Raw genomic sequence first — 144,179 nt, forward strand, 5'->3', positions numbered from 1 at the left:
GAATTCAATATGAAGCTGCACGCATCATACTCGGGGCACTACGCTGTACACCCACCGCAAAATTGGAGGCAGAGTCAGACCTGATGCCTCTCAACCTGAGAAGACAGCAGATTCTACTGACGTGCTGTGCCCACACCCTCACCATACCACGTCACCCAGCAAGACTCATGTTACTCAACTACCATCCCTATGCACTATATGAACACCTGGCACGACCGCTACCAGCTACAGGCCGAGCATATCAGGGCTTTAGAAAACTTCAACTGAAGTCACAGGATATCCACAGTGCCCATGCAAGCAGGATACATCCCAGCCAGAATCAAAACCTTTGCCACACTAGCTATACACCACAAAGAAGAAAACCTCTCCAGAGCAATGGCAGCAAGCCTTTAAGGACTTACTGGACCATAAATATCCTCTTCACCACCAAGTCTACAGACAGCTCTGTAAGTGACTGCAAATCAGGATGTGGAATCTATAGCTCCTTATTCAAAATCAAAGCCCAACTACCACCTGCCACTTCAGTGTTCTCAGCAGAACTGTATGCAATAAAATTTGCTACAGAAAAAACAGGCAAATTTGTAATATTTACTGACTCACTTGCTTGCATCACCTGCCTTCAATCAACCCACCCTTCCAGACATAACTTGGTACCTTGTATACAAAATGTGCTTATGGCTACAATACCAAACAAATTTACCTTGGAATGGGTACCTGGACATGTTGGAATAAAAGGCAACAAAGCTGCTGACAGACTTGCCTGTGCCTCACTGGAGCTTGCCCAAATCACCCAGGTGCCCTACAGCTCTGCTGACTTAGAAGACTCATCACACACTCATTTCGCAGCATATGGCAGAGAGCATGGACTGAACAACCATGAGAACTGACTTCCTTCAAGCCAACACTAGGCCCACTAGCTCAGCAAGCTCTCCCTCGGCCTTGCCAAGTCACAATCACACGGCTTCGGCTAGGAGTGTGCCTATTAACTCATGGCCACCACTTCTCAATATCCCCCCACCCCAGTGCTCAACATGTCAGAGCAGTCTCACCCTCGAACACCTCTTCATCAGTTGCCCGGTACTGACTCCTCAATGTGACCAGCTGAAATCTACATGCGCTCGCCTCTCTGTCCCTTTCTGCCTGTCTTTGCTTACGACCCCTGAATTCCCTGCTGAACTGATCATCAAGTACCTCCAAGCCACCAACATGCTCAGCAACATCTAATGCACCCTGAAGAATGTGGATTGGGGGCACCAATACTCAGGAAGGTGACATGCCTCATCTCAACCAAGTAACCAAGTAAGTATCATGATGGCAATGTAGCTGGTGTGGGCCATGAACAAGTGAGGAGTGAAGATGTCCTAGTTAGTAGTTACCTACTCGGCCAGTGTGGAATTCCAGAGGGGTAATATATTAACTGGTAAACATAGCCATTCGGAAAGCATGACCTAAAAATCTGGAAAGCCCAGCATACCTACACTTTCAGTCCATCATCATCACTGACAAGTCTCTGCAAGCTGCCACAGCTGTTTCATTGAAAAAAAAGAGCTTACATCATCACAGTAACAAGGATCCAATCAATGCTTGAACGCGTCCAACATCACAGTCACATGAATCCATTCATTGCTAGGTCACGTGCTACATCACAGCCACTGGAATCCAATCAGCATTAGAAAGCTAGAATGGACTGCCCCAAATGCACACAATGTTAACGCACTGATGCTAATTTAATGCGTAATGCTACACTTCTTATTTCAAGTGCATAATACTACAATGTAGTTATGTCACTATTGATGAAAATTGCAAAGAAGAACATCTTCACTCTGTGCATTCACTCGCAAATACATGAAAAACTACCTATGATTCAATCCACAAATTCAAAACTGACCACTGATGCAATAAGCTGAGACATGGAAACTCCTTCCGTTAAGATCAGGATTACCAACTTAACGAAAAACATAAACAAAGAAGGTAGCAGGCCGCAGGGACACCAACCATCAATATACTCATTTGAAAAATGATAGATACGAATTCTTCTATATTACAAATTTATCAGTAACTGACATTCAACAGAATGGTTCAATAACCTTCATAAATTGTAAATGTTAAACATGCAGAATCAATCGTATGCAACAGCCAAAGTGGCGGGAAGTTGGGAACGATGGTTAGTGTTTACTGTTTACTTATTAGTTCTCGTTAAGGGGACCGTCTCGCGCAAATAATAAATTGTATACCTTTGGGCAGATCATTCTGAAATTCGGTACACATATGTAAAATGCAAAACAAAATTGTTCTTGTTTGTGTGAATTTTTTGAAAAAAAAGAAAGAAAACGTGAAATTAATAGAAAACGAAGAAATAAAGGGGTACTCTAGAAATCTCCTCCTACAGTATATATGCTACAAGGTCGAGACACATGTCATTCGATCCGTAAAGACCATATCTAGTGTTCACGTGTTCAGTTTTTTCAATTTCGAATTTGTTCCTGATGGAGGAGGATTTAAAGAAGAAAAAAAAATTCTCCCCCCCTCCCCCTTTTTCCAATATATAATCCAAACTATAATGAAATCGGAAAAACTATACATGCAGTTTGTAGAGATATTCCTTATGAATCGAATGATACATCTCCCATTGCTGTAGCTTGAAAACTGTAGGAGGAGATAGGTTTTCCGTGACAATAAGTTGAACTTTTCAGGACGGCACGACAAAGTCCCGCACGTCTTGAAATAGGCACTCAATGTAGCATGGATACCAAACTACAGGCTTCTGTAGCTTAATCCACTCAAGGATGCTAGCAGCAACTTGTAGCACACCTCGCCGTACAAAGTTAGGAGGGTGACTAACCTCAGATGCCCGATACACCAATATATGTAGTCTTGCCGCTCTAATTTTCATAGGTCTATTTACTAAAGGAACTCCACCCCCCGCCCCCGGTTAAAGCCCGGCCGTGTGCGTCAATATTGCCGTACATAGATCGCAGTAGTATCGTTGGAAAGCTCAGAATGTCAGCTTTAAGATGAGACTAAGCATGTAACTGCAGCACAACTCAAGTAGAAACTATATTCAAAGATTTCAGCAGCTAATTACTGTATATCTAATTAGTTAAAGAACTCTCCCACCCACTTCCCTTTAAAGAGACGTCATGAACGTAAATATTGGCATACAGCAATGGCAGTGGTACCATTGAAAAGAGCAGAATTCCAGCTTTCAGATGAGCACAAAAACCAGAAAACGCCAAAATTGAAAATTTTAGGGTAGACGGTCCCCTTAAGCAATTGGTGTGTGAGGTAACTGCATTAACTGCAGAAAAAGCCCCCAAACTTGGAGATGATAATTGAGTTAAAACTTTACGTGATATATTGTGAGCCTTCTAAAGTTTTAATAATGAAGAAATCACAAGGTTCACAGAATCTAAAGGTTTGATTGCTTAATTGTCAAGTATGGTGCTCCATTCTATCTGATCAGTCAACGGAGTCAAGTGTCATGTTGTGCATTGCCTTTTCTTCGAGAAGTTTCTCCAATTGCCTATGAGTTAATCCTCAATTTGAAAGCTGACGTAGAGAATAGGTGCAATAAATGTTTTTTTTATGTTTAATTGGAAACCATTATGTTAAACCTAACCTGTGAGGATTCTCGATTGTCTCTCCTGCTACGCCTACTACGGTGAGCGCCAGTTTACCGAGGCATCCCAGTAGATGGGATGTTAGGCAGACCAAGAACTTGGTAGCCTGGATGTTAGGCAATACGGCAAAAGTACAGTAAAATTGGACGTACTTTGAATCGCAAGAGTAAATAGTATTTTTCTTCTGTAGGCCCCTCTTGCTTATCCGTGACTGACTCGCACAATTAACAATCTTGGGACCTTCACTGTGTTGCCTGACGTAATGTTTGTGCCGATTTCTGACAGCCTACAAACCTGTTTCTAGTGCCTGGAACGTTTTTTTTAAGGCGGAACCCTTTTTATAAGTGAACCACTAATTTTAGAATTCCACTCTGCCTACTCCCTGTTTGGGTAATGTCTAAATTTGATTTCACAATAGTAAATAGATTTGATCCACACTGACATTTATATGATGAAAATTTGTTTAAAATTTAAACAACTCTAAATATGCTTCCAAATATGAATTTTTTTATGTTTTTGCAAGATTTTACTGATATTGTCTTGTCAACTTCACTTTACATCCTGAATGATTTCATCTCCCATTGTGAGTTTTCAAATGTCTCATGTCCATAGTGGGAAATCAGAGATTTTTTAGAATTACTTCTTTTTTAAATTTCCCATTTACTCAATATTTAAATAAATTTCTTGTGTATGATGATGATGGTATTCATGATACTTTAGTGGTTTACTTATAGGACTCAAAATTGAACTTGAGGGAGAGTCTAAAAAATTCTCTGCTTTGTCACCATGCTTATGTCTTTAAGGAAATGTTTATTGTTTGTAAGAGAGAATTACTGCCTTTTGATAAATCAGAAAGGCATGATTTTGAGTACTTGGACTGTTGCTGTTGGACATGCATAGTGATAAACCAAAATTTTTTTAGAATCAGTTCCTTTGCAATTTCCTTATCTACTCTAAATTTAAGCCATTTTCTTATGTAGTATGATAATATTGGGATCCATGATACTCTAATTGTCAACTTATAAGTTAGAGGACTCAAAAATGAACTTGAGGAAGAGTCTAAAAATGTCTCTGCTTTGACCCTATGTGGACATCATGTCATGACATGTACAGTAGTCCAGTACCATTAATAAAAATTAGTTGTTATTAGAATGCAGCTGTTATTAAAAATTATCAACGGTGACAATTTCAGAATTTCAATGTAAAAACTTTTATAAAATGTATTTACAATTTTTAATTTGATAGATAAATAATATTGGTAATTTTCATAAATATGATGCAAAAATTATCGATCAGTTATGAATGTCAGAAACATTATTTTGTAAATGTTTAACAATTTATAGAAACAGCACCTAGACTAGTAAACATGACAAGAGGCATTTATTATTTAAATGCCCAATTTTTTATGTGGTTACGTCAATCAATCTTTTGTAGAACAATTGAATTGTCACAATGAAAATGGAATTGTAGATTTGTAGAACAATTACATTTACTGTGATTCCAAATTAAATGGGAATAAATTAATTTGGTAGATAATTTATGAATCCCTACCGTATATGGAAATAAAAATTTCCCTATAAATTCAGAAATGTTTCATGGACCAATACATTTGTGAAAACCAAACTTTTGTAGTCAATGGAGTTTTTGAAATAACCGAGTAGTTAATTTTAAGTATTTAGGTACAAGTGTGAGATTGTTGTAAAATTTATAAAAATATTGTTGGTCTTAAAATAAAGGATATAATGTTTTTAATATAAAAGAAATACCCACATCTTTAGTAATAAAAATGAGCCCTAACTGACTTGGCAACTGCAGACTAAAGTGCCATTAACCGCCAGAGTCTGGACTAATCAGTGAGATGTATGCTTTTGTTGTGTGTGTAGTGTGTACATTTGCCATTTTACTCCCCCAAATGATCTCCGCAGTGTGTCATGTTAAAATGTAAACTTTGCTTTTTGCATGAGATGCTTTATTTTATTCAAGTTTAATTCATTGTCTTCAATTATTGCTAATGAACATCTTCCCAGTCTAATTAAATTTTTCAAATGTCTGTTTGAACTCTCAAGTACCTAATTGTCATGTGGCATTTGAAGGAATGATTATGACTTTTTCTCATGTCATTAAACACAGTCTCAATTTTTCAAATTTTTGGATCCAAACACTGGCCTACATGGATCAAAAGTAGTAATGTATGAACCACCATTTTTAGAATTCCATATTGGTTGGCAGGCTTGCACTCAGCCCTCAGGGACAGAGCCCAACTGGAAATTTCACTTACCTAACTTCTGATAGATGTACTAATTGCCCTATTTTGTGACAGAATTTGGCTTTAGCACCAGTAGCACACAACACAATGACGGATTTAGCATACTGTCAACCGGGGCTACTCAGGACTGGTGGGGCAACTCGGGACGCACCTCCGACACGTCGTAAAACTGTTATAGTAGCGAAACTAATTGGAATATTGCAAAACTAAATATAGTGGCGTAAACGTCAACATTTTTCCTATCTATGTAGTATAAATGAAGTAGAAAAATACGACATTTACTAGCTTTGAAAAATTCCTGAAAAAAATGGTGAAAATGCTATTTTGAAAAGTTACTTCTGCTAAGGTCTGTAGCAAAAAAAATATTTGCCGTATTAAAAAATTTTACTTACATAAAAGTTGCACCCACGTGTCGGCTTGAAAATGTAATTGACAGATTTTGCCTATCTCATTCAAAAAAAAAAAAATGGCGGCCATTTCCGCACGGTGGGGCTACTCGGGACACCCCCCCCGGGGCTATTCGGGACACCCCCGAAAGCACATTTACAGTAGAACCTCAGTTAGCAAAGGCTCCAGTTAAGAAAAAAATTGATTAAAAACAAAGAATATTGATTACATTTACCTAGCTGAGCGAAAAAAAAGTTCACTTATCGTCACACAAATTACAAGCCATCCTGTAAGCTTACAGATACAGAAAAAATGCTATAATGCTGCTGATATGAAGCTTGCAGTGAACAAGGTTGTTGTAAATGCTCAATGGCATGTTCATGGATATGGTAATATTGCATCAATAATACAGTAATATCCCATCAATAATAGGGTACCGTCAACTGGGGGATTCAGCCAGGTTCATAATGATTCCGCCCAAAGCGGGGTCATAAATGGTCATGAATGGTGGCCAAAGTCACTCAGGCGTTTATGACCTGGTTTACAACCCTGGCGTTTATGACCCTGGCGTTTACGACCCCAGCATGAATAAAAAATGTGGCCAAAGTCACCCCAGTTGACAGTAATTAATGTTTATGGTAATATCATATCAATGAAGGAAAAACTAGTAAAAATCACAGAAAATGTCATTTATTCTACCTCTACATCATCTACAATGAAAGAGGAGGACTTCAGTGTACTGTTAGTTATTGATGAGTATGCTCTGCATGCTTCAAATATTTTAAAATGAAGTTTTATTCCCAGTGTCTCGAGTAGCCCTGTTCGACGGGGCTACTCGGGACACTCTTTTTTTGCTTCTGGCATAGCATATGGAATTTTTTTGAAGATGCCATCCGATAGCACTCGCAAAGAGCTATAAAATGAGCCTAAACTTGTTTATGAAATGTTTATAATAATAGCATATGGAATTTTTTTGAAGATGCCATCCGATAGCCCTCGCAAAGAGCTATACAGCAATCCCTTGATTAGCACGGTTTTGAATACCGCGGTTTTGATTAATGCGGAAAAAAAATTTGCGACCTACCCTTAATCTACGCGGTGACAGTTTTGATTAGCGCGACTTTTTTTTTTCACACGCATCATTTTCCCGCCTCTAGCCAGAGGTGTTACATTCGTAACAAAAGTGTTACTTTTTGCTTATTAGATCTTATGTTGTTACTTTTGTTACGACTTTTGGAAAAATTTGCCAAATGTTGTTACTTTATGTATTTCAGCCAATAATTCTTTGAATAAGGTCCCATTCTGTAGGCACTCGTGCTGACTACAGAGTTGGTTTAACCGCGCCTTGTCTCGTTCATAACTCGAATGGTTGAGTTCGGCAACGTTCGCCGGTAAGTGCGCCATGTCGGTGCTCTAGTTACTCGTTAGCCTTCAACAGGTCAAGATCGCTGCCATATCTACTGCTCATTTTTATCAAACTACATAATTTTCCTTGATAAATTACCGTCATAATTATGGATAAAAAGGGAACGCTTAAACGTAAAAATATCACTTTGGAGACTAAGCTTGAAATAATTAAGCGTTTTGATAATGGTGAAACGAAAATGAAGATCGGTGAAGACCTAGGGTTTCCCGAGTCAACAATATGCAAGGGAAACATTACGTTTCTTTCGCATTTCTTTTATTTATTTCCCCTATTATTTAGAAAAAAATATGATGAATTTTAGTGGAAAAAAAATTATTATGTAACTTTGCTATTTTTGAGGATTCATTATAATTATTCCCATATATTCTTAAGTTTGATTAGCGCGGTTTTGCTCAACACGGTAAAAGTCGGGGATTTATTAACCGCGTTAATCAAGGGATTGCTGTAAAATGAGCCTAAACTTGTTTATGAAATGTTTCATCATAAGAAGTTATTAACAAAAAACGCTCAAAACCATCCCGAGTAGCCCTGGTTGACGGTATAGTAGCAAAACTAATTGGAATATTGCAAAACTATATATAGTGGCGTAAACGTCAACATTTTTCCTATCTATGTAGTATAAAGGAAGTCGAAAAATACTACATTTATTAGCTTAGAAAAATTCCTGAAAAATGGTGAAAAACGCTATTATGAAAAGTTACTTCTGCTAAGGTCTGTAGCCAAAAAAAAATATTTTCTGTATTAAAAAATTTTACTTGCATAAAAGATGCTGTCGGCTTGAAAACGTAATTGACAGAATTGTACTATCTCATTCCAGAAAAAATGGCGGCCATTTCCGCGCGGCGGGGCTACTCGGGACACCCCCTGGGGTATTTGGGACACCCCCAAAAACGCATTTACAGTAGAACCTCAGTAAGCAAAGGCTCCAGTTAAGAAAAAAATGGATTAAAAACAAAGAATATTAATTGCATTTACCTCGCTCGGCGAAAAAATTTCACTTATCGAAAAATTAGTGCAACATGGGTCGTCACAAAATTGTACATAGAATGCTATATATATAATTGTGCACCTGGCATCATAGAATGAAAAGTAATTGACCTAAACTATGATTTATTTCTCCAAAATATATGATGGTTGTCACTAAAACATTCCTTTCTGTTTCAGGTATGTTTTTCACAATTTTTTTTATAGTAAATTCACTTGACACAATCAAAATGGCGCATAAACGAGCACTATTGTGCTTGCCATGTCCGTCTGTCTGTCTGTCCGTCCGTCTGTCCATTCGTCTGTGACCTCAAGTTTTTGTCGACAAGAAAATGCACTCTGTCACTCACTGCAGTGAGTACCAAGTTATTTTTTTATAGTAAATTCACTTGACACAATCAAAATGGCGCATAAACGAGCACTATTGTGCTTGCCATGTCCGTCTGTCTGTCTGTCCGTCCGTCTGTCCATTCGTCTGTGACCTCAAGTTTTTGTCGACAAGAAAATGCACTCTGTCACTCACTGCAGTGAGTACCAAGTTATTTTTTTATAGTAAATTCACTCAACCCAATTAAAATGGTGTGAAATTACAAGCCGTCCTGTGAGCTTACAGATACAGAAAAAATGCTATAAGGCTGCTGATATGAAGCTTGCAGTGGACAAGGTTATTGTAAATGCTCGATGGCATGTTCATGGATACAGTAATATCACGTCAATAATACAATAATATCGCATCAATAATACGGTACCATCAACTGGGGTGACTTCGGCGCGTTTTTTATTTTGTTTTGCAAACAAAAGCGGGGTCATAAACGATGGCCAAAGTCACTCCGGCTTTTATGACCTTGGCGTTCATGACCCTGGTGTTTACAACCCCGTTTTTGTTTGCAAAACAAAATAAAAAATGCGGCCAAAGTCACCCCAGTTGACGGTAATTAATGTTTATGGTAATATCATATCAATAAAGGAAAAACGAGTAAAAATCACAGAAAAAGTCATTCATTCTACCTTTTCATCATCTACAATGAAAGAGGAGGACTTCAGAGTACTGTTAGTAATGGATGAGTACACTCAGTGTGCTTCAAACATTTTGAAATGAAGTTTTATTCGAAGTGTCCCGAGTAGCCCCGTTCGACGGGGCTACTAGGGACACTCTTTTTTTGCTTCTGGCACCTTACGAATAGCATATGGAATTTTTTTAAAGGTGCCATTCGATAGCCCTCGCAAAGAGCTATAAAATGAGTGGAAACTTGTTTATGAAATGTTTCATGGTGAGAAGTTATTAACAAGAAACGCTCAAAACCGTCCCGAGTAGCCCCGGTTGACGGTAAATATCTGTCTTGCCAAAAGGACTGTCTTGTACTGTCTTTACTGTTTATGTCAGTGGTTCCCAAACTTTTTCAGGCTGGCGCCCCCTTTGCCTTCCTAGTGAACTTCTAGCGCCCCCCACAGACATATATAAAAACATACGCCTCTTTCTTGAAATTTAGTACGCTGCAATTTTAATAGATAAATGTTAATTACAAATGTGTATTTCACAAATAGAACCCCATTTAGTGAACCAATATGTTTTTATGCTGTTTAAACTCTTTCAGCACTAGAAACCTAGGACGTCTCGGGCAAATTCACGGCCGGACTCGTGGCCGGTCGCACGACCAATCTCCTAATTCAATTATCAAGTAATATCTCACAAACTAATGAACGCAGCTCAAGGTAACTTGGAACATATATTCATCAGTACCTAACGTTGATTTTTAGCTTGTAAAAAATTTTAAATTTCACCTTCATTCGTGAGTTATATAAATATTGCGATAAAGGCCGAAATTCGCAGTGATCAAAGAATTTCTTCCAAACTACTGAACAGATTTGAACGAAATTTTGAATATACATTCCTAACTACCAAGCGTTGACTTTTTTGGCTTTTAAAATTTTTCAATTTTACCTTTGTTTGCAAGTTTTTTTCATTTCACAGTCATTCTTGATTTCACATTTCATTATATTCTGCCCGTATCGCCGGATAATTTGTCACTGACATTAGCGGCGATCAAGAAATTTCTTCTAAACTACTGAACAGATTTCAACAAAACTTTGTATATAAATACCTAACCTCTCAACGGTGATGTTTAGCTCGTGACAATTTTTCTAGTTTGCTTTCGTTCGCGAGTTATACAGATATAGGTGGAACGACCGGCTTTTCTACCGGCCGGTTTAACCAAGAGCCATTTACGTATATCCGTATATGTATAGCCGTACAACTCGCAAACGAAGGCAAAACGAAAAAATTGTAGCAAGCTAAACATCACCGTTGCTGAGGTTAGGTATTTAAATACTAAGTTTCGTTCAAATCAATTCAGTAGTTTTGGAAGGAATTTCTTGATTACTGCTAATTTAAGCACGTATTGCTGTTTAAATCACGAATGAAGGTGAAATGAAAAAAAAAAACTCGCGAACAAAGGCACAATCGAATAAATTTTCACGAGATAATTATTAACGTTTGGTAGTAAGGACTGTAAAATGTAAATTCAAAATTTCGTTCGAATCTGCTCAATAGTTTGGAAAAAATTTCTTGATTACCCGGTACTGTGAATTTCGGTCCGTTTTGCCATACAACTATGGCAAAAACAAATGAAGGCAAAATAAAAAAAATTCACAAGCTTAACATTACCGTTAGGTCCTAATAAATACGCGTACCAAGTTTCATCGAGTTAAGTTCATTAGTTTGAGAGATATTACTCGAACATTGAATTGGAAATTGGCCGTGAGATCGGCCGAGAGTCTGGCCATTAATTTGTCCTAGACGTAATCCCAGGAGAGGTTAAAAAACAGATCTGGGTGAAAAACCCATTGCTGGGAGTCATGTGCTGCACGTGTTGTGTACAAATTGTCAAACAGACGTTTGAACTTCTGACTTCGGACTACCGCCCCCCTATCGCCCCCCAAACGCCCTCTTCTTCCTTACCGCCCCCCAAAATCTTTCCACCGCCCCTAGGGGGGCGATATCGCCCACTTTGGGAACCACTGGTTTATGTTATAGGTGATTTGATGTTGATGTCTTGACACAGCTGATGGGTGATTGACAATAGTGACATTTGATAGTCAGCTATCAACATTTGACTTCCTTGTTTTTTTTATAATTATGAAGCATATTATAATTATTACCGTCAAACGGGGTAAAAAGGGATGGTGGGGTAAAAAGGGACAGCCCTCCAACATTTTGTAAAATGTTGTAGCAGCTAAACTAATTAAAATATTGCAAAACTAAAAATAGTGGTGTAAAGTTCAACATTTTTGCTATCTATGCAGCATAAAGCAAGTTGAGAAATCATACATTTATTACCTCTAAAAATCCCTGAAAGAAAATAGTGAAAAATGAGATTTTGGAAAAGTTTCCTGCTAAGGTCTGTTGGAGGGAAAATATTTGTCGTATTGAAAAATTTTACTTATATAAAAGTTGCACACTAGTGTTGGCTTAAAAACGTGATTGACAAAATTTGCATATCTCATTCCAAGAAAAAATGGTGGCCATTTCTGCAAGACAGGGTAATAAGGGACACCCCTAAAATTGCATTTACATTAGAACCTTGGTTAGCAAAGGCTACAGTTAATGAAAAAATTGATCAACAACAGAGAATTTTGATTACATTTACCTCGCTCAGTGAAAAAAAGTTCACTTAATAAAAAATTACTGCATCAGTCATCACAAAATTGTGCATAGAATGTCACAGATAGAATTGAGCACTGGGCAACAAAGAATGAAAAGTAATTAACCTAAATTATGACTTATTTCTCCAAAAAATATGATGGTTGTCACTAAAATATCCCTTCCTGTTTCAGGTATGTTTTTACAAACTTTTTTGTTATAGTGAAATCACTCAACTTGATTAAAATTGTGCAAAACTACAAACCATCTTGTAAGCTTACAGATACCGTCAACTGGGGTGAATTCGGCCACTGGGGTGACTTCGGCCAACGTTTATGATTTTGTTTTATGGCCATCTGTTTCTGTTGTAGTTGTGTTATGTGATTGGAACAAAATGGTATCCAATGTAGTTTTTTCTTATCTATCGATTGGAAACTGTTTCGTTTCAATAATTTTATATCCTGCTTGACCAACACAATCTGAATGCCACAGTACTGTAAAGAAAAAAAAAAGCTAAGTGCAAACTTCAATATTATTAGATACAAAAAGAATTTTGGAATCAGATTTGTTTTACTTATTTTGGTATCTTGTATAATGATTATATCAATGGCTATACATTTTTACCAAATGTAATATATATGCTAGAAAAATTAGCTGGCCAAAGTCACCCCTTAATATATGGGCTAAATGGGGTGACTTTGGCCAGCCAATAAATGTTTAGAATAATAGATTTTTCTTCTTTTTCAGACAATATGCACAGCTATAAACGTCGATTAGGTTCTGTGCCATATAGGATATATTATGTGGAGTCGTTTAAGAAAGCATTGCAATTGATAAAAGATGGTGTTAGGCTGTTAGCTTAAGAGAAGCTACTAATACTTGCAAAGTCCCTCGTTCACCTTTGAGCGACCGATGGGCTGGCCGTAATGCGAAAAAATTTAGGAGTCTACTCTTTCACCTACGGTGGAGTCAGATTTAGTATCCTACATTATTCTGCTTTCAGACTGGGGCTTCCCATTAGATGGTACGGATCTGCCTTTTATGGTTAAAAATTACCTTGACAAACAGGGTCACACTTTACATAAGTTCAAGGATCGCACCTCTATCAAGCATCATCGGTTTTTTGAAGAATGCTCAAGATCCCATGGGGACTAGATTTTTTCAAACTTTCACATCCAGCTGCCATTGAAATTGACAGAAAGCAGCTTTAATGAAGCATATGATTCGCAAATGTGAGTTTTATCTTTGAGTTACAATTGTTACAATACACAGTGGCATTGATTATCATTTTTTAAAACACCCTACATGGCCGATGTCACCCCGCTAATGGTTGAATTTGGCCATGAAATCATTTTACTATGTTTTTACTGTGTTTAGCACATGTGGCAGAAGTCACCCCATCGCGGGGTGACATAGGCCAACCAGCTAATTAAAAAAAATAATATTATTTTTCGATAAGAGTGACATAATTTAGACACGACATATTTAAAGAAGAACCTTTCAGTAATATATTTACAAATTTACAATCACCAACAACGCCTCATTCCTATTTTGTAGGAATTTGATCGGCAGAAACTAGTGTAATTTGGCCAAAGTCACCTCAGTTGACGGTACTGAAGAAATGCTACATGGCTGCTGATATGAAGCCTGCAGTGGACAAGGTCGTTGTCGATGCTCAATGGCATGTCCATGGATACAGTTATATCACATTAATAATACGGTAATGTATGAATAAGGTAATGTTATATCAATGAAGAAAAACCAAGTAAAAATCACAGAAATTTTCATTTATTCTACATTTACATCATCTGCTAAGGAAGAGGAGGACTTCAGAGTACTGTTAGTAATAGACGAGTACACTGCATGCTTCAAATGTTTAAAATTGAGTTTTATTTCATGTGTCCCTTTTTACCCCATTTCCAGATTATTTCAGGAGCCTTTTATATTACATCTAGCATCTTACAAATAGCATATGGAATTTTTTTGGAGATGCCATACGATAGCCCTTGCAAAGACCTTTAAAATGAGCCCAAACTTGTTTATGAAATGTTGCATGGTAAGAAGTTATTAACAAAAAACGCTCAAACCATCCCTTTGTACCCCGTTTAACTGTATAATCATAAAGACATGCATAGTGGCAAAGCAGAGAGTTTTTTAGACTCTTTCTCAAGTTCAATTTGTGTTCTATAAGTACCAGTAGACTTGCAAAAAAGCATGGATGCCAGCATTAATTTACACAAGAAATTGGTTTAAAGTGTGAGGAAATGAGGAAATTGAAAATGAAATGAATCTAAAAAATCTCTGGTTTGCTCCTATGTGGCCATGCTGTTTTTCTTGGTGAGATCCAGCTTCAAGCCCAAATGGCATGTTTACTTCCCAGTTCTCTGATACTGACCCAGTTCTCTGATACTGACCCAGTTCTCTGATACTGACCCAGTTCTCTGACTGTCCATGTCAGTGACATTCACCGTCAAATGGGGTAATTTGGGTTGGGCGGGGTAAATCAGGACAGTTGTCCCACATTTGGTAGAAATGTTATAGCAGCTAAACTAATCAAAATATTGCAAAAGTAAAAATGGTGGCATAAAGTTGAACATTTTTACTACCTATGTAGCATAAAGCAAGTTAACACGTTGACTACGATTGCTTCATCTTGTACTATTATTTCATTTTTTGTACTTTTTTTAAACAGGGTTGCCAGACGGTCATTTTTTCTGGACAAATTCCGTGATTTAGTTTTTCTCAATTGCGTTGGCCGGCTAAAATTTATGATAGGGGTACTTCCTAATTAAATTTTAAATAGTGCAAAAATAAAATAAATGGAATTTTTATAGCAGAACCTACAAATAAACTAGTATATTTTGAGTTATCGGCCTTTTTTGGCCTTTTTTATTCTTGGATTTGGCCAATTTTAGGCAACCTGGATTATGTACCACTACGTCCTACCACTTAGTAGTCAACGTGTTAAGAAATCATACATTTACTACCTCTAAAAAAAAATATCCATGATAAAAGTGTGAAAAGTGAGATTTTGGAAAAGTATCTCTGCTAAGGTCTGTAGTAAAATAAATATTCATTGTATTAGAAAATTTTACTTACATAAAAGTTGCGCACAAGTGTTAGCTTAAAAACGGGATTGAAGGAATTTGCTTATCTCATTTAAAATAAATGACGGCCATTTCTGCAAAACAGGGTGATAAGAGACACCCCTAAAAATGCATTTACAGTAGAACTTCAAGTAGCAAAGGCTTCAGTTAAAAAAAATCAATTAACAAAAAAATTTTGATTGCATTTAACATGGTCAGCTAAAAAAAATTTCACTTAATGAAAATTAATGTATCATTGGTCAACGCAATATTGTGCATAGAATGTCATAAATGGATTTGACACTGAGCAACATAAAATAAAAAGTAATTAATCTAAGCTATGATTTATTTCTCCAAAAAACATGATGGTTGTCTCTAAAATATTCCTTTCTGTTTCAGGTATGTTTTTATGATCTTTTTAGCGCATTATCTTCTCATTTATGGAAAAAATGGGCTATTGTGCTCATCATGTCCATCCGTCTGTCCGTCTGTGACCACGTTTTTGTCGACAAGAAAATGTGCTCTCTGTCACTCAGTGCAGTGAGTACTGAGTTATATTTTTTTTTTGTTACAGAGAATTCACTTGACCAAATTAAAATGGTATGAAATTACAAACTGTCCTGTAATCTTACAGATGCAAAAAAATGGTATACAGCTGCTGATATGAAGCTTGCAGTGGATTAGGTTGTTGTAAATGCTCAATGGCATGTTCATGGATACAGTAATATCACATTAATAATACCATAATGTATGGATATGGTAATATATCAATAAATGAAAAACAAGTATTAATCACAGAAAATGTCATTTATTCTACATCTACATCTTCTGCAAAGGAACAGGAGGATTTCAGAGTACTGTTAGTAGTAGATGAGTACACTCTGCATGCTTCAAATGTTTTAAAATTAAGTTTTATTTCAAGTGTCCCAGATTACCCCATTCCCAGGGGATAAATCAGGATGCTTTTATTTTGTGTCAGGCACCTTATGAAATCAGGATGCTTTTATTTTGTGTCAGGCACATGGAATTTTTTTGAAGATGACATATGATAGTTCTTGCAAAGAGCTAAAAAATGAGCACAAACTTGTTTATGAAATGTTCCATGTTGCAAAGTTATTAACAAAAAATGCTCAAAAACATCCCTTATTACTCTTTTTGACGGTATATATGTATTTATATATATATATATATATACATATATATTAGTTTTAGTGGCAGAATTTGCTGATTTATACATTTGCAAGTAGTGACCAGAGAATTCATTGATTTAAATTATCAAAGAGTTGGGCTATTCTTCAGATGACCTTGGTAGATCAAAAGGAAATTAGGATATTTCAGGAAGGGAAGTAGGTAGTTCTAGTTTATTAATGACGTTTTGAATGCAACAAACATTCATTTTCAAATTACAAGGAGCATTGAAATTTTGATGGAAATAAGTACATAATGTACATAAATTGGGTACTACAGTAGAATTTTGAACCAGAAAAATCACTCTGAAAACTATCTCAAAGTTCAGACAAATCCAGTACCATCAAGTGGGGTGATTTTGGCCACCAGGGTTGACTTCGGCCACACCTACAACAGAAACAAATGGCAGCTAAACAAAATAATAAATGTTGGCCAAAGTCACCCCAGTCACATTGGCCAATGTTTATTATTTATAATTTTGTTTTGCTGCCATTTGTGTCTGTAGTGGTGGCCAAAGTCACACCCGGTAGCCTAAATCACCCTACTTGATGGTTGTCAGGAGACAGCTGGTGTCCAATTTGCAGAGACAAGGTCAGCCATCATTGGTCAAGTGATGTCAGGCCACAGCTTGATGACAATGCTGGTGGGTTCCTTCAGCACAATACAAGTGACTATGATTGTGAGATTGTCTCATGTGGTTCACTTGCCCTCCAGGTTGAAGGTAGCTAATGAGACAGCAGCTTGGTGTCCTGGTTGCTGATCCAATTTGTCCGATGTAGTCCAAATGATGAAGAAATCTACAGCCTTCTTTGAAGCAAAATTTATAGACTATACCAGCCCCTCAGATAACTCCCACGTTTTTGCAAGGGCCATTATTGGGTTTAGTTCAGAGTTGGATGTTGTTGTCACGAAGCCTGTTGAATTCATTGACAATCTTGAGATGAAGTTGCTTGTTTGTAATGTTTTGAGACCTGGTCTGATTGTGATCTTGTCTCTGGTGGTTGAAGAAATGGCTGTTCAATATCATTATTGTTACTCAAATAACTCAATGTAATCCAAATAATGGAGAACTCTACAACCTTCTTTGAAGCAAAATTGATAGAATACATCAGTCCCTTGCAGAACTCTCACTTTTTTGCAGGGACCATTGTTGTGTATAATCTGGGTTATGACAATGTTTTCAAGGGTGTCACAAAGCCTGCTGATTTTATTAACAATCTCAAGATGAAGTCACTTCTTTTTAATACTTTGAGACCTGGTCTGGTTGTGAGCTTGTCTCAGGTGGCAGGAAAAATGGCAGTTCAATGTTGTAGTTGTTAGTACAATTACTTGGATGCAATCCAAATAATGAAGAAGTCTACCACCTTCTTTGAAGCAAAATTTACTACAGATTGCACCAGCCTCTTGGATAACTCCCACTTTTTCGCGTTTGCCATTTCTTGGTATAGTCCAGGATTTTACATTATTGTCAAGGGTGTCAAGGAACCAGCTTAATTCATCGATGATCGTGAGATGAAACTGCTTCATTGTAATACTTTGAGACTGTTTCAGGTACATTTCTGAGTCTCTAGTTTTCATATTTTTGATGAAAATCAAAATTATTATTTTATTAGTATATTTTATGATTATTAGTATTTTAATAGTGTATTTTTATATACCTACATATATACACTCACCAAAGGAAACAGATCACCACAGATCATCAACATAGAAACTTCCTAGTTTTTTTTATCCATCATGCTTGATGACTAATTGGTTTATAATGAAATCTCTCATATTTGTTATTATTTATTTAGATTCAAATTTCAAAAATGAGTGTTGATAAGAAAAACAAAAGGATAAGCAAAGCATTGACTTTTCAACTTCGTCATGGTGGTGAGAGGCATGGCTTGCCACTTGATAGTCAAGGCTGGGCTGATGTAGAAAGTCTTCTTGCCATGCCACAATTTTCAGGGGTATGTCACACTCCATTAAAATGTATTGTTAATATATATGCATGCTCAGAGTGGGTAAAAAGTAAAATTTTTGGGGACCTTCATCTCATAAGCAATCTGATCCAGGCCCCTAAAAATGCTTTCATTTACCACTATGGGCTGCATGTTACTGGGTGTGAGCTGTGTTGCTTGACTAGTATTAATGTTTTGATTTACTTGCACAAATTTTCCAAAAAATATAGAAGATTTTTACAAAACTCCAATCACAATCATGTCATTTTGATTTTAACAAGATAATTTGCATTATCTTGCTAAAATTATGGAATAAATATTTCATACAAGAATTTTGAATACAATTGGCAGAAAAATGAAAATGATTCTATAATTAGAAAATGAAAATTTTCTATGCTTCTGCACATCTAGCATGGTAACGTTTCTGCCTTAAAAGCTCCCATCAACCATAAAAATAATTATGCTACTTTAAAATCTACTCATCTAGTCTCATGGTTTCATATGAAAGGCCAAGTTTCAACCAAACATTTACAACTTTTTTAAAGTTATTTACTGTATTTAATAATCTAATGTAAGACCTTAATTTTGTTGAAATATTAAAATCACAAAATGCATAATTGAATGTTGTTGTTAATTACTAAAGTAACTAGGTAACTTCAGATTCATCTCACTTCACAAGTTCACAATCTGCTCAAAAAAGCTTGTGTATTTATGAAGAAATCAAAAGTAAATCTATGACTGCAAGTACATTGGGGAGTAAACTAGAGTAAAATTTGTTTTCTACATGTGGAGGTAAAATTATTCAAGAATTGTACAAGTTAATCTTTTTCTGCTCTGACCTTTCTTTGATTACAAATTACTTAGATCTGAATTTTAATTGGTGATTTAAACTCCTGCAAAGCACTCTGATTCAAATGAGTTGTTTATATATATTATTGCACGATGAAACTGTTAGTGTAAAATTTCTTATTCAATGCTGATTACAAATGGAATCCTTGCTTTTTGATTACAAAGGGAATCCCTGCATTATTTTTGGCTGTAAATTTTTGGCTGTTACCTATATCTATTTTTTAGGGGGACTATCATTATATGCTTTTAATAAAGACAAAATGATATATTATTAGGTACTATAAATTATTTTCCATAAATTGCTCAAAATACTGAAGTATGTAATTTGTGCTATCCCTTGAACCAAGTATGGGATATTAATTTATTACCATATATCATAATAAATTAATAAATAATAAAAAAACTCTGGGGTTTTAGATTATTCCATTTAATTATTAATGAATTTGCATGCACATAAAATTTGTGATGCTGGAATGCCCAAATGACATTGATTATATACTATTTCAAAATAATAATTTGAATGATGAATGTTTGATGTGAATTAGAAGCCTATAGAGTAATTAAATTTTTAATGACACGCTATTTACCATAAGGTGTCAAAATAGGCCCATTTGCATTGGTCTAGATTTCAACTAAATATTAGTTGATATGCATATTAATTCTTAATTAATTTTCAGGTTGACATTGCTACTATCAAAAACATAGTTTTGAGCTGTCCTAAACAACGCTTTGCTTTGAAGGAAGAAGAGAACAAGCTCTACATTAGAGCAAATCAAGGGCACAGTTTGAAGGTACCTAATCACACTGGGTTTTGTTTGATCTTGCAATTGCTTCAATATTAGTTTTATGACAAAGGTTTGTGACTTAGTGCTGTCATTGCATTATACTAGTACTAAGCATTAATGTGTACTTGCAGTGTTTTTAATCAATTCCATCAATGTGTCATTCCAGTGTTTGTTATAGAGCCTGGGATTGGCTTGGTCTTCATCTTCTTAGGCTTCAAGGAATAGCTCATAATTTTTTTATATTTGAATGTTTTTCTTTGTGTGTAGATATAATCTGTGATAGATATAATTATATCTGTGTAGATATAATTATGTTTTTATGCTTTATGTTGTTCTATTAGTTCATTGATTTAGTTATTTCTTTTTAGCACATTTTCTCATTTATGGAAAAAAGGTGCTATTGTGCTCGTCATGCCCATCAGTCTGTCTGTCTGTCCGTGACTTCATGGACAGACGAGAAAATGTGCTCTCTGTCACTCACTGCAGTGAGTACTGATTTAACTTTTTTTCGCTTGTAGAATGTTCAGGTTGACTTGGAAGAGCTGACATCTTCAACCATTCCTGAAATCCTCATCCACGGCACATATGAGCAATACTGGAGCAGTATCAAGTCCCAAGGTGGGTGTATAGGAATATAGGAGCATACAATATAGGGGAAAATTGTTTTTTTTTTTTTTGTGGCAGCTTCTTGGTTGAGATTTTTTGCTGCATTAATGTCATCTTCTGTTGATTCAACAATAAGAATTTTTTTCTTTATATAGCTGTCTTGCCTTCAACCACTCCAAATTTATACTGCACGAATATATACTGTATGTATATATATATATATACAAATATGCACACTTACAATTCAGGTTAGAATGACAGTCTAGTGGAAAGAATGCATCAATTTAAAATATAGCGATTTAAATGTTGCTGAAAAGTGGAAATCGCATTGGATATTGTATCAACTTGTAACAATGGTATTAATGTATATATAATAATATATAAAATATAATATGTTGTCTATATAAATAGTACATCTTATTATTATTATTTTCATTAGAACTCAACTAGGATGTCTTTCCTAGTTGAGTTATAAAAAAACTTTACATAAACCAAGGACAATGCAGATTTTATGTATATCCTAGCAAATTGGAGGTGGTTGATGGAATTGTACTTTTGAATTCGAGGTGGAATGATTTGTAAAAAATATAACTCAGTACTCACTGCAGTGAGTGACAGAGAGCGCATTTTCTCGTCGACGAAAACTTGAGGTCACGGACGGACAGATGGACATGGCGAGCACAATAGGGCATTTTTTTCATATATGAGAAAATGCGCTAAAAAGTACAATTTTTAAGCTAAATTTTTTCATGTTCTTTTAAACCTTGTTTACATGTTCTTTTAAACCTTGTTTTATTTCATAGGCCTGAGTCGCATGACACGCCAGCACATCCACCTGGCAACAGGAATCACTGGCGCTGCTGGCACCATCAGCGGCGTGCGAGCCACCTGTGATATTCATGTCTATGTCGACGGCCTGCGGGCGCTAACTGGTATGTCCTCTACGTTTGTTATTAGCGTATTGATGCTTTAAATGTGTGCCAACGTTTGTTATTAGTGTTTTTGATGCTTTTAATGTGTGCCAACGTTTGTTATTAGTGTTCTTGATGCTTTAAATGTGTGCCAACGTTTGTTATTAGTGTTTTTGATGCTTTAAATGTGCGCCAACGTTTGTTATTAGTGTTTTTGATGCTTTAAATGTGCGCCAACGTTTGTTATGAGTGTTTTTGATGCTTTAAATGTGCGCCAACGTTTGTTATTAGTGTTTTTGATGCTTTAAATGTGCGCCAACGTTTGTTATGAGTGTTTTTGATGCTTTAAATGTGTGTCAACGTTTGTTATTAGTGTTTTTGATGCTTTAAATGTGCGCCAACGTTTGTTATGAGTGTTTTTGATGCTATATAGGTAGTGTATGCCATTACTATCATCTAAGTTCGAAATTTGTTTGATGGTACTACATTTCTATTGATGGTACCTACTATTCTATTGATGGTACTATTCTATTGATGGTACTATTCTATTCTACCGATATTCTATCATTGATAAGATAAAGCATCACTTTATCTTATCGAAATTTGTTTGATGGTACTACATTTCTATTTCAACCGTCTGCGGGCGCTAACTGTTATGTGCTCTACATTTGTTATTAGTGTTTTTGATGCTTTGAATGTGCGCCAACGTTTGTTATTACTGTTTTCGATACTATATAGTGTATGCCATTACTACCGTCTATGTTTGGAACTTGTTTGGTATAGTACTCCATATCTATGTCGACGGCCTGCGGGCGCTAACTGGTATGTGCTCTACGTTTGTTATTAGTGTTTTTAATGCTAGGTATATAGTGTATGCCTTTATTATCATATAAGTTTGAAATTCGTTTGGTAGCACTCTATTTCTATTTCGACCGCCTGCGAGCGCTAACTGGTATATTTAGTTATTGTTCTTTTTGATGCTTTAAACATGTGCCATGTTATCATCAAAATTTGCTTCACGTCTATGTTGGTACACTCTACTATAGTTTTTACAAGCTTGTCAGTATTGTTGATGCTTTATAATGTTTACCGTAACCATCATGAGAGTTAGGAATTGTTCGGAACTGCATATTTATGGCTGCGCCCTGTGGGTGGCACTATGTTTTGTCTCATCATAATTTTTGTCCGTGTTTTTATTAGTTCATAATATTTACCAATAAAGCTGGAACACTTTTATTTCTCTATTACTATGTCGAGTGTCTGTGGTCACCATGTGGTATATTTTTAATAATTCATACAATATACAGACGGGTACAAATTCTTCAAGTCAGCCAACAACGTCATCTTGTGCCCTGGCGATGACCGAGGCTTCTTACCGCCATCATATTTCGCTAGAGTTGTGAACGCCAAGTCAGGTAAGGCGTGCAATGATAGTATGATAAATTAATAGATACCTAGAAATCCATTGCTTCTTTTTCATGCTGTTATGTCAAGCAATATTAGCCATATACTGTAACAGCTCTCCTGTAAGACTATCATTGTTATTTGTTATGTATTTAACACTGCCAGATAATACGTATGCTTTATGTGCCCTAAATATATTGATGCATGTTAATCAGCTGAGTTAAATCGTTGAACTCGGTTATAACTAATGTAATCTCGGTGCATTAGTACGACTCAGAGCTTTTGTATCATTGTCGCAATCTATATTCGTGGCAACTGAAAACCAAAATAATCTGTTTTTAATTTTACAGGAGCCGATGTTCCTCTCCTTTAATGAAGAAATATTCACAAGTTTTCATCCACTTCTGCACTTCAAATAGGCCGAATATTCTGATCAATTTCACATCTAACAATAATTAATATTATACTTATCACTATAATTCATAATAAGAATATTTCACGAAAACAAAGTTTGTAGATACAATTGTGCATCAATCCAGCAGTGTTTCTAGAATAAGTGTGGAAATGTGTTCAAATCGATTTCAAGGCTTGATTTCAGTGAAATTAATATTGGAAAAACTGCACTAGAAAAATTCATCCGCATTTTTCAATGTTAAATTAAACTTTTTATGTTTTAGTGTCTTGTGTTGTGAGCATAATTTCCTACAAGTTTATTGTGGTGTTTAAAACTGGCAATAACCAGTGACGAATTAAGAGCCATTAAACAAGCATTTTTATCTTAGATTGGTGTTGTTAAGAATTTGTTTGAATCACAGCTGAAAATTAATATAATGGCTGGGAAGAATTCATTTTCATCGGGTAAAATGGGCACAAACCATTCGGGTAGTGGCGTTCACTCGAGACTCTCAGACGGCTACGTTGGAGGTAAAAACTCTCGCCATGTGCCTTACCCGCCCTCTAACCGGAGTCCTCATCGCCTGAACCACAACGCACCATCCACTTCTTCAGGTTTTGTGAACAATCCTGTAGCGCTGATCAGTGTCAATGCCACTGACTTACGTCACAATCTGCAGTCTACAAAGACGAACATTTCTGCTGCACCAGCCTCGCGGGAGCATGACAGCAATAAGAGTAGTGTCACTAACATGGAGAGTCAAGACACAATCGCACCTAGCACTTCAGCTACAGGCGGTCCCGGTACAGATACGAGTGATATTCATGGTTCAAACAATACTTCAGAGTCCGATGAGACCCGTCACTGTCTGTTGTGCAAGACCAAACAGCCGCTCGACTCGCAGTCGTACATCAATCACTTGGTTGGCAGGAAACATCGAGTCATGGAGTTTGGGGTGAAACGCAGCAAACAACAAAAAGAAGAGAGGGACAGACGAACCGTGCACGTATCAGGTCAGTGCCGGAGTATATGAATCCCTTGATGATCATTAATTCTTGTACAAAATTAGCAGTAAGTTAACTTAAGGTAACAATCATCCTAAGAACGTATGTTTTCGCCACCACATCTTGACATAAAAATTGTTTGAATTCGTCCCACTCTAAGTTTTTCGTAGAATAGATGGAATGACAGCTATCTCCTGTCTGGCTGATAATACATATATTCAAGATCGAAGTTTTTGATAGAATGATTTTTTTAGCTTTTGCTATCTTATTCATGGTCATAAAAGTATGAATTTTGTGTTGCGATTGTCGTGCAAGAATGTCGAGAAGATGTATTGTCGAATGTATTATTTTTCTATGATGTATTATTTTTCGATGTATTTGTGGTGACAAAGCATCTTGATGCAGAGAAGCATTTTTTCTGTATGCTGCTCGTTCACTAAGGGAATTAGTATCTAAATTTCGAACTACGTAAATGATCAGAACGAATTGGCTGCTGGTACATTGAATGAATATTCTAATCTTGTTAAAATAATGATAAAATTACAGCACGTAGCACTGATTTTCACTTTTGTTGGGCCAAACTGTGTCAGGATTACCCACACAAGGCAGAAAGTGCATCACTTTTTGTACGAAGTCTCACAGATTTCAGTGAGTGTATCTCAAGCATCAACATATCTTTATTGACGGCGACATGCAAGAAAGAATTTTGTCTGTAAACTATTGCTGGGCTTAAGTCTCAAGTTTCATCTGACGGTCGTACATATATCTATCGGGCGAAAAATTTCAACTGCAATTTCTATATAACCTTACACCAAAGCTTGCTTGAAATGTTAACTTACTTTCACTGTAGAAGTCAAATCATGATAGGTACTTGATTGTAGAAACTTTAATATTAGTGGTATAGTCTTGTTGTGCTAATTCAATTTCATGTTACGTGCAACATGAACGCATACCTACGAGGATATTGCTTTTCTAATCTCTAAAATCATTTCTAATATTCCTTCAGGATTTCCTTCAACAACGCCACCAAGAGAAATCTGTAAACTTTTCTTTGACTTGGGCATGATAGACTTTCATTGGGGAACTTATCATGCCTTTGTTGAATTTGGAAGCAGGTTAGTTTTATTATCCCTTGCGTAATTTATTATCATATGTAACTTAAATTCTACACACTTTTAATGTAAATATTCAAATCTCGACGTTGATTATTACGCGCTTTTTAGCGCATTTTCTCATTTATGGAAAAAAAGGCGCTATTGTGCTCGCCATGTCCGTCTGTCCGTCCGTCTGTCTGTCCGTCCGTCTGTCTGTCCGTCCGTCCGTCCGTCTGTCTGTCCATCCGTCTGTCTGTCCGTCCGTCTGTCTGTCCATCCGTCTGTCTGTCCGTCAGTCTGTCTGTCTGTCCGTCCGTCCGTGACTTCACGTTTTCGTCGTCGAGAAAATGCGCTCTGTATCACTCACTGCAGTGAGTACTGAGTTATATTTTTTTCATTTTATTTCTGGATCTCAAACTTTTATCATTTCAAACCGAAATTATTATAAACTTATCAGTTAGCTTACGTGGCCGAGCTTGATGATTCCTGTAATTATAGAATGCAGTTTCCAGAATACCGGTAATTAATAATAATAATGAAGCGTATGGTAATTAAGAAAGGCTAGTTCAAAGCCTAATTTTACAAAGAAAATACGTAGAAGTTAGAACTCACATTAAACTATCGTATTAAAAATATAAAAAAACTAGTTTGCACATTTTAAAATTAAATTTATACCTAATACTTACCGTATCTAAAATTAAATTGATATTTTTGGTCCAAATCGTTCTTCGTAATTTTGCAATGTCTCACTATTCTCTTACCAAGGATAATTTTCAGACCCAGGCAGTTTCCCAACACGATAAGTATCCTGGATTCATGCCCCAATCCAGGATACGTACGTACATATAGTACGTACGTATATATAAGATTATGAACATAAGTTGCCACTGAGAGAAATGACAACATCGAGTACTAGTTGTCTTTTATCAATACAATGATTTCCGTTACAGATTCGTCTAGTGAATTTAGTGAATTCATCCTTCAGGGTGGTTCTTCAGAATTTCGAATGACTATTATTTCTTATCGAATGATTTTCAAGCACATCCTTGCAGATTTTTTTGTTACAAACGATACCTACCTCATCGATCTGCAATTATTTGATTTGTTGAAGATGCTGTATTTAAAGGAAAAAATTTCGTTATTTTGCTAATACTGCTTGAATGCATTGGCCTTCATGTGATTGCATTAGCTTGGTCATTATTACGATCAATCTTGACTCAAGTCTTCTGGCAAGTGAATATTGCAACACAAAATAAAAATAATTATATGTTAAGTTATTATTGCACTTCTCTGCTAGACACCGCTAATAATTATTTCAAATTTCATTTATTTGTAATTTTTTTTATTTGTGACTGATGTTGTTATGTCAATATGAAACTAATCTATCCATATTTCATAACAGCAGTAAAGATATATCATTGTTTCAGAGCTGAAGCGATCGCTGCCATCCGTTCGCGTATAATGTTCCATGGCAAGCAGCTTACGGTCGCCGCTAGGACCGAGCGCACCCACACCGACGACGTAGCGCGCGGTAAGCGTCCATACTCCATGAGCCATACTTTTGTTGCCGGAAGGCATCTAACCTTTTTTATCACTCAACCAGTCTGTGTTTTAATTCCTTATTTTTCAGTAATATCTGACTCAATTTATATTTCAGTAATATCTGACTCGCTAAGTGAACGTAAGTACTTACGCTCTATTTTCTTGTTTATGATTGGTAGATTTTGCTTGAAAGGCCGTCAATGATTGGCTGATGAACTTACGATCTGTTGACTTTTTTTGAGAGTATATGCACATGTCTGTTATCTCGTTAAGTCTATTCTTTATTGTGTCTGTGTTATGTACATCGTTACTAGTGTCTGCTGGAAGTTTTTTTCCAGTTGAAATGATGATGAAAGCATGGACAATGAATCTGAGTTTTAAGAGTCAGCATACGAGATGATCTGGTAGGTACTATTGAATTCCATACAATATCGCTTTCACGCTCCCACATCAGGGCGCCTGAATGTTGGCTAACAATCGTGTTGCCAACATGAAAATTACATGACTGTACTGAGAAATCTAATCTTAATGCGAATATGTACTATATTTTGTTTTTACAACACTTTTCTTTAACTTCACAACTTGTTGTTTGTTTGTTTGTCTGCTACTAATCTTAAAATCGATATTTAACACACTTCTACCTGTCAAATCTATCTGAAATTTTGCACACTTGCTTTTCGGTGACAATGCTTGAATCAATTGACAAAATAAATAATTTGATAAATAAAAAATTTTAATTCATTAAGTAAAAACAAGTTTTAATATTTATAAATAAAAATAAAAAATAAGGAATTCAAAAATATTCATTGTACATGTGTAATATCGCAGACACTGGCCTCTTTAGAAGTGTTGTCTTTAAAAAGTAATTTTTTAACGCGTATTATTACTGTGAAACATAATAAATAGTACTATATAAAATGTGTGCCGTGTGAATGCCTCATATCTTTGAGTTTGTATTACAGAGAACGTGGCAGAGTTGATGTTAACGCCTGACATGAAGCAGCGGCTGTCGACGCCCTGCTCGTCAGAGGCTGAGCTGCTAGAGGTGCTGCGACTGCTGCTGCAGAGCATTCAGCTCCAGCCTTACGAATTTCAGAACAGACAGCGCGTCAGGTAATGAGCGTTAAACGCAGTGTCTAATGATTTTATGTGTGTTTTTAAACCACAGGAAATTGTTCTTCACGAGTTGCATCATTTCTTTATTTTTCACTTCTTCGGAATTTTTATTTCCTCACTTCAGAATTTTAGATCTGTCATTTTAGAATTATTTCTTCGTTATGATTCAAAACTACTATGTATTTGGCCACGTATAAATCAAATAGCCTTGTTCAATATATAGACCACGTTTAGACTTTGGGGCTACTGGAAATGTCTGAAGACTTTCTAACGTCGTAGCTACTTCATAGTTACCATCTTGACGCACGTTTAGTTTCCGTGCATGTTTGCTCTCAAGTTGTCTATACCTTGTGCCAGGTATGTTCTAAGTTTGTCTTTTTCTTATTATTTCATATAATTTCCTATCGCTGTATAAATGCCCTCTCATTCTATTGTATTACATTGTTTAGTTAATAGATGCTTTACCGGTACTCAATATACGTTATGCACCACCCCACTCGCACCACTCCCACACGCGCCACTCTCACACGCACCACTGACCACTCACCTCACTGCACCCCCGCCTCATCACCCCCTACTGAGGTTGCCCACACCCCACAGGGACCGCGTGACGGCGTCACTGCGGCCAATTTTCCCCGCTGTGAGCTGCCACATTTTCGGCTCCTCGGCCAACAACCTCGGCTTCACCGGCGCCGACGTCGACCTTTACGCTGATCTCGGCTACGATCCTTACGACACTCCAAGAACTGGTCTCAAATGCTGGATTTGTACTTTGTTGCATTTAAATGTTCAATAAATTGGCTGCATATATTTTAGTTGCGAATAACGATGTAGGGAAGCCTCAATAATGCAAATAATGACATATATTGTTTTCACGTTACAAGCATTCGCATATTTGAATAAATATATTCAGTAATACTCTGGATTTTTAATGGTGTTGAATTTTTTTAACTCTCAGCCGATGGAGGAGAAGCTGCAGCAAAGCTCGTCGGTCACTTGGCTAGACATTTTCGCCAACAACCTGGCGTTAGAAATGTAAGTAATTCTCTTTAAAGAACTTGTGTTACTGAAATGCTTGTTATACTTTCTTATAACAATCCTAATGCTAAATCTGTGCTATTTTTAGTGTTTTAATTTAAGTTAATTGTCGTCTTGACTCGATGATTTTCAATAGACTTCGCTTACGCTTAAACATCTACAACTTTTTAACTATTCCACCTCCTTTAGGTTAGAGATTCATTCATACTTAACTCAAACAAGTGGTTGTGCATATCAAGTTGCTTAGCTTACAGTTTATTTCATACTTTGTATTTTTTTTGCCAATTATATTCGTTCATACTTAACTCCAACTAGTGGTTGTGCATATCAAATTGCTTAATTTACATTTTATTTCATAACTTGTTCGCATTCGTGCTAAATAAAATTCAAATTTTTTGGGCTCATGGCTGCGTTTCGTTGACCAGGTGCAGGCGATACCGCGAGCCCGTGTGCCCATCGTCAAGTTCTGCATCTTCGATATCGCTGTAAGGAATTATTTAGCAATAAGCTGATTATTGCGTTAATTCCTATTGAAAATACATCAATGAGACACGAAACAAACTAGAATATGTGTACATGTTACCCGTATCGTGGGAAAAATAAGCCTTATAGAAGATTTTCAAGATATTAACCATCTAACAGCAATGCTGCCAAAAGGACTCTTGTAAATTAAAAAATGCTTTTTTGATCTCTTTTTAATTAGCTTTATTCGTTGCTTTAATTTAACATGCCCTTGTTTTTTTGTCGTTTATTTGTTATTGTATGTCCAAGTTTGCGAAACGAATTATGTGCTGAAAGGAGTATTCAAAATTCTGTGGCCGATAAAAGGTTTCTTACTTTCCTTAAGTCTTCCTTGTTGTTAGGCTTTAAATCGCTCTCACTCGTCTTGCTTGATTTTATTCTTGTTATTTTCTTAAATTTGCTTGGCTTTTTATGAAAGTTTTTATCATTGACGCAGGTTGATCTGTCGTTCCGACACGCCATGCCGATCTGCAACACAAACCTGATCAGGTTCTACACCTCGGCGCACCCCGTGGTGCGGCCGTACATGATGCTGGTGCGCTTCTGGGCGAAGGTGCATGATGTGGCGGGCGGCGGTAAACCCGCATCGTTGCTTACTAACTACGCCCTCACCATGATGATGGCCTTCGTCATCATGAATAGGATAGAGATCCTTCCTCCCCTCGCCCAGCTCCGCAGGATGCCGTACCAGATGGTGGGTGTTTTATCAAGTATTTCCCGTGAAACCTATCTGCTGTTGTTCTTTAAGATCTTAATATCATAGCGGCGACATATAATTATCTATTAAAGGCTGATCTATTGCCTTCTTCTGACGGCAATATTGCTATAAACACTCGTAAATTAGAAAATAATGAATTATTTTATCTTGATTCAAATTTTACTATATAATTTATGTGAAAATTAATTATTAATATATAATACATTTTTTCGCGAGATTTAGTCATGAATTTTCTATACTTTCTTTCAGACCGTGATCAACGGCTGGAATTGTGGCTTCAGAGAACAACTGCCCCCCAAGTATTGTCAGCAGAAAAATTATTCAGTGTTGGAGCTTGCGATGACATTCTTCGATTACTATGCAAATCTGCCGGCCTCTGAGTGGGTCATTTGTCCGTTGTTGGGTCACTTGGTCTCTAAAAAAGACATGGAGTCTAAAAATCGTAATCGGTTGCCCGGACTCGAAGATTACTGTCAAGCCAACGGGTCCCTTCAAATGGACACTCCACTGTGCGTGCAAGATCCTTTCGACTTGAACCACAACGTCACTCGTGGCCTTACGAAAATACATCTTGAACGATTCCAAACGCTATGCCAGAAAAGCAGTGAGATTTTCCGCAAGATAATTAGCTTGAATCTGCCTCCTAAAGCCCTCTTTGATCCCATTGAGATATCAGAAGATTTTGATCGTGATGAGGTTGATGCCACAGCTGGTGTCAACTTGCCTCGTGCGCAAGAAAACAACAGAAGCGGCTCGCCAGAACCTGAAGTTATTAACTTGGGAAGCCAGGAGGGTAAAAATACCCAAGATGTTGAAGTGTTGGAAATCTCGCACTTGTTTTCTGACTCCAAAGAAATAAATCCTAAGCCTGAAGTAATAACCCTTGACCCTGAAGAGATAACGCTTGATGCGGATGAGATAACACATGTCCCTGAAGAAACAACGCCTCGTTCTGAAGAAATAACGTCCAGTTCTGAAAAAATAACGCTTGCTGCTGAAGTAGATATTATAGCTTCTAATGAAGTACAGCTTGATCCTGAAGAAATCTCGCGCGACCATGCAGGAGCAACACAAGACACACTACTGAGTCTCAAACGCAAACGAACTCACTCTATTGTCTCTGAAAGAAATGCAAAATATTCCTGCTCTGAGGTCAGCCTCAGTGACGACGATTCGGCTATCTTAACCCAGATCGATCTCTCGGGGCCCTACGCATGCAAATTTTCCTTGCCTTCAGATAAAGCTATTGTAGTTGACTTAGAGACTGGCTCCCTTCGATACGATCCGAGCATAGCCAGCTTGGATGATGTTAGATGGTACAATGTTCAAATTATAGTGTTTATTTTGCGCCACGTTTACGCTGCTGATGTAACAAGTCATTTTGTAGTGGATGAAAGTCCTAACAAGAAGGTGAAAAGTTGTAGCACGGACTCCATTAAATGTATCGCTAAGCTCACCGTAACGTTCAAGTACAAACTACTAGAAAGTCGGTCCTCGCTTGGGATGACCGCTCCTCCAGATATTTTGTCAACTAAGAATCCCTTGATCATCGAGAAGACGATCACTGATGGTATTATTGGTGCCGCGTCGGGAACATCGACTGAAATAACTCCATTTACAGTGCAATTCTTTGCATGTCATCGCCCTCAAGGGTCTCCTGAGCTCCTGTTTGTGGCAAACACCGCCGGCTTGTCTGAAAATATTCTCGCGCGGTTGCGTGCCTTTTTGTGTGAATTTCAAGGTACAACACAGAGATGCTTGCGAGAAATCTTTAATTTCGTGGACGGTGAAAGTTTGTTGATTGATTTATTATGAAAATCAAAGTGTCGTGTAAGTTTTCATTTTCTGATTTGAAGTTTTTTTCGGCTGAGTTATCAATCCAAATGGCCGACTCTTGTTATTTTACTTATTTGATTAGTTTTAAAACTAATTTTTCATGCTAGAGGAATGATACAACACGTTTCCATTTTTTTCACTGCCCTGCTTTGTGACCTTATTGCGTAATGCTTAGGATATTCAATTATGCAACAAGTTCCTTTGTAGACTTGCTATTTGTTGATAATTTTCTAAAAATATGGTTTAAACTAACCATTACGGATCTTCACACAGAAATGCCTTCTCGTAACCTGATGAAAGATGCCTTCAGATGAAACGTGGGTTCTAAGAAATTTTACTTGTTGAAAAGGAAGCATTTTTCAGAGATGATACATTATTGAAAATGTCTATCTTTGCAACTTCTTTCATAATGTTTTTTTTTTTGCGGGTAAAATATGCCCATAAAAATTGTATTCCCATTCTGGAATATGTGTCGCTCACCCTCTAGACGTGTTTATTTTTGATGTAAATGATTGACTGATCGTAAGAAGCCAACTCAAGCTACGAAATAAATTGTAGTCATTAACTTGTGTTTGTTTGTTCGTTCTGGACGCGAATTAGCGGGAGTGGAATTGGATAATTTTTACGCAGAATTTATTGAATATTTTTTTCCCAATTTCTCTGAAAATAATTCGAATGCGGGAGACTTGTTGGATACGCCATATAAAATAATTTTCCTGAAGAGGGTGAAATGAGACATGGTGCAAGAGATCCTCGTTTTAACTTGTTAAAATTCTTACACACTAAGAAATATAATGTACAATGTTCACGAAATTATTTCTACAGGCTCGTTGGCTAAGATTTATGCTATTTTCTTCATTATCGCTCAACTAACACAAAATCTCTGTACTGAAACAAGCGAAGTGACTCCACCTCGCACGGCACTAAGGGCTACATTTCAAACGATTATAAATAATGATTTGACAGTCAACTATGAAAATTTTCTTCATAAGTGAGCTTCCCAATCAAATATTAACTTTGAATTTGCTAGGCGAAAAAATTTCGGCTTTGCAAGGCTTGGTCTCGAACCAATATCATGAAATGGGAGTGGCATAAAATTTCATCACTATTAGAAGTCGAAATTTTGCGCCAGGGATTATAAGCGAACTGATTTAGTCTCAGAATGCGAAAAAAACTGACCTGCATAAAACGAAATCTTCCGTCCAATTGGTTTTGCTCTTAGACAGAATTGCTGAATCAAAAGCCAGAGACATTTGAATACAATTGCACCTCCCTCTCTGAGAAAAAATACAGCTTCAAATTGGTGAACATAATCAACCTGGTCTCTTAAGCATTCCAAGCTTTCAATCAAAATGGAATCCAAGTCATTCCAAGCCTTCAATCAGGCTAAAATTCTGGGTTATTCCACGCCGGTATTTAGTCATTCTAAACATCATCAAAGCTTGGATCTTGCTCATTCTAAGCCTCAAATCAAGCTGGAATTCAGGTCATTCCAAGCCTTGCAATAATGAATGAGAAACACAACTGCTATGCAATAATGAATGAGAAACACGACTGCGATGCAATAATGAATGAGAAACACGACTGCGATGCAATAATGAATGAGAAACACGACTGCGATGCAATAATGAATGAGAAACACAACTGCGATGCAATAATGAATGATAAACACGACTGCGATGCAATAATGAATGATAAACACGACTGCGATGCAATAATGAATGAGAAACACGACTGCGATGCAAGAATAGATGATAAACTTCATGAATAATTTACTCATTATGATTTGAGTTCACAACCGCTATTCTCTCGTTCAGTTGAAGAGACACAAACATTGGCTTAACTAAGTTTATGTCCCGAGTAACGTGAACGCAAAATGAGTTGCCGATCAATGGCTAATTAACACGGTATACGGAAAATTGTTTGTAACAAATCACAATAATAATTTTTTGTTGTTATTTGATAATTATTGTTATTGCGTTAAACTGGTTCATGCACCTGCAGCGCGGGTAAAAAACGAGAACAATTCATGCCGATACCGTCTAGCTGTTTGAGGTAATAGTTTTAATAGTTAATTGAGCTAATATTAATAAAGTTTAATTTCAAACTTAGGAAAGATCAGCAAGTTCATAGCAGGCGTAAATGCAAATTAAGCCAAAATCGTTTACCAACTAAGGTAACAGCTACTTCTATTCACAATTCCTTCAATTCATTCATAATTCTCATTGTACTTAATTGAGCTAATATTTTGTTTCAGAAGTGAAATTCGTCAACACATGAGATGAAGTGATCAATAGAATCATAATTTGAATACATTCATAGAATTAAACGAGTCCTCTAATCATTAACTGAACGAGTTGTTGTCTCGCCCTAGAACTGAAATTGTGAATGGATTTGAAGAACAGAATTGAATCACGAGTTATTGTTAAAAACATAAGATACGATTATTGTTTAGGAAAGGAAGATATTACCAAATAATTTTCTTGCCTACGCGCATCATCCTGTATGCTTTTAATCATCTTTCTCACGCCACGAAAGCACATTTCAAGGTCGTGATAATCTTATTTATGCGATAAATAAACTACAATGCCGATAACTAATTTGCAACGATTACCTGCACATAAAACATCTATTTCATATACAAAGTTACATTAGATAAGTTCCTAAGCTTTTCCACCTGACGAGCTTTACTATGTAGCGGTAAGAAAAATAAGACTAAACTTAGAATCTTTACATTCGAGCATAAATAATGCAATAAATTCCCGAATATCATTATAAAATAAATATGGCTTCCAAACAAAACGAAATAATACACCTAATTGGGCTCCTTCAATTAACTGAACCACGATTGGAGAATGTCTGTACAAGTATTCACATAACACCGAAGAAACAAAGCGAAAATTTAGACGACAAAAGTTAATTTACTCTGATTATTAATTACTCGTACAGACAAAAAAAAAACAGCCATCTTTTGCTCAGAAATAGTGAATGACATTTTTTAACATATCGCTATTGAAATACTGACTCGCTACTGATGGTATTTACACAAGTTATCGCGATTCGTCCTGGGTTAAATACCGCAAACTCATTAATGTCAGTGTCAATAATTCGGGAAATCATTTCAACAAACATAACCTGAATTACATAAATAACTAATGCCGAGCACAGTTAAAACAACGAAGAATTTAATAACATTAACTTAATCAAGGTATTTGAATTGGTGGCTAGATAATTGATAAACGTTAATAAGAAATTAACGAAAAAATGACACTTTGTCCGCCATCGAACTGACCGACGTGAGAATTAATCAGGATTCGACGCTTCGTATACATTATCTACATAATGTGCACAATATACACATACTTATTCAATATTGCACTTGTTAAGTCAGAAACCAAATTATAGAGCATCTACAGGTGCGTGGATCAGACCAACTTGATGAAAGTAGAGATGTAGATAACATACAGTTGAGTACTATCGTAACTAAAAATATTAGCTTCAATAAAATGGTGGAATTCTCGATCTATGAGCAAGAAAATTAACAAAAAAGAAGTAAATTAAACTAGTAATTAGAGTGAGTTTGGTTTTGGATATTACTACGCATCCAAAACTTTGGTCAATTTAATTTTTTTTCTGGATTTCTCTGTAATAATCTTATCTTGATCTTCTATCACCGGGGAACAATAAAGACTAAAGCGCCTTGTGAGTATACAAACAAATTCTGACTGCTATTACTGGCTCATGATTGCTGTGGTAAATTACGTTAAGCAATATCAATAACGTAGGTAGGTAACTATATGATCGCTTCGCCTTTAATCTTAAGTGCATGTATAACCGTGTCGCTCTCCTCAAATGCGCAGTTTACATCAACAATCAAATTCACGAATAAGAAAATGTTATGGTTTTTATGTTACTTGAGAGACAGACAAATTGATTATTCTCAAAATTTCCGATCCGAAAATCAAACAATTGGCCGTTCGGTGGCCTTTTGTTTGCAATTGATAAACGACTAAATACTGATTTTGTTTGATTGAAATTGACCGTAAATTGAATGATAGTCAATTTATACCGATCTTGTTTGATTGAAATTGACCGTCAATTGTATGATAGTCAATTTATACCGATTTTGTTATGTTGAAATTGATCGTCAAATGTACGAGAAGTTTGTTGGCCGAAGTTTCACGTTCAATGTTTGGTGTGTGGGGGAGAGTCGGGCTCCTGTTTGATGGGTGTGGCGGGAGCGGAGGGTGACGTGGGTGCACTGCTGTACGCAGGCTGCGCGCTGCCGTGCTCGTCATCACTCGAGCGCGGCGGCAGCGCCGACGACTGCGACAGCGCAGGGTTGGCGACAGCGATGATGTTGCCCTGGCTTGAAGAGATCACCTGACCGACATACAATACAATAGATAAATCTGATAAATCAATAGTTAAATCTGATAACCTTAATTATATTTGATCGTACGTCGCGAGTCAGACTAACTGTGCAACAAGTGCTATTGAAGCTGCTTGTAACCCTTTTTAACTGGATTGTATTATATGATGTGTCACCATATGAAGGTGCCGTACAAAATCGCCCATTTTGCTACATTTAAAGCAGTTAACATTAAAAATATTTCATTATGTGGGCAGTTTTTGTGGTAAAAGCAGCATCGTCCAACTTCGCCACTTCGCTCATGTCTCACTTTAACTGCATAAATCCTTTGAGTAGCCGCTGTACTTCAGAGAAACTTTCGTTTTGCGAACTCAATCAGCACAAAACTATTGCAGATGTTGGCATCATCAAATTTTCCCCTCACGGATCATCTTATTAGTTCTTTTCATGTAATTTTGAAATAACCCAAAGGAAAAATTTGCATGAAAATTGCGTCAGTTAAATGATCCAGCCACTGTGACCACACACACAACATCAAGGTTGAGCATAGTAATTTATTTTGCCGGACTGTGTCCAGCAAAAAACTAATTAATTAATTAATTAAATTTATTCATTAAAAAAACAAATTAATTATCGCAAATGAATTTTAAAAAATGATTACGATGGGTATTCTTGAGTCTAAGAAATATTTTGAGCATGGATGCTCAAAAGACTCTCTTTATAAAGTATCTATCGATTGCTTCAAAGATATGAGAATCTTTCTCATTTATATAGGTAATTGCTCAAATTTTTATCCCGATATTATCAGTAGTTCGCCAACACCTGCCATTTAAATAACTTTCATCTGCGAGCAGTGTGTTTTCAACCTAATATTATTGCTAGACACGGGGAATCTCAAACTACCATCGCATTATGGAAGCATTATTGGACGATAACTCAAATTATGAAAAGCATTATTGGACGATAACTCAAATTATGAAAAGCATTATTGGACGATAACTCAAATTATGAAAAGCATTTTTGGACGATAACTCAAATTATGAAAAACATTACTTGAAAATAAATAGACCATGGAAGCCAAACGCGCCCACCTGCGAAGGGCTACTCGAGCCGCTGTACGACAACCTCGAGTCAGAGTCTTCTGCCGGACGTTCAATTCTCTCGTCGGGACCACTGCAGAAAAACAATCAAATTTAACTTCTTTAATCCGTAATCGGAATTTAGACTGGAAAATTAGCCTGTGCCACATAATAAATTACTAACTAAGATTGAGCCTAAATGGACATGGTGTTATGAACTACACAGATGATTCACAATGGTTTGAATTCATTAATAAAAAATTGACGACGTTTCATAATAATTTAAAAATAAACCTAAATAAACTTATTCGATAATTTTTAATACAATGCTTGGACAAACTTAAGGATGGTGGGAAAAGTATAAATTTTTATAAAACTATATAAAAAATAAAAGTTAATAATAGTATAACATTAAACAGTATCTCACAGACTGCGTTCATTCATTTGATATCTGGCGCATAATTTGCTGAGCGCTAATACGAGGTCCCTACTAACTAACCGTATCTTTGATACGGGTAGTTAGTTAACTATATTACACAGTTGAAAAGTTATCCACAAAGGATGAGCATAAATTTAAAGGTTAAATTTTCCGTTCAAACATAATGAAATGTAATTAAGACGAATATTAATCATGTAATTAAAAAGAATAGGATAAAATTACTTTTTTTGCACTCTACTACCAAGAGGAACCCACAATGGAAACAAATTACGCTACCAAAACATTTTTTTGCAACCGCATGGCATGAAATTGAGGTTAAAATTTTTCCACGTTTGATCACTGCAGAAGAACGCGTGATGGCACTCGCAAAAAAAAGAGACCCATACCGGTTACATTCTCGCCAATAAACTCGGCAAATGGTGGGGCTGTGACTATCTAGAAAAATGCTTAGAAACGAAGTTAACAAAAAAAATCAAGTAGTTGAGCGATCGAGAACTGGACGAGCTCAGCGGGAGAATAACAGCTCAAGGCTCAATCAATCTAGATATTTAGCCTAAAGAACTTGTCCGAAAACGCGTAAATTTCCACTTTTAACTCAGGAAAAAGTAAAGAGGTGGGCATCGTTGCAGGTTTTTGCGACGATCGCACTGGCTGTGGTATAGTGATGGATGGCAAGCTATGACAACGCATAGACGTCGATCGGTTGGCAAACAGCTAGGACTATCGTTCGAGACCTAAACAGAACGGGTACTGTAAAAATATTATTAAGTGTTATTTATTATTATTACGCAGTGTTTTTCGCTTGTGAGGAAGGCCAGAACGCCCACACGCATCACATTGTTTGGCGTGATTCAACAGTTGAATTCGCGAAAGTATAAACTACTTCCACTACTTTTTGGAATGATCGTTTACATGAAAACCTGAACAGAAGATTCAAGGAACCAAAAAGTTGATACAAGTACCTATCAAACGTAATTATCACACGCAAATAATTTCTCGATTATATTAATCCATACGGAACACAGGAATACTCGATGGAAACGATAGGATATTTTGATAGGATGGATAGGACCGCAATATAAATAAAAGAGCGCTAGATGCACAATGTGCAGGTGCTTAAACAACTTCTCTAGTAACGCGTTTGCGGAACAGTCTGCAAGATTCTCACCGAGCATCAAATGGTGCACACAAAAAAAAAATAAAAGAAAAAACAAGAGCATTCCACCTGTCCAGCGTGCTTTAAATTGAGGTCCATTACACAGTTATTGAGTGCCTACATAGCTGGATTATCTGCAATAGAAATATTTGCACCGCCCTCGATTGTTCAATTGATTGGCCACGCCTGCATTCCTTTGCGCCGATTGCAGGAGGAAATTGCCGCCGAGAATCTAGAGCATGAATTGTGCAGTCGAACTAAATGTCCAGCGCATTTTACTGGAATAAATAACTGAATGGATACAAAGCGATTTAGTTAGCTTCTATAATATTGATCAGTTTTGTTAAATGTTATTTCTGATAATAATTGGACTTTTTTCAAACTAGCAATAACTTATCGTAGAATTGATGCAGATGACCAAGCAGTTTCAGAGAGAAAAAACGCATTGGAATCAGACAATTTAAGCAATAATTCTCCTTAGACATTTAATATTTGTACTGAACATAAAAAGAACCTTTCTCCCTAATTCAATATGAAATTGAACAAAAGTTGAAATCAATGCAGACGAATTCCTCCACTGATCCATTAATGAACAAAAAAAAAAAAGATAATTTTTTCATAATAAATGATAACATATTCTAAAAGACAGATAAAAATCACATAAAGTTTCATTCACATAGTCATGTTATAGGCATCAAGTTTGAGATCAGTGTGAGTTTTCTCACAAGTTTATGGCATCAAATGTCAAGGGGATCCAGACACCGCCAGTCAGGGGTCACCGGGTGACTGTGTCGTGACCTGACCGTATCTCGGGGGCAGGTCAAGTCGTAGTCCGCCATAACCTCTCCTCTAAACAGAACACTAAACATTATTTGCGTTCGAATACTAAATTCACGAATATTCTTTAGCGCCTTGTTATTAAATAAACGGTATTAATGCAACGATTCATAGCGATTTTCTGCTCCGGCAGAAATTTTTACTTCCGACGCCCTCTAAAAGGGTTCGAATAAATTTGCGTGTGACAATGTCTGGATTGGAAGGGATTGCTATGCATGAGTACGATTTACCTAATAATTGATTGCAGGCAACCAGGAAAGCCTTTTTGTCATAGAATTGACCGCCTCCGATGCTTGGAGAATCGGTAGCATGACTTTTATTTCATATTCTTAACAACGACGATCATAAGCACCGACAAACCTGCGTAGGGACTTCAATGAGCTCGGTCAAATCGATAGCTGGCACTCCGCTGTAGGACAATTTATACAAAAAACGTCCTTCAATATTCTAAATAACGACGATGATAGACCCATATACAAACCTGCGGAGGGCTTTGATGAGGTCATTCTGCTCGATGGTGAGCACTCCATGCCGCTGCTGCAGAGCCTCCATCTGAGCAGTGAGCTCCAGCATGTCGCCCGTACCGTTGGCGAGGCTGTTACGTACGTCCTCCGCCTTCTCGCTCATGACGCGCAGCTCTTCAGCGATCTGTTCAAGCCGCTTCTGGCGCTTCTCCCACGTCATCTCCGTCTTGCTCTCGGGAGGGTCGGCTGAACAACGGCATGTGCGTTAGTAAAGTTAAGCTCGGGATCAATTTAGTAGCTATAGTTGAGTGCGTTAGTAAAGTTGAGCTCGGGATTAATTTAGTAGGTAGTTGAGTGAGTTAGCAGCTAAGGCTGGCAAAGCTATTAGTTGAAGACTTAGTTTGCATGCTGTTATGTTGTTAGATGCATTTCATAAGGTGTATTAGTAGCAAAGCTTTTTAGTTAATGAGTGTCTTGTTAGTTTTGCGGTTAAATGCATTTCATGAGGTGTATTAGGTAAGATGTATTTGCTGAAATATTTAATTAATTTATTCAGTACAAGCTGGAGGTTATTTATTTAGTACACGTTATTTCGGATGGCACAAAACGCTATAGCGGAAGTGAAAGAATGTAGAAGAGAATGTTGAAATGAAAATTAAATAAATCCCAGGAGATGTATTCACGTAAATAAGAACAAAACAAATGGATAGAGTTACATCAAACTCAGACGCTTGAGTTAGCAGCTTAGAATTTGTTGTTATCAGCAACCGCAATTTTACTGACGGAGAATACAATATAAAAAGAAAATGCGTCAAATAATGTTGTTCATATAATATTATCGCGTCACACCCTGAAAAGAGACGAGGATTCTCCAACAATGGGCAAAATATATCGGCTTGAAGATACAACAGAGTTTCTAGAATTAGAATATCTCAGAAATCAGCATGGAAAAATCTGAGAATTTACAGAGCTGTACAGTAAACAGTCTTTTCAGAAGTACAGTAAAAAAAGAGAAAAACAGTCTTGCTTCCAAGAACGTTATCAGGTTCACTGTAATGAATGTAATATTGGTTACATCATAAACATGTTCTAACAATTTTATAATGGTTCATGTTGTGGCAGCTATAAGCAATAATACATATTCTGCCGTTCAAATTCCTCAAGGTGTGTAAAAGAGATTCGTAATTGGAGACAGGCAATATAAATACCTCGTGGACTAGCGAGCAATGTATGAATATGAATGATACGAGTCTCTGAGACTAGTCTCTGAGAATATCACATGTTTGTGAATGAATCCAAATCTGAAAGAATACTTTTTCCGGGAAACTTGAAAACATTAGAAATTCTGATGTGGGTTATAGTAAAACAATACACGTTCGATTACATCGAGAAGATTTAAATTAATGATTCAAGACAAGAATGGTGGTTAGCAACATTTATAACGACACAAGTGTCTCATTTGGATGAAGAGTCTCAAAAGCATTGCAGGCTTGTGAAAAATTTCCTTCAATTTTGACATTTATGAATCCTAATCCAAAATGAATACGAGCCTTAATCACAAAAAATGCCCTGAATAAGACACGGCAAAAGAGAAATCTCTAAATTATTTAATCTATTAAAAGGCTTCTCTTCTAACAAAAATAAAAGCCATACGGTGGGATTCATTCAAGTTAGAAAAGTAAATGAAGAAGAAGCTAATAAATTAAGTTCATGTTTTTTCCCATGCTCCCGGAGAGGGTAAGAGAACGGTAAGGATCAAAGGATGAGGTGGTTTTCCACGACAAAAAAAAAAGAGATCTTTTCGCTAAGAACGTGCACTTGCAGAGAAACAATCTGTGTTAGGGGAGAGCAATTATTCTTATGAAGGAAGGTCGGGAAGATAATCAGCGCGCACTGAGATAGTTAGTTTGTGTTTGGGGGAAGGGGAAGGCCTCTGTTGAGGGGAACAAGATGGAGAGGAACCTGAGGGACAACAACACAATGTATTGGAATAAAAACACTACAGATCTAATACAGGCCACTCTAAAACAAGTATCAATTACCATCCCTTCTATAGTGATTATATTCAAGAATTTTATTACGATCTTAATAAGAATCCAAAGTGCATAATTATAAATTAATGCAATCAATACATATGGAAGACATGAATTGTTAAAAGCTTGCGAGAGAAATTTTAAATCCAAGCTTATAATATAATAATTACAAATTACTTGAAGAATTATTTTCTGCGTTAACGTGTTAGAAGTAGGGTTGTGTGGATGTGAATTATATTATTTACAAAATATCTGAGTCTACGTCCAAAATCAGTTATTAACCGCTTTGAATCAGAGTCATTATAGCATTGATGACTAAACAGGAAACTTGGTCACTTAATTAGACAGTCTGAAACCTCATGTTCTTAGCCGCCATTCATAAATAATTCATTTATTTCCATTTAAATTAAATATTCTTGCAGCATTTATCAGCGTAAAATTTTCGTTGTACTACGTAATAGTTTTGTCGTTGCTTGAAGAACCCTTCAGTGCAGATAAAAAAAGTTGGCAAAGTTTTCGCTTCATGGCTGATAATTTCCATTCAGCGTATCTTAAAATCTGAACTACAGCAAATCATCCCACAAATTTTGCTTAAAATCACATCCTTCCTAACCAGCACTGAGCTACAGGAAATTATCGCATGCATATCAGCATGTAAATTGAAAATTTTCAACTTGATTTTGGAAAACTTATTAAGGAGTTTATTTTTTTAAATATCTATAATTTAGGAAGTGTTCACACTATCTTGCAGGTGTTAGGTAGAAATGATAAAAAATCCAGACTATGAAACCTGAAGCAAAATATTACTTTCCTAATTTTTGTCTCATGTCGGACTCACCAGATTCAGATCGCGATCTTTTGATCCTGGGCAGCTCTTCGTCTCTGCCTCCACCAACGATTGTTTGCGATCTGAGGGAAAGAACACAACACAATGTTAAATTTATGTAAGTATGAAAATCTCAATAATAATTATATTAGGTAGGGATGCAAATTAATACCTTAAGAATCGAAAGTTATATAATGTACTAAAAGTAGAACCTATTCTGCAAAACACGTTAAAGTTCAATCATAAGCAAGAGACTACAACGCTGCTTAACTACCAATCTTATTTGCGTTCCGCAAAACTCAAAAACTGGTAATAAAAACTAGACCTCAAATGACAAATGATTATCTACACGATGATAAGCATTGCTAAAAACCTATACAAATATCAAGATTAGTGTGAAAAAAATTGCAAGAGAACTACAAAAATTGTTAAATGAACATAAAATTTAAGCTCTAAATCCTTAATTAAAAAGTACATCTTCCCAGAATAGCAGAAGATAAAAGCTGCCATAACCAGATCTTAGATCCAGACCAGCGGCAGAGAACAGGTTAACCATGCAGCTTGCGGTGAAGAACAGGTTAACAACGTCAGGTTCAGTAGGTATGGCAAGCAGTGCCAAAAGAACTCACCCTTTGGATGAGGATTTGTTATCTACGTTAATTTATGCAAATGTCTACCCTGTAATCGAATAATTGAGAATTTGGCATTTGGCAAAAGTAGAAATTAGTCGGGCAGCACATTTTTCGAAATTAAGCTCGAAGTTGTAACTTTATATCACTTAAATTCAATGAAGAAAGATACCACTAGGCAGGAAACGTAATAAAACTGAATATCTGAAATAGTAACAGTCATCACCAGTCTAAGACTATTCCAGAATGTGTCGTAGTAGTATTTAAAAGATAAACTAAACGTACCCGTACTCTTGAAGATAATTAGAGGCCTTAACTAAACGAGAATTATATTCAGCCAAGTGCGTAGTAGTAAACTGCATTTAGTAAAATTGCCTACGTGATCAAATGGGCAACGAGTTTTTTTTTTTGTCTCAGGTGCAGCATAAGCTAGGATAAGATAAGAAAAAGATAACAATGTACTCCACACCGTTTAAATGCAATTGAAGTAAAGTTTAGTTTTGAAGAGCAATAGATTTCGGAAAGTAATGAAAAACATTCGGAATTGATATCTTAATATGTATAATAATCATATAATAGATCGGTATGAAGAAGTTCATATAATATATTTGAAGTATTTATAATATAGCCGAGGAATTCAGGTTTAGAGGCGATTTAAATTATATTCACCATAGTGCAGACCAGCTAACAGCTACGTCCCTCATATAACTCTACGTAGCAGGCATTAATTGTCAGATTGAATCAACGTTGAAACAACGTACTTCGCGACGATGAAATAACGTTGAATATTATTCCAGAATGAATCAACGTAATTTTTTCAACGTCGTACATTTTGACATTCTTTCAACGTTGAAATCTCGTTGAATTCTGACGTTAAAATATTAATCAACACGGCCAAGAATAATAATCATCAGGTTTATATGTTCTATCGTGAATGTCACAGCATATGCGCACCGTATTACAATTAGCTGCACTTATTATTCATAATAAATGCAGCGAATAATAAATATTCGCTCTATTATTCCTAATTCATTCATTATTCACAAGATTATTTGATATGCAGACGTTGTGAGAATAATTCTTGAGGCACTCTTTATGACCGTCCACTGCATTTCATTTTCATCGAATACTTTCGTGAATTCAAAAAGCGCAAACAATATATTTAAAAACGATGGAAAGATGAGCCCCGGTCATTCAAAAGCTACGCACCAACTTCTTTTTCGAAGTGAAAATTAAAGGCAATTGCTGCTCGCCATAAATTTTATTCGCGAGCAACGCTTGCTGCAGCTCCTATGCATTGAAATTTAAACCTGGACTCTGCATGGTATGTTATTTTTTGTTACGCGAACGCGTCGCAAATTTATTTGCAAGCTGAGTTATGTGAGCAAACATACCAAGAAAAAATATTCAGAAACAATTGGTGGTAAGTTAGTAGCGAGGAGCTGCAACAATAGTACTTGAAAAAATTTAAGAGGTTTTAAGACCTTTCTGAAAGCGTAGTAAACGGCGGATAATTAAAAAGTAGTTAAAGTAAAGGATAATTTCAAACATTTCAAACATAAAAATTAACTTGGTGTTTCAAAAAATATTTTAAGTGATAATGTGATCATTCCTAAATGCTATATTGATTCTAAGCGATAAGCAGCGACAAATCACGAGATAGATTTCACGTTATATAGCCATGTCAGGCGCAATTAACTACAATAATCAAAAACTACGACTTACTTACATGGGAATCATTATTGTAATTTTTTTGCCACATTGTGGATTACGTATTACAGCATATCTTCAAAGTTGAGTCCATTCCATAAACTTGCGAATTGTCCGAAAATTGTTGTAAAATATCACATATAGCTTGAGTTTCTATACATAAAAACTCGACAAGGCTGTCTTAAAAATGAGAATGGTCATAAAATATTTCGCCCTCAAAAGCCACCTTCATCGCTCACACAAAAAACTCGTAGCATAAAAAGCAGGGAACGTTGGCAGGCTAAAATTAGCAGCGCGGCCGATGATTGTTCCCTAAAATATTCTACTTCTGCGCCTACAGGAGCTGTGTCAGGTACCGACGGTCGGACCCTGCTAAAAAATGGCCAACTTATGGGTCGTTTAAAGATTTTCATTTTCATTTCCAGGAAATGTACACTGCATATTTCAAAGAAATTGCGCAGGAATAATTTTTCTTGTTGAATGAGCCTACTATCCTTTGTTCTCCTGCAGTTGCTAATTCACAGAGCTGATAGAGTTCATCAATTGCTACTATCAGAAACACGAGATAAAATGTTCAGTTTCATATCATTCGGAAAGATTTTTGTTTCCAATATCACCGTGAATTTGAAGAAATATTATCAAGAGCTTTAGTGAAAGCCATCAAATTGATCTCGATAATAGCTCCCGAGTACCCATAGAATCATGGTTGACATGTTCAATTTCAAACTCTCAACCCCCTTATCTTGGAATGCTGCAAATGGCTATAACCTGTAGTGCCTAAAACATGCATGTAATTGGCCTAAAACATATCCGGCGTGCCCTAAATTGGCATAGCATCAACTAGAGGGAGTGCCCCCCAAGAGGCCAAGAGGCCTAACACCCACCTGGCGTGCCCTGAAGTGGCCCAGTATCAACTAGAGGGAGTGCCTCCAAAGAGGCCTAACACCCACCCAGCGTGCCCTAAAGTGGCCTAGCATCAACTAGAGGGAGTGCTCCCAAAGAGGCCTAACACCCACCTGGAGTACCCTAAAGTGGCCCAGCATCAACTAGAGGGAGTGCCCCCAAAGAGGCCTAACACCCACCTGGAGTGCCCTAAAGTGGTCCAGCATCAACTAGAGGGAGTGCCACCCAAGAGGCCTAACACCCACCCGGCGTGCCCTAAAGTGGCCCAGCATCAACTAGAGGGAGAGCCACCAAAGAGGCCTAACACCTACCCGGCGTGCCCTAAAGTGGCCCAGTGGGGGCACTAGAGGAAGTGCCCCCAAAGAGGCCTAACACCCACCTGGAGTGCCCCTTGGAGTACTGGTAGCCGGAGTCTCGCACCACCTGCCGCGCCAGGGGGAAGAGTTCGTCCCTACGGGTCAGCAGTGCCGGCATGTACTTGCAGATCTGCGCCGCCGCTTCGTTCACCGACACCTGTCAAGATAAACCTTCGATTACATAAAGGAGATAAAACATCTTCAACGAGACCAAACATCAGCCAATAGACCAAACATTTTCACCGACACCTGTCCAGATAAACCGTCGATTACATAAAGGAGATAAAACATCTTCAACGAGACCAAACGTCAGCCAATAGACCAAACATCTTCGCTATCACCTGCAACGGAGAAATGTTCGATTAAATCTAAAAGACCTAACATCTTCAATAAGATCTGCTACGAGAAAACCAAAGATTACATACAAGAGGCAAAACATCTCCACCAACGTGCACCTGCCAAGTGAAATTAACGATAAAAACCGTTGCGCCAAATATCCTTACAGAAAACTGACACACACGCAAACAACGATAACCATGGCGAGTTCAGCCCGTACGTAAATAAATAATCAGAACGAATCATAGACCATATACTATTGTGAAAATATCCTTTCAAAAATATATCATTAACTTCCAATAGACTATCGTTTCTGCGGTCTATTATGAAGTAAGGTCTTTTTCTGATATATAACTAATAATTAGCTTGGGGAGTAATAAAAAATATAAAAGAAATAAAGCTATAAGCATTCATTCATCTTTTCATAGCAATGGTTGAGAAACATTCTTATCACAATTCTCCTATATCCCTTCATCAAATGAAGATGTAGTTAGCCGCATTTTAAAATCGTTTCTATAAAAATTCCACAACTTAAGAAACATCATTAAAAGCTGCGTGCCCATTCCGGCGTAATTTAAATGCGAGGAAAAAAGCAAAAAGTACTACGTAAACAAGATTAATACAGAAAATTAAAAAAAAATAAAAAAATTCACAAAATATGTTTACAAAGCTCAGGAAAATAAATTCCTTCTCCAGACTGAATGAAACACGTCGTAAATACAGTGGGGGGAAATAAATATTCGTACACTTGAAAAATCGTATTTTAATGTATGTAAGTACACAAACTTAACAGGAAAAGTGATTTAAATTATGACATGTTGCATTGTTTTTTGTTGCATTGAGATTTAATTTCTTTTGATAGTATTTTTTAATACTATGCGTCTCTATACATAATTTAAATCACTTTTCCTGTTAAGTTTGTGTACTTACATACATTAAAATACGATTTTTCAAGTGTACGAATATTTATTTCCCCCCACTGTACATGTAGTAATTTGAAGTACAGTCGAGTCGGTAAAACCTACATCACAGGTCAAGACTCGCTGAATCTTACCGGCCTCGGTGATGGCAAACTAGCCACATCTAGGTATCCACATCCAAGCCTTAAAATTTTCCTGTTCAAGTAACCGAATGCATGGATCAAGAATGTCAAGAGGTAAAACCGAAACGACAACACAAGATGATTTTTTGTCGTTTATTAGAGGAAGGTTCCTCAGTTGGGACTACTGCCCGTGTCCAGTAAGGCCAGAAGGAAGACCACGTTCCCAGGGGCCATCCGTCCTGAGCGCCCCCCCCCCCCTCAATACGGTCCTAGGCAACCCACCACAGAGCTAGCGGATCTGGCTACGGGTCTCGGTCGTGGGGTAAGGTGTTGTATAGGCAGGTAAGTCGGTTGCGGGGTTGTTATGGAGGCCGAGCAGTTGAGGGGTTAAATGGTTTTTATTGTAGGCTGGGCAGTAGTGGGATTAAATTGTTATGTAGGCAGTGCAGTTGTGGAGTTAGGTTGTCATTTCGGGAGGATTCCCTGCATTTCTCATGTCCGTCTCTCGCGCGGCGGCCGACGTCTCGTTTAAACGAACTCTTGAAAGAGTGTTATTAGTTTCTGCAGATGTTCACGTATAACTGCTACATTCTTCGTTTCGCTTGAGAAACTATAGGTGCTCTTTTTTCGTGAAATTCAGTAAACTGTCCATTGGGAGCAGAGGTTTTCAACCTGTGTAACGTGATGAATGATTAATTCTATTATTGGTGGAATTAGTTACGGATCAACACCTTTTATCTTGATGTTGAGCTGCTGCGCTAGTAAATCACTTTTTACTTTTACTTTCTCAAACTAAGAACTTTACTACCAAACTCGAGATGAAAAAAAGAAACAATAATTTCTACCAGAAGTTTCAAGAGAAGTTTACTTTAATTTTTTTAGAATTCACACAGGACGTGAATTTCCAAGTTTTCATTACATATTTCTCGCGCCTAATATACCCTGAGGAACCTACACTCGAATTTGCAAGTTTGAATTTTGTTACACAACTAATTTGGCATCAAAGTTCATTATTATTGAAACGGTTGGTAAACAAATGTACAAAAACGGAACATGGAAGCATGGAGACGTAAAATACTGTAGATAACTTAAAGTTAAGAAACAAAGAAAGAATGATGTGCAACTGATGTTAAAAACGAAATCATAATGAACCATTAAATGCTTATGCTAAAAAAGGACGTCCCCTCTAAACCAACGAATTGAAACTAAAATAAAAGTAAAACGACCAAAAAATTCTAGAATGACAACTGTTGGAGTACGAAAAACCGATCGAAAGGTACAGGTGAAGATGAGTTCGTCACTTAAACAAGCCAAGAGCTTTCATTCTTCGACCTTCTGCTTTTAAAAAAGCGTAGAAATACCCTTGCTCAAGAATCTTTTAGGTTTGCATCATATTTCTACACTAATAAGTGGAATCTTTTTCTGTAAGTCGTAGGTTGTTTAGAAAAAAAAAACGAACGTCTAGCATATTTTGGTCGCGTTGAAATTATGTACCTATACTATACTCTTTAAAAACTGCGATTTTATCGCGAAAAAAAAAATCACGTTAAAAACTTGATTTTGGAAATGATTTAGGTACTCATTCAAAATAACAACTTCACCTTCATCAGAATATAAATTTACCTTCACAACTCTAAAGTTGATTATTACGTATCACAAATGTGCACATAAAACGACCACACTATTTGATGATCGCTTATTGTATTAAACACGAACTCGCACACCACACAACCATTGTCACACACTGAACCTAATACAAACAACAAAGATGACTTTTTTGACGGTTGACAGTACATAATATAATAATCCAGCAAAACGGCTACATCTAATAGAGATTTAGAACCAGCAAGCACACATCCACCAATTCAACACATGTGCAACGATCTCAAGCAGCCCCATGACAACGCTACCATTCAACCGTTCTACCGGCCCATTACCTCGTGGAGTGTAAGAGGTTTTTCGGCCTTTCTTTTACAATCGAAGCGGCCGTAAATCGCGGCGTACTTGCGAATTTCATCCATACGACGAGGATCGCCCTCACCCATAGACAGGATGAGCTGCAACGGGAGGGGCGAGACAGTGAGGGGGAGATAAATAAGAAGGAAAATAGGGAACTGGAGAGGATGGAGGATCATTATGGTGAATGCTACGCGCGATGTGCATAAAAAATATTGTAAGGAATTATTAGATGAAAAAGTTGAATTTAAATATTTCTGAAATATGATAGCGAGTTGCGGAAGAGCGAGCGGTCATGTGCAGAATGGGAGATGAATAAATAAATAAGGCCTTATAGAGGGAGAAATATAGGAGGGTGTAAGTGACATAGTATTCAATAATAGGGTGAAATAATTTGTCACTTGAAAACAAAGGCCTTTGAGAGGGAGAGAAAATGATGAGAAAGTATAATGAATAAATATACATTGTAGTGTATAAAGAAATTACAGAGAACGAAATGACAGAAAGGAACACAATACGTCTGATTGAGTGTACGAATACTTCAAATTAAGCCTCTTCGTATTCATGGCCGTTTTCTGTTCCTAAATTCAATTACGTTTGTAGTACAGTGCTTTACCCTAGCGATCTTATCGAACTCCATCGATTGCTAAAGTTATCAATTACTAGATTAGCAATTACTATAGTTTTGGTGTTTGTTTTATGACCGTTGATTCAGATTCAACAATGGCACAAGTTTTAACGCAAGTATCTAGCATGAATAGGAAGATGCGAATATGCGTTTAAACATGTATTTAAACATAAAGACATGTTTACCAGCACAATGCTCTCGTAAATATGGGCATATAGTAAGTTGATTACACTCATGATACATTCTGAACTCGTTGGTGGAATCTTATGAAATCGGTACCAGTATCGTTACCAGTATACAATAGGTATAGATACAGACAATACCAGTATTAGATGGTAATGATATAAATCGCATTTCCTGCCTAATCAATTCTCAATATATTTATTAGCTGCTTTAAATTTGCTCAAACGACTAGGAACGGCGGTAATTTTACATTAGTGTAAAAGATAAAGGCGTAAATGATGTTTCCAAAAATAATCGGATCATTTGTCGATGCACGTACTTCAGTTTGCCATTTTAGATTAGTAAATCTATTTCTAACACAAAATGGTAACAACTTGACCGATTTATCACTAACGAGCATATAAGGATCAAAATCTCTTCAAACATTAACAAAACAAACTTGTTATTTTGCTTCTTAATTGGTAATGTAAATGTGTGGACTAATTACAGGTGTTACAAATAGACCCGAAGCTGTTGAACGATAAGCGATCAATCAATGACAACTTATCTATATTTGAACAATAGGCGGTCTTTAATTATAAATGTCTGCACGATAAGCGAAAAATTCATCAATTTCTGCATGAAAATCGGTCATTGATCGATGTACGCACGATAAGACGTCATTGATAAATTTCTGCACGATAAAAGGTCATTTATCAATGTCTGCAAGATAAACGGTCATTAATTACAGTCTGAAATACAAGCGGTCCTTGGAACATACGAGCACATAATATATTTAATTCAATGAAATTGATTTTGTCGAAGTTATTTAATGCAGGGCCGGACAATCCGATTTAATTGGCTAAAAATTGCATCGCAGATTTGAATCAAATAAGATTTTAGGGACAAAAAGTCCCTAGATACCTATGAATGCAATATCGGGCGGCTGTTCCCAGCATCATCGAAACCTGCATGATAGGAACTGCGGTTGCACGATCGAGTATCCTGTGAAGGAGCGGCGCCAAATATTTCTCAAAGATCCTTCGGTGGAGAGTCGGCGTTCAAACAGCCGTTGTAAAACCGGTACATAACGGGAGAACATACCCGCTATTTTAATGCCTTATGCACATCGAGCATGGGTGGGGATGAATATATTAGAGGTATATCTGATGCATGCAACACTTAAAATTCAGCGCACGACAATTAATATGCGGAAAAAATTATTCGTAAAAATCAACACAAACAAGTGACCGCATTAAACAAAAAATTCGGATATATTGAGTCAAGACTCGAACATCTATATAGTTAATTATGAACACAATTACGCTGATCCAATACGGTCATTAGGTCATAATAGACACGACTTGTATTCCTCTAATAATCTAAAATCCGTACATATATTTAAAGAACCACAAATATTTATACCTAAAACGTACCAATCAGTACAAGACTAACACGTGCAAATAAGTTACGTATCCACAATGCACGGTATGGAAGAAACAATAGCAAAGAAAGTGATAGGTAGCTGCTCTTTGATAGAATCTAGGCGAGCGCGATCGAGGCGTACATGAGCACTTCGAAGCTGTTAAGATTCTTGCTGATAGGACTTTGCCAGGCTCGGATTAGAGGGACTAAAAAATATACGCCAATTAATATAAAAAATAACGTGTAATTTTCTCGTCAGATTTCAGAGCTCGAGCCTTGGTCTATGTGATCCGATGTATCTCATCGAACGCACACGGGCGCGAGTGTTCTGCCTACTGAATATTACTGGTAAATCCTTTACTTCTATCCGCAATATCCCGACCATGATTCTGCAGATTATTGCAGATGAGATCCAATAAATTCTGAGGTCTTCTTTGATCATCAATGGCTTACATTTCTTGTAGCTCAGCATAGGGCCACTTATAGATTTTAGAAAAAATATAAAAACTGCAAACTGTTTGGTGCTTGCGAAAAAAGCTAACCATTGGCAAAGTAATATAACTAAAAACATGCCAGGTAAAAGTGAGAACATGATATTACGGGAACAATGTAACAAACGAGGCTTTGCTTGAAAAGATCAACCAAGCGGGTGACTAAGTAATAATTTAAGTAATAAAATAAATTTATTGATTTTAGAAATTTTAGTCCGCATGAAATGAAAGGATATAGAAAATGAGTACTCCATATCAAATGATATAGATACGAGTAATTTATGCTAAAAATTGTAGACAAGAAATACTTAGTATCAAATAATATAATACCGAGTAATTCATATTAAAGATTATAGGCACGTACGTACTTAATATCAAATAAGGCATAGATACTGAGTCCATATCATATAATATAATAACGAGTGATTCATATCAATGATTATAGGCACATACGTATCAAATAAGGTACAGATACTGAGTCCTTCAAATCAAATACAATTTACCAGGAATAATGGACTAGGTGACCTCGTTGAGATGAGACATGAAGAGCCACTTCTTTGTTCACAGGAAAAAATCATCCCCAAATGGCGGCAATTAAATAAAAAACACAGTGCATCTGATATGTTCAAATTAATAGATGGCGAGCTCAAGCAATACGAGGAAATATATTAAAAGTTTTTTTAGGGAAGATGACAGTTTACACAAAGAAAAACACGCGAATTATAATGATATTAGAGGGTGACCAAAAAAGAATCGATAGACCATCAAGTTTTTTAGCCATCCTGACTCTAGTGGTCCAAAGTACAAACCAGGAAGAGAAGAAAATCGTGTCCGTGATGTTCTTCAGTCGCGTTGGAAAAAATCGTGCCGAGAAAAGACAGATCGTAAGATCGTGAAGACGAGTCGAGACAGTCGAAAATTTTTTCTGCAATTACGCTCATCATACTACGAGGTTCCCGACTGTGAAGGGTTGGGACACGAAAATACTGGCAACGAAGAAAAAATTATGCAGTGACTGATAACTTTGCAGTGATAATAGTTATCTAAAAACTTCAATATGATGCTAGAGAAGAATAACCGAATGGACGAAGTACTCATCATATGGAAACATGAATATATAATATATACAAATATATTTACACTTACAACAACCTAATGAAGATCCACTTATTTGGATGTAGAGTCTTCAAAAAAATACATGAGAATTTAACTCGTAAAACTGAGCATCACTTAAACCTGGGGAAAAAAAGTTTCATGTGAAACCTGTTCTGGGCGTGTAACATTGCTGGCCACGTAGCAGAATATGTGCTGCCGTTGGGCTTAAAAAAAAGAGAAAAAAAACATCACAACAAGCGTTCGTATCAACCATCCCATGACTACATGCAGTATAAGATAAAGACAGAACTACAGACTATAGAGAACAACACAGCATTACGAGATTTGTTAATTGGTAGGCACGAAACTTACACATTAAAATGCAAGCTTAAACTTATCATCCTCTCGTTTGAAGGTCAATGTCAAACAATATGATCAGCTCTATTAAAGTGCCAAACAAAATGAAGCAGTCACACCTAGATTGAATCCCCACGGTACCTTACATCTGAATCTTGCAAACTTCAAATCTGGGCGATCAAAAAAAATTTGCTTTCTTGTCTAATCAGCGAATAAAAGATTCAATTGGCTTACTCCTGGCTCATTAACTTCCGAGACCTTGGGCAAAAACTTCATTTTATGATAATTCGGCAAAAGCATTAATGATATGGAATTTGGAGTAATTCAGGCATCAAGTTGCGCTAACGAAAACCTTTTTTCCGAAAGAGTGCAATTGAACCGGCACTTGAATGATAAAAAACTGGTTCACATCAGCAGCTATGTGATTATATGAGAGAGCGTACAATACACGAGTACAGTTAGATCATTGGAAGTTTGTTCCACGTTGTGGTGTGACATCAGGAAAACATGTCGATATTTGCCTGCACGATGTAGGGGAATAATTTGATAATTTATTATACATTTTCCCCAAACAACGGAGACTTTGAACTATAAAATTATTAGAGGCTGAATGATTAAATGAAACTCAATGAAGTCCTGTCAACATGTGGCGTGGCGTGGCGGTATTCACAGTCACGTGTAAAATTAAAATCTACGCGTATTTCTTCCGTCATTTACTGTTGGCAGTAAGTTAAGAAAATAAAGGTTTTAGAGACCACTTGAAATAAGCACAGGAATTTTTTTTAATTTGGTTAATTCGTGAATGAGTCGGACGTTCGCAGATAGCACCTGGACTCAAGGGCATGAAAAAATCTAGAACTAGTAGTTATAAAACTCAACTGAAAGAGATAAATAAATCCAACTTAAAAAATAATAATCAAAAGTGTAATGCACAATCGATCGATTATATATATAGGGGCTCAGCCAGTTGCGAATGAACTCTTTGGGTTAATCATATAGTAAATTATATTCAATTAATTCCAAAATACAGAAGATAAATAGTGGAACAGCTAGCAAAAAGAAACAAATTTTATGACAGGCTGAAAAATATTCGAACAAATAACGAAAATACCAGGGAAACGTGCGTGTTTTACGGTTGATGGAGCAGGTCCATAAAACAGAGATAAAAAAGAGCCAAGCAGTCGTGTGAAGAAGCAGGGGCGGACTTGGGAAGTTTTTGTGCCACTCAAAACATAATAATGAATATCAAGGGGGCGGAGCTGGTGCGTATAGCCAACTATAATTCAAATGTTTAGTGGAGCCAGACCGACATGGCCGAGGAACTTATTTGGACTGAATTCTCCGACGAGGATTAGCATAGCGCGTAGAGAATAATAATAAATAGACAATATTATATAAATAAGAATTTTTGGTCATAAAAATATCACGTGGAAAATAGTGGGTACGATTTTTCAATCACATATTTAGTGAGTTTGCTATATTGAATAATTAATATTTTACGTTAAATAGTTAGGCGCATATTAGAGCTGATCTGTCGTTTAATAGTGAGTGAATAAAACAGTGATGAATGAATTTCTCAGAGGCTTTACATTTGCGATTAAGATAACAACGAACTACAAATTCTATGCCCACTAAACCGCACTCTAATCTAGCTCCTGCGTATTTGGTTTTTAATTGATATTCTAATATGCACGGTAAATTATAGAAGTTGAACATAAAAAGGACCATACACTAAGAGACCATACACCATACAAGGACCATACACAATACAATGAGCACGAAAGACAGAAACAAACACCGATGCGACTATTTTTTAGCTGCATAACATTAAAATACTTGAATATTTGCACACATAGCGCAAAGTATTCTTCATATATACAACAACGACATACTTTATGACAAAAAAATAATCTTAAATATAGCCAGGTCAATTTTTAAAACGAAGACAAGACGTCAAGTTTTCCTTTGCGGCTGCGAATTTCATCACTTATATAATTGACGTGGAATTTTGAGCAGAGACGAGGTTGGAAGCAAGTTTTCATTTTAATATCATTGTGCAAAACAGGAATTTTAATGGAGCGTGTCGGCGGAACGATTTATGGAAAGCTAATTAGTTTTTTCTGGTCTATAGTTTAGACGCTTGTATTCGCATAAAAATATTAATCTTAAAACGGGCTTCAGAAATGAGCCACATTCAAGTTTTTTTAGCCGCATGCAGAACCTTAGCGCTGCTTCGCACACGTACATCCTTATAAGATCATAAATAAGCTGACGCAGGCACCATTCAACACATACGACTCTGAACGTACGTGTTCAATGTAACTGTATGACAATGTGCATGGATCGTGCAGACATGCTACATGAGTGCGAAATAGATGAAGATCTCATCCAGAATTCTTGGTTTCGAGTGAACATGGTCTCGGGGAACCTGTTCCAAAATCCGAGAAATATCTTCTCTCTGTGTCTGCTACATCACAGTTCAGGTTCTATTATATTTTTACTCATAAATAAGGTACCTATAGCAGGAAACAGCTTCTATATGAGTAGTACTAGCAAACTTAGTTCAGAAACTTGTTTTGGCTCGAGAAGCTAGCGCACATATCGGTTACAAACAGAAGGTAGGGAACACAAAAAATCATCGAATGATTGTAAAAATGCAAATTCAATCGAGTACGAGTACAAACATGGACAGTATATAACACGATATAGTCTCAGCTTGATCTTCAAGATACTTATAAATACATGAATTTCACTGCACCCATAAAGCCAGTTGTTGGATTTCCAGTTAGTTATAAGTTAGAACTCGTTAACATTCGTCTCCAGGACTGACCAAGGCCGTCGGGAGTAAGATCTTACTCCAAGGGAGTAAGATTTTATGGCTATGGAGTGGTGGATTTCATTACTAATATTAAGGGAGTGGCGGTCCCAAGCACAGCGCCGCGATCGTGTTGAACTTTAAAGTCTAGTCGATCGTGTTGACAAAAAAGTCTTTTTTTAGGCCGTGTTTATGGGCCTTTGATTTTCATTAAATAGCGGTTATTATTTCGAATACACGGTTCCTGTTTCTAAATTATCCGTATGTAAAGAAATGATTGCACAAACCATTCGTGGTAATCTTCACGAAAAATGGCGAGAAAGGGTTGGTACGAAATATTTCGCACTAAAAGCCATAATAACAGTAGAAAATTATAAAAATATGTCTCGGTGGCAGCCGCAATGACATACATTATTTTTTTCACCGAAGAAATTACGCATTGCATGTTAACGAGTTGACAGATCTTCGTAGCTATACGATCGAGTTACCGAAATGATTAAAAATTATGGCGGAAAAGCTAAAGGATTAAAAAATTTCATGTACAAAACAAAAAAAGCCACTCGTGACGCAAATAAAAAAGAAGAATACGAATGATCGCAGAAACAACTATTATTGCTTTATAAATTAAGCCTCTTTGGGTTGATTTGCTGAATTTTTTCTGGACAGGTTTTCCGAGCGCCGAACATGGCCGGCGACGATGGAAGAAAAATGCAGGTAAAAAATGAAAAGGTCGCCAGCATTCGACGAGCGCGCGGCGACACCAGACGGCCTTCACGGCGAGGGCGCGAGAGGGGAACGGGGCGGGAACGCGGCGAGGGAATGCGGTGAGAACGCGGTACAGGAGACAGCGAGAACGCGAGGGACGAACGCGGTGGAGGAACTGTGCCCGCTCCCCTACACACCGTGGAGAACGGCGAGAGACATAGCCATGAACGCGGCAGTGAATGCGATGGAACGCGGCAGTGAATGCCATGAACGCGGCAGTGAATGCGATGGAACGCGGCAGTGAATGCCATGAACGCGGCAGTGAATGCGATGGAACGCGTCTGAGATGCGGCAGTGATGGGAACGCGTTAATGGAAAAGGACGGGGACAAGGGCGAGGAAATTCGAGGGAAAACGTACCAGAAGAACGCGGCAAGGATTATGTTAGATATAAATCGATCTTAATAATTATTAACATAGCTCTACATCGCGCAGAACTCGTGCGCCTATCCTGAAAAAGGATCAATCACCAAAAACTCACAGAAGTCGGAAACGTATTCTGAAAAAGAATGGCAGGTGGTAAACTTACTGCATCATTTAACTGCTCGTGGCAGGCGCATTACTACCGAAAGACTGGGATGAAACAAATCCTCTGTTGCGTGGTTAAGTTTTGTTCAAAAATTTATTCCTCTTGAGCAATTAACTTAAAATTCAAATTTTGATTTAGCGTTCCACGGTTAATCGAATTAGAGGTCAACGAGTAGTAATTTCTTTATCCCAGAATTATCTACGAATTCCACCATTTTTACGTCCAATATTGAGCTTTAAACTCATAATTATTTTACCGTTAGGATCTCCCATGGCTTTACAGATCGATGGCTTGCACAACCACACATAGAACATGTTCATTAATAACCCAGATGGAATGCCAGTGTTGATACCTGCGTTGGGAGTAACTGAAAAAATCCAAATCGCCTTAGCTTTGGAATGATCTTCTCTGCGTGTAAAGCTGTGGAACTTGTTTATTCTTCATACAAGTCTGGCCTTCGCAGCCACACGTGTACAACAGGGTGAATTAAAGGGGGGGCTGCCTAAAAAAGGCTATATCACATCATGGATGTATGTGCAGGCTCATTAGGAAAAATGCAAGCTAATCAACATAGAAAAAAACATGACTTTGCAACATACTAGCCGTTACTAAAGACTTAGTTTTAACAATAAATTGAAACATGCTATATTCACGTTATTTGTGTTCGAGACGAATGATAGTATTATATCAGAAAAAAGATGAAATAAATTAAAACAAATAAATAAAAAATAACGTTTTTCGTAACATTTAAAGCGCAAAAAATCGACGTTCTCCAAATTTGCGTGGTAATGTGCATGAAAGTAGATAATTTAGGCCATTAAAAAAATACAAAGTATATATGGAGCGTTAACCGCAGAGCCTGAGCCCTGAAGGGAATGTCGGGACTGGATACTGCTTGCAAATTGTATTATAATTAAACCTGGTGAAGTAAGTCGAACATTGGGTTCCCATTCTGACTCGTTAAATCAATGCGCTACTAAGGAGCAGGTTTGTGGGAGCAGCAGCAATATTGCTTTGCTCTGTTTGGCCACAAAAGAAGGAGCAGGTTTATGGGAGCAGCAACAGCGTTGTATTGTTTTTTTCATTCCCGACGTAGGAAGGAGGGGAGGGGCAGTTTTTCCTTGATTTTAAAGGTCAGATGAAAAACAAGTCGACTGAATGGCATCAAGCAGCAACTGCGAGGTACAATAGCTGCAGCGAGACTTGCAGCTGCGAGGTACAATAGCTGCAGCAAGACTTGCAGCTGCGCGGTACAATAGCTGCAGCAAGACTTGCAGCTGCGCGGTACAATAGCTGCAGTAAAGTTACGTCTGCCGAGTTACACATGCTTATAGGCTCAAATAATGTAGGTAATGCATGACATGAAAACCGACTAACAAAAAATAATTTTTGAAACAAATTGCATTGTACATAAATCAAGAAAAAAACTATTAACGCAGTGAGCTTTGTGCTGTAACCCCGCCGCCCGATACTGATTGAATTGTACGGGCATCTTTTACCTGAGAAGTTGCAAGTCATGCAGCTCGTCAATCTTCATTGTGCTGAGACTGCGGAGTGACTGCAGAAAAACTTATACGCGAATTATACGCAAGATATGATGCAAGCGTTGCAATGCGTTAAAAAAGTAGCATCAACGTGTTATCAAGTCAATTGGGTGATCCATTTAGCCTAGAGAAGTGTTAATTTGATATTAAATTGCATCTCAAGATGATGAATTGTGGCTTATTATGATGGAACTAATCCAACCTGATGCAGGGATTGAAGTTACAGTAAAAAAATCTGCACAACACGAATTAAAACTAAAATATTTTGAGGTTGCAAGCGTTCAATTCAGGGGAAATTAAATTAAAAACAATATATATTAAAAATACCGAAATATATATTGGTAAAAATAAATTAATTACGCGCCATATTATCAAACACATACAGCATTGTCATTGACGTCTTGGCGACTACCGGGAGGTAACGGTAGCAAGGATTGCTCTGATTGGTTGCTCTGGATTGCCTTGCAATCACTAAGAAAAATTACCGTGTCATATCGTCCAAAAAGGGACACTTTCAGAATGACTCTCTACTTGAAAATAATGTACATCTCTACTTGGCAAATGTACATCTCTACTTGGCAAAGTCTCGCTCGTTTCTACGAATGTTCTTGTAGTTTAGTCATAATGTTCAGATGTTCTGTGATTTTTCTATTGGCTAATTAGGAATTACTCATTTATTTTCTTCCTAAATGCTTAATAAAAAATCAACATAGAAAATTTAAAGCAAATCCAAAGTAATCAGCTATGCCAAATATGGAAGGAGCTCTGATGGTAAAGGTACCGTTGGATGGCATGAAAAGATTCAAAACAAATACATTTAATGATAACCAGAGAACTGTGATCCAAAGCTGGATTTAAGGATGCAACTTGACTCTAGTTAACAGATTAGTAACGACAAAATCAACTATTATCATTTTCCAAAAATAACCTTGACTGGAGGTTAGTCAATTTGACGATTCCTTTAACGACTTGGCGAGTATGCTTATAATTGAGATATAATTTTCTGACATACCATCCACGTACCAGGAAGAGCAAATTGACGGATATAGACATGTAGAATTAAAAAAACGTGTATAAGTTAATGGATACGGCAAATATTGCTGTACATCACAATTAGCGCTCTAATTCATTGTTTTATACCACAATTTACAGTGTAAATTCATTGTTGTGCGTCACAATTCTATAGACCTCATCTATAGAGATGTTGACCTTATGCTTTCACTTCTTAGTGATCAGGCGAGTGAAATTATATGCCAATATCGGCGCATATTACTGCCTTAATCTTATTATCATAGCAGCGCATATTTCAGCAGCAACATTAAGCCTATTCTGTCGATATCACACCGTGTTAATTGTTGCGAGCTCCGGAACAGTTCATTGTGGCACCCTTCTCTTCTTCTGGCGCCCATCTCATTGTAACGCCCATTCAGAGTGCATTTTGGTGTCACAATTGAATAGAGTGACTATTATATAGTAGCATTGTAGAGACACTATATTGAAGTATCAAGGTAATGCACTCGTACACCCGAAGTGCATTGCAGTGATTGATTGCATTACATGCCGCTGCTGACAATGGTGGGTGGAATGCCATGAACAACGTTAATTACATGGTATATAAGGATCCAAGCATATTTTTGTGACTGAATCATCAGGAGCTTTGCAAATTATGCGCGTATGCAGTTATGGCCTGGCGCTGTCACTAACTCTCGTCAGGGCACAAAATAATCACTTTAATGTTTATCACAACAAAACGATCACACATCGTGACTCATACAACAAATAACCAAACAACGGAACTCACACAAAATAATCACACAACACAAATCAAACAGCAAAATATATACAATCGCATCACACAATTCGGCTCACACAACGAAACACTTTATTATCAATCATAATTAAAAGTACACTTGAGGTACACAGATTGGAAACTCATTCTATATATCGTTAAATTAGATCAGATTTCAAGTTGAACAATTGAGCGACAATGAAGCCAGTGACCTTGACCTTCAGCTAAATGAATCAAACCTCCAAATATTTGAATGACAAAAAAGTCCTGGTACATTTTATGAACTTTTTATAAGAATTTTTACGTTATAGACTTGCACGTAGTCGGATTATGAACTTAAAACAAAGTATAAACTTAAAGTAATTATAACTATTGAATTAATAGAATGCTAGTAATTTAGGGGATTGAGATGCAGTCCATTTAAGTGAATTCAATCGAAAGGAATGTAGAAGATTGTGATAGACAAGAAGCATTATTTGAGAAAGTGCAAGTCATCGTGGCCCTGTTGGTATAAGAACGCTTCTTGTTTGCTACGATACCAAATGCAGGGAAACCAGTTCTGAAAAACCAGGGGCACTTAGAACTTCAAGAAAATTAGTGCCCATACAGCGGCCAGAGAAATGCTAAACGATGTCAGGCAAATCATATAGTCGCAACTGGAATATTTCTGGACGCCATTTCTGGAACATTGACTTTTTATAATTTGTCATGACTTTTTTTATAGTTAAAAACGAGACTCGTGTTATTTTACCAGGCTCTGGAAGACCCTAACAACACCAAATAAAATATTTCAGGATTGGTAACAATGAACTCAGCGATTGCATGAAAAAAATTATTGTTGATTGATGAATACTTCTTTTCTGGTTGCATATAGGCAAGAGTAATTCAGATAAGGAAACGGTAATAAAAATAAAGAATCTGTGAATAATGAATTGTAAATAGCATAATTTCCTTCAATTTTATTAGGGGTATTATAATTTCTTTCAATTATATTTTTTTAATATCATAAGGAATGGGAGATCATTCTATGGAAAATTTTACTGATAACTATGATAATTATTTTCTTGAACGGGCATCAGCTCATCCTGATCAACAGACGCACAAGGCTCAATGGCAGAGAAAAAACGCAAGTAGAGCAAGGATAATGTGCAAAAACACAGCTAGCGTGAGCTGCAGATGTGTGCACACAGCTGTGTAAGGAGGATGTACAGCTGTGTAGGGAGGATGTACAGCTGTGTAGGGAGGATGTACAGCTGTGTAGGGAGGATGTACAGCTGTGTGGGGAGGATGTACAGCTGTGTAGGGAGGATGTACAGCTGTGTAGGGAGGATGTACAGCTGTGTAGGGAGGATGTACAGCTGTGTAGGGAGGATGTACAGCTGTGTAGGGAGGATGTACAGCTGTGTAGGGAGGATGTGTAGCTTTTTAAGTGGGATGTACACTGTACAGTCGCGTAATTGTGGTGTACAGTCCTGTAATTATGAAGTACAATATCGTAATTAGGCTGTATAATCATTTAAGTCTGATTTCAGTCGCATAGTTATGACGTACAGTCTTGTAAGTAGGTTGTACAGTCGTGTAATTATGAAGTATATGAAGTATACCTGCTTAATTAGATTGTTCAGCCGTGTAATTGTGAGGTACAGTCATAACACTATTAAGTAAAATCACGCAATTAGGATATACCTTCGTTTAATTATATGAAACAGTCAAGTCTTTAGATTCTACAGTCGTGCATTTATGATGTACAGTCGAGTTATTTCGATGTGCAGTCACTGCAGTCGTGTTATTATGATGTACAGTCGTGTAATTATGGTGTACAGTCGTGTAATTATGGTGTACAGTCTTGCAATTATGGTGTACAATCGTGCAATTATGGTGTACAGTCATGCAATTATGGTGTACAGTCATGCAATTATGGTGTACAGTCGTGCAATTATGGTGTACAGTCGTGCAATTATGGTGTACAGTTGTGCAATTATGGTGTACAGTCGTGTAATTATGGTGTACAGTCGTGTAATTATGGTGTACAGTCGTGTAATTATGGTGTACAGTCGTGTAATTATGGTGTACAGTCGTGTAAGACGCAGCACTACAGTTTTGATATTCTGAGTGCAACAATGCCGGTACAAATACCCTAATAAGTACATATGCACCATTATTATAAGTATCATCAGGAGGAAAATAAGCAAGAATATTGCCCTAATGAACATCACATAACTTGCTCGGCGATAGGGCATGGTTCTAAGGCTAATGGACTTGGGCTAAATTAGTTTAAATTTTACCAAATGCATTAGACCGCATGATCTTGACTTCAAAATCTCTCATCTAAACGTAAAATATTGTACGGCGTCAGCCAGCCAAAAACGCAAGAAAAAAGTCAATTATACTCGTTTAAAAATCTAAAACACATTACAAGAAGAGCAAACGGTGGAAGAGTTGGCATTAAAATTTTTGAAGCGAATATAAGAGCGCCGTAAAACTCTGCATAAAATCTTCCATCAGCCGCAAAAAAATTAGCTGGTCGGGAATGTGTGCTTCAGGCCGTTCATAAATGGCGCCGCCGCCATAAACCACCGAAGAAAAACTGCCTTTACCAGACAAACTTAAAGGGCGTTACTGTGGGAACCAAATTATGAAGGTACTCTGCATCGCGAATTTATGAACTAAAATTTGTAACATAAAATTTAAAATCCGATGAGATGGAAATATTGAGACCCCCGATTTCGATCCGAACCTTCATTTCCATTACAGGATTTTTTTTCAATAAAAATTGATCTAAAGCCAAACAATTAGAAACAGAGAAAGGCAGTGGACAAGATAGTTTCATTCAACCAGAATGGACAATGAACAGTCGTGGACAAGAGCTCTCCAGTCAACTAGAATGGGAACCGTGGACAAGAGCTTGTCAGTCAACTAGAATGGGAGTCGTGGACAAGAGCTCTTCAGTCAACTAGAATGGGAACCGTGGACAAGAGCTTGTCAGTCAACTAGAATGGGAGTCGTGGACAAGAGCTCTTCAGTCAACTAAAATGGGAACCGTGGACAAGAGCTTGTCAGTCAACTAGAATGGGAGTCGTGGACAAGAGCTCTACAGTCAACTAGAATGGGAGCCGTGGACAAGAGCTTTCCACACACCTAGAATGGGAACCGTGGACAAGAGGTTGTCAGTCAACTAGAATGGGAGCCGTGGACAAGAGCTTTCCACACACCTAGAATGGGAATCGTGGAAAAGAGCTTGTCAGTCGACTAGAATGGGAACCGTGGACAAGAGCTTGTCAGTCAACAAGAATGGGAGACGTGGACAAGAGCTTGTCAGTTAACTAGACTGGGAACCGTGGACAAGAGCTTTCCACTCACCTAGAATGGGAGTCGTGGACAAGAGCTTGTCAGTCAACTCGAATGGGAACCCAAAAGAGAAACTTTTTCTCAAACGCGTGCACTAGAAAGCACATTCTCTACTTGGGTAATTTTATGCGACCCGGAAATTTAATCTGCTTTTGCGAATAATTGGAAGACACGACGAAAGCATTCTTCAAACGAGTTAAGACATTCTATACTCGATAAATTATTTTCAAAAATTGCTAAGCTTAAGAAAGAATGAGCCGATAAAATGTGGCTGTCAAAAAAGCTATAAGAGAATACTGCCTTTCATATTGTCTATTTTTGAATAAAATTAAACATGGACATTTGTATTATGTCATGCTTGTCTGGCCTTACATTTATTATTTGCTTAACGAAGCTTGTTAAGAAAATAAATCAGAAACTCAATCTATATATATAGCTTCTATCGACCAGACCACCTCAGAATTGCACTACAATTTTTCTTAACAAATTATATTTCCATGAATTGCAAATAAGCGATGTCATTCGAAAATTCTTCATTTGTTTGTATTTGATTCATTATTTTGAGTTTCAAATTTGAAATCAATCCTTCCGGGCCAATATTATGAACTAAAACGGGAGCATGTGACATAAAAATTATAGTGGTTATAATAAAAAATTGGACGCATTACTCGTAATCTTCCGTCATTATCCCTCTTAAAGTCGTAAACCATTATAAATACATGTATCGGGCACCCAACTTTATTACTGACGCGAAATGTTTATGTTTCCAATTTTATCGTAGATCCAAAATCACGCGAGAAATTTGCACGACTTGACCAAACGATGCAATGTGAACTGACCCGAAGACGACGAAAGATTATAAGCCCAGCGAGCACTCGGAAAATAAAAAGCAAAAAAAGCAATCCAGACACGACCACCTCCTGAAGAAACTGTTAAAGAAGAAGCAGGCAAGTTGCTGCTCAGGCAACTTTCTAAAGAAGAAGAATCCAGGTGAGCCGCAGCAATTGCTGTGCGCAGCAGCAGCCTCAGAACACCCGACATGTCGGCAGAAAAAAGAGAACAAACTAATCCTGAGCAGAGAAAGAGAGAGAGAGAGAGCCTCTCGAACTGGTTCCCAATAAAAAGCAACGGCTCCTTCCTAATGTGAAAAACACGACGAAAAAGTTTTGAAGAAGATGCCTCAGAGGTCGGTGCGTGTGCAGCCATGCGTTACCGTATTTTCATGTGAGAATGTTTTGGCGAGATGCTCAGTGATCAAAAACCGGATTAAAAAAAAACTTAACAGACTGATATTGGTATTATTGACAAGAAAACTGTACGAAATGACAGGTTCACCGATAACTGCAACATATGTAATGCCAATGCATTGCAATTACAGATCAACTCGTTGGCACTATATTTCAATACCTAGCGATTTTCAAAAATAAAATTTTATTCCTCTTTGATCGTTGATGCAATAAACGATTTTGATTTCCATCAAATTATAATCGAAAAAAACGCAAAGAAATTTATCACAAGCGACGGCTATAATTGACAGCAACACAAGTCCAGATAATAAATTCCTGCACACGGCCAAACAAGCTGATACCTGCCATTGTTTGGACGTAACCAACAAATTAAAGAGGAATTTAATCAGAGAAATTGTTGGTATGCGACGTATGTTCTTCATCCCGTGAGGCGAATAGCGAAATGAAGTCATGTGAACAAATTTCCTCACAATGACAAACATTTACCAGGGAAATAATTTATTTTAGGCTGCTGCTACAGTAATTTAAAATAATTAATTGACGTACCAGATTAAAAAAATCATTATCAGCCAATGCAAATGAGTCAAATGATCATAGTTAAGCATGTACAGTTAATAAATTTTAGTTTCAAATATACGACAATAAATTTTGTTAAGAAGTGCAAAACAAAGATGATCAGCAGCTCAACACCCCTTGACATTATACGATACCCTTAATTATGCCTCAACTGTATAAACGTAGAGCATTATAAGAATGAGGCTGAGAGGATTGCAGTCTAAAAGAGGCTATCTGAAGGTAAAAAGCTGTTCACCCGCACGCAATGCAAGCACCTAAACCATCCCAGTTCTGATATCAGAATTATAAAAAGTTCTACAAAAAACAGATTTATAGCTTAACGTAATCTCTAATATTTCTTCTGTTATAGACAATTTTTGGATAATAATATCGAATCAGGAGTGCTAGCTATCTATAATATATTGCAGCTTGGTTTTGCGTTTTTCTAGGGCAGACTATCAGTTAGTTTTGGGAGCAATTATTCTTATTGAAGCTTAGAACGTACATAATTATTGTTGCTATAGCAACAATAATTTACACTGGTGTACATATATATATATAGGTATATTACACTTGTTCTATTTTAAAACCCATTAACCCATTTTTTACTAGAATTTGTTTACACGATCTGAGTCCAGTTTTCAAATGATTTGAAAACTGAACTCAGATCGTGTAAACAAATTCTAGTAAATATTTACACTAGTGTACAATATATTTACACTTGTGTACAAATTGCGTACTTATGAGTCTTGCAATAAAGATGCTGAGGAAAGCTATTACCTTGACAATGAATGGAAAAGGACCACAGAGGTAAGTGCATTTATCGGAAAATTGACAATCCTCTATCCCTTGAATTAAAAGACTTTAAAATAGTAAGGGAAGGAGGATCAATAATCATTTAATTGATCAAGTTTGATTAAATGAAATTGGTACGTTTTGACGAAAAATACTTGTATGCGAAAACTAACGAGTTTAAATAATTACTTATTAAAATAATAATGAATAATTAATTAAATAAGTAATTTAAAAAAATTAATACATTTTAGAAAATAGAGAAAAAAATAAACGAAGAAACAGATTCAATCGCCGTCGAGACGGACATTGAATTAAAAGGTGCCGGTTTGGAAAGAAGAAGAACGTACATCCGAAGAAAACGATTTCCAAACAAACTGAAGTCGTTGAATGTGAAATTTGTATTCACGACAAGACCTGAAGTATGATTAGGTGTGGCGGGTTTAAACGGACGATTATCATCAAAGGACACCGAGCCTTCTCCTGCAGGAGTGGAATTTCTCGTTTTCGAAGCAAGGATCACCGATTGAAAAAAAACATAGCGAGAACTGAAAGTGTTTCTTTATCGTAAACAAGTTTTCGATATCGAAGTAATGCAGCAAACACAAGTCTTCATCTCTGCTACGTCTCTGTGATCACAGAGCAAGGGCCAATCTTGATAATGATCTTAATCTTTGTCTTATAGCCAAGCACCAATAATAATATTTAACGGAATATATCAATTACAGGCTTGATGACCAATTATACGCACGTCATCAAGCTCACTATCATGGCTGCAATTATTTTAGAATGTGCCAGGTGTTCCGTAGCGGCACGGAGGAAAGCTCTCAGTGTGAGGGCTTCCTCTTGTGAAGAAAAGTCTCCCGTGGGACTGAAGACGAGAATAACTGGTTATTCGTTTAACTGGTTATTCGTTTAAAGAGAAAATTGCCAGACTCGAGAGTGGCTCCTAAGAATTAATGGCAGAGAAAGAGGGCTCTAACAACAGGTCGCGTACGTGGGTATTGAGGGGTCAGGCGAGATCTAACCTAGAACTGGGGACTTCAATAAAGTACAAAGAAATAACTAGCATTTCCAAAAGCATTCCCGAATAACGTACGTTTGGATAGTGAGTGCAAGACTTCAGATAGCTGAGCGTGTTGGTGTAGTTGAAGTTAAATTAAGAGCGCTGAAGGTGAGATATTCCAGAAAACAGAAATAGACATCATACTGTAGGATGAAAATTCTAGTTGAACGGTTGGCAGAACATGCATGCATGGGCCTACGATCACGCGTGATCCATGAAACACGTGCTTTCCATGACACGTGTGATCCATGACATACGTGTGATCCATAGCACACATGTTTTCCATGACACACGCATGGTAACTTGTTAACCAAGACACACGTGCGATCCAAGGCACACGCGTTACCTATAGGACACACGTGTTACGTAAGACACACTTGTTACCTAAGACACACGTGTTACGTAAGACACACGTGTAATCCACAACACACGTGGCAGGTGTCGTACGTGGTACAGGGTCATTGTCAGGCCAGAGGGTCCATTTTATCAATACTAGCCATCATGACAATTTTTTTCTCACGAAAAAAGCCTGTTTCTCGATGCCAGTGAGAATTTACGGCCCATAACACGTCGGTTCTTGATGTCTGCGCAAAAACTGCCCGTTCAGGCTAAAACAAAGCTACGATAATTAGAGAAGCCTAAGAAGGCGATGATAGAAGTAAATTGGCACCCAATCAAAGTTAAAGATCAATTTTGAAACCGAGACATTTTTTATGTAATATAGGAAACGCTTGCTTACCTTAATTGAGGAACAATTGCTTGACAACTCAACAAACTTTCAACATGCGTTCGTAAATAATTAAAAATGTTACTGACAATGATTACGTAACTGACATTTATGAAGAATTGTTATAATGGCTGTTTTTATCCCATATTTCTGAGTCGTATATTTTGAATAATTTTATGGTGATCTTTCATTTCAATCTCATGTAGCTATAGCATTGCAATTATCAGCGGCGGACAAAAAAAGTATAGAAATTAATAGGGTGAAAAAAATGGAATATTTAAAAGGCGAAATCTCTAATAATCACGAATTAAACTAATAAACTTACATTTACAAATTACTAACAATCGTAGATCATTTGAATTTAATTGAGCGCTGGCAAAATCTTGAGCGATTTCAGCGCTCAAAAATGCCGTAAGTGTTGTCGGACTTATTTTAACGTCCATTTGCGTACTAGGAAAACATTCCAGTGCCTTACGTGGATCTTGACCGTCATGAGAATTAATTATATTTGTTCAATGATCATTAACCAATAATTATTAGCGGCAAGAGTAGCGTGAGAAAATTCATCAAGGTGGTACACGTAAAAAACGCAGTGAGCAAAATCACGTCTATGCTTGTCAATTCGACGAAGTTTCTTAACGAAGATTATAGCGTGCGTGTTAATTCAAGTTAGCAGCTGATTATAATTGTTTCAATGATATTTTTTCAACTTTCAGTGGTCTATAAACTTGGGCACAGAAATCATGCCAAAGAGTTTGAAAAATTGTTAATAACGTGAATGAATTCAAATTTTACATCAATTTGGTAATAAATATATTCGGTAGACTCATGACAATATTTATCTTGTATAATTAACAGATCCAGTTACTGTGACAGACCCGGTATATTACAGCAATAAAACATGCATGGCAAGCTTTTCTCGTTGACGTACAGGGAAGCTAGCAACGGTCAGACTCGATATGATAAATATTATAAATGAATTGAGCCGATCACCACTTGGATATCAAACAATTATTTTTCTTGATTCTAATGAAAAAATTGAACATGGATAAAATATAAAGAAAAAATAATATAAGGTGAATATAAACTAGGGTGATTAAAATAGGGTAGAAGGGTAGAATAAAATTATAATTTTAATATGAGATGGCCGGTGATCTTAGTAGTACATGGCGCAGAATAAATAGATTCATACGTTATCGAAGGTTAAAATGAAAGCAACGTTCATGTAATACGGCGTGAGATGACAGGCGTTAATTTGCCTCAACATTCATGCAATAATACAATCGGATGTTTTAGTAACATTGATAATTAATTAAGGTAAAACTTTACCGTAACCCGTTACAGAGTACGTACCATGAAGTTTTGTTCATTTGTAACGCAAGAAGAGAAAAAATTAAGAATATATAAACTGCAACACAACCAAAAACACAAGAACTGTTCCAGAAAAATTAGTTCAACATTTCATTATCAAAATTATTTTTGAAATTGTATCTTGGATAACTCATTTGAGAAGAGATACATCCTATTCACCAATAATAACTTCAGATAAATTGTAAAGTATTAAAAGTTTTACTAATGGGCAAGTCGCATACGCAAGCGCCACCTGCTTTGGCCTTTAGATTGACCATCACATGTTCGCTTCATTAGCAAATGTAAATGCGACAATTTTTTAAGCACAAAAAAATAAAGCAACACAATCCATTTTTCCAGCCTTGAGCAAGCTGTCGGTGGAGTTAAACGATTTGCCATTAGCGATATCAGCAGCTGATTTGCAGCTGCATGCCATCAAATTGCCTCGGCAAATGCAGATAAAAAACAGCAATATATTTCTGTACAGAAGATTACTTTTGCATCTTGAGTTCCTGGTAACAGTTTTTAATCATCATGATAAGGGCAAAATTATTGCGAGACGAGAAAATTTAAAAGTACAGTGAATAAATAAATAAATAATAAAATTGCAACAAATTAGAAGAAGAGAGACAGTATTTATTATAGATCGGAATACAAGCTATCAAGTACATGGCGTTCACGAATTACATTAGTACACGAATTAGTACAGCGTTCACGAATTTTTAATGAAACTCGGCCTAAATAATACAAAACTTGGAATTAATCTCGCATCTTCAATTTCACAAAATTAATAGGTGAATAAATTAAATGCAAGGGATTCTGATCCATGACCAGGACTAAATAGTTCTTTCTTTCGGTGCTGTAAGAAATCGAAACAAAAGTCCAATAAAAAGACCAGCGTTCGCACACAACACCAGCACAATGTGTACTTTTATTTCAGCGCAACACTTGAAACAATTCTTAGAGTGAACGATGCAATTTCATTTCATCAGTAATATTAAGAGAGCTCGTAATTTAAACGAAACCGATACAATAAAACTCGTTTAGAAATATGAACGCTATTCGTTTACGGAATCTCATATCGTGGTTCACCCCATGCAGGCATCTTGCAGGAATACAATTTATTGGACAGTGCAAATCCCTGTTACCAATCACCGGAACAAATCATCATAGAGGCCAATCAATGTCGTCGGATAATGACGATTGTAACATTTGAAAAGCGCGATTGCCGTCACTAACGCTGATTGTTCAAATGATTGTTCAGGTGAAATGAGGGAATAACCAAGCAATAAAACTAATAATTATTAGTAATTAGGGCGAAATTTTTATCGGCGATTCAAATTACTATAGACAACAATTCACTAATTTCTCTTACACCGCGCGTCTGAATGACTCGAACTGTTTTACGCGCACGCAAAGTACAAGTAAACTGAACGGGGCATGTAAAAGGGATTACCGTACAGTCGAAACATCAAAACAGAACTGCAACATACGATAAAATATTCAAATCATGCATGACGCACTTTACCACTATTTTGAATGTGGATTAAATGAAGAATGATGACTTGATCCCTTGTGAATCAAGTCACGAAAAGTACAAGAGTCGGCAACAGGGCATGGGCCTATTTCTTCAGTGCCGACACTTCTATTCTATTATATTTTATATAAGGACTAAAATAGTATTAACCCATCGCTTTTCATTCGTTATTCATTCAATAAATAAACTTTGATTTTATTTTACTGCGCTGACCGCGGTGTAAAATTCTATGCTGAAAGTGAATATATCATAAAAACTGATGCATCACACTCCACAACACATGTTTTGTGGAAATGTTGGTCGCCAATGAGAGGGAAAGAGGGAAAGACGAGGGTAGAGAGCAGCGTCAGGGAGGATTAAGAAGGAAATAGGTAATATAAAATATAGAAATTGATATGTCAATATCATCATTGCATTAAGGAAGAATAATTCGAAGTTAAACGAAAATCAAGAAATTACCTTATATTATTGTGAGATAGATGCATAGGGTTGCATTTTTGTTCACTATTTAAAGCAGTTATATAGCAATAATATCTTTCAGCAATTAGAATGGAGATCTCGCTTTACGTTATTGTTATGAAAATGCCATAGCTATCAGCATAAAACTAGTTTAGATCAGAGTAATTATGTACGAAACATGAATAGCTTCTTGACCGCACCACCATTTTCCCTGAAGAGATTAAGCAAATATTAGGGTCTCACCTCTAATTCCGATGTCATTTTCTTTCTATTGTAGAGAGAATCTTTCTTAGGCATATAGCTGGGCAGAGCGGTAACTAACTCAGATGCGACTTGTGCCAGACGTGCGATCTGCATGTCGTCTAAAATAGGAGTCGTGGACGATGAGTACCCAACGCAAGAATATGCACTGCCAGGGCCTTGTATTAAACTCGATTGTTTGCTGTAAGGAGACTCTGAACGAACGTAAACTTGCGGAGAGCTACTAGAGTTCACTAGGAGCTTGGTTTTGACTAGGTTGTGATTGATAGTTGTACTAGTAGAACTAGATGCACTGTAGGAAGTGGGGCTTGCAGTGGTGTACGCAACGTCAGAGGATGAATTACTTGCATCTATTGAAAAGCAATGGTTTTGTCTGTCGGAGTTTGTCTGTTCGACACTAATGTTGGTGAGCATAGCAAGGGCGCTGTGGTCATCTGTATTATTGGTAGACGTCGCACCACCGTTCATTGATGACTGAGAAGACGTACACGTCTGAAACAAACAAGATGGTACCAATAGGCCAAGCTTACCATGATAAACTTCCACAAGAATTCCATAAAATTTTTCATTAACCACTTTGCATGCCATCATTTCAACTCGAAAGATTAACTCGGTCAACATTAGGGAAAAATGCAACTGGGAAATCCCATCCAGAACATTCAATAAATATTTTATTTGCGACTGAAAATTCAATTTATGAATGGCAAATGATTTTTGTAGGGTTTTTAAATTCGAAGACTATTTTTAAATACTGATTGCAATTAGTTACGTGAAAAACCTATGGAATGTCTGGGACAATAGGAAGAAAATGACCATGTTTCTGCTAATGGCCAAAAAAGTATCAACAGGGGACTGAACTTTTGAAAAAAGGTTGAAAATATTTATTGGTATTCAATTTCGAATCATTATTTTGTCTTGATATAATTTGAGTGAATCTTTTTCATTGAAATGGCATTTACGTTTGATAAGCAGTTGGTTAGCTTGTTTTGTAGTTACGTTGCAATTCAAACACTATATTTGCACAAACAATGGCCACCATCTTGTCTGTTACAGTAATCGTACAAAAACACACAACACAATAAATAAATACATAAGCGTTACCACATATGAAAAGTTCGGAAACATCCGAAAATATGATGTTATAAATTAACTTAAATCATATTACACGAGTACATTTAGGAAATGTTAGGCATTGTGGTCGATTGGAAGTCATAAACTACCATAACACTTGCACATTAAATGCACAATAAAATGAAGAATCATTTGATTAACTTCAATAAAGCAACAAAATATTGCAAGAAGCCTGCAGAGTTTGAACACTGATAATAACTGATTACTGATATCTGACTAATTACATTTATAACAGAACGACCACTCAATAATAACGCAATAACTTCAAAGATGAGCGGAAAACCAGAGCATTATGTATAATGAGGCGAAAGAAATTGATGGAGATATTCCTTTTTCCGTAATTAGAAAATATTACTTCACATTTTATTGTGGTAAATAACAAGAAAATGGTAAATAACAAAAATGTGGTAAATAACAAGAAAATAACGAAATAATTTATTCTTCTTTGCCAAGAGATTGCAATGATTTTTTGTAACAAACGAAACTTGTTACCAAATAAAATGAATATAAAAAATAAAATGTTGATACGAGTAATTTTATTACGCTATTGTTACATACTCAGACAGACTAGTTAATGTGTACTAGTGTACATAAATGTATATCGCTTAAAAAAATCAATGGATTACGCAGACGATAATAGTCAACAGCGTGCGGTGAGTAAAGATGTGTTGAATTGAGTAAAGTGAGTAAAGATTTGTGTTGCATGGCGCAACAAACGGTTGCAGCACAGCTATATAGATGCTCGTCAAGGTTCTTAATGGCAAGTGAAGTAATTGCATCAACTTAATTCATTACTTCACCTTATCACTACTGCTTTGAGTATTTAATTATGCTTTGAGAAATTTTAGGACAAATATCGCCATCGTTACTTTTTAGCCGAGTGCAAAATTAAGTAGTTATGATCATGAAGTCTAACAAAGATCCACGCAGAAACGTGTGGTTTTCAAACTGCCACGTCTAAAACGTAAATTCTATCGGGGAAATAGTTTACAATTAAAAAAACAGAAGATATTAGTTCAAACTAAGTTAAAACCTACAATAATTTACAAGCACAATATGCCTACATGTTCTAAAATGCGAAAGCTACGATGCTCGGTTCGAGACGCTCAGCGTACGGAAGAATCAGATGCGGTTTAGTTCGGCCAAGATAACACTAAAAAAATTCAAGACAGGTTATGCATAATTAACCCAGAAAAAGTTCAAATCTGCATTACGAACCGCAAAAGTGAACTAGAATTTCCAAGAACCGAAACTCCAACGCAGTCTCCACTCAATCATATTTCTGACAGTAAAAATATCGGAGTTGGAGTTCAAATGGCTGAGATAATGAACCTATCACCATTCACCGCTGAATCGTTAGTATAATCAGCATATAGGCTTGCATCATAAACTTGACTCGATTAAACTTGATCGATCCCAACTCTGGCCGAAATGCTGAGGCTAATCATCAGAGCTTACGAGGACGACCAAAGTGGCAGAGATTATTTAAACCAATCCTTGGTTTAATCAATAATTCCTTGGTTTAATCAACAATTTCTTGGTTTAATCAACAATTTCTTGGTTTAATCAACAATTTCTTGGTTTAATCAACAATTCCTTGTTTTAATCAACAATTCCTTGGTTTAGTCAACCTTGACCAATGAAATATTTGACAAATTGTATAAAATTCCGAATGGAATCAAAGCGGTGAAACCACGCACCAAAAAAGCTGTAAACCAGCATCAAAGGGTGGAAAAGATAACCAAAAATGCAGTAATAAAAGAAAGAAGAATAACAATTCATGCAAGGAAGGGACGAAGAATGCATGGAGATGGTGAGACAATACCAATCTGTGATCCATCAACTGACAATTCTAATGCAAAATGAAATGATTTCACCCTGAAAAGTCAGAATTCGACGCGAATATTCCAATACCAACTTGATACGTAAGGGCAGTAATTGCACTTTCTAATTTTTTTTTAAATATTTTACACGTCATGGAAGATGAAAAATGAGACTATAACCAGTGTTCATATAACCATCGTGTTCATGTTAAGGGTTTCTCATGTGGGTTTATCGTAATGGTTCATCTTTAGGGGTTTATCGCGAGGGTTCATCATGAGCACCATCATTAATTTTGTATCACTTGCATTTGTTACCAACTTGTGATGAAACTTCGCACTAACTGAAAACTCCCACACAAGCATTATCAAAGTATATTTGATTATATCGCATTTAGATTTACGGGAAGAATTTCAATACAATTTTGTCAAAGCCTACCATAAAACTGTGCTCTGATTTGGAAGTCTTGCAAGTCTCATTTGAGTAGGAAATATAGGAAGGTGTCGCTAAATGAACATATATAGGTACCGCCCCCCGCCACCTACCTTAAGCAAGTGTGGCAACATTTCGGGGGGCGAGCGGTCCAAGGGGGGCAACCCCTGTGGGGGAGGCAGATTATCGTCAATAAATTGAAGTTAATACTTCCTCACTTTAGTTCGATTATCATATTCACGTTAATTAGGACAAATTTCCCTCCGAAATCAGGGGTAAATAAAATTTGTATTAATCTCAAGCGGATTAAAAAGCGAATTTTAAAATAAATTAAATGCTACATTTTGATTTCATTGTAAGTGAATTCTTGTATATATTGAATATTTTATCGTGAAATAGATGAGAAATTTTAACCAAATAATAGGTCATAAAATGTTTGCTAAACTGCAAGCCATTGAAACCTTTAAACGAGTCAAGCTTTCAAGTTGACGTTTTGGCTGTCATCTTGCGTGGTTACGATGAATTAATATCATTCATCAGAAGTTACGATGAATTAATATCATTCATCAGAAGTTACGATGAATTGCCATCATTCATCAAGAGAGAGCTTCTTCAGGTCAATATAGGGAATTAAATGGCTTGTCTTTATAAAGCATGCCAGGAGCTGGCTTACTAAACTTGCACTCAACAAATGTGAGATATCATTGTTACGTGTAGAGGTGTATCATTCTATATCATCGAGGTGTGTCAATAGATTTGTATATACTGTATCATATATAGAGGTGTATCACTGTAATGTGTAGATGTATATCATCAGAGGTGAGCAGTAGCGTGCAACATGTAGCGGTAGCGGTAGCGGCGCTACATTCAAGGCAATGTAGCGGTAGCGGTAGCGCCCGCTACATATTTCAGTAGCGATACGAGGTTTTGCCGCTACAGCGCTACCGCTACATTTATAGATAAAGCCTTTAGATTTTACTTAATAGTATTATATATTATTTAAAAACCAGCATGATATATACATAATATAAATTACAGAGTAAAACTGTACGAAAGATTTCGGTGTAATGTTGTCAACCTCAGCCTGTCACTAGTGTCAACATGTTAGTTGTTACTTGTTAAGTTGTTACCAGTTACCACTTAAGTACAGGTATTTTTTCATGTTTCAGTTTGCTTGCAGTTATTTTTACACAGTTATTTTTATGTTTCACCTTCTCTACATGGATGTCTACTTTAATCTACCAATCTCAAAAATAATCCACATATATATATAAATAAAAGACTGATTTTTTATATGTATATGTGGATAATTTTTGAGATTGGTGGATTAAAGTAGACATCCATGTAGGGAAGGTAACAAATAAAAATAACTGCAACTTTTATTTACTGTATCTAACCCATACTAGTTCGGTTAGGTTAATTGCAATAAAGTTGCATTGATATGTTTTGAAAATGTTTTATTATCATTAAATGTTTATGAGTAAATCCCAAGAGCAGAACAATAAATATTTAGAGATTTCCAATAATTTTGGCCATTGTAGCGGCTAATGTAGCGGCGCTACATTTTACTGTAAAGGTAGCGGTAGCGCTCGCTACAATCTAGTGAGTGTAGCGGTAGCGCCCGCTACATTTAGAGCATGTAGCGGTAGCGGTAGCGGCCGCTACATTTCAATGTAGCGCTGCCCAGCTCTGTATATCATTCTATATCATCGAGGTTTATCAATAGAGGTGTATCACTGTATCGTGTAGAGTTGTATCACTGTATAGCTTGAAAAAAATCTGCTTCAGCCTAGCTTTTAAATCTTGTTCTCGCAAAAATCCTAAGTGGAAAACGTCCCCGATTTTCAGCAGCAATAAGTAAATAAATAATCATAACGTTATGATAAAAAACGAGTTTGAAACTCAAAATCTGGCTGAAAAATAAACACATATAAGTACGCATACGACGGAAACGCACGAATTGCAGGACCCTAACAGATTATTTAATCGATAATAGTTCATTAGTTCTTTCTAGTTTACGCTGAATATTCCACTTTGAATATTCGAAACCATTCGGTAGATTTAACAACAAATTATAAAATACATCATTTTAAGATAACTTTATTTGGCCATCACTTTACAATGAAAGCCAGAGCTAGTCACACAAACCGAGCTTTACCTAAATAATTTAATGAATTTAGCCACTATACCATCTCCGTAAGCGCCCCACTCGTGCTTTGTACAATTATTGTGTATATATGTGTTTTATATTCCTCATAAGGTATCGTCTTAACGAATGTTTCGCGTTCAGCACAAACCGTTGACCAGAAACACAACGCGTGTCAAATTATTCCATCCTAAGCCCGAAGGTGTCGATACATTTGGTCCCTATACATGATATTATGATTACATTAATTAGAACTACGAGCAGCGAGCGGTCATATGGCACTATATTAAAACGTGTCATGCTATAGATTAACAGTCGACAGTGCATGCTTCCTCTTTATTTTTTTTCAATTTTCGTAATCGCAAAATTAATTGAGACGGAACTATGAATACCGTCGAGGGGAAACCATAAATAAACGGTATAGTTATTTAGTGGAATTGGAGACCCATCCATATATAATCAAATATATATTCATGCTTAAATAACCAGAGCCTTCGAGCGCATTGGCAGCTAGAAGTCGCTAGACACGGGATTCCATCAGCACTTTTGTTATATTGAAGACTGAATTAAAGGAAAACAATTTAATCAATACAGACCCGTTAATCAACAACCAAAACCCGATGCAAAAACCACAACTCTTCCACATGCACGTCAATTCGTCAATAATTCAAAAGCAACACAAAAACTAGACTAAGTCGGCGCGAGACGGACGCACAGTTCCGATACGCAAGGCGGGAAAAAACACGCACACAAAAAGCTTCGTTTTTTTTATTGAATTTGAAATTCACGATGATTGTTACGGTCACGAACGCTCAGTGATAGTGTCACGTATAGTGAAGGTATAGCGCGGGCTAGAGATAGTGTAAGTCATGTTTGAATGTAATAAGTTAACAATATAAAAACAAGTATAGACGTTATAATTGAGATGTGATCTCATGCCATCAGCTGTTATCTGGTTTTCGACTCGGAAATATAAAAAATTACCATTGTTATTTATGATTGATTTTACAACGTCATTTTGAGTATTTGGTCACTACAAGTTATTCTAATGGACATTATATGATTAGATGATTTTATACGGTTATATGATTTCATATATGATATTATATGATTTTATTTGATTATATGATTTTATATGGTTTTATAATTTTTCTCACGAAAAAAAAAATCGTTAAAATTTTTGATCTTGCCAATTCAACAGGTACTTAAGTTCGTCCGCAAAATTCCTCCACGATAAGAAAAAACATCGAGAACACAAGGGGCTTAATGATGCGTTGATAACATAATCATGTTTATTTCGAGTTGTTAATTGTTGACAAGTATAATTAAGGCGTGCCGGTTAAGCCGAGATGATATGAAGTTCATGTCGAGTTGAAAGCACAATCGAAAGTTTATGGCAGTGTTTAGCATCATTGATGCCCGCGCATAAGAGCAGCCACGACACTGCATGACTTAAACTGCAAAGAAACTGTGAACAACCAGTGAATAAACTGTGAACCAACTGTGAACTAACTGCGAACAAACTGCGAACAACCTGTGAACAACATGTGAACAACATGTGAACAACATGTGAGCAACATGTGAACAAACTGCAAACCAATTGCGAACTAACTATAACGAAAAAACTGCAATCTAACTGTGGACAAACTGTAAACTGACTAAATAAACTGTAAACAAACTGCGAACAATCTCGACAGAAACTGTAAACAAACTGCGAACAATCTCGACAGAAACTGTGGATAAGAAACTGTGGATAACAGGCAAATAAACCACATAAGAACTGCTGAAGAGTTCTCATCAAGAAACTGTCGCGCCAACCGAGAATGAAGCTGCGCCTCAATACATAATATATTATATTACCACAATATATAACTGATGCAAAAAAACTGATAACTGATGAGAAATCAGTGGTGAGGTCTGCAGCACTTGAAGGCGACTGATATATGTTATCGTTGATAACATGCGCGTTATGCATGTAATTTTAACTTATATTATTTAATTAAGATATTATTTAACGAAGTCTCATAGTATTTTAACTACAACTTATATTTTTCTAACTTCGCCTTATATTATTGTAACTAAAATTCATATTATTGTAACTACACCTTCACGCAATTGCCCTCTTCACACTGAGGAAAATCAGGCGACAAATAAGAAATAAAATGTTTCACAACGGCCTGATCATGTCAAAAGTTTTGGTCCGCACCAACAATGCTATTCTTACCTGAATGGACTCGTCTCGGCAGTTATGATGTTATGGCGGCCACCAGATCAAGTCGCGCTCGTCATCTTAATGCTATTCCTACCTGGAACAGAGTAACTCTGGTGCTACTAATGTTATTGCTACGAGAGCGCATGCGGGGTACAGACCTGGTGGGCGGGGAGGGGCATGGAGCCCGCCGTGGGGGAGCTGCCCCGACCCCCCAAGAGGGGGCCGTACGAGTGAGGGGGTGGGGGGTCGCTCCTGCGAGGGGGGGTGAGTAATCAGTCACTAGCATTATAGTAAACATCATCATATACATCATTAATACATCATCATATTCATCATAAATACATCATTAATACATCGCTACAAACATCGTCAGGAAAATGTTTCCATATAAGATGCAACACATTACAATTTGATGCTCTTTTGTGTTGTTTATGTCGCAAATATGAATCTTTCTGCTAGGAAAACGTTATTAAAACAAACATTGATTATAGCGTTGTTGACACTTTGTTGACGGGAACGTTATTGACGGGAACGTTATTGACACAAACTAACCTGTTATTAGCGAGACCATCTTTGCTGTTGACATGTTGCTGTTGTTGTTGTTGTTGATGGTTGGCGGTGACAGGAGAGGGGGGGAGGGAGGGGTTAATGATAGTGACGATGATAGTGATCATACGAATTAAATACCATAGCATCACATTAATTCAGCACTATAATTTAAAAGCAAAGAAAAGTCCACAAGTCCACGTTTTCTATAAAGATATGAATTTTTGTGGACTTTTCTTTGCTTTTAAATTCTTAGCTAATTTGCGATTTAAGCAAACAAGTGATATAAATTCAGCACTATAGCATCATATTCATTACTAAAGGCAATAGCATCACAGTAATGTAGCATCATATTCATTAAACAAAATAGCATAACATTCATTAAACATCAATCATTCCAGCAATCACATTCACCATATCATGACATTCATCGCAGTCATCATACATCAAGCAATTACTTCACTAAACTTGTACTGAAGCAATGAACCATAAAGACACAACATAGATACGATGTTAAAGTTTTATTTTAGGATTAGACCATCCGTTCTAAATGAAAAGTCTGTTTTCGGCGTATAAATAGCAAATATGCTAATATACTTCTTTTTAGCGTATTTTCTCATTTATGAAAAAGGCGCTATATTGTGCTCGTCATGTCCGTCTGTCCGTCCGTGACTTCACGTTTTCGTCGACTAAAAAATGCGCTCTCTGTCACTCACTGCAGTGAGTACTGAGCTATATTTTTTTCTGAACATGATGACAATCATCTTGAGAATACATTCAATGTGAATGAGGAAGTTTCTCCAAGCCTGCACGTGCAGCTGTTCACTATACTAACACTTACTACTATCATAATATAATCAATATTTTCTTAGTAAAAATAAAATAATTTTTTAAAGAACGCATATCAAATCTGCTTTAATTCTATGCACGTCATCATCCATAACAAGATTTCATTTCGTATATTTATACGGAAACTTGGCCACGATGGAAAATATCTTCTTTACTTAACCAGCTTTATGAGAAGCGAGAAAAAATTACCAAAGAATATTTTTAAAAAAGTTTCTAGTTTTTTATGCTGGTACGCGACGGCTCGAGTGGAAGCGTACCTTTTTACTTAAAAAATTAATAAATAAAAAATCATTTTATGGCAAGACTCGTATTCAGCTAATTTAATACTCAGCTTTCATAAGATTCTCATCACAGTTTCAATAAATATTTTAAATGGAGAAGCTTTGATCTGTATTTTTATTGCAATATTTCTAGCGTATTTTCTAGGCACGGTATTTTTTGTTCCCTTTGACGCCGCAAAACAAACACAAAAAACTTTTATTAAATACGAATTTTTTACGCCTGTATCGGCAGCGGCGATGTAGTTTGTGTGCAAAGTTGAATAAAATTCTGAAGCGTAGAAAGAAATTCAAACATGAATTCTTTATTTGTAATATTGTTACATAAATGTACGTAGCTCGAATATGGCCACATCGCTAACTCATATATTAATATGTGTAATTGCACCATGCTTGCACTGCTGTTATATTAATAATGTAATACTATTATACTGTTCTAAATTATTATATATATTATTATGCTGTAAACTGGCGAATATTTAAACGTTTGAAATGCAAGCTGGATCAATTGTTCAATATTGTGCTCATATTTCATTATTACTACACTGATTTTCAAGCCATAAATCCTATTAAAATTGAAAGCCTTTATCTTCGGCGGTTCACCAGCGAAAAATTCGGTCAATGACTGGCCGTTCTTAAACCGTCTTAAATTGCAAAATTAAATATCATGATGAATGACGTTAATAATCATAATTTCATGTTAATTTCTTGGCAAAATAGACTTCAATTAATTTATTCTTAAACATTTTCGAACAATTTTTATACGAAATAAAGGCACGTAGACACCAACGCACGCAGGCTGAAAATCAATTAGCTGAAAAAATAATGCCGGACAATGCCATAAAATATCCAACTCATTAGACGCGTGATATTAGGCATATCAAGACACGCTCCATAATGCTTATAATTTCGTGAAACCAAACACAAAACCACGCAGAAGGTTGCAACAGAACAGTTGAAATAAAACATAACATTTCCCTGAATTGTTAACCTGGAGTCATGAATCCTGTAGGTCTCGAAAAAATTATCTTCGACAAAAAATAATAAATTATCTTACTGAATAATACAATAAAAACCTCAATAAACTGATAACCGAGCATATCTATAATAACTATACAAGAAGTAGATTCAGTGGAACAAAAACATTAGAAATTAAATGACGAAGAGATCGATAGCTGAAAATAATTTGGTGGCATAAAAAACGATGCCTCGTGTACGATGAAAACAGCGGAGCTAATAAATGCGATGCTTAAAAAAATTCAACCGAAATGAGCCACGGCATCTGCAGCACAAGAAAAACATCGCAGCGACGCTCCTTCATCACCACTGTGACTTTAAACATAATAAATTAATTAAATAAACTAGTCGCTTGCCCCCGTACACGACTAGATGTTGCCAGGACTTGATGTGGACCTGACTTCACGACTAGATGTTGCCACGACTAGATGTTGCCACGACTAGTGTTGACCTGACCTCACGACTAGATGTTGCCACGACTTGATGTAGATCTGACCTCACGACTAGATGTTGCCACGACTTGATGCAGACCTGACCTCACGACTAGATGTTGCCACGACTTGATGTAGATCTGCCTCACGACTAGATGTTGCCACGACTAATGTTGACAGTAAAACAACTTGTTGCCAAACTGTCGCCAGGCTTGCGTGACCTGTAATGGCCTGGCAACTTGTCGCCAAAACTTCATCCCGTAATTACCACCGAATGCTCGGGCGTCTCATTGTAAAAACTCGTGTAAAAAAAACTACACAATTTTCTTTATAAAGCCGTGCAGCATCAATACAGAAAAGGATTTTAAAAAATTTAATTGGTCTTAAAAGAGAAAGTTATGGAATCAACCGACGCCTGACTTGATCAGGCGTAAAAATACGGAGAAAAATGTTACTCTCACTCTGTTCAACTTTCACTCACTCTGTTACTCTCACTCGTATCAGTACTAATTCCTTGCTTTATGCTAGCGCAGTAGGTAAATAATTAAGTGTCTCACTATTTACACAATAAGACTCATACATTTTTCAGAGTGTAACGAACCAAATATGCGCCTCAATATGAAAGTTTTTGTGCGCATATGCAGGCAGGAAGTGGAGGGTGAGAGCGCAACGACCTATCGTATTTATTAACCCCATATTCCTCTTCTTTCCTGGTCTTCCCCAAGCTGTCGCCCGTCTCCCCACGCGCCCCTTAACGCCGCCTCAGCGGGGAAAATCTTCCCCAAAGAAGCGCTCGAAAAGAGGAAAAAGCATGCGCCCAATGAGCAAAAAATGCGTGATATATTTTACGGGGTAGCGAGGGGGAATGAGTGGGGGGAATGCGTGGGGAGATTTGGGGGAAGAGGATCAGCGCATCGCGACCAGCGAGGAAAGGGAATGCAGGGAAGTACTAAAATGAAAAATGAAAGGGTGAAAGAGGAAAGGGAAAATAGGGAAAGGGGAGAGACGAGAAGTGAAGGGGGAAAGATTATGCTGTGAAGGAACATTGAAAGTAGCGCCGTTTCAACGATAAATGAAACAATGGCGGAAATATTAGGGACTTTATTACATAATTTGGTTCGATGAAAAATTTAACAAAAAAGATCCGAAATATTTACTAATTAAAACGGAAGTCAAAAATTAGAAAATTTTTTTTTTTGCTGTATGAAATGCTCACACATCCACACACATGATCATGCTTTCCAATGATCACTTATACGCATATAAAGCGGAAGCCTGAATAAACATGAATAATAATTGGAAGAAATAGCGTTGCAAGCGCGCAGAATTGTCGGTCGTACCACATATCAACACTTTTAAATTTATGACGACATTGTTTCAGCTCTCAAGCGAGAGCTGTTCATGCCCTCAATTCAACACACCCACTTAACCCCACTCACACAACCCACTCACCCCACGCAACCCTCGCACCCCACGCAACCCTCTCACCCCACGCAACCCTCTCACCCCACGCAACCTCCTCACCCCACGCAGCCATCTACAACACGCAACCCTCTCACCCCACACAACATTCTCACCCCACGCAACCATCTACCCCACGCAACCCTCTCATCCCTCTCACCTCACGCAACCCTCTACCCCACGCAACCCTCTACCCCACGCAACCCTCTCACCCCACGCAACCCTCTCACCCCACGCAACCCACTCACCCCACTCGGAGCATCCGAAGCAAGACTCGCAATATTGGCGCAGCAAAATGCCAGAGTTTTACCCTATAAATCCTGAGTTATGTGAATTCTGGCGTAAAACTCGCCAAGTTACTCATACGAAGCGGCGCTTTTTGCCCCAGCCATCAAGTTCGGAGCGAAAAAAACAAAGAAAATTTCTTCGAACTGTAAAAAGCGCGCGTTTAAATTCTCCGAAAAAGTAAGACGCGGCGCACGTTTAAATTGTAGCGCCCAAAAAACGGCTGGTCTTTTGCGTGGTGATCGTCAAGTTGTTTCATCTCGCCGGCACCAATTTTAAGCGAGTTTTATTTAGTCCAGGTCGAATTTCAATTTTTGCGGAGCTTTTAAGAGAATTTCTCAATTTACGGTCAATTCCGGGACACTTTTTGAAGAGCGTTAGATTGAGCCGGCGAACAATCGATCCTGGGATCTTTATAGGGGCATTTTTGGTGACCAAATGTTGTCGTGCGAGCGGCACGACTTTTTGATCATATATACACACAGAAACACACAGACGGTCTACACGAGACGAATGTTATACACTGAAGATCTCAGGTACGCTCTAAAACTGCCTCACATTTTACACCGAGCTTTCAAGTCGCTAGTAAAAAAAACGCAAGATTGCAACTCACAAGCCGAGCAGGTGTGTCAATACCGCGCCATCATCTGCACCGCACCGCTTAATCTTCTGCACTTTCTTAAGAATTTTTTGTATATAATTTTCATGATCAAGAAGTATCTAACATTGATAAACGTTTCTAAAGTAGATGCCCTTCAACTGTCAAACGTCAAAGTAATTATAGCTTAGTCTTATTCCCGCAAATAACGCCGAAAAATTGTTATAATTAAGGAACATGCACTGTTACCTCCAGTTTGAATGTCACATAAACGCATTCGTGATGTACTAAAGTAAACACATTTGTGACTTGATTGCACACACGTATTTGGGGCATACCTACACATTAGGTATGTTAGTTTTCTCGATAATGTATTTTTACTTTTATCGTTTATAATCGGTACAGTTCTGTATTGAATTTTGCTACCAATGATAAGCATTAAATGCATTAAATCTCGTTGAATTTTGATTCAAATTTAGTTTTATATAGTTTATTTCAAAATTTATCTTCCGTCTTGTGGGTATTTTGCACGTTTAGTAGACCCGTACTCCCCCTACCCCCACCCTAAAGATCTAGAAACATTTCGTGTAAATTTCCGGGCATTTTGACCAGCCTTTCCCCTCCTAATCTGCGAAACTCATTCATCTCTCGTGATTTTTGTAGAACGTTTTACGGACGCACTTTCAAGGAACGTTGGTTTTTCTACGTTTTTTAAGGGGCCTGCTAGTTGGCGCGACGGTTTTTAAGGTCGGTGTTTTTTGGGTCGTCACTTCCAAAGACGAGCACAACATCATGTACAAGGATTAATTTAAATAAAAAACCGTTTTTGTATTTAGTTTGAATCTGTATTAAAGTTAATGATTTTTTTGTTTTGGATCAATTTACATGCACCGAATTCAGATGAAACGAGAATTCAAAAGTTGAGTTTTCACTATTTATCAATTATGAACTTGGGCATAAAGTACAAGTTTTGAAAATTGATTTAAGTTGAATTGAATTAACATAGAAAAGTTTCTACGTCGCGTTTTGCTGGTTAATAAATACAAATCTAAATCACTTTGTTGTGCATTCATGAATACCTCATTCATGCAGGGCAGGGTGGCCCAGTGTTTAAAGTTCAGAGTACCAAGATTGGCGCAGAGAGGCGCGGGTTCGATCCCAGCTCTGTGCGCCAGTTTCTGGTCAGAATTGGCAAGGAGGCCGGGCGGTTAAGCACAGCAGAATTGTAGCAGTGAGTTGCGAGTTCGAGACCGCAAAATGCTGTGAATGTTCTGCAATGTTAAGAATCGGCGACAGGCCTACGGCCTAATAAACGCTAAAACCGCTATATAATGTCCACCCAATGTGGCCTCGCCTCCCCTCCTAATCCCCAGTCTCCCCTCACTCACCACCCAGCTCAGTAGGGGTGAGTTTTGCAGATTCACCCTCACATTTGGGAGCCTCCCGACGAACATTTTTACTAACTCTTCCTCCCTTTGGACCATCCACCTCCACGCCTGGTGGCTCTCAACAATCCTAGTTAATATATACTAGCTAGTTCAATTTCAATTCATAGCAGAGCTGAACTCTTAGTGTAGCTCAAAATTTAACTTCAATTAACTTATAAGCACCACACATCAGACACTAGTTACGTGTGTTATGAATTGCATGCATACAAAACCAATGATAAATAATTAAGAAGAGAACACAAATATTCCAACAGCTCTATAATACCAATATGTTCAATATATTAATTATGCTTCCATTTAATGATGTTTATAGGAGATTGCGTTGGCGTATTGCGTATCCCAGAATGACAGCGCGTGCAATCGAATGCAACAATACACGTTACAGCGAGCGTCTGCACAACAAGGTATTGCGTATGCAGCGTGTAGCTGTGCGTATGCAGCGTGTAGCTGCATATTGTGCAGCGTATGCAGCGTGTAGCTGCGTATTGTGCAACGTGTAGCTCGCAGTGCATAGGCCGCTGCATTGCCGGAAAATCGATTGCAAGATGCAGCGTGGAGGCGGGGAGGGGTAGGGGGGTAAAGCCAAACAGGGGGAGGGGTAAGAAATCTGAGTAGAGAATTAGAGAGATAAGGCAAGGAGAGAGATAAACCAAGTGATAATTAGCTCTGTAACAAACAATCACGAATAACATCAAAACTTGCAGTAAACCCGACGAAAGTGATGACAAGTTTTGGAGGAAGAAACAACATCCCCTAAAATAATCAAGTCTAAATCTAAGTCATGACACTTCACACAATCAAGTTGTCAGCTATGCGGTGAGAATTTAGCGTTGTTATGGAAAGGCAGAAGTAATATATAATATATATAATTAGGAATATATTATGTATTACCAGGTACTAAGGATAGTAGTAATATTGAGTATATTCGAACTTAGTATCTATCCTATACCATTAATAAGGACCTTATATAATCATAATGAACTTGGTAATGAACTTGATAGACATATCCAAACGAGTTTTTAAGTTCATTAAATTCGATGAACTTAAAAATAACAATTATAAGTAGCGAGATATTTTTCTATCTTTAGTTTTTTGTGCTGTTAATAAATAAATTAATAAATAAGATTTCAGTATAATTACGAAGCGATGTGAGTGTACTTTTTTATAAAAAATCCTCATATTAAACATATTTATACGAAGGGTAAACAAAATAACCGTCCTACATCGTAGCAGTTCACGACACGATGAATTGATGATTTCCCATTATTTTCTCAATACAAGAAAATAAATGTCAACTCTCCCGGAATCGATATTCAATAAAACATTTATGCTAACAGCAGGTACAGAAAATAATAATATTAAAATAATAATAATGATAATAATAATTTAGCAGGTAAAACAGAAAATAATATTAATATGAAAATAATGATGATAATAATAATTAATTCAGCAGGTAAAACTAACAAATAAATACAATCAGGAACAATGGACGCATCAAAGAACAGGATGCAGGCCTTGAAAATGCAAATGAGCGCAGCGCAAAAATGATCACAACGATCGATATGCAGCGGAGGGCTCACGCATACGAGCATCCCAACTGCATTGTCGGCCACCCCATCCTGAGTTGGGGCTAGAAAATCCTAGGCGCGGGGCTCAAAAAATATGAGGCACGGGGCTCAACAATATCAGGGGAAGGGGGTGAAAAAAACTAGGCGTGGGGCTCAAAAGCTCCTTTATATAGGCCCAGAAACGCCTTTATAAACATTATTTCAGGAGCAAGGGAAAATTTAACTGAGAAAAAATCGCGGGATAGAACTTGATTCAAATGCTAAAAATGAAAGCAAATTTGAAAAAAAGAATAGGTTCATAAGAACTGCTCTAAGAATTTTGAAAATGCAATTATTAGTCTGAAACGGCGAATTCAAAGCGCACAAATTATTAATTACGAGTCAAAGGTAAATATTAGCATTGGATGTAATGCATGTGGATGCAGGCGAAGCGAATCATTAGGGAGAGTTTGATGGGCGGCAGTTGGCTTACAGGCGAGGATCAATAACTGCATTGCAGCAGCAAAGGCTGCAGCATTTGCTTAGCGGGCATTTTTCTAACTAGGCGCATTTTTGGGCAGAACTTGGCGAGGGGCGCGAGGGGAGACTGCATTGTACGAGGGTAAAAACCGCGGCCGAGGGAGCCTCCCGACAGCCTAGAGCTCGACACTCGCGAGGGCAAGCGTGTGTAGGGTGCGTGTAGGGTACGTGTAGTGTGCGTGTATGGTGCGTGTAGGGTGCGTGTAGGGTGCGTGTAGGGTGCTGATAAGGTGCGTGTAGGGTGCTGATAAGGTGCGTGTAGGGTGCTGATGAGGTGCGTGTAGGGTGCGTGTAGGGTACTGATAAGGTGCGTGTAGGGTGCTGATAAGGTGCGTGTAGGGTGCTGATAAGGTGTGTGTAGGGTGCGTGTAGGGTGCTGATAAGGTGCGTGTAGAATGTAGGGTGCGTGTAGGGTGCTGATAAGGTGCGTGTAGGGTGCTGATAAGGTGCGTGTAGGGTGCTGATAAGGTGCGTGTAGGGTGCTGATAAGATGCGTGTAGGGTGCTGATAAGGTGCGTGTAGGATGCTGATAAGGCGCGTGTAGGGTGCTGATAAGATGCGTGTAGGGTGCTGATAAGGTGCGTGTAGGATGCTAATAAGGTGCGTGTAGGGTGCTGATAAGGTGCGTGTAGGGTGCTGATAAGGTGCGTGTAGGGTGCTGATAAAGTGCGAGTAGGGTGCTGATAAGGTGCGTGTAGGGTGCTGCTAAGGTGCGTGTAGGGTGCGTGTTTGGTACGTGTAGGGTGTGCGCAAAAGGCGAGTAAGGTTGGGTGATGCCGGGACAGTCACCCGATGATGTGTAGAGCGTATATGATCTGTACGGTAATGTGTAGTATTGGCTCATCCAATACTGCGAGCGAAATAAATACTCTACAACGCAATGATTTGCAGAGCAAGAACTGAATGTCAGTTCACCTAACAAGTCAGCAATATTCACGCAAAAAACTAAGTAGCAGTTGTCAATTTTACGCGATGTGGCAAGTGCCCGTTCTAGCAATTAACGTGTGATGCGATGTGATTACGAATAAGATTACGCTAAAGAATGCAACTAATAAGTTAAAAAGTAAACACGAATTGGCCACCACCTAAATTGCTCCAATTACAGTAATGATGCACGGCTGAAGTCTTCTCAGTAGGAAGCAAGTTAGTGTTATAGGAATAGAATCTATTTCCTATTGAGACAAAAACTAAATAAATTGGATACAAAAAAGCAGGTCTAAAAACAAATCAAACCGACGGCAGTGAACGGAAGGCAAAAAGCAAGATTGGTCTTATTATTGCGCGGTAAAACACGCACAACCGTAAAACTGATATTGCCGTGCAAATGTCAACATTGGGACCTGATTTAAAAAGCTGCTAGATACTTGATCACGCCTTTAGGCCTATGCCAGCACCCAATCGCAAGTAAACTGATATTAACAGAGACCACGAATACGACGTTGTTTTTAAACCAACAGTGTTGGAGGACAGTACTAATTACAACTAATCATCGAAAATCTTTTTTTGGATAAACAATTATTATATTTAGATTAAAATATTTCCGGATGAATGGTTATGAACATTTGCAGGTTTGTTCATATTGTTAGCTGGAGTGAGCTGTAGAGAACGAAATGCAATTGTATATACATTACCGCTTCATGAAATCTAAGTGTGAAAACTCTGTGTATTTTTTGCAGAACCTCCATGCAAATAAATGTACAAGTAAATTAATTGAGAGTGTGATGGATTCTTAATCCCCTAGCTATAAATGACAATGATTTCAGAATATATGATTTCAATAATAATAATTATTATTATGATAATTGATTTAAAAAAAAATCTGACAAATACGAGTACTATAAGTGTATCACAAATCGGTAGTAGTCTTTATTCATAAATCTGTTAAGTTTTTCGATCGTAATAGACACTAATTCTCACTCACGTTCAATGAACCTAAAAACTTATAAGCGGTTTGACCTCCATCCGTTAATTCAAAACAAATGCACCACCCGACATTATGAACATAAAACGAGTTTAAAATTTCGCCTGGCAAATTACTTGATAACATGAATACTTTGGCCAAATTTGAATTTAACCTAATTAATTCATGACAATAATTAATTTCAATTACACTTCGTCTCAGCAATTCCTCATTTCAAGTTAAGGAAAACAAGAAGTAACTACCGGTATATGTAATGGATATGTGCACATCTCCATACATACACATCCATCTAACATGGCCACGAAATCTCCCACACACAGCATATCGCACGAAAGCAAACTACGTAAGTCTAGCGTTTCAGTAATTCAGGATTGTGTGAATTTTTCCATCTATTTTCCCTATGAACACGTTATAAGTCTTCATGAAAAAATATTTTAACCTCGAGATATTCTACCCTTTCTTTCAGTTACGATCATTTTTCCCTCCCATTAACACCTCTCTCTCACAATCCACATACGACATCGCCGTTAGCAAAAAACCCTGCTGATAAATCCACGGTTTTTCATAACTCGACAGCATCATCAATTGTCGCATTTTTCTTAATTACGATAATACTGTGGTAAATTTTGCAGAACTGCGCTAATTTTTCCACAGCTGTGGTAATTTTTGCGACGTTACACGCGGAATTTTGTACGCGATAAGGCATTTTTTTTTCCTGGAGCTCTGGGGTAATTCTTACTATAGTCTCCCCTCATCACATGAGCCTCTATCGCGCGATCATTTTTTTACGAGTTTGAAAGAATGCGGCCTTTGAATTGAAAAAGCCTCGATACTAATATAATTAGGTTTATTTTTTTCCACGTCATCGCAAAGATTCATCTCCTCATCACCTTTGTTGAACTTGATTAAATGGATGCGTTATGAATTTATACCTGTAAAACTAGAATACATTTTTAGTGTGTATAGTTCAGTTAATTCGGTTTTTATGGAGAGCGAAAGGAGCCTTCGATCAAGCTTCTACTAATTCACATATTAGTTTAACATTTCCAGTTATTAATGCCTTATGACATTTTTCATAGAAACATGTAATATTTTCAACATTTTCCTACTCAAACATTACTGAAGCTTGACAAAAGCATCAAGCATTAATAAGAGCCTAAGAAAATAGGTCATCATTTCCTTCATAACCTTGCACTGCGCGCATAAAATATGAAACTCGTTCCATTTCAGGACAAATTTTCACACTTTTCTTGAGTCTCTTACATTTCTACTACTTCCATTTTGATTTAAGCATACAAATCTTCTCAAATTAATCTATTTTTTAACATAGTTCCACATGATGTCGTCAAACATCTTCATGTGCAAAATCTACCAAGCAAAAAAATTATTTTTCTCAGAAATAGAAAAAGTACACAGAAAATTTTACAGAAACATTTTTTCTACGTTTATAATGTTAGCTCGGCGTAACATTGTAAAAAAGACACAAATGGTGTCCATAAATGTGGTGATGGGTTGTAGGAGTTCAGCGTACCAGAAGCGTATATAGCAAATTCAGCGATCACATTGCGCCGTTCATACACCAGCGGCACATACCGTACGCTATGTCACTGACACAGAATAAGCTAGAACATCGTTTTTCTATGGAGAAACACGAAGGTATTCAACCTATAATAAGCACTATTTAATAATTATAAAGAATCAGAAATATTTTCAAATGGCCAAATGATTTTCCTAGGAGTTAATATGGGAATTTAATAAAGTTGGCTGGTCAGTGGAAAATTCAGAAACAGAATTCTAAATTGACCCAAAAACTGCGTTTAAATTTAGACAATCTCAAATCACTGTCTTATCAAGGGGGACTTGTTACAACAATCGGCTGGGCGCCTAGGGGGAAAAACATCAAATAATTTGAAATTTCCCAAGGCAAGGAAAAAGAGACGAAGAATTAAAGGGAAATAAAATATTTTATTAGCAAAGCAAACAACAACGAACAAGCGGATAAATATTATGAACAAAACTGCTGAAGCCCCAAATAAAGACAAACAAAAACGACCCTCGAAAAATACGCTTACTATTAATATCAACCTTGGAAGATATAGAATGAATAAAATGGCATTAGTGAAATTACCTAAAATGCGAACAACGAGTTATTTAATACAATTAAATATATAAAATAAATTTAATGCATGTGATTTCCGAATGAGGAGACACAAATTTAACAGAAAACATTGAAAATAAGAATTACTTCTCGTTACCAAAAAAAAAAACTTAGCTACTCGCAGCGGTTGAAAACATTCAAATGACAATTACAAAACCTATAAAAAGTTGTTATCGTGATAGGAAACTATGGGTAGATGTTCGGTGGCCACTTGAATACCAATAATGGACTGTGTACATACAAATAAAAATCGGATGTTACAAGTTAAGGGTAACATAAAGTTTATGTGTGCAACAAGAATAAGTTTTATCAACAATCGCGTTGAAAAAATTAACTGTAAAATCAAAATAAGCAATTCAAGTTCATAGCGCGCTGTTCAAAACGTCCTCAGGCAAACCACTAACATCATAGGATTTCCAAGCATCATGCTTTACGCTATGTGTCGAAATGGAAATTATATCAAACTAATTAAGTTGTTAGAGGTAAAAAATAAAAAAAAAACTCATGCAACAAGCACTATAAGAACATTTGTAAGAATATCACCTCAATGCTCTGAACAATTGAGGAAGCAAATGCGACAAGTGCGCAGCAATAAAGCTTTCATGCGATGCTTGCAGCCATGCAAGAGATTCACATCCAATACTCGATATACTGCAAAAGTTTATAGTATCTCAGGTGAATAATGTACAGAACCAAAGTATAATACCGTAAATGCTGAATAGAAAGAAGGATAAAGGGGAAGAAGGCAGATAAATAGCGAAGAAATATGCATGCTTATGCGGAAAGCAGCAGCAGCAATGCAATAAATGTCCCTCTGCACCTCAATGGATGGCAATGAGCACCGAATATTAACTAACACTTTCAGATTCAGATTAAATATATGATTAAAATCGAAAGCTTTAATGATATATTTAATTTGAATTAATTCGGTATATTAATGGCGATAAACTTGTAGATTCGGACCTCAAACACGCTTTGCTCAGTGCAAATTGAAGGTTAATGTTATAGATGAATTAAGCGAGTGGGTGTTCGTTTAGGTTTTACACAGTTAATCGTATTATTATTCTTGTTATAAAAGGAAAGCTTTTTTGCCTGTTGATCCATACCGAATATTCATTATGATTGGCCAAGGATGTCATTAAACTCCCCCCATTAAATTATTTTAAATTGTATTTGAAATTTGATGGAATTTATTAGGAGTAAACCTCAGTATGCTTCGGAATTGACATCGATCTTGTTCTAGTAAGTGAAGCAAGTTATTAACTTTCGTTCATATCATTTAAACTGGCACAAATGTCAACAGGACTAGTGTATTAGCGTCAACTGTTAGTGCCTCAAGTATTTGTGTCATGTATTAGTCCTCAAGTATTTGGATCATGTATTAGTGCCTCAAGTATTTGTGTCATGTATTAGTGCCTCAAGTATTTGTGTCATGTATTAGTGCCTTAAGTATTTGTGTCATGTATTAGTGTCTCAAGTATTTTTGTCACGTATTAGTGCCTCAAGTATTTGTGTCATGTATTAGTGTCTCAAGTATTTGTGTCACGTATTAGTGCCTCAAGTATTTGTGTCATGTATTAGTGCCTCAAGTATTAATGTCTCAAGTATTAGGGCCTAAAGTATTATTGAAGCTTAGCCCCAAAACTTGATTTCGCTGCGACGCCGACAAACTGCTGTAGAAAAGAGCAAGTATAGATCGGTTGTACATCAGAGCGGAAGATTGATCTAACTCCACGTTGCCTAGGTCAGTAGATACGGGTTGATCTTTCTTCATTACATTGAGATCTTTCGCGTGATCTCTCGAGCAGAATGTGGAGGAAGTGAGATCCACTCTCTCACCTTCGACCGAGATCAGCTCGCTCGTATTGGTCATACGTACGTTGGAAAGTTTCGAGTAATTAAAGTCACAATCTGGTCGTACTTGACCGTAAATTTGGGCATGAGTGGGAGAAAGACTCGTGGAAATTGAGGGAAAAGAACGTGCAACTTCGCCATTTTTCACTCGATTCCGACTTTTTTCTAGCGTGTTTTCACATTTCTGCGAGATTTCAATTTTAGAGGAATCGCAAGAGCTTCGCAAATTGTAAGGCTTGACTATGCATTTGCTTATCGTGGCGGGATCGCTGACAGACTTGTTATCGAGGCTAGGATTGGGCGAATGTAATTCTCGGGATGTACGAGTAACATCGGGATGGCTGTCAGGTGAAACGCGCTCCGTTCTAGGATATTTGTTGCAACTCTCGCCTATCGACGATGCTCCATCCAAACGACGTTTATTATTTGATTGAAGCACATCACTGAAAGAATTACTTAGTTCATTTTTAAACTGAAGTGGATCACAGGAAAATAAGCTGCGGTTCACCGGATGACCAGGAGGGACAAGTCTTTCCTGTTTCAACGAAGTCCTATTTTTGTCCTCAACAGATTCGTCATCGGTTATTATATCAACAACATCGTCAACGATACAGACATCGACTTCGTCAGCACAATTATCTTTGACATTCAACATACTTGAAGGTTTAACATTATTCGAAATTTCAAAGTTTGCCATAACAACGCCGTCTGTTCCGCGATTTAGCCATACTCCGGATCTCCGTAAATTTTCAGCGGAGGATGCATGCACCGTGTTCGTATTTCCTACATTGTAATGGAAAACGTCGCTCACGGTATTACTACGAGCGTTACTTGTTGTAATATTCGCGTTATTACTTGCGTTACTCCCGCTGCTTATTGCGTCATGATGTGAATAACTAGATGCTATATCACCATACGAAAGACTGGCAGTAACGCCTGACTTACCATGATGAATTGCAGGAGATTTAATAGAATTCTTAGTGTTTACATGTTCTTGATGATGAAGAGATTGGGTTTGCAGCAGATATTGTTGTTCCGGCATGGCAGTTATATCGGCAACTGTGTTTCTTGGCAATGATAATAGAGACGCGTGTTGCTGATATTGGAATTGCTTTCGCTGTTTTAGAGGTTGTGCGTGTTGCTGCTGCTGTGGTTTTGCATTCAGAGCAACATAGTGACCGGTTAGGTTCTTTTCAAATCCTAAAGTTCTAATAACACATCTATCGTGTGAACCAGGCAGAGCTAAACCATCATAGACCGCATCAAATGGCTGTTCTCTCGAAACTAATTCCGTTTCGTATTTTCTTCTGTCATCGGCGAGCGTCGCACGACTTCGCTTTCTGTCATCACCACTCGCACCATTCACACCACCACTCACCAGACTCTCACCATTAACACCACCACTCACCACACTCGCATCATTCACACCACCGCTCACCAGACTCGGTAGCCTCTCGCATCCACCAACACCATTGTCATCTCGGCCACTCACTGCGTTTACACCACTATCAGCATAACGCCCAGCACCACTCATGTTGTTCGCGACGACACCACTCACACCACCACTACCACTCACACTACTGACACTCACATCACCATTACCACTCATACCACAATTACTACCACTACCACTCACACCACCACCGCCACCCACACTACTGACACTCACGTCACCACTCATACCACCATTACCACTCACACCACCATCACCACTCATGGCAATAAGTGGGGAGGCTTGACGCCACTCACGGGGATTGGAGACCCACTCCTGCAGCGCCTTCTGCAGGCGCCTCACATGGAGGGGCTTGGCCGCCATCCCCACGAGTGCCATGATCTCGAGGAACTCCTCCTCCCCAGCCTCGCACAGCTGCTGCACGTCATCCCCGCCTGCAGCCCCCCGGGGAGTGGTGTGAGGGGGATTTGGGGAGGACGGGGGATGGGGAGGTGGGTGGGAGCGAGGGTGAGGTGTGGGGAAAAGTGGGCGAGGGATGAGGTGTGGCGAAGAGTGGGCGAGGGATGGGTAGAGTGAAATATTGGATAAAATTAGAAGGGAGGCGACAAGTCAAGGGAAAAACAGCGTCAACGAGCAGCAAAAGTAGGATGAATATTGAAATAAATAGATTGTGTGAGAATTAAAAAAAATGGGGATGGAACGAAATAGTTGGAAGGGGAGTGGGATGGGGCAAACGAGGGGAAGGAAGGGGAGTCATTGCCAGGCGCGTTGCAGGAATTCGGTTTCGGCAAGCGTGGCGGAACGGAGGCACATGGAAAAGAGATATCAACACATCAGAAAAAATCATTAAATAATAAAACAACATTTCAATTCAAATGTTTCTTTATTTCAAGACTATTTTTTATTAAACAAGCGGAGGCTGATTTTTCATGAAGAATTTTATCTAAGGTCACGATGGTGATATAAAAAATTTCAAATTTAAAAGAGCTGTCAATATAAACATGTATATTATCCAGATACATTCAAGTGTACAACGAAGTTTCTAGCAACGTGCACATGCAACATCGAAATTAAGCTGTACAAAAATTTTAGCGCTATAAAAAACAAATAAATCTAAAAAATACCAAAAAGTATTATTGTCATGCAATAGGTACAGTATTGAATTGCTATATTAAAATTATTTCAACATCGTTCTTTGCATAATTTTCCCTCACTTTATTACTCATTGATCCTAATATAATAATCTCCTCCCGAGATCCTATACAACTATTCATAAAGCATACGAGATTAGATTGCCTTTGCTAAGAACTGAATTCGAGAACATTCCACTAAAATTTCATTTGTCGCACTCAACAAATATTGTATTAATGTCTCATTTTAAATTCGCATTATTAATATTTATGAATTGAAACGTTATTTCAGGGAGACTTTTGAAGCATATCGAAATTTATTACAGATTTGCGCCGCAAAATTAGTTCAGAGTTTCCAAAGCTTCAGGTCTCCACCAATCGTTATTTTTGTAGTAGGGCTTCAGAAATTTCAGTCTGAAATTGAGAATCTAGTTTCAGCGCGAAGTTTCATGAGTTTCACGATGGCGCGCGTGCCATAAAAAGCTCGGCCCGCGAGCCAAAAGAAACTCGGCTCTGTTGATATATTTTTGAAAAGTTTCCGCCATATTTCAGGGTTTTTTGCCTCGGTGTTTTTGGAGCGAGCGTTTTTACCTCGGCTGGGAATATATTTCAGTAGGTTTTATGTGGACACTTTTATTTGGTCCAGGCGGGGAGAATTGTGAGCAAAGTTATTATGGAGTTATAGCGGGGATAAGTCGTACCGTCGGCGCTAAAAACTGTGACCTGAGTGCCGCCCTCGCCGGCGGTGCAGTGAACGGTACGGTGCAGTGAACGGTACAGTGCAGTGAACGGTACGGTGCAGCGAACGGTACGGTGCAGTGAACGGTACGGTGCAGTGAACGGTACGGTGCAGTAAACGGTACGGTGCAGCGAACGGTACAGTGCAGCGAACGGTACGGTGCAGCGAACGGTACGGTGCAGTGAACGGTACGGCACATTGTTGCCGGCAAAATGTTCACAACGGTAATGTTGCCGGGAGATTCATCCGTTGCTAACATTTCTAAACCACGAAATACTATCTTATGACGTTCAACAACATGTTTCGCTACACGTATTATTAAAGCTTTCTTTAATCATTCATCCCAAGATTTCTAACGAGGTGATAGAATTTGCTCCACATTACTCAACAGAAATGAAATGACTTGCACATCTTACAAATAGAACGCCATTTTATGCGCAATGATCGTGACAGTTTTTTTTATGCGATTGCAATAAAAAAATCAGGAACACATCTGCATGTTTGCGCGAGGCAATTATTTTAAGTGAAGAGTCTTTCTAAAATCATTCCGATCCTTTTAGGGTTGGTTATTGCTACTCACAAAAAGCTTCGTTAAATTCCGATGGTCTATATACTTTATAGATGAAAATTAAAAACCTTTCCCTTACAACCCATTTCGAATATCAACTCACGGTTTAATATTCAGTGTTTAATAAAAAAATATTTAAATATTATAGCGTTCATTCTCAGATCTCAGAGCATAACAAAGCTCAATGCTATAAATGTTTTTTTTAACATTGTAATTTTTTGTAAGTAATTTTTGAAAAAATTTGAAATATTAATTTAAAAATATGTGAAGAAATTTGTACTTCTGTGCAATCTCTTACTTAAAGCTTGAAATTTCAAGTTGTATGCTTTAAAATGACGTAAAACGCGCAGGTTTAATAAAGGTTAAAAGTTCACAAAGGATAAAATTTCACAAACCTCTACAGCACTACCACCAACATCTACAACACTAGCACCAAAATCTACTCTACTGTCACTCCCAACATTTACAACACTAGCACACAAATCTACTCTACTGTCACTACCAACATCTACAACACTAGCAGCACAAACATAAATGTATAGACACATCTAAAAATCGTGCGCGAAATATCAGTGGCCAATCATTCACCAGATGATGGCATCATCTGATCTTCCGCCACAATTTTGCACAGGTCTATCAGCAACAACACTACCAATATGTAATGAAATAGTATTGTGGAGGTAATAGTGATCTTGCACGGTACCTTGACTGATAAACATGCAACAATACTACCAACAATATGTAATGAAATAGTATTGTGGAGGTAATAGTGACCTTGCACGGTACCTTGACTGATAAACATGCAACAACACTACCAACAATATGTAATGAAATAGTATTGTGGAGGTAATAGTGACCTTGCACGGTACCTTGACTGATAAACATGTCATAGTAGGTGAGCAAGTTAGCTCGCTGCAGGACGCGGTACAACTGCAGCTCGCTCTCGTTACTGGGCTGCGATGTGAGGGCAACTGCACATGAGGGGAAACGCGTTAATGGGTTAATAATGACAACAAATTAAGTTAAAGAGTATTAAATTACCTAATTAAAAAGTATTAAATTATCTAATTAAAAAGTATTAAATTATCTAATTAATAAATATTAAATTACCTAATTAAGGAGTACATGGTATTGCTCAATTAGAGAGCTCATTAAATCATTACATGACCCTTCCATGCGCACAGGAAAAGCGTCATGTGCGCTGAAGTATGCGATTATATATAGCGGATATATTCCAAAATAAGACTTGACATTATTGATAGCTTATTCATAGACGTTGTAATATAATGATGACATCTTAATTTGGCGTCAAGCACTAATCACCGATGAGCGTCTTAGTGCGGCGAGGGTTACATACAAAAATGAAGAATAGCATGATAGTTTTTTTAAATAAGATCAAAGCTGCTGCTGTCATATACATTATCCAAACTTTATTAGGACAAACCGTGATAACGAGTAACAATGGCGCAACGTAACGTAAAAGTAAAGGAAAGTAACGACTAACGATGACGTAACGTAGTACAAATAGCGTCTAAACACAGCGTCAGTACGACACTATAGCTTCGCAGGTCCAGAAATTTGACGTTACTTAACTTAGAGGAAATTTTGTAGAAGCTAGACGGAGGAAAATACCTAGAACAATTTAAGCAGCCTCAACATAACTGAATAAAGGCGAGTGACTATTCATAGTTAAGCGATAGATGAATAATTTGAACGCACGTTGGAGACATAAATGAACTCGCCTGAAAAGCATGAATTTCAAAATTAAATCGGGGAAAATCCTTTCATATTTTTTAGAAAAATTTTCGTTCGTGAGTTTAACGAATGAATCAATAAACAAAATAGCTCGTGGTAAAGATCTCTTCCGTGGAGAAATCAACAAAATACCAAGGGCATTGAACGTGAGGCGCATATAAAAAGAATTATAGTGCGATTCTGATTATAAAAATGCCCACGCATGTAAGTGTCTTGACCTCGGTCTACACTGAAGAAAATTACTGAAACCAAAAATAGACGTTCACGTACGGTATTTCGTAACAATGGAGAGAACGTTCACAGCGACATAGATGATATTATGTGCGTACAGCAAGATTTGCGTCCACGTACATCGTGTACATGTACGCGGCTCTGTTCATATCTGTTCATAAAGACCTAAAAACTTGCAATCGTAAAAAGGCAACAACGGAACAAAAATAGATGAAACATCAAGTCGTGGACCAGCCATGGAATCGAGTAAGCGATCGACCAACCTCGATCTAACTCGTGTCACGGAAAAAACCAAGGCAAAAAGCTCGTCTGCAAACTCAGGAACCATATTTACGATCAATTATTACCAGACTTCGTAGCAATAGCATTACATCGGCAGAATTTCAATTATAGTAAGGCAAGGATTGAGTCATGCAATTTTGATACGCGGCTGCGGAGCATAGCTCGGGTACGAATAATATGACATAGCCCCATGAACTATCGAATATAAGTCCATTACTGCGATGTCGACGGAGTTTCAAATACCACGATCTTCACTATTGAATAATCGCCACTTCAATAGGAATAGCATGAGCCCTTGCAGGCTTGGCAACACTAGAGGCACCAAGGCAACGATAGGCACTCACTTTGAGCGTCATTGCATTTTGGGCCATAAGAACTGCAGGAAAATGCGGCAATTTTTGCCTGACACTGTAAAAAGCGATCACAAAAACGTACAGTCGAGCACAAAAAGCAGGGCTACGGGAAAAATGGCCCCGGCGCAAACGATAGAGAAAGAAGCGAACTCCCTGAAAAACTCCAATTGAGGAAGAAAGGGGACGGAGGGAAAAGATGGGGAAGTCGAGCTCGGTTGGGGCAAAACAAGGGAAATTGGGTGGACTGAAGGGGGAGATAAGGGAGATGAAATTAGTGGGTGTTGGGGGAACGCGATAAACGAGGAATCTGGCGGTAGATTCAGCGTAAATGGAGAATAGCAAGTGAAATAACGAGCAACAAATCTGTGTAAAATAAATGCATGAGAAGCAAATAATGTAAAATTTCAAATCACCCCTCAAAATTGAGAGCAAATGCAACAGATTTGGATATTACTCATAACAGAGCATGGTTGTGTGATAATATGCTGAATTTACGTACCGCAGCAACGTACAGTTGCTGCAGAATTTACATTCCTGCAGTGATATTTTTACGCACTTGAATAAATAATTAGGATTTAAAATTAGGTTTCATCTCAACAAAGATTTATTCCCTTTAAAATCCCAAATAATTTCAAACAGTAGTTAGTTTAATAACACATCCAGAAGGTGAGTGAGAGGTCGTAAAAGATTGTTTATGTTGTTTTCTTGGTCGCGAGCTCAATTTCCAGGAATATGATGAAGGTGCCGGACGCACCCTACGCCATCAGCCTAAGGATGCAGGCTGACCGTTAACCCACGCAGAAAAAAATGATATGATTAATGTTGTTTTTCTTCCATATTTAATAATTGTCAAGCATTGTTATCATTACGATGAGCTGAACATTCATCCAAAATAATAAGAATAAAACTGTGGTATTTGGTATGGTAAACACTCATTTTTAAAAAGTCAGGAAAAAATATATTTAGAGAGTGCGCCTGAAAGTCTTATCTATGATATGTTAATAGCGACTACATTATTTAAAATAACGTTTACAACATTTCAATTTTTTACACTTGCATGCTCGATATTAATCACTCTTCCGTATCATCTTTTAAATATATGATGATACGTACGAAAAAAAATGCTGCTATCTATAGCGGTCACTGTAGACGTATTAATAGAACTTAGGCCAAGAACTGTAGCAAGACTGGGGGAAAAAACCGCGGTGCTCCGATCAACAGCGAGGCAAAAACTGGCGCGCAGGCGAAATGGAGACAACAGCGCATGATGGAGACAACAGCGCATGATGGAGACAACAGCGCGTGATGGAGACAACAGCGCGTGATGGAGACAACAGCGCGTGATGGAGACAACAGCACGCGATGTCAACATACGCGTCACGCATGATGAGACCTCCAAGAGGCCATCCCGAAATTAGATGCTTCATTCCCTTAAAATTTAAATAATGAATGTTATTAATTTGCGGCTCAACAAGAATTACGAACACCGATCAAAAATTCCCCAAATTGAACACACACGAAGAAAGGACAAATTATTAGATAGGTTTGCTTCCTCAGGCCAGGTGATCTGCGGCCGTACTATTAAACTTTCAAGACTACAATAAGGTGCGGCATAAGAACACGTAGCGGTCCAAATGTACATGCAGTGACCAAAGTACACCTATTTACCCACAGGTATACAGGTAGCAGCCTAAGTACATGTAGCGGCAGATAGCTGGGCTGTGATTGGTGGGTTTAGGCTGAAAAGTGATTGGGTGACTGAGTTACGACTTTGACAGCTGACTTAACAGTTTTTGATAGTACGGCTCAACTATAGGAAAAATACCAAAAAGGTAAGGTTTAGAAGCGAGGACATTTAGCTGCAGCGATACACAATAAAGATTAGCGATTCGCTACCATGCAGGTTTCGGTTGTTCAAAGATATTACAACAGGCGTACTGGTTGATCGTCATAACGATTATTAGTTCGTTTTTATTGCGATAAACGGCGCTAAGAATTAATCAAATCGCAAATAAATACATTCATATTCAGAGAGCATTTTGGCCAAAATGAAGTTTAATTGAACTCAATAGTTAGCAAAACAATGTATAAACTGTAATTAACCTAGCTTGCCGTCATTAGCGTCGCGTTATTTTTTCGTGACTCCTAAAGTTAAAATTGTGAAAATACACATTTCATGTACAACACACACCATGCAGGGATGAATGAGACTTTTTGCCTGTACAGTGAATTGCACGGGATAAAAAACTGGATAGATTAAACAGTGAGGATGAAAAACTGGATAAAGCAAAAACAAGCTACAGCAATAGTGACATATGGCGAGCGTGTCTATACTTCGAAGGCTTCCTAAAATATTCTGATTGGATAAAAATAACTCAGAGGCTTTATCCTAGGCCAGTAATTTGAAAGAACAACAGCAGGGCACAACAGGCTTATTTACCAGGTATTTTTCCAGAGCTGATTCAGTGTACGTCAAAAAGTCAACATGTTTGAGCAGACCACACACCGCATGTTTTGTGTTGGTGTTTTTTGTGTGTTAGCGATTCTCGTTGTGTATGGATGTGTTTGTGTGAGTTTGTTTGACCGCCACTGATCAGGTGCTGTGTATACATTGAATGATCATGGCACTCGTGAGTAGCGAGTCAACGAGAAGAGGGTAAACTAAATCATACACTCAACATGAGGAACATCAACAATGCAAACATCAAAAAACAAAACCATACCCATTATACCTGGGTCTGACAAGACAAATGACAAGACAATAATAATAATAGCTCATGTTAGGTGAAAAAGTCGAAAACAAGACGGAATTTTAGTCGTAAAACAAGACAGAATTTTTACATTACATTGAAATATGACGTAAAACTAACACGATAATGTGATTAATGGAATAAAAAGCGATGAGATGCGACTGATAATACGATAAGTTGCAAAAAAGACAAAATAAACAGTTTTAGCAATAACGCCCCGAAAAACTACAAAATGTTCAGAGACTAATAAGAAAGCGTGATAAAATGGAGAACACACAAAAAACAAGAGGGCAAAAGCCTGTAAACAGGAAACAAGAGCAAAGTCCGCAAAATAGCTAAAAGCATCAATAAGAGCACCCGAAAAAAACCTCGCCTGCAGCAACAAAGGTGGATAAAAACAAAGAAAATAGCGGCAGAAAAAAACCGTGGCGCAGCGCCTGAAATGTGGAACACTCGCGAAAAAACCTGGCACGGATGCGAGGTTTTTTCGCGAGGTTTTTGGCGGGGATTCTTTGTATAGAGCGCAGGGTGATCTGTTGGGGCTGGTGGATAGCTGCGGATAGTGGTGGATAATGGTGGATAGCTGGGGATAGTGGTGGATACGAGCGATTACGATGGAAGGTGAAAATTGAATAAATATCGGAAAACGAATATTCGAAAATATAATATTGCGAATATTGGAAAACGAGTGGGGGAAAATGTGAGTATATATAGTGGTGATGATGAGGGTGGTGTGGGTGGCTGTGTTGGTGGTGTGAGTGGCTGTGTTGGTGGTGTGGGTGGCTGTGTTGGTGGTGTGGGTGGCTGTGTTGGTGGTGTGGGTGGCTGTGTTGGTGGTGTGGGTGGCTGTGTTGGTGGTGTGGGTGGCTGTGTCGGTGGTGTGGGTGGCTGTGTTGGTGGTGTGGGCGGCTGTGTTGGTGGTGTGGGTGGCTGAGTCGAAAATACCAACAATATACGAGACAAAAAGTGAAAAAAGTTAACGCGGCTCAAACGGACTCACTATTTTGAAATAATGTATTCATGGCTTACGAACTGCAATCAATTTTAAAAATTAAAGATATTTGTGGAAGCTCGCGACACTTTTTACTAAGCCATCAAACCTCTCAAAAAAACAGCATGACTACCATGAAGGCAGGGGAGTGGCCCCAACGACTGACAACCTGTTTTTTATAGATCGATTTAAAAAATGGGATTCTGATTCACTGAAGTCGAGAAAAAAATTTCATTAGCTTTCCGATATTTCTTTTGCCTGATACTAGGCAGGCAGAGGAGGATCTATTTATTGTGATTCATTAATTAAAGGTTGGAGCAAACAGCTAAATGCTTCTTCGCATAGAATACGACAAGCCAAATACGTGCATTTAATTAGGAAGTAACAAATATGCGAATAGAATTCTTTTTTTTTTATTTCAAGAGAACAACACCACAAACTAAAACCAGGAAAAAGCAAACCCGGGCATTTAACCCTTTTTAAAAGTTTCATATTTCATACAATATTTCTTCAAGAAGAAAAAATTAACCCCTGTACTGACATTTTTCTTTAAGAAGAAAAAAACACAATGATTTAATTTCACCAAATTCAAAATGTTACAAGCAACAGACTGCGTCCTTTTCATTGGGAAATATTCTTTTACTTCTTTCTTATTTATTCTTCAATAAATAGCCGCAAAAAAAAGACAGACTTTGTAAATTTTAATGTTCACGAGTGCTTTTCCTGCTACATAAAATTGTTCGCTGAAAAAAAATGTTTTTTTTTCTTTTCGCAAAAAGAAGTCGCAAAAAGCGGTCTATGAATGTTTTTTTCTCTTAATGAACATAAGTAGCCGCCAAAACACGCGTTAGCACGTCAAAGCTTCGCGAAGTTTTCAACCAATCATACATGCAAACTCTATATTTTAAAATAAGAAAAATGCGACTTTTTGACATTTAAAACACACCTCAACGACAGTACCGGATAAATGCTCAAGCATTTCGTCCGTTGGTCCACGATAAATAACATAGAAATAGTTTTATAACTGATGACAATGAAACAATATGTAGTTTTCATTGTCATTTTTTTACTGCTTGTTGCTGCAGCACCGGCGCTGAAGCGTATACGCTAACATTGCGTTGATATCACCAGGCGTTATATAGGAATACTTTTATATTGCCGTAAATTCAAAGAAAAGGAGAGAGATCACATTACAACGTACGCGGGAAGTCGAGTATATTTGCACATATGGCGCAACGAACGAAATCTGGGCAACAGTAGAAAATTTTTCAATGAAATGAAGCTGTATAATTAGCCCCGAACTAATATAAAGGCGCTAAACTGCATGCGCTTGATGAGTTATTAAATGGTATTTAGCGAAGTATTTATTGAAAGAGCTCAGGACGCTGTGTCAGTGAGACGTTCAGTTATCACTTGCAGTCTCTTATCATATGTAAGACTCGAATGACTTCAACTTGAAGATAACATACGTTGATGAATAATACCTAGTCTTTAACGATACAAGTCCAAGCCAAAAAAAATTAAATTTGACTGTGCAATTATTTATACGCGGTAGACATTCTATAGGATGCATGGCAGCGACGTTTTCTTTTATCACAGACGTCCATACATATAGTTACTGCGTCCAGAGTGTTTTTAATTGAACCGATCACATTATGAGAACAAATGTCTATAATATTTTTGGTTTTATGTCGATTTTATCAAAATATTCTTCGGTCAAACTATTCTGAATGCACAAACAAGCGCATAGTAATACAGGCACTATAATTACTATCACTGACCATACATCCACGCAAAGACACACAAAGCAAATATCAATAACACAAGATATCGTTGACGTTCTCACAAGGCTGGCAAATACCGGCTTGGGCAACGGCATGATGACAGCCAAGCTTTGATGCCTCATAAAAAAGATAATAGGTTGGATTCTCCGTTGGATAAATTTTTTATAAAAAAATTAAGATGCACTCAGAAACTCGTATAAAGGAGGAAAATATTCCAGGGAGAAAATTCCCAGATTGGCCAAGCACCCCAGGACATGTCAGTCTCGATGCCATGCATTCACCTTGAATTCTTATTAGCTTTACACAAAAAAATTAATTATAGAACTCAGTGCCTTAACTGTTTTATTATACGCCACAATACTACTGTATATCTTTTTTCCCTGAGGAATCGAATACCGATATAATTGTTTGATATTTAAAGCCGCAATTATCTCTTACGCTTTTGTGCTCAATTAATTCAATTAATATCTATGATTTGTCTTACATGCACAACAGTATTGGCACTCTATATAGGCGCTCACAAACCGCTGTTCGTTCAACGATGATGACTTTAAATTCAATGGAATTGTTACCATGTTAATAATAGTTGTAAGTTGTTGATGTATTGAAAAATATAGAGTGTCATATCCTCCCTCTTTTATATCAGTAATAAAATAACAAAATCGCTCCAAGAATGATGTAAGGACATATAGATGATAATATCATAGATGTATTTATCATCTTTTGTTTTAACACCTTTTTCTATTATGTAAGGGTGGCAGCATATATATTTTTCATTTCAACCTCACAAGCTTCGTGAAAAGTTATAGATTATTTTACATGCATATTACATTCTTCAATTTTTCATCAAACTGAACAATTAGAAATATTTGATATGATAACCAATCAAGAAAAATTCTACCGCCGTAAATGTTCTCCCCGAACTTATGGCCAACATGTTACGGATTACTTGTGACTGATTGTCTTGCTAATTAAACGCGAGTGTTAGAACAAAGAATTCAGGGCAGTAATTTACAGTAATTGTAAATTTCCGATCATGCGCGACAATTTAATATACATTGAAACCCTGTAACAGCAGGCCCAATAGAATTAAAGTCGAATCGTAATGAAAACGTTTCATGCCAGACGTTGCCGATATCTAATCCAGGTTGCGTACGTTAAGCATAGCACCTAAAAAATATAACTCAGTACTCACTGCAGTGAGTGACAGAGAGCGCATTTTCTTGTCGACGAAAACTTGAGGTCACGGACTGACGGACAGACAGACAGACAGACAGACATGTCGAGCACAATAGTGCATTTTTTCCATAAATGAGAAAATGCGCTAAAAAGGGTTCAATACATTGAAGCTGAAGCAAAAAATTCACGAAACCAGCTAAGAACGTCTATGAAAACATCCCGCAAGCCAGCCGAGGATTGTACAGCAGTTCTTGTGTTGGTGAAATTAGCGGCATGGCGACGATTAATTCTTCTCGCTGTGCCAGGAAATAAAAACCAGATTGAGACGACGACGAGTTACTTCATAACCGAGCGCACGGCGGCGACCACAAAACACACACATTTTATATAGCGAGGGACTTTTTCCCCAAGTCCATGCTCGTCTTGACTGATAAGCATTATATTTTCTACAACTGATATTAGTTAGGTTAATTCATAGCTTGTGTTGCTGCATGCAAAAGTTTTGTGGTCATAATAATTGTGAAAAGGTATATATAGTTTCACGAGTGAATTTTATTAGAGGCATAAAATCAAATAAGCGAACTGAGAGCTGAGAGAGCAAATGCAGCAACTGTTTGACCGTACAACGACCAAGTTATTCGAACTGCATTCCCCCAGAAATAGGTTGAATGCGTTTCTAAGGCAAGGGGTTTCAAATGTGTTTCAAATGTGTTTCAAACGTGATTCAGATGTGTTTCAAATGTGTTTCAGATGTGTTTCAAATGTGTTTCAAATGTGTCTCAAATGGGTCCTAAGCCAGTAGAACAAGAAGCAAGTCTCACAGTACGAGCAATCAACGTAGCTGCAGTACAAAAATTTTGTCCAAAGGGGGCAGAGAGAAGTAAAAGTTCCCCCAGATACATATGGAGAGCAGCAGCACGCATCCCACCTCCACTAAAACTGACGTAAATCCCGCGTAAGACGAACGTAAAACACGCCTTAAATTTACGTAAAATACGCGTAAAACCGAAGCGCGTCCGCTGCTGGAATATGTGTCTGGAGCTGGAAATAAATGACATGTTCACTCCAGGCAAAATACAAACTAAAAATACAGGATAAAAAGTGACTCAAGTGCGCACATTCGAAGAACGGACCCATCGAACTCGCTGAACATAACAATCAAACCATAAAAAGGCTTTCAGGATGCAACCTTCAGCTAGGAGCTCAACGGTCTTATACTGCAAGCAGGCTTAGCGGTATTCTTTAAAAAGTGAATTGGCAGTGCCTGCCGAAAATGATCCCACCAACAATCATAAATTTAGTTGATGATTGTGATTTGTACGCAGTACAACCACACGGGCAAGGATACTTTAGTTCATTGCGGTTCGCAAGTTTGGTTCGCTACGGTTCACGTACGGTTTAACGGTTCACGTAGCCGGCTCATCCGGCTACGTGAACCATTACACGCGTTTAGCACTCATTGATACACGCGTTTAGCACGCCATCAACGCTAGAGTATCACATGATTTGTGTAAAATTTGTTCTTTTTCCCACGTATAAGCTCAGTCCACAAATATCACGTCTCTTTAATTGCATCAACACTGGCATCGTAGATGTCTTGTTTCCGGGGGTTTTGAGGGAACATTTTCTGCTAATACAAGCCTCGCAAACGGCGATGTTTCAAATAATTTCGCAGTCAGGAATATAAACTTTGTTAAATGTGTAAAAACTTCTTCGTTGAGGTCACACTTCGCCACAAGCAATAAAAAAGATATGGTTAGTTCCGAAATGTCATGGGAAAACTCGATTGTATTCACGAGTTTTCTTTAAAAATAACAGAATACATTCCCAGCGCGTTGTGCTGGGAGCTTAAAAAAATACTCAGGCTGCAAGGACTCAAAAAAGGCCGCGAGTTTTCCACTGCAACACAAACTACACAAAAATATACGCTTACGTCTTATAAGCAATTTTTTCTCAAGGATAAGAAATTGACGGGAGCAAAAAAATATTTTCGTGACGAGACAACTTGAGTGGGGAAGGTGGAAAAAGTTCCTCTCGAAGTGTGGTGTTTGAAAGGAAGTTTTCTGCTAATTTTTTTCAATTTTTACAGCCTGGTACAGGGGAGAGAAGTTAATCGTACAAGTGCACGCATATGGCTGGTACAAGAAAGCATCTACAAAAATTATTAATAAAAAAGACGATTAATAAACATGACGTACTATATAGCGATCATCATGCAAGAACTTCCCGATTCAAATAAAACGCGAGTCGCTAGGCCTCTTTTACAACTATAAGTAGCTTAAGCTACATCTACATTACTGAAGTAACTTAAATCTTTACTACATTACTAATCAGAAATATGTATGAATGCATTGGAACCATTTTCATTATTAATATTTGGGTTTGTTTGTCTTAATTAAATTCAGCAATAAACATCGACACGAAAACGGCAAAGCCAGAACGTCTGTAAAAAGATTATACGGATGTACGTACATAGTGGAATAAATAGTGCAGCGTGCCAGTAATAGTTTGTGATAATAGTGCAATATGGACAACTATCGTGCAATAGTGCAATAAAGCCATCAATTGTGCAACATGGACAACAATAGTGTAATATGGACAATAACAATGCAATAGTGTAATAGTGCCTGCAATAGCGCCAGAAATAGTGTAATAGTGCCTGCAATAGCGCCAGAAATAGTGTAATAGTGCCTGCAATAGCGCCAGAAATAGTGTAATAGTGCCTGCAATAGCTCCAGAAACAGTGCAATAGTGCCAGAAATAGTGCAATAGTATCATTAATAGCGCAAAAAGAGCAGCGCAGTACAAGCCATGAAATGAATTACATTAGTGAAGCGGAACGTAGTGCAAGTTATAAAGCGAATGACCCAAGTTTATAGCTGTGTTGTGCAAATAATAAAACAAATTCCTCGGTTAGCACGTGAGACCGCGGGCCACGTCAGCTACGTGATCATGACACTAACTGCCACGTGTCTCTAAATTTGCCGTTCAAGAAGAATTTCTATCGAAAATGGGTAAGAGTTCGTAAGTCCGTCAGCCAATCAATGATGGCTATTTAAGATAAACCCACCAATCACAGACGAGAAACCGGCCGCAACGTGTACTTATGCGTGTTTTGATACTGCAACCTCAAGAGCAGGTTTCATGTTAAACATGTAATGCGAGATCGATTGTAAAATGATTAGGAATAATTTTCTACTTTAACCGCAGCCCATATGGTGAAAAAATTGCACAAAAAAGCCTATGCCCACATGCAAGGTGAACGATATACGTGCTTATGTTGTACCGACACCGAATGCGGATCTGCTTATGTTTAATATTAGACAAGTTAGTTAAAAAATATTTTGTTGCGAGTCACAAAAATGAAGCTGTCTTCATTAAATCATTCTTCACCTTACAACGCATGATAATTAAGAAATTAAAAAAAGTTAACATTGAATTTTGACTTCTGCTCAGTCTATCGTAACTTCTAGAGAGAAAATAATTATTTCGTCTGCAGGAATGAACTTCATTAACGAGCGATAAAATCTCGATAATATTAAAAAGAATAAACAAGGTAATTACTGAGTTTTAATAATTAATCAATTGAACAACATGTCCAAAGCAGAAAAATTACGCCTGGTAATCTGGTGATACGAAACTTTAAATAATTTTTTTCGTGTACCACGGAAATTGGATATAAAAAATTATTTGATTTCTCTACGAACGCAGGTGCGATAGCCGAATGGAACAAAAAAGACAACGAGCGTTACTTCATAATTCATAATTCAATTACTTCATAATTCATAATTTCACTGAATTCTACCTACACGAAAGTATTTTAATTAAGTTAAATAAAACTTTTAATATTCACAAAAGCTTTAGATTCCACATAACACTAAAAGTTCACGGGGTAAATTCTTTTTAGTATGAACAGAATGAAAAGTATTTTGAGTATGAGTACGTAAAACAGTATGAAACAATTCGAGTTCGTAAGCAGCAATTCACCTAAAAAAACGTATAGAGCCTAAACTTCAGCCGACGTTTGGGTAGAGGGCAGTTTTAGAGCGCCCAAAGAATAGGGAAAATCGAGATTTATTTTAAAGCCACGTCAAAATAAATTTTTTGGTAATTTCCTGGTAGAAACCTGTCACCTCACTAGAGTCATAAACATTATCTAGTTACCTCACTAGTCATAAACATTATCTAGTCACCTCACTAGAGTCATAAACATTATCTAGTCACCTCACTAGAGTCATAAACATTATCTAGTCACCCCACTAGTCATAAACATTATGTAGTCACCTCACTGGAGTCATAAACATTATGTAGTCACCTCACTAGTCATAAACATTATCTAGTCACCTCACTAGAGTCATAAACATTATCTAGTCACCCCACTAGAGTCATAAACATTATCTAGTCACCCCACTAGTCATAAACATTATCTAGTCACCCCACTAGTCATAAACATTATCTAGTCACCCCACTAGCCATAAACATTATCTAGTCACCATCACTGGAGTCATAAACATTATCTAGTCACCATCACTGGAGCCATCAACATTATCTAGTCACCTCACTAGATTCAAACATTATCTAGTCACCTCACTAGAGTCATAAACATTATGTAGTCACCTCACTAGAGTCATAAACATTATCTAGTCACCTCGCTAGTCAAATACCCACTAGAGAATTGTCTCCCTAACTTTATATGATCACACTTCACTTGGCGGTCCGGTATAGTAGCCGCATACTACCTATTATACCACATCTACAAAATGAAGTAATACTAGTACGTATTGTACCTGATGCGTTAATAATAAGCGTATTAAGTAGGTGAACTGTTAGCATTTAACATTAGACTGCTGAGACCAGGAGTATGGGGAGAGGCAGCAGTTGTAAATCGTTGCCACATTTTCTTGCGTTAATCAGTTAACATTTTTGCGACACTCAAAGTAATTAACAAAAAATCGGGCATGACTACAAGTAGTACGCGTAGTAAAATTTGAGAACCACTGTTCTAGTGGTTCAATGGCAGGATTTGGTAAAAATTCGATGATTTCAAGGAATTATGCACGAAGTACATCTTAATTAATCCACTCTGAACATATGTAGCTATACACACACACGCTGCGCGCTGATGCAACATAATGAGTACCAATAAAACTTACACTAAGCAACATCAATAATAATATTAATATTAAATCGCGAAACTTCGCGTTAAAATATGTAAGTATAATTTGAAAACGGATTTATCCGCTGAGAAATATCACAAAAATCTGTTGACAAATATAAATTTTGAACCTTGGATATAAATTCCAGGAAAAGAAACATATAGGTACTCACGAGTGCCGTTGAGGTTGCGGGAGAGAATCTTGTTGCCGTGGGGGACATACCCCAGGAGGGGGTGGTGCCCCCCAGCCGTGCCTAACCCCACGGACGTTGGTGGTGTAGACAGCGGGGGTGTGGGGTTACTGTTGGTGTTATTGGTGGCGGAGGTGACGGTGGCGGTGGCGGTGGAAGAGGTCGCTGGTGTCTGGTGCAGCAGGTATGAGCTGCTGTCGCTGGACATGGAGTGTTTGTTGTATGGTGGTGTGATGGTGGTGTTAGTGGCAGCAGTGTTAGTGACGGACGTGGTGCTGGTGGTGTCAGGTTTGGGTGTTGGTGGGTAATAGTGCTGCTGCTGTTGCTCCAGATGCTGTTGCTGCTGCTGCTGAGTTTTGTGCTGGCGGTGGTAAGCAGCGTGCAGCAATTGCTGCTGCTGCAGCTGATATTCGTGCAGCTGCTGCTGCGTTGGCGGTGAAGAAGCGGCGGATATTGGCGGAATGGTGGCGGGCAAGACTGAGAGCGGCGGTGAGAGCTGTCGCTGTTGAAGCAGCTGTTGCTGCTTCAGAAACTGCTGCTGTTTCAACAGCAACAGGGAGTTGACAACTCCCACGTCTATAACGGGCGACGTTGTGACTCGTAAAGTCGGACTCTTATTCTCAATAAGAGCCCCACCGCCGCCGTTGCTTTTATTCGAAGTGCCGTTTATTTTGCCGTTATTATAAAGCCTCTCGATGGAAGGAGAGGGCGACCGATGAATGTTATTATTGTTATTACTGTTACCGTTAGTGGTGATGCACGCCGGGGACTTGTTGCTGTTGTTGTGAGCTTCTTTGCTGTTATTCTCGAATCCCTCCTTGCTGCTGTTATTGCTTGCTGGTTTTTGGGGGCTGGGGGTTCGGTGCAGCGAAGGCCGGGGGGGCGAGGGGGGTGAGACTACCAGCATAGGGGCGGCGTGCGTTTTCAACCCACGCGATTTTATGCAAACGTGTTTTCAACCCACGCGATTTTATGCAAACGTGTTTTCAACCCACAGGCTGCTGCGAAATGTTGATTGTGGTAATTAAGATTATCACTACGAGAATTCCGGCGGTCTGAATAGTGATATTTTGATAAAGACTTTACTATTTGGGAATGTGGGAATGTTTTGTGATAAAGAATGATTTTCTTGTTATCGTTAATTTCCGGTTAAATGAGTTCAAAATTGAATTGAATTTATAAATGTCAGGATTAAAAAAATTGAGAATTAATTTTGAGAATTTGAGAAATTGAGAATTTGATTAAATGTTTTTAAATATTCAAGTGCAATGAATCTAAGACGTGAGTTAGGCAAGTGTGCTCGGGTCACGTCCGAATATTTGGTGTATATCAGAAAATTTTGTCCTCATCAACGATGTCCAGGAAACAAGATTTTTCCCTCAAGTCAAAAACGGGACTCGATTGACGTCACCAACTTCCCGCTCATCTGCAAAGAAAGAAAGAGAAAAATTTTACAACTAAAAAATGCACAAACATGATAGAAAAAACTTCAGACTTTTACATAACTCTGTAACAGCTGCACGATTCAGTTATCTTACACAGCCTATACATAATATAATAGACGAATTGAGTTTCGAGGCCAATGCGGCGTGGTGTAGCTATAGTAGTAGTTGTCTCTGAGAGTAATCATAATTAATTAATTAATTCTCAACGAGGAAAAAATAAACTAACAAATTTTGGAGTACGCACAGAAATTGAGAATATTTCAGGCATGTATGGTTAAGTCACAGCACGCAAGCGTATAGGAAGGCACACGGGGACAGAAGTGGCGACCAGTATCTCTTTCAAATTTCAATTGCGAACTATCATGCTGCAGTACTGAAATCGTGTTACGGGTAACTATAGGTCTTTTCCTGACGCAATAGCGCCCATGCATTTGGTCAATAGCTCGGTAAATAGTAGCGGTAGGTAGTTTTAATTCTTATATACTGGCCGCCACTAGCGTCCCCGTGTACAAGCCCCAGATTCCGTCATGCATATCCACATCACATTTCCGTCCTCTGCATCACATTTCCACACTCATCACATGTCAGTAAACCAAGCCCATTAATCGTGATTGTTACCATACACCATTCATTGATTCCTTGCACCAACCATTAGTGCCTGAACAAGTTACCTTCATCAACATGATGCGTTGAAATAAATTCATTGATAAACAATTATTAGGAGTAAACAGTTCAATTAGTAGCGGCGTAAGATTATCTAAAAATTAAAATCAGGTTGCGCTACCCCTACAATACAGTTAATACGGATGGCAAAATACTTCATTAAATACGACTTCTGACAGGGATGCGAGAGCAAACGACGAAAGAGGATTGCCAGAACGATCCTGAATGCACCTAACTACCTTGGGCATCTCTGCAGATTGACAGGTACGTTTTAATGCAGCCACATTTCACAGCATCATTCAACATGTTCCAGCTATCTACCCTGACGCTGCTGTTAGGATTTTTTCAGTTATTGTTTCGTTCTATATCACATATAAATTATAATTTTTCACAAAATCTCGATTGCAGAATTTATTTCCTTTGTAAGAGGGATCACGTCGGACACGTCCAGAGATAGGCAGGCAAAAAACAATTGTATATAATATACCTGCTAAACTGTAAAATTGCCCTAACTTTATCAAGGAATAGAAGAGGACAGCCAAAACGGTCCGCTGACCCGAATGCACCTGACCATCTCACACGACACACACTGCGGCGGGAAAGATCCTGCATTGGTTACTGATAGACCAATTACAATGGGTCTAAAGGGGCAATATTAGCGATAAAGCTACCAGCAATAGTAGCGTAAATCATAAGGACGTCACAGGGCTGAGACTTACCACAAAATTTCAACATTTGCCATAAATCTATAAATATTTAACAGACTGACATTGGCTGTTTGCATGCCGTAATCTTACTACCGTACGGGGATTACGGTAATCCCACCATTCGTATATGTGCACCCAAAGAACAAAGGATGTTACCTGATACATTTCGAGGGCTGTCAGTATACAGGGGCCACGTATCGTTCCGACCTCAGTCTCCATCTAGCAGTACAGTTCTGTTTCTCAAATATTCCTTCACATACCCACACATTATACCGTGATATTTACATCAAATTTTGACGAGATTTACAATAGTACTTTTCACGTTGACAAATAATAAAGCGTAAAGGAAGTTACGATAGGGTATTTTATGAGGTCACGGCAACAGTTCGCATAGTTTCACAAGACGCAGGATTAGTTTCAAGAGGAGCGCCGGCAGTTTAGTGGCACTGAACACTTCTAAATTAGTGCAAGTTATGCTCGAATTGCAGCGCTTGGGCCTTTATTAGTGGAATTAAAACATCAAATTTATTGCACAACTATTGCACTGGTTGTTACAAAAATTTTATATACGGTTAACCGCATGTCACTTTCACTAAGTTTCTTGTCCAATCTTGGAGAATTTCCGCTATAAAATTCGGATGCAGAGCCTTCACCAAGAAAAACGTCCACAGCGATAACGCGCACAACCTCACTCGATCGCTCACCAGCCAACACTGACGACCGAGACACACGCGTTACAAAAGTCGCCGCGTTCAGACACGCCATAAATGAACTTCCTTCGCTCGTCACTCATGCAATTATTTCATTAAAGTTTAGGTATTAAGAGTTTTTTTGCGACTAGAGCTGATAGAATATAATTTTTTTACAGACTATCGTGGAAAAACGCAGATAAAGAGAATGTTAAGGATAGTTAGGAAGATAATGATCAACGAAAAGGTTACGTGAAACTTCCTTCTGATTTTGAGTCGCCAAAAAACGTTTTCATTGAGAGAAAAAGTCAGTGCCTCGTGAAAGAAGGCTCCGTAAAAAACGTTCTGACGGCAAAAACGTTGTACTCGTTGTAAAAACGCAGGGGAAGGAAGGGGTGTAGGAGAAGGAGTAGGGAAAGCCATAGGGAGTTCTAAAAAGACGTACGAACACGACTCTATACTGGCCCTGAAGAAACAGCGTAGTGTTCGTCGGCGAGGAAAAAAAACTTCGAAATAAGGGGACGGCAGTAGAAGCCGAACAAAAAGACCACTTGATAGCGACCTAAAAAGCACCTTACTTCTCTAAAAACTCCAGCGAAATTGCAGCAATGGGCGTCCAGAGAATGGAAGCGAACTGTAATGATAGCCTCACATAAAAATACCTGATGGAGTTCCGAGCAAACGATAAAAAATCTACGGAAAACTTACGCTCCCAATGGAGGCTACCGAAAAATCCTTGTTTTGGTCACGTTTAATTAGAAATCATGCGACCTGCAGCGTTCGGCTACTCGCCACGATCAAGTGAAACGTTCAAATTTAATTATAACCTCAAAAATGAGAGCCAGATTTTATGATAAGAACGGATCGAGGGAAAGTGCGTGACTTGAGAACCAAGCGGCAGTCGTCAAAATGCGACTTTATTGGGCGGGTGATAAAACGCGTGTTGCGTGCCACTGGTGCGTGTTGCGTGCCACTGGTGCGTGTTGTGTGACACTGGATGACACTGGTGCCTGTTGCGTGACACTGGTGCGTGTTGCGTGACACTGGTGCGTGTTGCGTGACACTATGCCTGTTGCGTGACACTGGTGCGTGTTGCGTGACACTGGTGCCTGTTGCGTGACACTATGCCTGTTGCGTGACACTGGTGCCTGTTGCGTGACACTGGTGCGTGTTGCGTGACACTATGCCTGTTGCGTGACACTGGTGCGTGTTGCGTGACACTGGTGCGTGTTGCATGACGCTGGTGCGTTTACATAATGAACAAGTTTTAGATTATGCTTTAGAGAAAAAAAAAACAAATTTTATTTTTATTCACAATAAATAGAATGAATCCCGAAAATTTAGTTATTAGGAAGTGCAATGGGCAAAGATATCAGTCAACGAACAAATTTAGACAAAAATTTGTGTCTAAACATGAAAAATATGCGCCAACATATTATGTGGTGATGAGTTTAATAATTTTTGACATAATAATTTAATAATTTTTATTATAATTTAGTTAACTGTTAAAATAAAATGTACTATACTCTGACATATCGGTCAAAATCTTATTTAAATTTTGCGTAAGTTTGTAATGTTGCAAGCTAGGCGCCTCATACTTATTTATTTGGCTTGTGTATGAACCTGGACCTGAAATTTCATTATTATTATTGGGAAAATATTTGGAATTGTAAATTGCAGAACTGGGAAGGTGGGATTACATCAAAAATCGAAACATAAATTTTAAATAAATCTATTTTTATTTGAATACAAATGAAAATTTTCGCCCTTTAAAACGGGAATGAGAAATTTGAAATAGTAAAAAAAAATAATTTTATAATGTTTTCATTTCAGCCGCATACATTTATTTTATTCTCAATAATGGGAACGGGATTCGACAATAACATAAAAATTTTAATTCCAAATTATCTTAACATTAATCATGAAGTTTCCTTGCGAACCATGAAATAACGATGTAATTTCAAAACCTTTAAAATGCAGAACAACATTTTTACATTGTAAAATCTTTTTCCTTCCTATAACTAAATAAGTTAGTCTTTAAGATACCAGCATCTTTATGTACAGTAACTGTAAGTACTACTTGCAATAATGCAATCTATCTTGGCACTAAACAGAAGCTTGAGCAGGTCAACGAAGAAACTCGTTTGTCGACGGCAAGCCGTTAGAAAATCAAGTTTTTACTGTGATTTAAATTCTAATCAAGCCGTTCACCATCTGAATTCAGAATAAAAAACGTACTCTTATGTATCGAAGTGATTTTAATTGATAAAAAAAACGGTTTGTCGCATTGAAGTTTTAAAAATTGTCGTTTTATATCCGCAATAATTATTATCCAAATTCAGATGAACTATATTCATTAACATGCATGCCATTTAACATGTTGAAATGCGCGCTTATAAATTAATTTCTAAAAACAACACTTTCAAAGAGGCCATTGTCTCCGATGTTACACGTGTACAATGAATTTCTAATTTAATTTGTATATATTAAAAAAATTATATACTTTTTCAAAATCTAAAAATATTTATTCTGTCAATTGATTCAAGCATTGTCTCCGACTTTACGAACTGTGCAAAATTTCAAATCGATTGAACAAGTAGAAGTGTTTTAAATATCTAGTATAAGATTTGTAGCAGACAACAAGAAGTGAAGTTAAAAGAGAAGATTGTAGAAAATACACGAGTCTCTTTTGAAACCAACTAAACTTACGTAACTAATCAATAAGAATAACATATCGTGAAACCATTGATTTCAGAAAACGAACCCACACAATACACAGCTGCAAACTCGTGCATTCTTCTAACCTTTAATATTAGATAAATGAACGTTTCTAAATCGGAAAACACTTTTGGTCAACTAATCCAGATGACGATAGAGAATTATTATGCATAGATTTTTGGTAGAAAATATTATCCTAGTTGCAACAGCCAACAGTATATATATCACATTGTACATATTCTTCCAATTTCTAATTTATGAGTTCATATAGTATTATGACTTAATTCAAGTCAGCATGCCTTAATATGCCTATGGGGCACATGCATAATATCAACAATATTAATTTCACGCAATAAGAACAAAAATGATTCAGTTACCCAATATGATCTGAAGAAAACTATAAGATTAGATCAGGTACTATCGTAAATTATGCTTTCTAACTTTAATGCAACACAATGCCGTTTAGAAAATTTTCCCTCTAAATTTTTATGATTAAACTCCATCATTGCCCATACAACTCAACAGAAGTCCAATATATGATTGCTTTTGAGCTATTTGATTAAATAAATATGAACCTAACATGCAATCTAGTCGTCATCGGTATGAATTATGACACAAATTACGTATATTATATATAGTTCAATCGTTAATCCCAGGAAAAATAACAAATTTATAAAAATACTATTCCGTTGTACTTGTAGCCATAAAAGTCATATCATATGATATGGCATTAAACACAATCTAGATCGGGACTGTCAAGAAACAAGCACACAATGCCGATGTCGTCGCTAAAGTTAGCACTAAGGTTTAAAGACCAATTTAATACAAAGTTGTGGAATTTGATTTAATTTGGCTTCATGCTGCTCCTAGGAATATAACTTATTGCGCACGAATTTAAAGTTAACGTGGCTTCATTTGCTTGCTGAATTATATTATATAATAAATTATGCGTTTAAAATTACTTTTTAAAGACAACACTTCTAAAGAATCCAGTGTCTATGATGTTACACATGTATAATGAATATCTAATTTTTTTTTCAAATATTAAAAAAATTATTTTGCAATTTTTTAGGATATGAAAATTTTTTAAATTTTCACAATTATTTATTCTGTCAACTGATTCATGCATTGTCTCTGACTTTATGCAAATATGCAAAATTTCAGATCGATTGGACAGGTCGAGGTGTGTTAAATGTCGATTATAAAATTTGTAGCAGACAGACAAACAAACAACAAGAAGTGAAGTTGAAGAGAAGTGTTGCAAAATAGGAAATTTTATATATTTTTGCAGGTTACTTCACTTACTTGCAGAGTTGCAGCAGGTATATGCCAGGTTATAACGCTAACTATAATTTACCCTGGATTACTTCGACGAAAGATTAATGAAATAATGTTTTCGCTACAATTTACGGCTTATTTTCATCATGTATGTTCAAGTGTGACGTATGTCTTGTTACTCGACACTCGTGAAATTGTGAATCCTGTATCGCAGGCGTCCGGTGATTCATTTGATGTTTAATGAAGTTTACCATCTAATAAACTTTTTAAAGAGTTATGCGTCTGTAGAAAACGACTGCGGACCGACTAATTTTAGTAGCTAGTTTTAAAATTATCCTATAAACTATAATTTGATTAGACTTCACTATATTCTGAAGTTTTTCAAGAGACCAGGAAAAAATGATAGTGTGAGGAATAACGATTTTTTCCGTTAACCCAAGTCTGAAATTTTTGTTTTGAAGTCCGTTCTCAAATTATACAATGTCTTATGGTATATAAAATTATCGTTTCACTTTTGTAAAATGAAAGTTTCAACGATGCACAAATTGGTACATTCTTCTTTGATGCTGAATCATTTTCCAGAGAACAGTCATTTATTGATGTTGAGTTGACTTCATATTATTGTTTCTGAAACAATTAATTTTTAAATTTTCATAAAATTTTCCTAAATTAATGTTAACATAAACATTTATTGCGTATTCGTAAATTGCACATAAATCACAACACTTGAGTGCAAAAATCAGATAATCTTCTTATGAACTGAGCAAACTAAACATTTTTAATAAAACCTCGCAATCGAGATGTGCAAACATCAACAAAGAAACATTTCACCATTAAAACTGTGACTGAACGACGTTTGCGCTCGACGCACCCTCGAGAGATGTTGAAAAACGCGTCTTTTTGACGCAAACTTAGAACTTATTTTGGTAAATAAGTTCCGCTTAATTTATTTACGAACATAAACTTGCGAGGGACGCTGTTGTAAATCTCGCAAGTTTTACTGAAGTTGAAAATCGCCGCCATCGTGCTACACGTCAGCGGAAAATAGAGCAAATAATTTGCACGCTGTAAAAGAATCATCACAACTAATGTAGGTCCGAGCATCGTGCTTCGAATTAACAAGAAATGCTCTTGGTTCGAGCCGAAAAATATGACGTCAGTGTCAATTAAGGAAAGATTTTATATCCTGTGATGTTTTTGAAGCGTTGGCTGCACCCTGCCTCTGCTAGGCAGCGCGTGCTAAAGCAAAATTATTGAAGTTATTGTTATCACGGAACAGAACTTGTATAATGATGGTTATTTATTAAACCAAGTCGTTATTAAATGGTAAAAATGAGCAGAACTTATCAGAATTAAGTGTAAGTACGTGAAAACTTAGCAAACAGGGAATATGATTATTTTTCGATAAAAATTTTTATAACATATGAAAAAGTTTGTATAAATGATTCATACACAATAAATTGGAAATTTGATTGAATCCTATATCACGTTTCAGAGATATTGTTTGGGAAATATGGGATTGCAAATATTTCTTCCGAATAATTTGTGTCGAGCCTCATTATATATACCTATATATAGTACTATTAGCCGAAATAAATATTTAATACATTTAATATATAAGTAAATTAATTGATTTCTATTTCATTTATTGAATTTTTGCGAAATATTTTGAGCTCCTCTTTTGTACAGGTTAAAGTTCCAGGTTAATTTCTTGTAAAATATTTTTACGGTAATGAAATTGAAAAGATGTTGTTTTAATTCAGCGATGCATGGGAAAATTAATCATATTTCTTCAATTAAGTAATCATTTCATGTTTCGGATACATTTTTTCTCGCCATTAAATCCGTTCAAATTTTGGCATAGACGAGGTAAATTCTGGCTTCAACATTTCATCCATCAGATAATTTTTAAATTGACTACCATTCATCCATCGATATGTTAGATTAAATGAATCATTTATTATATGAATCTCAAAAATTCCACCAATATAAATGGATTAATGAATTGAAGAGAAGCTGACGCGTGTGACACATAATACGCGTGTAACAGACGCGTGTAACAGACGCGTGTAACAGACGCGTGTAACAGACGCGTGTAGCAGACGCGTGTAACAGACGCATGTAACAGACGCGTGTAACAGACGCGTGTAACAGACGCGTGTAACAGACGCGTGTAACAGACGCGTGTAACAGACGCGTGTAACAGACGCGTGTAGCAGACGCGTGTAACAGACGCATGTAACAGACGCGTGTAACAGACGCGTGTAACAGACGCGTGTAACACTGACAAGAAGTAGGCGCGTGCAACTAATATAGAACGCTTTCTTAATCTCATATTTTTTTTTATTATGAGAATATCTAAAAATTAAACTACGTGTAACTATTTTTCAACGTGAAACATTATCTCTTTCATTTACCGACGCTCGTGTTGGTACAGCATTTGATTTAAATAAAACGTAGATTGTTTTTCCTTGTAGCGAGGCATTAATATGTTCATTATTTGGCAAATTTTTTATATATAATCAGCGTTGATGCACTTGGGATTTGATTAGGTACTGTTTCATTAAAATTAGTTTAATTAGTTTTTGATTAGTTAATTATGGGATAATTTAATGGTAAATAATTTCCGGAGACGTCGCCCATTTTCCCGTCTTCAGAAGTTATTGATTTGACGAGCATGGCTGGCGGCGGGAGGCGGCTGAGGGGGGGGGTGGAGGAGGAGAGACCCAAGGGTGGGGGTACATGAGGGAGGGGTGAGGGTAAAGCCATATTTGCTAGCCATGAACTGCAATGCTGCACGATTTGAATTTTTTAATATGTTTATTTATTTTGCAAGATTTTAAAATGCAATCAGAAATCATTATGAATGTTTCTAGCAGTCTGCGTCTCAAACATTGAGAATACATCTATATAAACGTGTTCAAACTTCTTAATCGTTCTGAATTCATTTTAATATTGAATAGGCCTGTTCAATGAAATAAATTCAGTCCTTAAACATTATAGTGCTGAATTCTAAGAAGTAGCTTTCTTGTTCAGCCAGAAGTACGAAATTCAGATTACCACAAAATTTCACAATTGTAATCAACAGAATGTATTATTATACTGGTACCCGTTTTGTTAACAATTGTTAGAGACACCAGATTTCCCGTACATCTATACTGACATTTATGTTTAAATATATTAGGTTTTCGTATTTTCCCATTTTTTTAATTTTTAGTTAACGTCCGCCTTTCACTGTTAGTTTCGCACTTGATATTAAAAATTCATTAAATTAAAACGAGAGCCTATAATGAAAAGACCACGTATTTTACTGTTGTCGTTACTATTATTAACGTTAATATATTATTGTAGAATTTCATTGATCGTTGCTGATCGGTTTTACGTTCAAACGCTGTATATTACACATGATGAAATGATTTCTATTACACCTGATGAAAGGCTACACTGTTAGAAAAATTACCGTTAACGGTATTATACCGGCGTTTCAGTGGTCGGTCGTCACGTGAAAAGAACACCGTGTCGCCGTTTTTATTCTAATTTAACACTAGAAATCCGTAAAACATCTGATAAAAACGGCGAAACAGTTTATTTTCACGGGTCGACCGGCCACTAGAATGCCAGTGGGACCGAGTCGCCGTTTTTATTCTAATTTAACACTAGAAATCCGTAAAACATCTGATAAAAACGGCGAAACAGTTTATTTTCACGGGGCGACCGGCCACTAGAATGCCAGTGGGACCGTTTTTTCACCGTTTTTTCTAACAGTGTATATATGTTACACATAATGAAACGCTTTAACTCATTCAAAACAACGCCACTCCTACAGTTCAGTAATCATTTAAATCGAGCACCACAGCAACCCCATCGCTTATACACATCACACACTCGCATCTCGTACACATCACAGCCTTAACAATCCCCACCCATAATACCCATATAATCCCCACCCATCACTATACCCATATAATCCCTACCCATCACTACCCATAGGGATAATATATTATCCCTACCCATCACTATACCCACATCCAACTTCATCCCATAACCATACCACAGCCCCCTCCTCCGCTACCCCTCCGCACCCCTTTTCGCTACCCCTCCTACTCTTTCGCTACCCTTCCTAACCCCCTTTCCTCTTTGCTCAATTTTACCCCCCAAAAAGGAGTCTCAAAACTTTGGCGGCTGCTAGGCCGCCTCGGACGCTGCCGTGCATAATTCGATAACAAATTTTTGACAGAAAAATTATTTGTGCTGAAGGCACCAAGCCAGGGATTGGACGGAAAATGATTCGTGATGTGAACCACGAATATTGGCCGAGTTCTTGCACGTAAATAATCTTTGAAGCCGATTTTTAATCTTCCGTTTTTTGTAGGGTGGATTAATAATTAATTTATTGAGACTTCGGGGTAAGCCGGACAATCTCCTCCTTTATTCAGAATGGTATTTCTACGTGAACGGAGAATTTATGTGTAGCAATGGATTAATTTCACAAAGTATGTGGACGTTCATCATCTCCGTTGACATCACACAATCTGTATATACTGTCGTTGGAAACACAATCGTTATATCGTAGCTGCCACTTCATCATCACGACACCATATTACATCACCTACAGAATCTTGCTATAAACGCAAAACCATTACTTCGTCATCACTCCAATACAACTGCATCAACACAAGCACGTCATTACATCAATGTCACTAATTAATCACCACAACATTCATCACTACGATAAATACTGCGTTTATATCACCAAAACCATTACCACATCGCAACCCCTTATACATCACCTAAGCCACCGTCACAATACTGCGTATACATCACTAAAAACATCGTCATCACCGTTGCATGGGTTTCAGAGAAACGGGCAATCTTTGGGCGTTGGCTGAAGCTGAAATTTTACTTCTCGCCTTAAGATTCTAAGAATAATTTTGAACCATTTGTAACTCCAATGCAATACTGACTTCATGACTTGCGAACTTGACTGCAATGTCACGTTTGTCTTTTGTTTGCAAAAGATGCTTGCTAATGTAAACAAAACCGTAATTTTGAAAATGATTATAATTAATAACAAATGGAAATAAATTCCATTATTCAACATATTTAACCGATTCATTCTTTAATGTTGCTTCTTAGTTGTTTATTATCATCAGGCTAACACCACCATCGCATTCCTTGATTTGTCGCCCAATAATTCTAACACCCATCACCACCAGCAATAACAACCATCATCACTAACACATTTAACCCCCCCCCCCATAACCCCTTCCCTTCACCAACAAAACTAAGCCACAACCACATAGTGCTGACTAGTGCTAACCCCAACCACCATCATCCACTATCACCCTCTACCACCAACCTTAAGCCACTACCACAACCACCACCATTAACCCTTGGCAACCATCACCCAGTGCTGACTATCACCACCACACCACCACCACCACCACCACCACCAATACCACCACCACCACACCGCCACCAGGTTGGCCCTGGCAAGCCGTCGGAAGTTTTGCAGCGTGTGGCGGCGGGGGCGTTTTTAGGCGCCCCTCGTTTTTTAAGCGTGGCCACGCACGCCAGGCTGCCCTCGCATATCACGCTCGATCCTATAATTAATTTGCCACTAAAAATTTCCCCTGAAATTCAGGGAGAAAATTCCAATGCAAAAAAGGAATTGCTGACCAAGCGACCGCAGGAACTCTAGGAATCTCCTTATCAAAACCATATCAGTAATTGAAGATCAGAGGTGCTTAGATGTTGACGAAAGTATTAATATTAAATCAGTATATTAGAAATTTCTGTTTTAGTTGAGGTTTCGATGGTCACCTTAATGCCATGTATTAAAAAATATTGAATTTCAGTTAACAACCTTCGCCTAGCCAAGATCTCAGTGCTAATTCGCTGGGAAAAGTTAGATAACCTTTAATTTAGAGAGAATTTTTTCCGTTCAGGTTTACCATCTGACTTGAGGCTCGTGTGTCAGCGATAACTTATATCGATTGAATCACATTCAGTTAAAAGTTTTTGACTTGTGCAAAGCAAATATTTAAATATAATTTATTCACGATGTTCCAATTAGTAGTATAAAAATTGCAATGATTTTGTCCTTATTTTATAAACCTAATAATATATTATTTATATATTATGTCATTGTTATAACTGAACAACAAATTTGTCTGAATCTTCAGCGGGGGATAATGAATTCGAACAAAACTAAAGCACTTCATATAATTAAAAAAAGGTAATTAATTGTAAATCTTTAAATAGAGCGAACAACAAAGTTGTATGCTATTTTAAAATTATTTTTGTACTTTCTAGCAAAATTTTGGGAACAGGTAATTTGGTTAATGTTCGTTTAAAGGGTTTTAAATTTCTTTCATATGATTTATTTCCGGTCTAAAAATTAAATTCCTTTCCAAAAACTCAATAAAACTGTAATCAATTTAATATAAACTTTTTACTTACGTGAAATGACAAGTATTTAAGGGTAGAAAATCATATTTCATAATTTTAGAGTTTCAACGGTATTGAAACACTAACTCGAAATCGATTGTGAAGTAGAAATATGATTAGTATTTGAATATTTATGATTAATTGCGCGGTCATCTTGCAGCTAAAGTCGGAGCGGGGAGCGCACTTGGCGAGCGGCAGGCAGCTGAGATACTTAAATGTCAGGAGTAAACTCCGTAGATTTGTTTTTAACTTGGAACCTACGATGCCGAATTCTTAATTTTAGTGACTGAAATTTCTAAATAATCGATTATTTATTCATTGATTGAGAAGAATACATTCCTATAGATATATCATAATAAATGTTAATATTACTGAAGAAAAAAATTTATTCGAGATAAATTGAGCGATCTAAAACACTGTCACGAATGGCAAACATTTCATGGCTTGATTTGAGATATGAAAAATGTTTTGATATTCTTACATTGTGAATATTAAAAATGAGTCGCCATCGCTCGTCCAATGTATTAAAGAAATCACAAGTTAAATTTTCTCAACATGGAGCAAAATAATTTAATTCCCATTGTATTGGTTGCAGTTTTGTATAGCTTGCACAAGTTAGTGTGAGAGCAAAGCACAGTTGGTGTTCATAAGAAGCTGAATACCTGCTGAGTTTTATGAAGGATCTGAAAATATGGCAATTCAATACGTGAATAAAATATAGACGCTCATCTCGATACAGAGTTAACGAGCTCTGAGCAGTTTTATGCTCATCTCGAGCGTACTCATCAATTTGCTGAACAGCCATTCCGTTCGAAAAACTAAGCTCAAAACCTTGCTCTAAAATTCTCTTCACCCTCCGCTTCGGAGGTTTTATCGAAGGGTGCCACTTTTTAAGCGCCTTATTGTGTGATTATTTCATATTCCCTTAGCGAATAGACTCTTCTACTATGCTTTTGTTGATCTTGCTATTCCTTCTTTCGTTTTCTGCCGTTTTCTTCAGTTTCCCACATTCCCGTGTCCTCTCCTCCCTTATATTTCCTTCTTTCGTCCGTCTGCCCGTTTTACGCTGCTTATATTTTTAAGAAGCACTAATAATAAATCAAGCTTCATTAAAGTCAGCAGAGAACTTTTAGAGCAGCGTTTTATATCTGCTAGCACTTTTGTAAGGTTTAATTTAAAACAAGAGGGGGCGCTTCTGAATGCGTCTTTTTGGAGGGTTTGAAAGACGAACGCTTTGAGTTGGAAATTTAAATGAACTTTTAGCATTCGGGTTTATCGCTATTTTGTGATACAGAATTGATGATGATGAATACGGAGAATCGGTTTTTCAAGAAAATACACAGAATGTTATTAATTTTTGCCTCAAATGTAAAGAGGTAAGTTATTTCATTAGCTTGGTTAGTTTATCATACGTGACTAGAGAAATGCACTGCATGTGCATCATAGTACACTACAATGTATCGCCTAATGTAATTCATCTAATATGCATGAGCATTATAATAGTAATTCATTCGGAGTATTCACATGAATTATAAGCGTTTGGAAAATAAAAGCAACATTAAATTTTGATTATAAATTAAAATTGAACATATTTAGTGAACGAATGCTACCTAAATGATGTAATTTGAACGATCAGTTTTAATCAAGTTCGATAATGAGTCATTAATAATTAACATGGTAAATAGTAAAAATTATTATTTATTAATAATTAAAAATTAACATCGTACTTTCTTACTAAATATCTCCTTAAACACTTTTATTAATAATGAATTATGAATATAACAAGCGCGTTTTACGCTATCTTGTGGCGACAGTTTCCATTAATTGAAACAGATCAGGAATTAATGATCGCATGTTCTCTGCTCCTGCCACTGCAGATCGATATTAATCCAATAAGATACTTTTAGGATCGCATTTTTCGTTCTTGGTCGCGTCTTGCGCCAGCTTTCCGCAGTTTTAGGAGCGCAATGCGAGTTTAATTTACACCGGAGATCGCTCGCTTTGAAGTATGATTTCATTTGACCGCTTTTTGAGCTGGTATTTTCGGCAAAATTCGTCGGGTTATTTAGAAACGTGCCGAGTTAACCCTATTCCGGGTTTGAATCAAGCAAAACCGATGAACGTTTTTAAACCGGGGAATTTTGAGTGTTTTTTTTTAATAAGCTCGGGAGATTAGAGAGAAGAGGATGATCGCAGTGGATGAGTGTGTGAACAAATGAATGTGATGAAAATATTTGTATTGGATTTAAAACTAAGAAGATGAAGTTATTGCTCGTAAAGGAAAGAGTAATGATTATTCAAAGAGATTTAAAAGACATAATGGTATACAAAAGTTTTTCATCACCGTTGTTCAATTGTGAAACAGAAGCTTAGCTGGACAAATATATTGCTGAAAAATATAAGTGAACTTTGACAATTTAGGATCTTTTCTTTGATGACAATTATGTTTGCAAGGTTGCAGTTGAAAAAATGGGATCACTCAAAAACTATAAAATGCAATACCAGGTACAAACGTGATAAATTATTTAATCTAAAGTAAATGATTAATTGTGATAAGATATTTTTATATAAGAATGATGTAAATTAGTAACATTAAAATTAATTTCTTATTTCAGTTAGACATCTGACGAAATATTTTATTGTGAGGAAGAAGAGGAATTATTTGCGCTCAAAGTTCGATGCAAAATATAAGAATATTCCCGGACCTCCCCCTGAACGAAAGCGTTTAGCCATTCAGGCGCGCCAACGCCGACCTTTTCTGAAACTTTGACTCGGAAACAAGCAATTTTTGGCGGCTTGTAGCCAAAACACTCGAGTTATTTGACATCCTCGGTGAGCTCGGCATTTATTCGATAAAACTTCCATGTTTACTTCAGAAGAAGTCGCGAGAATCTCGGGCATTTTTTCGGCGGCTTGCAAATACTGACGAAAGAACGCGTAAGCTACGGCGTCAGCTACACCAACCTTATTGCTGCGTAAGCTACACTAACCTTATTGCAGCGTTAAAGCTATACATAGCCTTATTGCTACGTACCCTACATTTACCGTGAACCTTTTCTAAATGCAAGAATTTTGCTGGTAATATCTACCAGGTGTGGATTTTTAGTATCTTGACCACATTTTATTCCTTAAGTGAAAGAGATGTTTCACTAAAAGATATAATATTGTGAGTGGTGAATTTACAAATTGATGCGATTTGCTTTCATAGGAGTACTGACGTCATCGATACCGATAATTAATATCTTAAGCACCCTGAATGATTCAAAATAATTTAATTATCAATGTGCTATTTTTCTAACAATTAAAATATTTCTCGTTACATATATGGCTGTTATGTCCAGCGTTCAAAACGCTGAAATATTTTGCAAACTTCTCGCTTTAGCCTACAGAAATTGTTTGAACTAATAAAGTGGAGATTGTAATCAATTAATTAATATAATTTCAATATAATATAAAACTAATGTTAATATATTTTCTGCTTTGCAGAAAATTACACTACACCTTCAGTGGCATGATTCGCCGCGGTATAGTAATACAGTATATTATTATAGCTTAGTATAATAGTATATAGTAAGCAACATATACGCCTGCTCGGTAATACGCTCAGCGTGTTGCCTACAGATATACGCATAGCAACACGCAGCAACAGCTAGCGAATAACGCTGCATCTTATTGATCGTAGTACAGCTCCCCATTTTAATCCATATATTCTTTGCCTTCTTTCACTCGTGCATTCAATCTACTTTTGTGCTCTCCCATACATCCTCTCTCTGCGTCCCAAACTTATTGATTTTTCTCATTGTTCACCATTCGTTTGCTCTCATTTATTAGCGCCCCTTGCCTTCATCTTTCTCTAGCTTTTTATTTATGCCTCTCCTCCCTTCTTTCGCCCATTTTTGCGCGCGCACTTATTAAATCAATTAGAATTTAGCTCCGACTCGTGCAGATGCATCGCGTAAATTTACCGCTCATTTAAAAATCCTCCGCTTAAGTCATAAATCCTTTAATTCCTGATCGTTTATGAATACAGCTGAGAGTCTTCTGGTTTGTTAATGCAGAGTTAATTTTTTTATTATTATTAAATCATTTGTAAAAGTGACCAGGAATTATTTAATAAGTATATGGGCAGTTATAAAAGAAAATTTAAAGACCAAATAATCATAATGTCTCGAGTTACACAATTTTTGTCATGCACAATAATTGTTGCCCATAATAAATGATTAGCAATGATTAAATGAAATTTCTCACACCTTACATGTATTTTTAATCTTGCTTTTACTTCACAGGTAGCTTTAATGGATCTAGCTTCTACTTAATAAAATTTTATGGATGCATCGCCCTGTCGTATTAAAAAATTCGCAAATGTTAATACGAATACAATAGGTACCTTCTGTTGGATATCTTTTTCTAAATTATATAGGCTTTGAAAAGTTACATAAATTATCCAGTTATATTCAGAAAACATCTTCCCATTACTTTATTTGTTATGGTGTGTGCAGTATAACCAACATTAGAATAAGAGCGTGCAATAATAATTATGCAGTATAAAATGCAGTATAACCAACATTAGAATAAGAGCGTGCCATAATAATCTGCTTGTTGCTTAATTTGCTTTTGAAGTCAGGGAATAAAACGTGCATGTTTGTCGAGCAACTATTACTCTTTCTGTCCTTTCATGCGCCTTTCATGCGCCTTTCATGCGCCTTTCATGCGCAGCCTGCATGCAACCCGCGTCCCGACACCGCACACCAGCGCGCGCTCTGTGCGCAATAAGCACCACACAATACGCATGCGCACAACCGGTTCCATGCGACACAAGCACAACCAAAGGATAAGTCCGCACCATAATAAAAATGAAGCGCACGCAAGAATAAAAGTGGGAGTAAGGAGTCATCCCAGGACCGGTTTTGAGATTTCCGGTTTTTTAAAGGGTATTTTTACGCGCCGTGAAAGAGAGAGAGAGTAGCGTGAGGGTGAGTGATCATGCCACGGCTGCATGCATGCTGCTACGATGGTCGTCATGCCACGGCTGCATGCTGCTGCGATGGTCGTCATGCCACGGCTGCATGCTGCTGCGATGGTCGTCATGCCACGGCTGCATGCTGCTGCCGTATATGACCACATGAAGATATTTATCTAGGTTTGCCAGCAACGAAGCTGTCCGAAACCCGAAAACTACAAATTTGCTGGTAATGGGCATAACTATGAATTGTATCGACTAGTTCCGAACGCTGATCGCGAATTATTCTCACTGGATCATTTCAATGAAGCACAACGGCAGAAAATCTCAATAATACGAAGATTTTCTAAAACAGTGCATGCAGAACTTGAAACTGCCCGAGTGAAATGTCTCGTGTAGTTACTGAAGCTTTCGCTGCCATGTGTATATGGTATCATCAAATGTCTGTGGGATCGTCGAATGTGTGTGGCACACAATTGAATGTATAAGTTTGGAACCGTCGAATATGTAAGGGACTATATATATCGAACGTCTGTAAGACCGACGAATGTGTATGTCACCATTTATGTGTATGCAAGTGACCGTCGAATGTGTAAGGGACCATCGAATGTCTGTGGGACCGACGAATGTGCATGGCACCATTGAATGTGTATGCAAGTGACCATCGAATGTGAGAGGGTCCGTTGAAATTCAGACTCAACTTCCGCAAAAAGCGCGGAAGCTAAGGGAAACCGGTCAAGTTTTGCGATCGCGGTCATTTTTGCAAACCAGGAATCTGTGCTTGGAATTTCGTAGAAAAACGAGTTTTCTCACGCCACTGAACTTATTTTGAGGTATAAATGTAGAAATATGTTCAGTTGCTCTGGAAGTGCTGCAGTGATCAGACTTGCAAGTGCGTGGCGTTTGTTAAACCTTTGCTTCGTTTGATGAGGTTAACTATTAAAAAGAATAGGATTATGGGCAAAGTTTATCACACACTGCCAGTAACGTCAATGTGAATGCGGAAAATAAAGTGTTATTATATCTAGTCATTTTTCAAATAACTCTTATCGTCACCGATTATTTTTTGTAACCTCTTTTTTTATTGTCGTTCGATTAAACGCGATAGGCTTTAGTTACATATGACTCATATAACGTAATTTTGTAACTCTAGGATATAAAAATTATGAGCGTTTAATTATAATTATCAAAGTAAGAACGAGTTCTGATCGGGTAGTGTCTCGCAAAATTGCTTCATTGCACTCGACCATGCAAGTTTAAGGTAAGTTTTCGGTACAAAAACGCATAAAAATCATGCGTAGTCGGGTAATTCTTATTAGTATAACAATTACTGCCTGAATAAATAATTTTAATTCGTGATTATAGTCAATATATATGCCGAAGTTTAAATTTGTGAATAGCTGATATGGGACCGAAAATGGAAAATGATGACTTTTTGTACTATTTTGTTTTCGCTTTTATTTTCTAGCGAAGTGAAGCGAGACCCAAATAACATATGAGCAACAATGATGATGGGACTTGTAACCATATTTAAATTACTGGAGGTTTATAGGCTTTAAAATTTTCTCAAATGCTTAGTAGCAAAAAGTGAAAAATATTTAAGGAAGATTATTGTCGCCTACAAAACATCATTCTGAGAACGTGATTATGGTTTTCTTCGACGCAATGAACTGAAGTATAATATACTGTCGTTTCCTGTTCTAATGATGTCTGTTGCTCTTATTTTTGGCAAACGTCAAAATACGAGCAACGTTTCTTCTTGGTATTGCATGGACAACAGTCAAATAATAATAACTATCATTAGCTAATAGTAGGAAATATTCATTATTATATGCAGGGAGTCAGAAATATTCTTCATTATATGCGAACAATAATAAATATTCATTGTAATATGCGAAAAATCATAAATATTCATTATTATTGGCATAAATTCTGAAATATTCTATATTATTAGCTATACTCACAAATTATTCGGTATTCTTAGCCATAAGTCAGCTAGATTAATAATTTTCGATATAACTTAGAAATATTCATTATTATTAGCGATAAGTCATAAATATTCATTATTGGTTGTAAGTCGAAATTTTTTTTATTATTACCTAATATTGTAAATTTTAATCAGTGTCGACTATAAGTCAAAAATACTGCGAACGAGAACAAGGCTACTGTAATTATATTCATTTAACTTTTTGTAAAAATTTAAAAACAGCAACAACATATAAATATGCACATGTTTTTTATACCCAATTTACTGTGATTATGATTCAAGGACAATAAAACTGAATTCTTCAAAAGTGTTATTAGAATTGGTCGATTAATTTTGAACCCATTCAAGAGTTTTTAATAAAAAATTCTCTTGAATTGAAACGGAATGCAACATATTGAAAATTTAGGAATATTCGTAGCTTTTAAAACTATACAAGTTATTCCAGGAATTAAAATGTGATCAGTGAATTATATGATAAGCACAATGAAAGTTAAAAACTTAAAATCTATAAAATGTTTTTAACATATTTACCAAACTATTTAAAAACTGGCCAATAAAATTCGAAGCCTAAACAGTATATTGTGTATTAGTGTAGTTTTCATAACTTGTGCAAAAATATGATTAAGAAGTTATATATTCTTATGTTCAGTGGCATCAACTCTGACATGAGGCTGATTATAGAGAATGATGATAAACATAGAAGTCTTCCGTTTTAGCGCATTTTCTCATTTATGGAAAAAAGGCTATATTGTGCTCGTCATATCCGTCCGTCTGTCCGTGACTTCACGCTTTCGTCGACGAGAAAATGCTCTGTCACTCACTGCAGTGAGTACTGAGTTATATTTTTTAACTTTTTTTGCGAAAAATTAGCACCGTTCTGTGAAGAATTAATCATTAACTAACTGATCGCACAAGAACCACGTACAGATTGGACACAGACAACGGGGGGGGGGGCGCTGGCGCCGCCGTTCTGCGTCTGCGGCTCCGGCGGCCGCAGACGCAGGACATAAATCCGAAAATTTGAGACGGCAATTGTCTTGCAAAAATCCGAACCCAGTACCAGTTTTATCGCAGTTTACCTGATACCAGTTTTATCGCAGTTTACCTGATACCAGTTTTATCGCAGTTTCTCGAATACCAGTTTTATCGCAGTTTACCTGATACCAGTTTTATCCCAGTTTCTCGATGCCAGTTTAATCTCAGTTTTGCCAATCTAGCTTAGTTGAATCTCAGTTTGTCCGACGACAGTTTTGTTTCTCACAGCACTTGAAGCGAAAAGTTTCGAAGGAATGTTTATTTGCGAGCGTTGTTTGCGAGCAGCACTCAAGAGCCGTGAGAGAGAGAAACTCTTCCGGTATGGAATTTCCGTGGCTTTATTGCCGTAAAAACTCCGGCAAGACGTGGCGTTACAAGAAATAGTTTTTGATGGGTTAAATACTTCGTAAAGAATTTTTTCTATTAAGATATTTTGCAGATTAAAGTTTTTTATATTAAAAAATGCGCTCTCGTGGACAAGTTAAATATGTGTAATATTTGTGTAATATATCTATATAGGTAATTTATTGTAGTTTTTATCGTGAAAATCTTCGTACAATAAAGAAAATATGCAAAATTAATTCGTAAAGAATTTTGTTCTACTGATGAATTTTATAGATTAGTTGACGGAGTTGCAGAGATTAAATTTCTTTTTACATTGGTAATATCGCTGCATGGTTCGAAAGTAATGCTGAAGAGAAAGTATAAACTTATATGCAGAGAAATGATGTTATTTTGCTAATGAATTTGGTTGATTAATAAGCATGAAAAACACTGCATGAAAAAAAATTAATTCACTTGAGCTCGTGATAGAAAATAAAGTTCAGCCTGGCACTTAACAAAATTGAATCACGATCAGCTTTCCAAATTTTATTACTTTAGGGGTCACTTAATTAATTCAAGGCTTTTCAGTTAGATTTTCCCGTTGAAAGCAAACTTTAAAATAACCTATTTAATAACAGTTTTTAGAAATTTATTCATGTAGTTTTAATTTTGTTCACCAAAAATTTGTTAACTTTTACAATGGGACTAGGTAAAATAAACCTGATTTCTTATGCCAATATTCACGCACATGCATTTATACAAACATGAGTCGTTCATTTCATTCATCATGCATGTAACATGACAAGCCTTGAAAATTCGAATTTTGGACGAGTAACAAATTTTTCGTCTCCGCGCTTTCAACTTAAACACTGAAGATTATTAATCAAAATTGGCAGAATATTCAATGGAATTAAATATAGAGATTATTCTAAAGCCGATTATATCATCGAGATTAATTGTTATCTTACCAGCATATCTTGTGAATCACGGATGAATTTTGATTCAGATTGCGAGGCCGAGGAATGGCGAGTCCTGAAAATATTCTCAGTTAAAATAACTTGCAAGGAATCGTGATATAGACAACACTGAACAATTAATTGTACGACATCACTTCAATGAAACAAGACACAATGAGACAATTAAGTACGTGAAATTTTTTGGACTACAGAAAAGTATGAAAATATAAATTTTTCGTTTATTAAAAATTATTTCGGGACTGCATCTGCCTATAAAAAAATTATGATTAGGATTCCCAACTGATGCTGGATATTTGGGTGATGATTTTACCTTGAAATATCACAGGAATATAATGATGAGTTAAAGTAGGTATAATTCATGAAAATTTTTGTTAACAACATGTGAGTATTATTAACGGATTATCAAAGTAATTGGTAGGAAGTAATAATGGAGATTTATCCTGTCTGTAAATCAGTTCCTTCACAGCAAAAAAATTGTATATCATAAAAAAATTTAAAATAGGGGAGGCTTGTAGTTAGAGATAAAAATATTTCACAATAAAACATATAAAACAGTACCAGTCAACTTTTAGTTCAAGAGCATATACTTATGGAAAAAAGGAAGTGCACAAACTCATTAAAAATATTGAGATGGACTATATACACTTGCCTGAAAATAAGATCTCAAAAAACACTGAGCTTATCTGAGAATTTGTGGACTATCGTACAAAAAATGTGGGTCTTAATAATATATTGAAAGGCTTGCAATTTAGGAACGGCTCTTTGAAAAAAAAGTAAATCGTGATATTTATTTCCATCAGTACATTAATTTGTCAGTGGAAAATATTGCACATAAAAATATGCTTGGCTGTTGTAGCCAGAATAAGTACAGAGAGTGTAACTTTTTATATTCTATTAACTTAAAATAATTTATACGTAGATTAAAAATGTCATTAAACAGGAAGAGTTAAACTAAATATAATATATTTAACTTTATAATTAGAACTTATACCAATTACAACATTCTTAGGATTATCAGGTAAATTCAGGCGAAAATATCGTACAATAATTTAAATTAATTCTATAAGTGACTTATTTTAATAATCATTAATTAGCAATAAATATATGCTACTTCTTTATTTTGGTGCATTGCATGTCTATTTGAGATTAATCAAATGTAAATTCATGATAAACTCTCAATATTTAATCACTAACCATTCGTCAAAAAATTATTAGAAATACCTATCTGAGAATATATATACAGTGAGAATATATACCTTGAGAATATATAGTATAGACGCATTATGTAGCAGGCCGGCGTAATGGCGTATATATTTAATTTTCTTCAAATCTAATTTTAAAACGTTTATCAATACTACAAAAAAATGCTTATATAATTGAAACTTCAATCCGACAGAATATATAAATCTTAGTTGACTTGCTCTACGAATATTCTCAAGTTTTTCCAACACGTATTTGTAACACTCCAAGACAGGAGTTTTTCTCACTCATTAGTAACATAATGGTACTTATTAGTGAACATTGTTATAAGAACATGATATTTTTACTCGAAGATTGAGTTATGAAGATTTACATCGAGCCATCCATTAATATATACATATATATATAAGTTGGTTCCTGCTATAGCAATTACTCTTGGCTAAACACTCCGAAAGAATTTCGTTCTAAATTAACAAATTTTGATTTCAAAGATTGAACCTCAGTCGATAAATAAAGCTAATAGATTTATCACAAAATCGGATTCAGCAAAAAAATTCGGCCTGCATACATATAGAGATCATTTAATTTGTCGGTGGATATAAATGTCTTGCATTGACCGGCATTAGCATCGCCATTCATATTAATTAAGTTACCGCCAAAAAAAAATAATTAACAAGAAAATGTGTCCTGTTGCTTGACATCGCTCACCGTAATCAATTGCAAACGTTACTGAACTTCCCATAAACAATTCGTGTATAATATAATTTTTACCATCAAGCCCTAAAACACAGATCAGATCTTAGCCTATAGGCCTACAGCCCCTAGGCCTGCATACACCCAGAAAAACTAATGTGTCATGTTGTCCAAATAGTGGCACACTTTCTACACATAACACTCGTACGCATTTCTGCAGGACCAAACTGGGTCAGAATGATCAACACGGTAGCAAAAAAGAGCATCATCATTTGGACAAATTCCCACGCATTTATCTGCATGTAGGCCTACTCAGGTCTACGGCCTTACCGTGCTGTGTTGCAGAGCCGCGCGTATCCAGGATACCGGCGCCAGCACTGACTGACGGAAGTGGACAACCGCGTGTCTAAATTCTCAGTGAGTGAACGACACTCAAATAAATCATCGAGCAGTGCAAGTAAGAAGTTCAGTTCAAAATTAGCAAGTAAGGTAAGCTTGCACGAGGATGCCTGGAGAAGGATGCTGTCCTCAGCGAATGCCAAGATGCAATAATGATGTGCACCAAAAGGAACTAGTTCGTCTTGCAAGAGCGTTGCAGTTGCCACACGCTTCCATGCGCTGCAATCATAAACATTTTTTGCCCAATGAGGAGCTTCTAAGATCATGTTAGTTTACCAACTTGATTTAAGAAACACTAAAATCAAAAATTTATTTTAGCGATGATATATTTTGGAACTTGAATAGTGCAGAGCCTACCGTAATTGTGATGTATTGTCAGTAATTAAGGCCTCACGCATTCTCACGAGCTGATGGTGACATTTGGCATGGATATGAAGCCTCCTCAGGATCTTGCCACAAGGATAATTAGGCTCCGCCTTCCAAATCCCCTTTTAATATATATATTAATAAAATCTAGATAAAGTCACACTAATTGAGAATTTAATTGGAGACTAGAGTAGGGAATTTGTGTGAATCTTCGAGGAGATTGAAAATTAATCGAAAAAAACATTTAAGCAATTTATGAATAATTAATCCTCGTAATGCCCGAATGACGAATCAACCCACTTATACTTCAGATGAATATTTTCTCAAAATTTCGATATCGAGAAAATATCGGAATAAATTCCTTCAAATGTACTAAAATGATTAATTTGAATTGACTAATCATACATTTTTGTGCTTGAAGATATTAATTTTGAAGTAGGCGTGTCACATAAGGAACCACAAGGCCACGCCCACCACTTGCGAACAGCCAATGAAGCTCGGTCCCTCTGGGCCACATTTGCTTCATTATTAAACGACGGTAATTTCCGATTACTTCTTCGTCTTCCCATTGAGAATAATGAGACTTGAGCTTTGAATCACCATTTCTGTGGGACGTTGAATCGATCGCTAGATCCAAGATCCTGCTTTGTAAAATTCTAGGGCGAATCAGCGTCTAGAACAAACTTTAGAAAAGTAAAAGAGCTCAGTTGATTGGTTAATTTCCTAGACAGAATATATAATATTATTTTAGTGTCTTAGACGCACGATTCCTGAAGGAGTTTTTCAGGCGCGTAAGTTTCGAGAAACTCTAATAACAGGACCGGGCTGTAAAAACGCACCATGCCTCTTAGTCCAATTAAGAGCCGCTATGTATGCCTAAAAAATGGCCAGCTCCTCAATAGGCCTAGGTAGTGAAAGGAGCTGTAGGCCTCCACTGAGATCTTAGTCTTGGCAGTGCAGGAAATTCGTGCACGATGTTGACTATTGGAACGTCAAGAGTCTTAAAAACGTCGCCATGAAGGAGAATATTCTTATCTTGTTATTCTTCTCATTTTCTTTTCTTTCATTAAGTTATCCTATTGAATTATCTTATTAATCTCTTGTTGTTATCTTATTTATATTAGAGTCTTATTTTCATACCGAAATTTCAATACTGTACTCGTCGATATCTAACATGGCTGTCATACTTGAAGAATTTACCTAATAATAATCAATTATCATTTAGAACAAAAAAATCCACTTGTAAACAACCATATTATTTTGAAATCCACAACAAATCTAATCCATGATTATACCCATCCGTGGTTGTCGAATATCATCAAATATGTTATTACCGCCCAAAATCTATTATATATGTGGACACTATAATACTGCTGCTGAACATAATTCCTATATATAGTAGGCAATTGTAAACGTACTACAGCCTAAAAGTATCATATTTCATATGTCTTATATTTTATAGACGTCTTATATTCTATAACTTTTAGCACCATATAAATATTGTGACAAAAATAAACATTTGGCACAATATATAATTGTCTTATATATACATTTGAACTCTAAATATATGTCCTATATTTTGCGGTAACTATACCCTTTCACATACTATATATATCCTGAACATACATTATATGAGTCATATATTTGAATAATAAAAATTATTTTAATATGCATAAGCCAACTTAATAATATACTAAGTATTCCCACGTTCCCATTAGTGGCGTCGGTTTTTTCGAGTAATTCTCGAATTTTCAATCAAATGCGCGTATTTTATTTCTGTATGAGATTAACTGTTGCTTAATTAATAAATTATAATTATGCATATTATAAATTAAATTATAAGCCTTCCTCTATGTAGGATTAACGCGTCGAACATTCGCAATATAATTGAAGAAAAAGACTTCATTCATTCGTATTATATTAAAAATTATCAATACCCGTTCAGCTCATTCACATCGAATATTAAATTTGCTTTTATTCATTCAATTTAAATGAACCCTTAATTCATTAAAGATGAATTATGGATTAATCAATCAAAACTGAATAGTAAATCTTTTATGGCATGCGTGATTATCGTTCAAAATCATTCATAGAATTTAGATCCTGCAGCATGTATATATACTACTATTAGGCCAATAAAACTTTTATTGCTGTACTATTGACAATACAACTAATCTAATACTAATCTATTGCTATATACTAGTCTAATACTATACTAATCTAAGCTACTAATCTAGTATATACAAATCTATTACTATTTAGTTCAATACTATATATATACAAACATATACAAATTGCCATAATACTAATACTCTATAAGTATTTAACGCAATTTCATAAATCATCAGACACTGAGAGAAATATATGAGACTTTGTCCAAATATGCGACGCCCTTGCCGTTATGTGGGTCATCTACACCTGGTCTGGACCGGATAAAGGACTTCTCAGTCCCCGCAGCAATAAACTATAGTGTGTCACTTAACTCTTGCTGTGTCCCATCCATCCCATTCACACATGCATTTTTTCATTTTTCTGCGTGTAGATGTGAAGCATGACGCGCAACAATTAATTTCGTAGAGCTATGGCTGTTAGTTTGGCAGTTGATATGTAAATGATAGGTAAACTTATAGGTAAATTGTTTTAAAAATCCACTATTCATAACCAGAATCCATTTTTTTGTGAGAATTGAGGTTCCGAATCTAGAATAAATAGATTGTTTTTACTCTAACTTATGTCGTTCGTTTCAGGGTCCAATAAATATTTGCTTAACGAGTGACGGCTTATAATGTTTATTCTATATGTAATCTGTAGCGCAAAACAGAAGAAAACAAACAGGATAATAAATTAATAATAATAAGAAATTAATAACTGGAATTAAAAATAATAACTTGTTAATTCTAGTTTTATGCTCAGAATTTAAATAAAGACGTTATCATTCATATAAGGCGCTTGGTTATTCACATTAAACATTTTTTTGTACGAAAACCGCACTTATCACGAACGACAATTTGCGCTTCGATAAATACTCACGTGAATATAAGGGGAATTATTCATCTGCACCATATATAAATAAAACCGGTTATCCCTTTCACCTTTTTCACAACATATTTAATTAACACAACAATGTAATTTTTTCAGTTTATCAAATTGCCTATAGCCACTGTTTTTGGACCGTGAAATAATTGGCAGTAAATTTTAACAGGTGCAGTAAGCTATATAATTCATTTTTTTGACGAATATTTGAAAATTCTGGCAATAACTATAGCCAGTAAAAATCGCTCAGCCATGGATGCTAATGTCGCCAAAACTTTTATGCTTGAAAGAGTTTAACGTTAAAATCTATCAGACCATATAGGCATGACGACCGAACAGACATCTGACATTGAAATAACGGTAATTTAATGTTGTTTATAATCGACGTTATTTTAACGTTATTTACCTGGAAGGAACGTCAGAAATAAACAGAAGTTCAGCGTAGAACACGCAGCCACTGCAACAATTTTGCACAAGGCAGCCTTTGAGTTGCACAGAAATGCGCGCAAAACTGCAACTCTGGTCGGCGTAGGCGCGCGTTTTAGGCTGCCGGGCGCATGGGCCTAAAATACGTGGGC

General features: G+C 37.0%; 5 protein-coding genes across 6 annotated transcripts; 2 read left to right on the forward strand and 3 right to left on the reverse strand.

Moving 5' to 3' along the window:
• The first annotated feature begins 17,208 nt into the window (after positions 1-17,208).
• On the forward strand, positions 17,209-23,514 carry LOC108674346 (tRNA 2'-phosphotransferase 1-like). Of its 2 annotated transcripts, none has more exons than XM_018162288.2 (6): positions 17,209-17,240; positions 20,070-20,183; positions 20,696-20,795; positions 21,587-21,715; positions 23,002-23,109; positions 23,449-23,514. In XM_018162288.2, exons 1-6 carry the CDS (start codon positions 17,211-17,213, stop codon positions 23,469-23,471), a joined length of 504 nt encoding a protein of 167 aa, XP_018017777.1. In that variant the 5' UTR covers positions 17,209-17,210; the 3' UTR covers positions 23,472-23,514. The 2 variants fall into 2 exon arrangements, with proteins under 2 accessions (XP_018017777.1, XP_018017776.1); XM_018162287.2 differs by lacking the exon at positions 17,209-17,240 and adding an exon at positions 18,250-18,552.
• A 414-nt stretch (positions 23,515-23,928) lies between these two features.
• Positions 23,929-32,927, forward strand: LOC108674345. The gene is made up of 9 exons (XM_018162286.2): positions 23,929-24,505; positions 25,503-25,611; positions 27,018-27,121; positions 28,095-28,245; positions 28,849-28,997; positions 29,207-29,283; positions 29,712-29,771; positions 30,245-30,502; positions 30,776-32,927. The coding sequence occupies exons 1-9, from the start codon at positions 23,929-23,931 to the stop codon at positions 32,339-32,341; spliced, it is 3,051 nt and encodes a 1,016-aa protein (XP_018017775.1). The 3' UTR covers positions 32,342-32,927.
• A 179-nt stretch (positions 32,928-33,106) lies between these two features.
• Positions 33,107-81,857, reverse strand: LOC108674341 (NGFI-A-binding protein homolog). Its single transcript, XM_047885095.1, has 9 exons — positions 81,736-81,857; positions 81,342-81,435; positions 76,939-76,992; positions 50,482-50,601; positions 47,190-47,323; positions 43,581-43,651; positions 40,727-40,955; positions 37,826-37,907; positions 33,107-36,745 (listed from the first exon to the last, which is right to left on the reverse strand). Exons 1-9 carry the CDS (start codon positions 81,855-81,857, stop codon positions 36,548-36,550), a joined length of 1,104 nt encoding a protein of 367 aa, XP_047741051.1. The 3' UTR covers positions 33,107-36,547.
• An 8,442-nt stretch (positions 81,858-90,299) lies between these two features.
• Positions 90,300-115,881, reverse strand: LOC108674342 (probable inactive serine/threonine-protein kinase bub1). The gene is made up of 4 exons (XM_018162283.1): positions 114,660-115,881; positions 100,876-100,977; positions 97,495-98,003; positions 90,300-90,797 (listed from the first exon to the last, which is right to left on the reverse strand). The coding sequence occupies exons 1-4, from the start codon at positions 115,582-115,584 to the stop codon at positions 90,300-90,302; spliced, it is 2,034 nt and encodes a 677-aa protein (XP_018017772.1). The 5' UTR covers positions 115,585-115,881.
• Positions 115,882-115,917: 36 nt separating this feature from the next.
• LOC108674348 lies at positions 115,918-140,468 on the reverse strand. The gene is made up of 3 exons (XM_047885096.1): positions 140,134-140,468; positions 137,902-137,965; positions 115,918-116,103 (listed from the first exon to the last, which is right to left on the reverse strand). The coding sequence occupies exons 1-3, from the start codon at positions 140,466-140,468 to the stop codon at positions 116,062-116,064; spliced, it is 441 nt and encodes a 146-aa protein (XP_047741052.1). The 3' UTR covers positions 115,918-116,061.
• Positions 140,469-144,179: the final 3,711 nt, after the last annotated feature.

Source organism: Hyalella azteca, unplaced genomic scaffold (assembly GCF_000764305.2).
Source record: "Hyalella azteca isolate HAZT.00-mixed unplaced genomic scaffold, Hazt_2.0.2 contig16904, whole genome shotgun sequence".
NCBI lineage: Eukaryota > Metazoa > Arthropoda > Malacostraca > Amphipoda > Hyalellidae > Hyalella > Hyalella azteca.

Coding starts and splice junctions, on each gene's coding strand:
- LOC108674341 (XM_047885095.1), bottom strand. CDS start 81,857: ATGATCACTATCATCGTCACTATCATTAACCCCTCCCTCCCCCCCTCT. Junction 47,324..50,481: donor AACCTCTTACACTCCACGAG/GTAATGGGCCGG, acceptor TTATCTTGACAG/GTGTCGGTGAACGAAGCGGC. Junction 37,908..40,726: donor CTCATCAAAGCCCTCCGCAG/GTTTGTATATGG, acceptor GTTTTTCTGCAG/TGGTCCCGACGAGAGAATTG.
- LOC108674346 (XM_018162287.2), top strand. CDS start 18,409: ATGAGTGTTGATAAGAAAAACAAAAGGATAAGCAAAGCATTGACTTTT. Junction 21,716..23,001: donor CGGCCTGCGGGCGCTAACTG/GTATGTCCTCTA, acceptor TACAATATACAG/ACGGGTACAAATTCTTCAAG. Junction 23,110..23,448: donor AGTTGTGAACGCCAAGTCAG/GTAAGGCGTGCA, acceptor TTAATTTTACAG/GAGCCGATGTTCCTCTCCTT.
- LOC108674348 (XM_047885096.1), bottom strand. CDS start 140,468: ATGATCTTAGAAGCTCCTCATTGGGCAAAAAATGTTTATGATTGCAGC. Junction 137,966..140,133: donor CGGCTCTGCAACACAGCACG/GTAAGGCCGTAG, acceptor GAATATTTTCAG/GACTCGCCATTCCTCGGCCT. Junction 116,104..137,901: donor GTGATTCACAAGATATGCTG/GTAAGATAACAA, acceptor CTTTCTTTGCAG/ATGAGCGGGAAGTTGGTGAC.
- LOC108674342 (XM_018162283.1), bottom strand. CDS start 115,584: ATGCTGGTAGTCTCACCCCCCTCGCCCCCCCGGCCTTCGCTGCACCGA. Junction 98,004..100,875: donor TGACATGTTTATCAGTCAAG/GTACCGTGCAAG, acceptor GGGGGGCTGCAG/GCGGGGATGACGTGCAGCAG. Junction 90,798..97,494: donor GTGTTAATGGTGAGAGTCTG/GTGAGTGGTGGT, acceptor GCACCTTATCAG/CACCCTACACGCACCTTATT.
- LOC108674345 (XM_018162286.2), top strand. CDS start 23,929: ATGGCTGGGAAGAATTCATTTTCATCGGGTAAAATGGGCACAAACCAT. Junction 24,506..25,502: donor ACGAACCGTGCACGTATCAG/GTCAGTGCCGGA, acceptor ATATTCCTTCAG/GATTTCCTTCAACAACGCCA. Junction 29,772..30,244: donor TCTGCATCTTCGATATCGCT/GTAAGGAATTAT, acceptor TCATTGACGCAG/GTTGATCTGTCGTTCCGACA.